The following is a 121896-nucleotide window of genomic DNA, read 5'->3' as shown; positions in this document are numbered from 1 at the left end:
GATTTCCTCTCCTAAATTGAGGATAAAGCACATTGCAGTTAGACTGAGTCTGCCATGACTTGTTCACTTTAGGTAATAATGCCTATGCCATTATCCTTGCACCAAGGAACTAAATAATAAGACAAATAAATTCTTCCCTACCAGCATCTTCACAGGCAATGTTATAGGTTAACTTAGTAGAAAATACGCTAGGCCAACATGTTTTCTAGCTATGGTCTAATCTTTCTCCCTCAGAAATGTATCTTGTCTCTAGCTTGTCTGTGATTTAAGGGATACATTCTTGAGGAAATACAGGCAAAACCCATTGTGGCACAGCAGCCTCCCCCACAGTGTGCAATAGCAATAGCTATGAAATCATACAGCAAACTACACAGAGGAAATTAAACAAAAATTATGATATTCTTTCTACACTCTCTGACTACATACCATCTTTATAAGCTTTGGGTGTGATAAAGGAACAATACCGGTGGTGTTCTCCAGCGTATCTGGCATGTACAGTAGCCTGCTGAAATCGCCTCTGTCTGTAGAGTGCTAAAAGGCACGTCTAGTGAGAAGCACGTATTAGGCTGTTCTGTGCTAACGCCGGTCATAATGAATTGCACCGCTCATTAGCTCTGAGTGTTTTGCAAGATAAGATAAAGGTTTAAAACCCCCCACCCAGTGATGTCATTACATATGGTCGTGTTGCGATTAGTGTATTTTATGGATCAGTATCTATCACTGTTTTTAAATAGCTCTATGCATCTATGCATCAAGTGCTATTTAATGTACTGAAACTTTATCTTGGGTAATTAGTATTTTATGAAAAGTTTTCCTCTAAAGCTATTGTCTCCGTTTGAAAAAAATCAGTAATGTGGCAATTCTGGAATATACATTTGTATATCTAACGTGGCTAATTAAATATGCTCTTATCACGATTTCACAAATAAACGGAAAATAAAACATCAACCTGAGCTAGTCATTGTGCGTACACGTTAGTCTTGTTTAAAGCTAGCTAAAAGAGTACCCTACCACTTTAATAAAAAATGATGCACAACTTTGTCACTTTAAACATTTGCTAAACCGTGACACGGATCTCATCAAAAACAACTACTGTAACGTTAACTACGTCTCCTTACCAGCTATCTACGTCACACATCCAGCTACAGTAGGCGGAGAACCAAGCAAAATCTAACAAACTAGCTAACGTTAGCTAACCCCTTCCAAAATGGCAGTTTTCAAAGTAGGGGAACGGTCATAATTGTGGAAATAACATTAGAAGAAACAGCAAACGCGTCATCGTGTGGCAAATTCTTTAATTCTTTTAACATTCTTTAAAAAGGTATGTAAACCTTGCCATTTTTGCTGTGTCGTACTTGTTTAGATAGCTCTTGCTAAATTAGCTAAGTAGGGAAGTAGAGCAAGGAGTAGCCAATGGCTGGTTTACTTAACACAGTTTTGACGGAAGCATGGTTGCTAGTTAACGAGCTCTAGCTCGGTAGCTATATGGATGACACACTCACCAGACACGGAGAACAAGGTAGGAAGCTAAACCAGTTATCTTACAAGAAGTGATAACAACTCGGACTGGACTGAATTCAACACGCGTGGGGATTGAGAAACCTGTTGTGCAAACTGGAAGTTTATATTCTGTCACGCTGTTATTATATGCTAAAGAGATTTCCGAAATATGACAGCCTGTCATATTTTGATTATTAACTTTAAATAAAACTACAAAAATCATGCGTTTAGAGTTACGTTAGCCAACTGATTTGAAGTGCATCCACAGCCAAAACTGATGCGTGGGGTTTAACGGTCAGTTGTTTGAAACATCAGATTTTTTTTTTTTTAACCAGAAATCGCCAAGTGGACCTGATCCTTAAACTTTTTATCAGTTTTTATGCATTCTGTTAGCTGGCTACCTAGATGTCAATAACACTCTTTGACCTGCTCCTTTGCGCTCTCACGCCACGGGACTTTAACTAGGATCATGTTGTGACAAACACACACCATGGAAATTAGTCTTCATCAGATTCACACCCGCATGACTGTCCAGAAAAAGCAGACGTTTATATTTAGATGTCGCGTCCATTCTAAAATTATAAGGGCCAACGTCTGTTTCAGGACTACTTTGTAAGCCTGCGTTTTATGATTACAGAGACTGTAAGCCTCTCCCCGCTTTTGAAACTGTTATCATAACTGTGTGTTTAGCTAAAATGGTTGGCCAGATCTACCTAGCTACAGGCTGACAGAACAACTAATAGGGCCTAGATTAGGTATCTTCCTGGTTGATGGCATAGATATCATTATTGTAGATGTGGAAATAGGCAGGTGGTGTGTTGCACAGCAACACCATCAGTCCTTTATGTATGCTCTCTAGATGTGTCTATCGGGAGGAAATGGTGATAATAATGGTAATAATAATGTTAACGTTACCTCTGTATGATTTTATCTGTTCCCGTTTTAGATTAAGGTTATGGACCATTCGGTGTATATGATAAGGCCAGGCAAAGGGCGTGTGCTTTTATCATGACCTGTTTTTGTTCGTTGGAGAGGTTGGGCGTAGAGCATCTCATGCATAATTTATAAAGTCGGGATGTTAAGTGCGTTGATAGAAGGCTGCCTTGCTTGTTGATACTCAGTGCTCGTAACGCTATTCTATTTAAAGAGGAGCCACAACACATAGAAATTGCTTTGAAAGTAAGTATCTGGATTCTGTGTTCGGTGTTTTAACGTGGTGTCTTTGTGTGAGGTGAATTCAGCCTACTGGAAACTAGTAGGCAGTTCCTTTTAATACCCCCTCCGTTGTCACTTATTTGACATCTGTCTGTGTTTTCAAATTATTTTTTTTGTGTGTGTTTCAAGCCCCCCCGAATAAATTGTGTATGGAGAAATTCCCTCCGTTCCCGTTGCGTTTTGTATTCATTGTCCACACTTTGGTGCATGACAGTTACATCGCTTTGAAACAGAGAAGGAAGGGTGTGTCCGGTGAACACAGCGGTGAATGGACGAATGATATGTTTGTTCTTATACTTGAGTGAATGTCGAAATCGGAAAATGAAGATTATGATCGGCCATGGAATTTTAAAAGGTTTTGCTTTTGCTTTTTTCTTGCTTTGGTTATAAGAAGACAACTTCAAGCTTTTTTATTAGATAGCCAGGTATAGCTACTGAGGTGCAATTTATCAGATGTATTTATTACGAAATCTCATGTTTTAAAGTTTGAAGCAACTTTTCTGCCGTCCTAAGATGCTCTATCTACGATTTCATGAAATAAATTTGTGTGATGTCACAGTTTATGCACTATCACTTCAGTGTTGACTATGAAGATTGTCTTGAAAGGACCAGTTAGTTGGTTTGTCCGAACGTGGTGTGTATTTAATTTTTAAAAGAAATTACGCAGTTTAACCACCCCTTTGTTGTGTATCAGATTATTTATCGTTGATGTAAGTTGTTGTTAGTTGTTCGTGGTCGAATAGACTAAAATAACTGGTGCTATATACAAAATATTGCATAAATGCTCATTTGCATCTTTTCTTTGGTAATGGTATTGTGGTGATGGTATTGTGCAGGTGTCCCTCATAGTCTCAAAGTATGATGCGAAAGAATGAACAGGAGTTTTCCTGCCGTTGGATCACACTGTCGAGTGCCCCAGTGTTGTAGCTCATTTTGCATACAAAAATCTAAGGGATTGTTGTCTTTCAGTGTTTGGATACCAAGTGTGATATTTTATACTTCATTTAAAAGTAATAATAGTAAAATAAATAAATAAATGAAAAAATGTTTTTCACTGTGACCTGCTCATACAAAAGTGAAAAATTGACCTGTTAAGAAATCCCCCTCCTGTATGTATATGTGTGGATGTGTATATGGCTGTGGGGTGGTTTCAAAAAAAAAAAAATGAACAACCGAAAATCATTTAAGTGGATCATGATAGACTGTAGAACAATCAAGGCAGAACATGCTATATATTATTCTTTAAGTGTGGGTTTTGGTAAATGGAATGATATGTTGTATCAGTTGTTCATAAATGCGTTTGGTTGCCTCTTTGATGTGGTTTGAGGCAGCGTTGTCCAGCATCGGAACACAATAATTAATATAATTCAGACTTTATTGCCAGGGCTTTGTCCTCTTCTCTTATGAGTCACATTCTTCAGCCATAATTATATACAGCATGGAAAGCACTCGGGAAATCAATGCTTTCCTTAACATAATCACATGCACAGGATGTCATGACCTCGGCATCATCCTCTGTCTGTGAAGTACCAGGAGTGTTTTCACCAGAGCCGTGTTTTCACATGTCTACTCTGCCCCCTGCTGGTAATTCTGACTAAGGAGTCTCAAGATCTCATAACACAGTCAAATGTAAACCTACTGTGTCCTTATATCACCCCACACATGCTTATTATATTTTGCACTTAAAAAAATCACTGTAAACCATAATTAATGAAATTGTCAGAATTATACAGCACTAAGAGCCATCAATTACAGCCAACAGAAGCTCCTTAACGTGTTTTGGAGAAACTCCACATCCTCTCAGATCAGTTTAGAGATTTACTGTAAACTGCCATTATGTGCATTGCTGTGTCTTAAAGAAACTGGCACTTAAGCAGCATGTGTTCAACTCACAGCACTACACAAAAGCAACCAGGTATGGTAAAGTAATCTTTCTGAGGAGAGGAGGGATTATCGAAAGAGGCGGGCAGATGTATGACAATGTAAGACTTTGGACAGAATTTTGTTTTATGAATGGCGAATCTTCCTCTGTCCTCTGTCACCTCATGTAAGCTGTGGAAAATGTCTCACCTCACTAGTATATGGGTGTACCTTGATTTAAATATACAGCTGACGTGTAATGTATAAATAGCAAGCATACGTGTAACATTTTCTGGGAGCTATCGTAATTTCCGCATGTGTCGTATTCTGACATTTTTAGGCAGTTAACACAGTTTATAAATTATTCAGAAGGCTTATCTGTACACCACCACATGAGGGTGAGGGCTGATGTTGCCGCATGACTGAGCCTGTGTGGTTGTCAACAGCACAGTCCCCTTGCAGTCCGTGGCTGTCTTACGAGCTGATTTGTTGCTACGGCTTCGCTGTGGCAAAGGTGACCGCCGTTCATCCAAACCTGCGGTCGTAATCCGGCGCCCAAACGTCAAAGGGGATGACTGTAACTTAAATAATGGGCCTTGAGCAAAGTCTGGAGGTCCGTAAATCCAATTAAAAGAGCTGCGCTCTGGCGGGAAACACAGCTGCCAAGAGCACTGCAGCTCATCATTATCGGTGGCCGCCTGCGTTAGCCGCTGCCGCTCGGAACAGACCCGGACATCTGTCCGCCGTTATCTCCATTCAGCTGCCTGTCTTTTAAACAAGGCCTATCCTGTATCTTTTCCCTGAAAGTCCGCTGTCCTTGTTTTGAACGAAGAGGGCCGAACTTTCAGAAACTCAGCTTTATTTCATAATCACCCTCACGTGCCTTGTTAGGATTTCCAGATCAGAACACTGTGCATTTACCCAGGACCATTAAGCTAAAAAAAAAGACTGGAGAGGAGGTTCAAGCATCTCCACTTGTAAATAAACAAGTTACACACATTATAATCCCTAAATAAACGTACCATACAGTGACAGGAGAGTTCCCATTGGTCCGTGAGTGGAGGGCAGGGTGATGGCCGACTGGTTTAGTTGCTATGTTCCTTGTCCTGCAGCGGTGGCTTTGAGCAGTCGCCATGGACACCACCACCTCCCTGAAGATGACCGCTCTGGCCACTCAGAGCCTCTTTGGCTGCGTGGAGGAGGAGAACCTGCCCGCCCTCAGGGCCCACCTGGACAAGTTCAAAGAGGTGGATGGCCGCAGTGAGGTGAGTGTCCTACCAACACTGTAGCTCCTTGCAGTGAAGGCTGTGTCCCGTCATTAACAGAACTGAAAGCCCGTTCTTATTTGTTTTGGGCCCAGGTACTGCCTTAGAGTGGTGTTTCCCAGCCTGGTTTGCATATACCTGTACTTTGGCTGGGCTTTCATTTGACTGGGTTTAGTCAAGCTGTGGACCTAACTCTGGCCTGTGTATTGATATCTTGAAATTTACTTGCTCTTTGAGAGTAGTTCATTTTTGACAGCATTTTATGCTTATACAGGTACAGGTACAACTTGTTTTTGTGGAAACGTTTTTGTTAGTGGGTGGCCCTTTTCAGCAGAATGGGCAAACAAATTAGCATAACTTTATCACTATTAGCTGTGAAATTGCTTGGGGGAAGACTTGAAACAATTCTGCCGTGAATTAAACAATTAAATAAGTCATTGAAGACCTGTTTCATCAGATCCTCATTACAAATAAGATAAAGAAACAGCTTTGCCTGTGTCTTTTTGTTTGCACAAACACTCTTTGAGCAGCATGTTTCTATCATAACGGACTTTAAGCTCGAGGTGATAATGCCCAAAAGATATGAAACACAGTCCAGTGTTCGATTAATGGTTCAATCAGACTCAGTCAACAAAAAGGTCAGTCAAGGAGCAGAACCCCACACACACACACGCACACACACACACACACACAGAGGGACTTCAGCACCGGGACTGGCAAGCATCACTTCTGCTGAACATGTCATCTTGTGAAAGAAACAAAAAGGTTACCACTTGCCTGAATTTATTACTTGTAAAAATAGGGATGCAGTTCAGTTTGATTTAATCTGACCTTGACGGTAAGAGGTCTGTTCAATCAAATCGCAAAGGGCTTTGCTTTAAACCATAAATAACATAACATAAATTGTGTTACTTTTTACAATTATTCTAAAGCAATTTTTTGTTGATTGTGAACTCTTCAACACTGTGCTGAATTCTTTATTCAGAGTTAAGGACTGGGTATGTTGCTGGGTTGAATGTGGGGCCTGTATGTTTTTGTTCTGGATTGTGTATTTGAGAGACATAAATGTAACTTCCTGTCCCCACAGAGCGGCCAGACAGCCCTGATGCTGGCTGCGGAGCAGGGCAGCGTGGAGATCGTCCAGGAGCTCATCAGGAGGGGAGCCAACGTCAACCTGGATGACGTTGTACGTACAGAAACCCTCATCACCGTTTCACTCCCTCAAAGTTCCTACTCTGTTGCAGTTACTTCCTCCTCCACTAGGTGGAGCAGAGGTTATGTGTTCCGTCTGTACAGAATAACTCAAACAGTTGTGAATTTGGATGAAATTTTGGTGAACTGATTGGGGCATTGAAGGAGAATTGTACAGATTATAAAGCACAGCTATGACTTGCACATGTGACGGAAGAAGCGTTCACTGTATCATGCGCCTCTCTGTGTGGCTTGATCAGATAGAGCAGCCCAGAGTTTCCATTTCAGAAAGCTCACATGACTCTGTGTTTTGGGCTGTAGTGCACAATTATACATATACATTTCAGATACACGTGAAAGGGAATCCAGTAAGGTTTATCTTGTGAAACGCTCTTGATGCAGACTCAGTCTAAAGCAGTTACGTATGGAACACACTTACACTATATAAGTGGCTGATGCATGTTGGAACTTGGTCAGCTGTGTCCTGTACGCACCATTTCTCATTCCACTTGGTGCATTTTGTTCTCTTTCTTTGTAAATTGCTCTGGATGAGAGAATCTGCTAAATAATGTAAAATGTAAATTTAACGCAGATGTTTGAAACTACATTTTTCCATTGTGCCTTGTGGTCAAAGGCTCTTTGTCCGTTGCTTATTGATGGACATTATGTTAGAATATGAAAAATTAATTATGCATTACCCTCCCATGGCCATCTTAGGGAAAAATCACGGATGAACCATCAAACTGGTTTGCAGTTGATACGGCCAAGTACACACTTTCCTCTTTGTTTCATTTTGACATGCCCTCTGACTTTTTTGCATGAAAATTCCAATTCAGTTCAATTTTCCAATCCACGTCCCGGTTTAGCTGTGAGGTAAACTGCTGGTAAAGTATAAGAGATTACGCTTCCCTGCCGCTGGCGCAGTGGTGGCTAAATTTGACTGAAGGCCGGGAAGTGCCAGCTTGCTGAATTCGTCACTCCTGACGATAAACACTGAGCTCAGTAATAAGCACCCAGAGAAAACAAAACATGCCTGTATTTGAGTAAATGACAGGGTGTGTTTGCTGTCAGTGTAGTCACACACGCGCGCGCGCACACACACACACACACACACACACACACACACACCTTCACCTTCTCGCTGCACTTGACCGGTTAGGTCAGAAAAGACCCAGACCTCCTTCGCTTCACACCAACCCGAATCTGCGCCCTCTCTCTCTGTCTCACCTGCACCCGTATCCATGAGCACCTGGTATGACCAGCTGGTAGGTGCAGCAAATCCGATTGGAGTTTCCCGTGGTGGCATTGTTCTCAGACCGGCGTATCCACGGTGACCTCCCGCCCTCTGTTTCGCCCACAGGACTGCTGGACGGCGCTGATCTCCGCGGCCAAGGAAGGGTATGTGGAGGTGGTGAAGGAGCTGCTGGCCAACAATGCCAACGTGGAGCACAGAGATATGGTGAGAGAGCAGCAAGGCTGGCAGGAGGGGGTTTCCCCCAGCAGACCTCTTCTGCATCCATTCTGCGATACCCTTTGTCTTTATAACGCTCTGGAAATCCACAGACAAGACTGTAACTGAACTCCTCAGTGGCTTCATAAAGGCTCTGATAGTTGAATTGTTGACCTGCTGTTGGCAGTATGCTTCCTCTCCTCTGTTCTGTAAGTTGTTTGATTCAGGACTACCTTAACTTCAGGATGTCCTTAAACATATCTCAGAAACGCTGTCCGAAAAGCATAGTGGATTGCACACATTTGCAGTTGTTTTTTTGCAAATGTTTTCCAGGACTTTGCCTGCTGGGTGTGAATGTTTATTATATAATATTTTTTATGCATAAATCCCTCTTATTGAGAAATAGAAATTTCATCCATTTGGAAAATTGCTGTACATTAGTTTGGTGAAATAATTCCAAACTAAATTTAAAGTATGAAGATTAATTATACTGAAGACACCAGTATATAAAAGAGCGGCACTTCCATATATGTAATTAAATACTTGTTTTTTAGGCAATGTAGTCAAATAGAAAAAGATTTTTTGTAAATTCACTTATAAATGTTATGATGTATTTTATCATTTTACAATTTTGTAGGTCACTACAGAAAAAATAAAAATAAATAAATGAGTGAATAGTAAAGTAAAACACACAAATAAACTAAGTGTAATTTGACTTCCAATATTTGACAACATATAAAGATGTATTGCTTGTTCATTAGGATGGCAGTAGTTCAGGGCATATGTTGTTAATATGTCTGGCCCTTTGGAGCGCCTTATTAAAAACAGCTCTTGCTGAGTCAGTCTCTCACAGTGGGATTTGAAACTGTCTGACGTGATTAAACCATTCTGGTGCCAGCAAGTCTGCAGGATGGCTATAATAACAACGTTAGGGCAACGTTTGCCAGCCTACAGCCCAGGCGGCGTGTTTAAGGGCTTCTGTGCATTAGTCACCACCGGCCGCCTGCAGTCAGCACCTAAAAACGGTAGCGTTGCTCACATGCAGGGGGAACATGCGATGCAGAAAAGTTGCAGCAGAAAGGAAGCCGCTCTGGAATCACGCTGGAAGGTTGGTGTGAAAAACATCACTCTGTGTTACTGAATACTTTCAGATTCAGTAAATCAGAGTGGTGTTTTTCCCTGCTCCGTATCCAATGCCAGCTCCTGAACTCAGCCAAATCAAGGCTGTTAAGCCAACACTGCAGTTCGAACCACAAATGACATTCACCCCGTGATTAACTGAAGATTAAAATGAGCTACTTGCCTGTTTCATCGGTAATCCTGTTGAAGCAAAATAAAGCAGTGGTGCATTCACTCGGGTGTTTGCTTAGTGGTCTTGATGTGTACAGCATAATACTCATAAACTTTGCTCTACCCTGGGTTTTCCCAAACACAGAATCGCAGCCCAGTGTTGGGTTGTCAGATGTCAGTCGCTGTTATGTAAAATTCAGCAGTAAATAAAATAACAGTGCATTATTTGTAGACTGATGGTGTTGACAGTCGCTGGCTGTGTGGGTTGACCAGGTCATAATAAAATAAGTTTGAAAATCTACTCCACACAACACCGCAATTGCCATTGCTCTAGGGCCCTGTAATGACCGAACAACTAGCTGCAAAATATGGCCATTCTGTGTTTTTTCTCTTGACTGCACACCTGTCAGTTTTCCTCTTTAGAGGACCGGTACACACATGAAACCCTGTTTCGTCACTTTTTCGGTTTAAAAGAGTCATAATCTTTCAGATGCCACACCTCAGAATGTCTTTGTGTCATGCTAAGTGGTTTCTGCCAGCTAGCTGCTTTAAATCTGTAAATGGAAGTGGTTATTTCAAACTGGACCACAAAGTAGTGATTAAAGCGTTGGTCTGGGTCCCAGTGTTGGACTGGTCTGAGCCAGTCCAGAAGCGCTTGAGCTGCATGTGAACCACTTGAGCCAGGGCTTTGGAGTGTTTTGTGGTGTCGGTATAAAAGAGCCTTTGTGTGGGTTTAAACTAAGGTGTGTGTGTGTGTGTGTCCTCTGTGCAGGGTGGTTGGAGCGCCCTCATGTGGTCAGCGTACAAAGGACGTGTGGAAGTGGCCAGGCTGCTGTTGGAGAAGGGAGCCAATCCCAACATCACCGGACAGGTATGTGGAATCGCCCACCTGCAGCCACTCACGGGAGGCTGAAAACATGGCTAATTCTGAGAGGGAGAGGTTTCACGGGTGATGGGTGGAGTTGCATTCTAAAGGCGGCGGCAGGATAATATGTGTAGAGGGATGTTCACAGTTGAACATCTGTTTGCTGTCTTTTGGACAGTATATTTTATGCATATATATATATATATTTGGAGGGACATTGATGCTTCATTGCCAGGATGCATATAAGCGCAGAAGTGCTGTACATGGATGATGTACGTTTGTGGACCCATGAGAATTTCAGTGAGTCAGACACATGGGAAATGGAGTCATTCATTGAGTCAGACACATGGGAAATGGAGTCATTCAGTAACTGAGTGACATTTGAAATGGTGTCGAATGATGTATGCGGTTTTCGTTCCCACAGTACAGCGTGTACCCCATTATTTGGGCTGCCGGACGAGGGCACGCAGAGATCGTCCACCTCCTGCTCCAGTACGGAGCCAAAGTCAACTGCTCCGACAAGGTGAGACTGCGCTTTGGGAACTGGCTGTGCTCAGAACTGTTGCCAGGGGTTGGACCTGGCTTGTCAACGTGCTGTTGGCCTATGGGCTGTGGTGGCAGCACAGTTAAACAGGACATTAATGTGAGTTAATGTTTAATATTAGTATTAATATTAAATTGTCCTCCCTCCTCCCTCAGTATGGCACCACACCCCTGATCTGGGCGGCCCGGAAGGGACACTACGACTGCGTCATGCACCTGCTGGAAAACGGGGCGGACGTGGACCAGGAGGGCGCGGTACGAGAGTGACCACCCCACAATGCCACAATGCTGTGACTAATAGTAATTATTTGTATGTCACCATGCGAATTGCTGGTGCTTTGTGGGCTCCAGTTCCATGGCCCCTGTCATTGATCAGACAGAGAGGCAGGGCGGTTGGTGGGCTGTCATTGTGACATCACCATTGCATGATTCCTCCCCTCTCTGGCAGCTGTCATTGTGACATCACCGCTGCATGATTCCTCCCCTCTCTGGCGGCTGTCATTGTGACATCACCGCTGCATGATTCCTCCCCTCCCTGGCGGCTGTCATTGTGACATCACCGCTGCATGACTCCTCCCCTCTCTGGCGGCTGTCATTGTGACATCACCGCTGCATGATTCCTCCCCTCCCTGGCGGCTGTCATTGTGACATCACCGCTGCATGACTCCTCCCCTCTCTGGCGGCTGTCATTGTGACATCACCACTGCATGATCCCTCCTCTCCCTGGCGGCTGTCATTGTGACATCACCGCTGCATGACTCCTCCCCTCTCTGACCCCTGCAGAACTCCATGACGGCGCTAATCGTGGCGGTGAGGGGCGGCTTCACCGAGGTGGTGAAGGAGCTGCTGCAGAGGAACCCCAACGTCAACATGACTGACAAAGACGGGAACACGGCCCTGATGATCGCCGCCAAAGAGGGCCACACCGAGATTGTGCAGGACCTGCTGGACGCCGGCACTTACGTCAACATCCCTGACAGGGTACACACCTTCCTCAGCCAAGCAGACCTGGGACAACACGGTTATCTGTCCAAACAGCCCATCAATAGGACAAAACTGTGTTACACAGTGTATTTGCCCAGCAGACATTCTTAACCAACGCATTGCTTGCATGTGGTGTTTTTTTTTCTTTTAAATTATCCAGATTATTTTACATAGCTCTGTCACCACACCACCATCTGTCTGTGTATGTCTGAATGTGTGTGTTTATGTGTGTGTGTGCTGTGAACATGTGTTTGTGTCTTACAGAGTGGGGACACAGTGCTCATTGGAGCGGTGCGCGGGGGTCACGTGGAGATAGTCAGAGCCCTACTGAACAAATACGCCGATATTGATGTCAGAGGTCAGGTAAGGTCAACAGCCCTTGGACCCTGTTCCTGCGGTCACTTCCACAGTGACATTACATTGCCTTTGCCTGTTTTAAAGGGAGGTTTACAATTAGATTCACATCCCCAATGCCTCGTTACTGATGCTTCCACTCAGTTATCAGGCTCACTGCAGTATGGTCTGTCTTCAACATTTGCATCAGACAACACACTTTAATTAGGTTTTGTCGTATGATAAGACACGGGCAGTGAAGGCATCAGTACACAGCATAACCCTGCTGTGGTGAAATTGCAGTTTGATCCTGCCAGACTGACCCTGTTTGTTTCCCACTGTAGGACAATAAGACCGCCCTCTACTGGGCTGTGGAGAAGGGCAATGCCACCATGGTCAGAGACATCTTGCAGTGCAACCCTGACACCGAGATCTGCACCAAGGTAAGACACGCCTGTTAATACACCTCAAAACTTCATACTGAGTATTTGACACGTTACCTGGACCTTATCACCCAGAGACCTGCACTAAGGTGAGATACGCCTGTTAAGGCACCGCATGTCTGGTAATCCACCCTACATTTTACCTGGTAAATACCACACTGAAGTCTCCACCAAAGTGAGAGCCACACGTCTGGAACACCTGATCACATGTGTGCTTGTGCCATACTATGGCTGACTCCAGATCAGCTGTGACGCTGCCCTCAGTAAACCCTGCATACTGTACTTGATCGTTGATGAAAACATTGTGCGTGTGTGTGTGTGTGTGTGTTGGTTTCAGGATGCAGAGACCCCTCTGATCAAAGCCACCAAAATGAGGAACATCGAGATCGTGGAGCTGCTCTTGGACAAAGGAGCCAAAGTGTCTGCTGTGGACAAGGTGCTATTTCACAGGCCAAATATCTGAGCAGCTTTTTCACTGGGCCATTGGTGTGTGTCCAAGGAGATGGTCAATGCTTTCAGTTCTGCCCTCTAGTCACGATGGTGATCACTTCTTAGGGTGAAGAAAATATTGAAGAAATAGGCTTGTTCTTGTCTTAATCAAAGACGAGTGTGTCAAGAGTAAACTAAATGTATATGAGGATTAAGGAGTCGTGTGTTAGCTGAGTGGATCATGGGCAGAGTTATCCAGATTTCCCTAGGGGAGGCAGCTCTGTACATGTACGCTCCCTGGGCAGAATGTCAGACTGTCGCAAGACCATTACCCACAATCCTTTTCTCTTAATACAGAGTGTCAAGGAGTGAGGCAGTGGGTGCCCTTTGGTATGATTCAGCTGAGTAATCGAACCTACAGCCTCCCTGGGTGTTGTGTTTTTCCTGTCATGCAGAAAGGAGACACCGCGCTGCACATCGCCATCCGGGGCCGAAGCCGCAAGCTGGCGGAGCTCCTGCTGAGGAACCCCAAAGATGGCCGCCTGCTGTACCGCCCCAACAAGGCGGGCGAGACACCCTACAACATCGACTGCACCCACCAGAAGAGCATCCTCACCCAGATCTTCGGAGCCAGTGAGCGTGTGCGGCGTTTAGTGTTTCTATCAGAGTCTGTGCATTGTGATTCAGCCCTTCACGTATGATCTGCTACTGCACATAAAGCGTTTATATTCAGAAAGCAGATGTAAAAATCAGGGGACACATACATGCAGTACAGCAAAGCAAGGTGCTTGTTCAGATGGAAACCCGATAAAAGGATATTCACGTAGATGCAAATCTGTTCAGGGACTCTACAGATATGTGACGTGTCCCAAAGGTGTATGTATGGAGATTAGTCATGAAAGCCTGACCCCGTTTATGGGTATGCTGTTATGATGTGTATGTTATGATGTGCTCTGAGGGTGTCGATGGTGTGTCCTGTCCCCTCCTCAGAGCACCTGTCCCCCACGGAGTGTGACGGGGACATGCTGGGGTACGACCTGTACAGCAGCGCCCTGGCGGACATCCTGAGCGAGCCCACCATGCAACCGCCCATCTGCGTGGGGCTGTATGCCCAGTGGGGCAGCGGCAAGTCCTTCCTGCTCAAGAAACTGGAGGGTAAGGAGACACTATACCTGCACCTGCAGCCCTGAGTCACTATACCTGCACCTGCAGCCCTGAGACACTATACCTGCAGCCCTGAGACACTATACCTGCACCTTCAGCCCTGAGTCACTATACCTGCACCTGCAGCCCTGAGACACTATACCTGCACCTTCAGCCCTGAGACACTATACCTGCACCTGCAGCCCTGAGACACTATACCTGCACCTGCAGCCCTGAGACACTATACCTGCAGCCCTGAGACACTATACCTGCACCTGCAGCCCTGAGACACTATACCTGCACCTTCAGCCCTGAGACACTATACCTGCACACACACACTCACATGGCTGAATGGATGAGCGCCACTGCCATTACCACTATACACCAGCTTCATAATGACCCTTACCACAGCATCTGTGCCTGAGCACCTGTTGTACTTTGGAGCCAAACTCTATGCTTAAGAGCTGTATCAAAAGTCAAAGCATCCATGCAACTGCATTCAGGCAGGAGTTTGAGTTTTAACTGGATATGACAGCTCCTCATTGACTCTCAGGCTGTTTTGCATATCATTAATAATTATCCCTGTATGAATCCACTGCATTATATTACATTATTGTCATTTAGCAGACGCTCTTATCCAGAACGACTGACTTAGGTTATAATTTTTACATGTTATACGTTCATACAGCTGGATATTTACTGAGGAAATTCTGGATGAAGTGCCTTGCTAACCAGCAGTGCCCCAGCAGGGAATCAAACCAGCAACCTTTTTGTTACAAGCCCTGCTCGTTACCACTATGCTACAATGTCCCAGAATCCAGGACCCATTAACCCATTCAGTAGTTTAGCTATGTAAGTGGATAATATGTGAGATGAAAGCTGTATAAATCTGTTGAGTAAATAATGAAGGTTAATTCAGTAACAGCTGCTGACCCCTGACCTGACCCTGCCATCTCCGCCTCCCTCCCTGGCAGATGAGATGAAGACCTTCGCCGGCCAGCAGGTGGAGCCGCTGTTCCAGTTCTCCTGGCTGGTTGTGGTCCTCACGTTGCTGCTGTGTGGCTCGGTGGCCCTGATCCTGGGCTTCACTGTCGACCCCCGCCTGGCCATCGCCGTGTCCCTCAGCCTGCTGGCCCTGCTCTACATCTTCTTCGGTACGACACCCTGATGGGGTCCCTGCCCGCCGTCCTCAGGGGTTCCAGACCCCTCCTCCTAAGGGCTGCCATCCAGCCGGAATTTGCAGTCCTCTCAGTATCCCTGTCTCTTAAAGGGTTAGAAATATGGAGTCAGGCAGCAGCCAGGCATAGCCAGGGACTGTGTGGGAAGATGGGAAGTGTCCCCTTCATGCACATATATCCCCTTCACCATTTGAAGGAGCGTAATTTATACCCTCAGACAGAGAAGACAGAGAAGTTGAATACCTTAACCCCCAGTCATGCCTACCTATCGTTGCTTAGGGAACTGTACTCCAGGAAGGTTGTGTGTTTCAATCTCAGATTATGTTCTAAATTGACAATAGATGAAAAGTGGGTAATACAGAAGGATTAATAATGCAGTAGGTAACTCAAAGTAACAATAACAGGAAGTTTACCTTAAGCTATTTAAGATGCCCTTGATAAGGGCTTCTACTAAAGAAACAAATAATGTGATGTAATGTAACTCATTAACTGAATGGTGCAATTAGGAGATTAAATGGAATGAAAGAATGAATAGCTTCCAGGCCACTTAATATGGGAATTTGATCACTGCTGTGTTCTAGTTGTGGTTAGTAGGGTTTCCCCCACAAGAGGGTGCTGTTGTATTAGCATATCAATGTTAGTGACCATTGTAAGTAGGCAACTTGTATGTAGCGTTGCCTCTTCCTGGTCAGTGATAATGATTGTTCTTGCTTTGTCTCCCCCTAGTGGTTGTGTACTTTGGCGGACGACAGGAGGGCGAGAGCTGGAACTGGGCGTGGGTCCTCAGCACCCATCTGGCACGGCATATTGGTTACCTGGAGCTGCTGCTCAAACTGATGTTCGTTAACCCTCCAGAACTGCCCGAGCAGACCACCCGTGCTCTGCCTGTCAGGTACTATTCCAAGCACACCCCCTTGTGGCCAGCAGGGTGTGCTGTTATCCACTGTTACACCTTGTTTCGTTTATCCTGATGAAAATATTTCTGTATAGATACAAATGGGAATGAGTTAATAGTGTGAGTTTGGTGTGCTGCTGTTGTAACTTTGTAAAATGTAAGCTTTGCAAGTTACCCTGGATAACGGTTTGTGCTAAACAAGCAAATACAAAACAAGTAACCGATTAGCTGAAGGAACACTGCTGTTTCCCTAAACCCTGCTATGTCCTCTGGTGTTTTCAGGTTCCTGTTCACAGACTATAACCGCCTCTCCAGTGTGGGCGGGGAAACCTCTATGGCTGAGATGATTGCCACTCTCTCAGACGCCTGCGAGAGGGAGTTCGGCTTCCTGGCCACCAGGCTGTTCAGGGTCTTCAAGACCGACGAGATTCAAGGTACTCTAGAGGCTGCATGGACCCTGTGTTTAACCCTATTCATGCCATGGGCCGTGTGTTTGGACTCTTTGTCAGTAAGGTTGGCCATGGTCCCCCCCCGTTGTCCCAGCTTTCTGCACCTTGATGCATGTGCCTATCCTCTGATGGCATTTGCTTCCTGGTGCATTATGGGGTTTGTAGTGTGGAAAATGGTCACGGTAGGATAGTGCATTGCATAGCTCTGTGCTTATTAGTGAATTCAGTGGTAGTGATGGGCTTAAATGTATAATTCGTGACTAAATTTTTGTGTGAAAAATGTAAAAACTTGAAACAGAAAAAGAAAGTCACTGTATTTTTCCATTCTTGTTCTGTGCGTCTACAGGTAAGAAGTGGAAGAAGACGTGCTGCGTCCCGTCCTTCGTCATCTTCGTCTTCGTGCTGGCCTGCCTGATCACCGGGCTGGCCCTGCTGGCCGTCTTCAAAGTGGACCCCGAGAACATGACGGTGAACGCGGTCCTGATCGGCATGGCCAGCGCCGTGGGCCTGGCCCTGCTGCTCAACTTCTGCACCTGGTGGAAGGTGCTGGACTCGGTGCTGAACTCGCAGAGGAAGCGTCTCCACGGCGCCGCCAACAACATGCACAAGCTGAAGAGCGAGGGCTTCATGAAGGTCCGCATTCGCGCCGCGGTTGCGTTGCAGTTGCTTTACGGTTGCAATTTGTATTACAACACCTGACTGTTTGCTTGTTTCCTTTTTTAACACCAGTTAGTGGAAATCTGTTAATTGTAGTTTAGTACATTTTTAATTTGATCCATATAGTAATAAAATCATTATTTTTAAATATTGACAAAAATGTGCAATTATTACAATTCTCATCTATGTTTCTAAAAGGGTATTTTTTCCTGTCAGCCCCAGTATGGTTGGTTTATCTGTTGTCTGAATGTAGCACCCTCTTGTGGTTGCGACAGGTATTGAAGTGTGAGGTGGAGCTGATGGCCAAGATGGCGAAGACTATTGATGGGTTCACCCAGAACCAGACCCGGCTGGCTGTCATCATTGATGGGTTGGACGCGTGCGAACAGGACAAAGTGCTCCAGATGCTGGACACGGTGTGTGGGGCGCTCCTCCGGGCACACGTACAACATGCAGCACACAAACATGCGTATAACACGTACAACATGTAGCACACAAACATGCGTATAGCACACGTACAACATGTAGCACACAAACATGTGTATAGCACACGTACAACATGTAGCACACAAACATGCGTATAGCACACGTACAACATGTAGCACACAAACATGCGTATAGCACACGTACAACATGTAGCACACAAACATGCGTATAGCACACGTACAACATGTAGCACACAAACATGCGTATAACACGTACAACATGTAGCACACAAACATGCGTATAGCACACGTACAACATGTATCACACAAACATGCGTATAGCACACGTACAACATGTAGCACACAAACGTGCGTATAACACACGTACAACATGTAGCACACAAACGTGCGTATAACACACGTACAACATGTAGCACACAAACATGCGTATAACACACGTACAACATGTAGCACACAAACATGCGTATAGCACACGTACAACATGTAGCACACAAACATGCGTATAACACACGTACAACATGTAGCACACAAACATGCGTATAGCACACGTACAACATGTAGCACACAAACATACAACATGTGCAACATGCACAACGTAAATACAACACGAAACACTACATACAACATGAACGCAACAGTGCATGCACATACAACATACACTTTACAAAATAGACAACAGACATACATCAATGTACAAAAACATTCAGCACAACAAATACCTACATTTTTGACATATATGCATCATATAGATATGTATGCAGTCCACATAAAAATGCCCACGAAATATACATATAACATACAAACAGTCATTCAACACACATACAACATTCAAATTGTTATCCAACAGACATACATGTAAATATATGTAGTCAACATGCACTCAGAAAATACAAACAGGCATCCACCACACATCTAGCAACACACAGGATATCACATCAACATTATGCAAGACACACAAACAGGCACACAGTATACCCGACTGTATACCCGAAAACATGCGAACACACAAGTAACTCATAAACACTGTTGTAGCACACCTGAGACAAGCGGGCTGAAGGACCTGGGTGACATCTGGAGATATTTGGGAGAATTCTCCAGTGGACCTGTTAATGAGAGTGAGACTGAATCCAGCTCCAGGTTTACCCACCTGCTGCTTGCGTGTTACAGTGCGTTTCGCATGCACTCATAAGAGGGCTCATTCCATACTTAAAAAAAGCTGTTTGTGTTCAGTAATCATCAGATGATTCAATTTGCTCCTCGTCTGCCAGAGTCCAGCTGTCTTTTCATATTACCACCATAAATAAAAAGCACAGCACCCCTGGAGTCAGACGGACTGTTTGTGCACCATGGCGGCTGCGTCTCCTCTCGTTAGCGACGGAGCGCGGACGCGTTCGTTTGTAGCGTTAGCATCCGCATCGGCAGGGGGAGGCGGCCCCGGTCGGCACAGAGTGCGCACGGCGCTGGGGGGGGGGTGGGGGGGGTCAACATCGCGTGTCCCTGAAGCGTACATTCTTTTTCCAGCGGGACTAATAGAATTTCCTCCAGCCAAATGTTATTATTGGGGGGGAAAATAATCCCCTTGAGTTTGGCAGGCCTCCCCGGGGCCTAACGAAATCTTCTGTCTGAGGGAGTGCGCTGGGAGGGCCTGAAAGGCGCTTTTGTGGCAGCAATTAACCGCACCCCCTCTTAAATTTTCAGCTTTTCTGCATTGGGCTTTGACGGACATTATGGAATTACATTTTTCCAAAAAAAAAAAACAAAAAACACTAAATATTTTTCCATACGCCAATGCCCTGAGTTTTGATAAGGGAGTAACAGTCATGCGAGGTGGAAATGAAGATAGAAGAGAGAGAGAGAGTGAGAGAGAGAGAGCCAGAGAGAGAGAGAGAGAGAGAGAGGGAGAGAGAGAGCGCGCGGCTTGCTGACCCAGTCTGGGTAAATGATCCCCTGTGGCTGAGGCGCAAGGACAGAAGCTCAGCTGCCGGCTGTCCAAGCCAGTGTGATGTCATAATAAACCACAAATCAGAGTCCGGTGACACTTAGGAGGGAGAACGTGTCCCTCTGAGATGTGGAAAGTCCCCTCGTTGAGAGGGAACAGTGCGTGATTGTCTCCCCGCGGTGGCTGAGAATGGCCTTCGTGATTAGTTTACGTGCGTTCCGTTGTTTTCGTCCCAGAAAAAAAGTTTCGCAATCTGATCCTGTGCTGTTCGTTTCCGTGGCTGCCGCTGCTTCGTGTGTGGGGAGCCAGAGAGCAAGTGGCAATGTGGGGTTTTTAGGGCATGATGTCATCATGTGGTACATCCCCAGCAGGTAAAGGACAGGAGTGTAGCATAGTGGTTAAGGAGCACGACTTGTAACTGAAAGGTTGCCAGTTCGATTCCCCACTGGGGCACTGCAGCTGTACCCTTGGGCAAGGTTCTTAACCAGCTCTGTAAATGTATAACATTGCTGCAAAAAACTGTAAGTCTCTCTGGATAAAAAATGCCAGTAATGTAATGAGGGGAAGTGCCTAGCAAAAGCATTCATTGCCTTTGACTAATATAAGTGAACACTTATATAAACACCATATTTTGGTTTTGTTTTTTATTTTTCTCACTGTTTTCTAACATAACACCAATGTCATATTAAAACGATAAATTTTTAGTTTCAGTGTTGTAAATAAAATACCACGCAGAATGAAACTTCAGTGCATCATTGGTCAAGGGTGAAGGGTCTGAATACTTTTGCGAGGTACTGCATGTACTCTTGCTAATATGCAATGCATTTTGGGTGATTTTGATGAGGGAGAATGTGAGGATTTAGTGATGGAAGTTCAGCTTATTCTCTCCCCAGCCGTGTGCCAAGCCTGGCTCGCTCAGCCAGCATTACATACATCTGGGGACACCAGTGTGCTTAACTGAGATAAGTGTGCACGGACTGCCTCTATTGTTGGGGACGAGCTGCGTTATAACCCACTTGTCCCTTATGTAATCAGAAATGCTTTCTGCATTGTTGAGCTCTGTCACTTTGTCACTTTGTTTGTGTTCAGAGTTCCTCGTGTTTGTCTATGTCCTCTTTTACCCCTCTGCCCCCCCCCCCCCCCCCTGTTTTTTACTCCCCCCCCCCCCCCCCCCAACCACCTGCGAGTTTTTGTGAAAAATGTTTTGACAAACAAATGATCACAAAAATAAATGCCCACTGGAGCCTAGACCTTGCTGATTGAGCAGGTGATTCACACACTGATTTTGATTGCTTGTATGGGGTATCTCAGTTTAGAACAACTCTGCCACCTGACATGTTGTCAGGCCTGAGACAGTTTCAGCTTTGCAGGGCACCACTGACTCCTGTTTTTTCATGCTTTGATTGCATTGCATTATATGATTGTGATAAAGCAGACGCTCTTATCCAGAACGACTTACACAGACTACAATTTTCACATATTATCCATTCATAGAGCTGGCTATTTACTGAGGCAATTGTGGGTAAAGTACCTTGCCCCAGGGTACAACAGCAGTGCCCCAGTGAGGGAATCGAATTGGCAACCTTTCAGTTACGTGCTGCTCCTTAACCATTATGCTACACTGCCCGATATGATGCTCCTACAACATAAGACACGGCAGTCAGCAAGACAGAGTAATTCCATTGCATGATCTTCATGTTGAAGATGATTCAAGCTACTGAATACCAGATACAAGTTGCGTGGATTGATTGGTATGGATTGACTGATTGATTGATGGATGGATTAATAAACTGATGGATTAATGTATTGATTGATTTGGTGCTCCAGGTGAGGGTGCTGTTCTCCAAGGGGCCCTTCATCTCCATCTTCGCCAGCGACCCCCACATCATCATCAAGGCCATAAACCAGAACCTCAACAGCGTGCTGCGCGACTCCAACATCAACGGCCACGACTACATGCGCAACATCGTGCACCTGCCCGTCTTCCTCAACAGCCGGGGCCTCAGCACCACCAAGAGGCTGTGCATGGCCGCGCCCGCCAACGGAGACCTGTCCAACACAGACGGTACAGCCCCCCCCCCCCTTAAACAGAGACACATTCACAACGCTATCTCAACGCAGACCGTACAGTGCCTCCCTCCATTTAACCAGAGACACATTCCCAATGCTATCTCAACGCAGACCGTAAGGGCCTCCCTCTGTTGAACCAGAGATATTCACAATGCTGGTGGGACCACTCCTGTTCTGTTTAATCATGGACAGAGTCTGAAGCGGGGCTATGCTCCTCATTACATTTACATTTATTCATTTGGCAGATGCTTTTATCCAAAATCACAAAATGTGGAGAGAACACCACAAAATGTAACCAGTATGGTTACTGTTATGGTGGTATGGTGGGTGGTTGGAGTAAAAGGTCTGATCCCACCACTGCCTGGGTGACAGAAATGGATGATTCTGGATGTTTGTCTCTTGGCAGGCTGGCATGAGGACATGGATAGGAAGCTGTCTCAAAACAGCCTCGGGGAGCAGGGCAAGCTTGGCAGCAAGACAGCGCTCAACCGAAGGGTAAGTCCTTCCCCCAGCTGCCCTCTCCCAGCCCTGGACCCCCCCATTGAAGAAGCTGGTGGAGGGGCAAGGGAGAGGGGAGGGATTGGGATCTTCTTGGTTTTTATGATAGGGTCTCAGATGCACTGTACACAAACATACCTTTCACACCAAAGGTGATTTTCGCTATTAAATGAACTTGCATTGCATTATAGTCTGTTGTGTCCTCTACACCTTAACAACCCCCCCCCCCCCCCCCCCCCCCCCCAACTACCGTTGCCATGCAACTTTGGATTTCTGTGACATCATTTGGCAATATCCAACCTACCAGTGTAGGAATCCATAGGCAGCCTTGCAGACCAGGCCAACCAGACATGTCCAAAGTCAGCTGATCTGAGTGGCTCCAGCACAGGCACAGAACGCGAGAGTCGCCACAGTTATAGCTGACGCAGTGGCCGGAGGCGGCGACGGAGCGGAACGGGCGGAAAAAAGAAAAGCGCAGAGGAGGAGGTGGCGGCTGGTGGAAGAGAGCAGCTCTGTGCCGCCGAGAAGCGTCTGTAATTGATTTAATGCCTGTTTATCCTTCCTGCCAGGGTGCCATTGGCTAATGACAGGGTGTAGCAGCAGTGGGTCCCCGTGACAAAACGCCGCCGCTGGAGATGCGCGCGGGAGGCTAAGTGCCGCCGCAGTCTCTCCGCCGAGCGCTGTTTGTTTGCGCCGTGATTTATTTACGTGTTACTTGGCGCCTGCTTTTCGGTAAACTCTCTTTGTTTTCCCTTGGCTTTTCTTGGCCCCCGTTTCTCGTATTTGTGGCGTCTCTCGCAGTCCTCGATTTATCCGGCTTAATAGAACTCCGCTGGTTATAAAAGAGACCCGGCTCTTGCTTGTCCTGCCTCCTAAATTAGAGCTCCGCGGAAATGCCCAGAATGCATTTCTGTATTTACAAGAATTGAGGGAAAGAAAAGGACAAGATTCTCAATGGATGAGGACTATGGGGACATTAGATTTTAAGCCGCCAACAACTGTTTGTTTGTGTGTGGAACAAATCCTTTGTTCCATTAGAGAATTCCATTGTCAGGTCATTGGTATTGAATAGCTGAATCAGAAACAGGACAGAATACACACAGAATAAAAAAAAATGGCATGTGCATTTATCAGTGTGGGCAGCAACTCTAATTTTAATAGGCGAACCACCATAGATATAGTTGAACTCAGGCCCTGTAAACGAGCGCAAAGAGATTTCTGCTCCAAACAGTCAGAGATGGATGAGGGAGAGCAGTGTGGCGTTGTGGTCCAAGACTCCCCTTGTGAGGATCAGACGTTCTCTATACTCAGTCTGTGTTCATTTATTGGCAGCCATATGCTTGATCTAACAGCGAATCACAGGCCAGGCACCGAAGCTTCAAAGCGAGCTTAATGTCTCGTGTTTCTTAAATCCGTGCTTGGAGCCGCGCCTTTTCCCCTGTTGTGTTTATGTCAGGCTTTTAATACCTCCAGTTTAACATGGCAGGCGTGTAGGCCTGTTTGCCTTTAATCCGTTGATTAAATGTAGTGCAGGTCATGTGACCCAGCTCCATACTGTGCTATACGTGCCGTCTTGAACGGTTCCTCGTTAGCCGCTAAGCTCTGTTACTGTACTGTTTCGGTCCCTGGCAGGATGCAGTTTCCTCTGATCCTAGGACAGCTTGCTGTAACACAGAGCAACTTTGTGTCTGCTCATAAACCACCCCCCCCGCGCCGCACACGCATGCACACACGCACACACCCAGCAAACATACACGCACACCCGCTGGTCTGCCGCCGAGGTCGTCCAGTTTTTAATTGGGAGCACATAAAAGAAGTGGTTTTATATGGATGGCTGGTGGAGGTGGGAGGAGATCGGGTGGAGTACGTCCTCATTTGGTAAGGGATACTGGGGGGGGCCAGACTTATAGAGGTTACCCCACGTGAGAGGTCACATGGCTCGGGAGGATGACGCCATGTGTTCGTGACATGTCTCTGGTCACAGGGTTATTCTCGAGACCAGGCTTGAGGTCAGCTGAGGTCATGTCCTCAGTGGCACAGAAACAATTAACTGGGGAGAATCACACCAGTCGTTCCAGTGACCAGATAACTATCTCCGCATGTAATGTTCCTCACCTGACAGGGTACAGGAGCAGCTGTTTGGGATAATAGTCAGGGGACTGGCCTGGAAAGCAAAAGGTTGCAGGTTCAAACTAGAGATGTCTGGCACTGCTGTTCACATTGAGAAAAGCAGTGTAACTTGATTGGCTTCTGTATCTATGTGAATTGTAAACCATGCATGTCACACTGGGTGAGGGTGTCTGTGACACAAATAATCTGTGTGATGTAATCACAGATACTCTACGTACTGAACAGATATTCAGCTCCACAGCCCTTCCCTGCTTCCTGGCCTAGGAGGCTCTGATGTGAGGACTATGTCCCAGTCCACAAGTGAGCCAGGGAAGTGAGTGAATGAGTCCATACCTCACATACTTGAGGCGGTACTTAAAGAGTATTATTTATGAGCGCACATGACACACACCTCACTGTCAACATTCTAACAAGACTCATGATGAAACAAGAGTGTCTCCGAAAAATATAAGCCACTTGACACAAAGCTGTGAAAGTGGCAGAAGTGGTGACATCTGGAAATCGCTTCAGAATCGCGACGCTAGTAATGGTGAAAAACAAATCTGAAAATGGGTTTTAAAGTTACATTTGTGTCATCGCCCGCACTGAGTTCTCCCATTATTTACAGGCACTTCTAGTCAGTCTGCTGGAAATAGCTGCAGATACAAAGATAAAAACCTTAGTGACGGTGCACAGTACAAAACATTACTTTAATGCAAGAGTCCTGCTCCCGTTAACCTGCCAGTTGTAACAGTTTAAATGTTACATTGTGTTGAATTGAAATCAGCAGGCTAACTACATGATACTGAATGGCAGTCACTTGTAAATCCGGCTTTATTGCAAAAGAGGCTAGTGATTGTCAAAAACATTTTATTTTTCTCACTGTTGACAAACACAGTCAGATAAATATCATGGTGATTCAAAATAGTTGAATGAGGTGCAAACATTTTTGTAAAGTGCTTTGGATAAGACCAGATAATTCCAGTTTACTTCCAATTAAAACTAACTGCAATGATTTGGCCAAGTGTTACCAGCATTTTGTGACTATGTGTGAGAAACCCATTTATACAGTAAAATTTAACACCATCTGTGGTGAATGTTATTTACAACAGGGTTTTTTTTCAGTGTCACTGTGGCTGAATGGAACTCTGTGGTTGAAAGAAATTGAAAAATTTTTGAAAAGAGGTATGCATAGATGCACACCCTGTGATATCAGACGAAACGGGATCCTGGGATATCACTGCATTTGCACTGCATGCACACACACTCACTCATAGGGAACAACTCAGGGCAAGTGAAAGTTCCTTTTGTAGACCAAATGACTCCATTTTGAGGGGATGTGCTTAGGGCAAGTGAGCTAAAATATGGACTGGGATGCAGCCTAACTTTTGGCTGTGGTCAGTTGGCCTGCTCTGATTCCTACACTGGTAGGGTATATTGTGATCAGACAGAAATTCAAAGTTGCATGGCAACAGTGGTTGTGGGGGTGCTATGATGTGGAGGACACCAATGATTATAATGGAACTCAAGTTCATTTCTAATAAATAGTGAAATTTCTGATTATACATCGTGAAAATTCTGATAAATGATGAAAATCACCCATTGGTGTGAAAGGTGTGTATCTGTTCCAGTTCTGTGCTGGATGGGGCTGTCCTGTCTTCAACCTCAAGTATATTCATAACTGGCCAGCCAAGCCCAACGCTCCTGGGTTTGTCAGAGTGTACATTCAGCAGGTAGAATGTCAATAGGTGAAATGCAGGCATCTTACACTGGGTGTCCATTAAAAGAGTAAATGACCTGAGGTGACGGTGCGCAGCTCCCCCCCTGAAGCGGCCCCTCTCTGACCCCCCCCAGGACACCTACCGCAGGAGACAGATGCAGAGGACCATTACCCGGCAGATGTCCTTTGACCTCACCAAACTGCTGGTCACTGAGGACTGGTTCAGCGACATTAGCCCCCAGACCATGAGGAGGCTTCTCAACATCGTGTCTGTCACAGGTAACCATGGCAGCAGTCCTTCCAAGACCACCCAGAAAGACAGTCAGGGTACAGATGACAGGGACATCTGAGGCTGGGCCGATGTAGCAAAAGCAGCCTGTTTCACTATGTATTCAGACAGCTGTCAACAGCAATACTAATGATACTTATGTAGGACAAAGATGTCACACCCTGTAGTTCACTTTTATAGCTATGTCCCTGCATCACTGAGCCCAGAGGTTTATTACAGGATCTCAGGCCTGGACAGGAAGGAGCAGGGAGCACATAATATTCCTGGTGATAAATGATCTCTGTAGACAGACCACATGCAGCAGTCAAAGGTTCATTGTTCAGCAGTTATACAGAGACTAATACATTTGATAGAAAAGTGACAGCAGGTGACACAGGTGTCCCTTAGCTCAGATGTCAGGTGACGGATGATTCCCTCTCTTGCAGGTCGCCTGCTGAGGGCCAATCAGGTGATCTTTAACTGGGACCGCCTGGCATCGTGGATCAACCTGACGGAAGAGTGGCCCTACAGGACCTCCTGGCTCATCCTGTTCCTGGAGGAGACAGAGGGCGTGTCCGACCAGGCCACGCTTAAGAGCATCTACGAAAGGTGGGTCCACAGCTGTGTGCAGTTGTGTGCATGGTCAATATCACTGTACACAACCACAGTATAGGATGGTTGTTGGTGAGTATCACCATACTCAGTTGAAATGTAGATCTTTGATGTTATGTAGTCAATGTCACTGTACCAGATTGCTAGGGTAGCCACTGTAGTTTGTCTCTACCAAGTTCAGTTTTCTTTCTTGGTATCGAAGATACCATCCTACAGAGCCTTTTAGAGGATGTGGTTAAAAGTAAAAATTCCCTCTAGTAATTCACACATTATACCCTCAGTTTGCCAGTCCGTACCCATGATTTAGTAATTTGTACCCTCAAATTAACAGGAATTCTGGGTAACGCTGTTGTTGTCAAGAGAAATTCCCCGTAAACGCTAATCTAGGACCAGATTCCCCAACCACAATTCTGACCCTTCCTATTTTAAACTACACAACAGAAATTGTCCCAGAATTTACAGCAACTTCTGCCTGGAGCTGTTAGCACAGACTGTGTTTTTGTAAAATGTTGTCATATTGTCACCCACTCCCAAGCTTGTACATACCCAGTCTATCCCCTCAGTTTAGTACATTGTTCCGTCTATTTATCAATCCAAACCCAGGTGTTGCATAGTGGATGTGTTTATGAAGAGATTGGAGCACAGAAGATTTAAAAAAATTTTGGCATAAAAAGTTGGCATGAAAACCAAATACATTGTTCGCATGTGATTAGCACAGGCAACTTCTGTAGTCAACAATACAGTTGCCAACTAATTTATACTGAGTCTGCCTAACCTAGAATTCCTGTTAATTTCAGGGTACGAATCACTAAATCATTGGTCCAGATTCATAAATTCAGGGTATGAATTGATACACTGAAATAACAAATTACTAAACTGTGAACACGGATTGTTAGGTAACAAGTACAAATTACAAAGGGAATTTATTTTTCCACCGTGTCCTATTTCATACCCACCGATGTGTAACTATTTAAAAAATGCAAAAATCATAATGTCCAGTAGGTGGCAGTAGATCATCTCTCCATACATCCTGATCACATTTTTAGTCACCCAGAGTGGCAAAGACTGTGTGTACTTTATAGACTGTCATTTACATTATGTGGCTTTGCCATTAACAAAATCAAATTCAGAGTTGGAATTATTTTTAAGAGAACATTTATAGTAAATGAACAGAAAATGGGATGATTGGTTAAAATTAGATTAGGTTATACGATAATCAGTGGTGGGCCTATAGATCAAAGTAGATTAAAGTATTAAGACAGTGATTGTTAGCATGGAAGAGCTGGCCTTTAAAAGATGCACTCTCTGGAAATGCTGTAGCATGTCCATCTCCTGGAGCACTGCAGTGCAACCAATACTGTGTACGGCTGAATCAGGGGGTTGTCAGTTCAAATCCCTTAGAAGGGCAGGTGGTGATTTGCTCCTTCCGCTGGGCCCCCAGTGAAGGTGTTCTCCTCGGGATGCAGCCGTTAGCTCAGGTGACGTGCAGGTGAGACAGGAGGGCTCAGGTCACATTCAGAGGATGGTAGTACCGTGGCAACGCTGCCAGATACAGCACTTTTCCGAGGCAGTGAGAGGCTCTGAATCATGTGTCCTGCGGTCGCTCTTTTTATAGAGTGCTGAGTCAGACCGCCTGCCTCCCCCAGCCGTCGAAACCCCAGACTCCTCGCTGACGAACACTCACACACCGTCACAGAGATGCCAGCGATGCTCAGTCAAAGTCAGCCACACCACCGCCAATTTGCTCGGCCTAACATTACATTACATTATTGGCATTTAGCATTTAGCAGCCTCTCTTACCCAGAGCAACTTACATAGAGTATGGTTTTACACATTATCTACTGATACAGCTGGATATTTACTGAAGCAGTTCTAGGTTAAGTACCTGGCCCAAGGGTGCACCAGCAGTGCCCCAGTGGGGAATTGAGCCAACAACCTTTCGGTTATGAGCCGTGCTCCTTACCGCTATGCTACACTGCCGCCCCAAATTTAACACAAATCAAAGCACTGCAATCAGCCAGCCTCCCCATAAGGTCACGTCTGCTTCACAACACGGTCATAGTTCTAACTCGGGACCTGTACATGATGAGCATGACCATGGCAACTGCAGTGTAACAATGCATACATTATCTCTATGGTCCCATGACTGGCCGGGGGCGGGGGGGGGGGGGGGTCGGGGCACAGAGGGACGCCGGGTCAGCTGTGTTGACCCCAGTTTCAGTGAAGGGAATCGGCCCTTTCTTGGCCTGTTAGTTTTCCACATTAGTCAGAGGGCAAAACCTGCCTCCAGATAGAGAACGCCATTGGTGAGTGTCAGCGAGGGGTCGCCACGTGTTTGTGAGCATGACAGGAGCTCCACACCAGTGACCAATTATCGCTGGGCTTTAAAAGCGAAGTCGCATTCCGTTATAGTCAATGACGTTTTCACACGCATGAGGACAGAATTGATTTGAACCTCCATTCTAATCCATCTTTCTGTTTGTTACATCAGAGTGAAATGAAATTGGTTGTCTTTCGTGCCTCGCGACACCTGGCAGCACAGGTGATCGTTTCGCTTTTAGGACGGCCGGCTCTCCCGGTGAGATTCCTGTCACGTGACGGCAGAGCAGCTTGCAGGCCTAATTCGGCTGGTGACAGTGACAGACCATAGCGCGGCGGTGTACAGATTACACAGTACCCAGAGGGGCCGGCTCCTTAATCTGCCACAGAATGTGCATAATCTGCTAATAACGTCAGCCTTTTATGATTAACGGCGAAATGCTGTCGCCAAGTAATCCTGGTATGAAAGCGGGGAAGGTGGGGGGGGGCTTGGGGGGGGTCTTGGGGGGGTCTTGGGGGGGGGGCTGGGTATGGGGAGTGGGGAGACAAAGATCACAGTGTGCGCTGCAGCCGCACGCCGCATTGGCAGAAATGCACTGCAGCCAATGGGTTTGTTTCGCTTTGTCTGCTGAGAAAACTACAAACTGCACCTACGGGTTTGGAGCCAGCGCGCAACCTAGTTAGTTTGATCTTTTACACACACTCTCATTTGGAGTTCCTGGTGCCCACATTACTAGTTAAGAGGAGAGTGGCTTTGTGTGAGTGGAATGGAGGCTGGGTTGTGCCCAAGGGTGAGGGGACGTGCTAGCCCTGATGCTGGAGGGTGCTGTGTGTGTGTGTGTGTGTGTGTGTGTGCTGGTCTCTGTTCTTTTCTTGTATTCACATACACACACACACAAAAGGCTAGAATAAAATGCAGTTGACCAAGAAAAAGAATAGAAACCAAATACACAACCTACAGATCAAACAGGTGATCGACAAAATGTATGTAAAGCAACAGTTACAAATTATGTAGGGTTGCGTTCCTGAGGTAACAGGAATATCACAAACGTTCGTATTTCAAAAAAAAGAAAATAAACTATTTTAGTTAACACCAAAAAACAGTATGTGATAATCTCTAGTCTAACTGAGCTCTCTGATTGTGTTTGATTGAGCTGTTGAATTGAACGCATTTAAAATGTTTTGGGAGTCGTCTCTTGAAACTCTTTGAAGTTTGAAATGTGCTGTTGGAAGTGTGTTGGTGCAGACTGAAGATAAAAGATGTTTCTTCAATGTATTTGTCCTGAACAGTGTTCAGTTAACTGATGTAAGGCCTGTCCCAATTTATTACACCAAAGATCCTGATTACGCTCCCCATTAATTTGCGTTCTTAATTTGTTCATAAGGACCATGTATTACCAAAATATTCACAAAATTAGATATGGCAATATCCTTTTCTCATTAGCACAAACAAATGATCATGTTGCATGCAAGTTCGCGTCCAGGAACAGGAGGTGTGAGTGGAAAACGGTCGTGTTGTGTGTGAGTTTGAGCACCTCTGCCGGGAAGTTTATTTATGGAGCTGAAATCCGCCCCTGAGCGGGACGTGCATCACGTTGAGCCGGTTCCGGTCAGACATCTGGTGGGCCGTGTGTGCCAGGAGCCTGACGAAACCTCGTACCTGGACCCTTCACACCTCCTGACAAACCCCCCGAACCCCCATCCCCCACCCGCCCTGAAGCACGAGACGTCGGGCAGGGTGCCATACGCGGTCCTCCGCCCCTCCCAGGACTCCCTCTAATTAATCAGAGCGCACCAGCAGTCTGAGCGGGCTTGGGTCCCGTCTCGGGGGCCACGTTCGGGAGGGAACAGAACGTGCCGATCCGGCCCGCGGACCGCAGGCGCGCATGGCGACTCCGACGGCATCCCCCTCCGCCCATCCCGATCTATTTCCGTCTCCCCTCTCGCCCCTCTGACAGCACGCTGTCGCTCGAGCCTCTCGGCAGAAGGAAAAATTAACATCGACCCCCCCCACTCTTCCCCCCTCCCCTTCTTCTATTCACAAAGCTCCTGTTCAAACAAAGGCTTCTGTCAGAATGCTCGGCTCCCACATTCATCTCAACAATTGGTTCTCAGTGATCTGCTTTAACGTGGGCTTGAAAGCGATTTTGCGAACTGTTAAAACTTTTAACTAGTGACATTTGAAATGAATACGTGGAAAAGCAATTTCGGCTAATTAGAAAGACTCTTCTCCCAAGTACTGAAACATTAAGATGACACTCGGCTCATTCAGGATTACTTTAATTGGCACAATTATTGTAATTTAGTAGCAATTACGTGTTGAGATAAGCGCATTTTGTAAAGCACATTTGTGCGATTTCCCTTATGTGAAATCCTATAAATACTGCGTAGAAAAAGGACTAGTGTTTTTTTTTGCAAAATACTTTTGAACTTTTCTCTGCCCTTGAATGACGAGTCTTTGCTTCTTTTTTTCCCCCTCTCAAGCACGCTATTGTTAATATGTATTTTCATCACGTACGGGAAGTCGTCTGTAAAATTTTAATGCGCCGCTAATGGTGGAAGCGTTCTGTCCCTGTTACCTCTACTCAGAAGGAGCCTATTGTCCGCGCGTGCAGTCTACCCAGTGCTTTTTGATGGAAGGCGTAAACTTGTAATTTAATAGAGCAGCTTGTATTTGCCAAGGAAGCCCAGAGCCCGTTAAATTACAGACCTGCTGAAAACTCATCTCTCTCCCCAATAGAGCCCTGCTATCTCTAATAGGGAGCGGTTTATTGGTTCTGCACAAAAAGCCTCGGTCAAAGAGTTTGACCTCGAGATGCCCGAGATGAGAAGCGGGCCTGGGGATGGCCTGGGGCGAGTGATCGGCGTTGTGTAGAGAGGAGAGTGAGAGTAGGACGTGGCTAACAAAGGCAGAGTGAAGCTTTTTGAATTTTGAAAATGGGTGTTGCTCTTATGTGTAATCGGTGATTCATTGATAACCCATCATAGCTATCTTCTGTGGAGACAAACACCTTTTGATTGAACCGTACTGGTCGGTGATTGATGGCATATGGTAGCTCCAGCCATTACAGGGTTTGTGAGGCCTCACTGTCCAGTCAGTTTGTAGGGGGCATGGGAAAGGGTAATCTGGAATCTGACTTCAGAGTGAGAGATGAAGTGAGGAGCACCCATCTAGCTGTTTTTATTTTTTGTAGAAATCTGGAATGCCCGCTGTTTTTTCTCCTTTCCTAACAATTTTGCTCAGTTCAGGTATCACAGAGACGCCACTCATCACCCCACAACCCCCTCTGGTAACCCAGCAGTTTGCAGACACGCATGTGCTGTTCTCGGAAACAGGTGATGCTAAGTACTGCTTCTGTTCACACCACAGTCCCCAAGGTATTCTTGAACAGTCACAAGCTGGAGGAAGGCACGTCATACACACTTATATAGGCAGACCGTGGGAGCCTCATTGACCAGCAAGGGTCGCTAGTCCGCAATAAGAGGGGCAAACCCATGGCTGACCTACTCACCCCTACCCCCTGAAAGACTGAGCGCAGTTTTTTCTGCCGTGTGGGCTCCCGGCTGTTATTGGCTGATGATGTGTCTGTGATCGAACCCGGGCTGTAGACCTCAGCTTGTGTATAAACTGAATGCCTTGACCACTGAGCTACTTAGGAGCCTCACAGCTGATTTCATTTTACCTTGAGCATCTCCTTTCCAAATGTTGCACTTTGCATGAATATCTTAATTACATAACAAAAAGGTTGCCGAGAAGTGAAAAACTCTCATCTCTTTATTGTTATTATCAGAAGTATGTAAAGCATGTCTCTTTGATCTAATGAAATTAAATTATTGTAGTTATTATGTGAAGTGCTGTCCTACTTTACATGGAGTAGCCCTAATGTGTGTGCATATAAAAAGAAATCGGACACATCAGAAAGTCCACCAAGCTGGCTAATCGTTCAGCATGGAGAAAACTATGACTTACTTTTTGTAAACCTCATATAAAAATTGTCTCATGGTGTGGAATGTTGGGGAACATCGTCGAGGCACACTGTCCAAACAGTCGTTTGATCCCAGACTTCTGGTGCGTGTGCTGTAATTAGACACAAACACTATCGCAAGGGTTACTTACTGTGTGATGAGAGCGAGAAGGGTGAGTTACTTCTTGGCAAAGCCGCTCAAAATACCCGAGTCTTTATAGTTTTTCCTCATATAAACTGTGGTATTTACAGTATGCTTGGAAAAGTAGAAAAGCAACCAGTTGGTTTTTTTAAATTTGGTTCTTTTTGTTTTCTTCAGAGGGAAACAGTTGCTGATGGTGTGCTCTTTAATGTTCTTGTAGTACTGAATTTCCCCAGAATCCATCTCTTCCGCATCCCAGCATCCCCTTCAGCTGCCCACAAACACAAACTGGAATGGAGCTGTGACTCAGAAATCCTGTCCAAATATAACCGTCCCTCCCATTATGAATCGCCCCATTTCAACAATTCCTCCCCTATCTGGTGTGTCTGCCCATGATAAATTTAGAAGCGGATTACCGGCCCCGCCATTTATATTTTCCCTCCGATTGCCAGAAAATAGCCAACTTTATTTACCTGAGGAGAAAGACCACTTTGTGAGTCACTTACAGCTGTGTTTTAGGATGTGGGTCTGGTTCGTACGTCTGACTTCTCTTGGACTCTCGCACTGTTGACTTACTTCAAGGAATGCTTAAAGGGAATCTTGCACATCCAGCTGTTCTGTGGAATATTATCAGTAGTTTACCTTACAATTATTCGTAATTATTTATAATCATCATTTAACGAGGTCATTTATTTTGGATAACAGTCAGAAAATATTAGAAAGTTAACGCAGAAAAGGTTTATTTGGACATACAGTGCCTGTGGTAGTTCAGACCTACCATACCAGTCTAGCTCTCCCAAGTCTGTACCCCTTACAATAGCTCATTTACAAATTCTTGTGAAAAAATGTGAACGCAAACACATTCCCCAGTTTTTATATGCTCATTGAAGGACCTGAGGGATAGAGATTACCTGCAGCCATTGCTGTAATGCTCTGTATTTCATGCCTTGGGAATCGCATGTAGTTTTTGTCATTTGTGTCACAGAAATGATGTTTGGATGCAAAAAATGACTGGAGAGAAATGCAAGGAGTGGCTTTTGTAAAATGTTTTATTTTTGCCTTAGCAAGCAGTGTTTAAATTGGATTAAAAAAAACTGTTTTGCCCAGACAAGAGAGCATCTGGCAGCTTTTAAACCAAAACCCCTCTCGATTTCCCTCTGCTGGCTGCTGGTAATGGCTCGCATTGATTTCAAAATGTCAGTGTAAGCCTACTCCTTTATCTTCAGTCCATCATGAGACACTACACGCTGACCAGGACACCTGGCTGTACACCCGCCCGCCCAATAGGCACACATCCTGGCTGCGTCCTCAGTCTGTTCTGACCTTATTGTGGTGGAACGAGCCTCCCATGACAGTCAGTGGACCAGTGCTGGTCATCTTTCATTCCAGACCAAAGACCCACCTCTTCAGACTGCACTTCAGTTCAGAGGTTCCTTAACCTCTAAATTCTATCTGTGTAGTTTTACTGTAGAGCATGTTGTAGTTTATTGCAAGGTAGGCTGTAGTTCTATTATAGGGTATTTTTGTATTACATGCACATATTGAAACATGTACGCACTAGTTATCACAGCACTTTCTAAGGGAATGACGCATGTCAGAATGCAGTAAGTGTCCTGTGCATACTGTCTTTCATTACATTACTTTACATTGGATTCATTTAGCAGACCCTCTTATCCAGAGCTGCTTCCAGCACAAAAGAACAGCAACATAAACTTGCAACCTTCATGCAACTTTATTAGATGCACTTTGTTCTCTTTCTGTGTGAGTTGCTATGGATAAATGCATCTGCTGAATGACAAAATGTAAATGCAATAATCCATTCGCTCTGGAGAGTTGGCACCCAGGATTTGGATGCTGGGTAATCAGGGGGAGGGTGGAGTTCATCAGAGGAATGTGCACAACAGCCTGGGATTGTGGCTCTCATTGTTGTCCTTTCTGTTAAGAACATTGGGCCCCTGAAAGTAAATATGCGCTGGCATTTACCTGCGCCGGGCCTCTATGGAAATGGGCCGGGCAGCACCAAGCTTCATTCAGAGGGTTTACAGTCGGTCCACAGAAGGCGACTGTCAGCAAAGTCAAGTGCCACATTCAGCGCTCGTGACCAGAAAATAGAGGGATAATTATGCCCCCTTTTCAGTCAGCTGCGATGTGTGGGAGTTTTGAATAAGACGAAGCGAGAGACACAGTGGCTTTGGGATTGATTAGCATTCAGATAAACCCCAGGGAGAGGGAGGGGTGAAGAAATACCGGGTTCCACATCGACCGTTCGCTCGGCTGTGCCGCAGTACGAGACGGATAAATAACCGCATTGTGCAAAATGGCTCGCGGAATTCCTGACGTTCTTTACGGCCGCAGCTTTACAAGTAAACTTGTCGGCTTTTAACACCAGTAGCCTGCTCACGCCAGTGGCCGCTTGTGAAGAGATCGGATCTGGATGGGTATTATTCGTCAGCTTCTTGTATGCCCCTTCTGAAACAGCAGCGAAAGTCAAAAGTAGTTTATCTTAATTACTTGAAGAATACACCAACTTCTTTGCAGCCGGCACAAAAGCTGTCCTTTTCAAAGTGTGATTCATTTTGGCGAGTGCCTTTGTGAGTTTGAATAGCGGCCTTGTGGTTCATCACAAGTGGATTAGTGGTATGATTTAATGATCCATATACTGTCTTCATTATGTGTTGGAAACAATAGAATTGTTTAATTTCTTTTTTAATTTTGATAAGCTTTTAGCAAATGAGGCCTTCATTAACTTTTAGGCACATTGCACTTTCCCCTCAACTCTAAGCGGTGATTTGAACTAAGTGTTACTTTCTTACGCACTGTTTGCGTCTCAGCAAGTTAAGTTAAGGTAAGGTAGTGTATGAAACGAAAAATGAAGATGGGCCTAAATTTAGCGCTCAAAGAATGTAGTGCGTTGTGGTTAGACTGAATAAGGGTTGTGGCCCGTGACTGACCAGCAGATGTTTCTGACCAGCCATGCTGTCATGATTTCAAAAAGGAAGTGGGCCTTTGCCTTTTTCGGGAGTTCATTTTTGGAAGGCCGAACAGAACGTGTCATGGAATTGAATGGTGTTTACAGGCTATGTTACAGACGCATTACAAACTGGAAGTCACTGTTTGCCTGAGCAGCTGAGCAGCTCTGCGGTGCCTCTCGCTCGAGTGCTTAGTGTGTGGCCATTTTTGATGTGAGAAATGAAATTAAGGCTAGAAGTAGTCGAGTGCTCTCAGAGTTCAGCGGAAGTTAATTATTTTGATCAGCGCACCTCCTGTTTTTAACTTACAGGCTGAAATAAGTGCGTACTCTACTGTAAAATAAAAAAATTTTTAAAAAAAACGACACTCGGATACACTGAGATTTAGCAGCAGGTATGTTTTCATAATAACTGCACTGCAGACTAAAGAGATTACCCCACCCCCTCTTCACATGAAGATACTCTGATGGCTTACTAATAACAAAGGCTAATGACGCACTGTTCCAGTGAAACAAACACATTTTGTTCACAGCCTTCAATATGTGCTGTCATTTTGCTCAATGACATTTCTAAACTAGCCGTGCCATTAATTCTGTCTACTGTGCGTCAGCAGTTTGTGTCATAGGAGTCTTTTTCCAAGTAAAACTAAGGATTTCAGTTCGGGAAAAAAAAGGCTGCTAAACAAAGTCTTCTGTGAAATCTGTGACATGCATAAACTTCCTGTGCCACAGGAAGTCCTTTCCCTGGAGAATTGGTTGTCTCTGGCTCCTGGTTGTCATTGTGTGAATAGATGCGAGCATGTGGGTGTGTTGCTATGTGTGTAAATACACGTGTATGTGGGTTTGTTTGTCTCCATGTGTGGCAGTCTGTGCGTGTGTATGTGGGGCAGTTTCTGTTGGTGTGTGTGTGGTGTAGCCTGTGGGAGTTTGTCTGTGTCTGTGTCTGCGTGCGTGCGTGTACGCATATCTGTGTGTCAGTGCATGTGTTGGTATGTGTATGTGTACTTTGTGTGTTTGTGTGCGTTTGTGCATGTAGGTATGCTGGTATGTGTGTCTGTGTGTATAGTTGTATGTGTTAAAGGAGAAAGGGCCTCTCTGTGGCCACACTGTGCCCTGTGTTGGCGGTTTCAAACGGGGGCTGGGGGTGAGCACCTCTTCCCCCTCATTCCAACCTCTCAGCGGTAAAGAGCCCCCTGTTCCAGATAAAGAGGTCTAAGAGGATCTCTGTACTAATGGGTGATTTTCTCCTGGTTTAACAAAAAGTCACATTATTTTATAATCAGTGGTGTCCATATCCACATCCCCCTGCATTTGCCATGAAAATTTTCCCCTTCTAGCACAATTTCCCTGTTTGGTTGGATTCCTCTTGCACAAAGATGAAACCGTGTGCACACAGCAGTAATCGTGAGTGTGACACAGTGTGGAGCATATACATATCCATCATGTTAATGTGCCTTGGAGCCTAACAGTGATCTGTAAGAGAAAAATGCTTATATTATCATGCTCATCATGCTCTTCATTGATTATGTCCCAGCGATGAACTCTCAAAGAGCCATGTGACGCTGTATCAGTTTCATATTGGCTACACAACCATGTCTCTTGTGCCATGAACGCAACATTTAAAAAAAAAAAAAAACTATGGTCTGTTTGACCTCAAGTTGTGGTCACACCACATGAACACGGTCCAAAATGCTGGTTCCAGGCCGTCCAAGCAGCTCGCCCTGTCCAACTGTCAACTGGCCCACTGGTACAACACGCATCTAGAATCCGAACTTGAACTGCAACTTCATGGGTCACATTTCAAGCAAACGGAACAGTTTAACAATGCGATTTGCCATCAGTTATGAATTAAAGAGATTAATAAAGATCCGTTTACCCTGAAGAGATCCCTCAGCTGAGCCAATCTCTTGTCAAGTTTGCGTCCCAAACTGAGCGAATTCCTGCGGGTTTAGATGGCATTAAGGGACAAGGGTCGCCGGGACAGGGGCCAGGCTGTGAGCTCACCCCTGATCCGTGTGGAGGGGGGTGAGGGTAATCAGCTCGGAGAAAAGGGCTGCTCTGTTCCCCACACCCAAAACAGATAAACAGATAGGAAATAGTGACACACAGGTAACTTCCATTTTATGTCAGTTTAGATATGCATATGTAAAACACATGTACACGCAAATGTGTTCTACTTATTTATTCATACCCCTAATTAAATAGATATAAAAACATGGTGTAACAGCAAAAGTCTATTGCATCATTTTTCTATTTAAAATTGTATACATGAATTGTAAATGCATTGAACAGAGCATTTTTAGCATACAGTGTATGTTACATGTACATTTTTTCTGTTGTAAGATTTTTGGTTTTTGTCTAACCAGGAGTATGGATAAGTGGGGTGGGCTCTGAGTAAATAGCTCGTTGTTCTTTAGGGTTTATGTTTGGTTGATGAATATGCTTTGGCAATACAAGCGAAAACTTTATGCAAGTGCAAGCTGAACTAGACAGAGAGAAAGAGGGAGGAGGAGGGAGAGACAGGTAGACGAGATTTTAAAGAGAATTTGAGTTTTAGCCATTGGTATTTATTTGCACAGCTCACACCCTTATCCAAAGCAACTTCCACAGCTCACATTTTACACATAACCATCTACTACAGACAGATATATGCTAAAGCATCTTGCTGTGCCTCATGTGGGAATTGAACCTGCAACCCTAATGACTATAAACCCAGTTCATCACCACACCACATAGCAGTCACTCCTGAGTCTGATACGCTCATAAAAGGAAACCGAAAAGAACATTTGAAAGGAGTTATTTATCTTGGAAATATGTGTAAAGCACAGTGAAACAGACAGTCATAAACATTGCTGTTTGAGATTGCATGTGCGCTATGACTGTGTTGCGTATGCAGTGGACGGGGAGGGGTCTCTGCACATACACACCTGAGGACAGGACCGCCATTTCATATCCAGGCTTGATAATTGCCCCCTATCGCGGCAGGATCTCAAAGAATATCCCCACCACCAAAGACGTGGAGCCCCTGCTGGAGATTGATGGGGACATCCGCAGCTTCGAGGTGTTCCTGTCCTCCAGGACGCCCATGCTCACGGCCCGCGACATCGAGATGTTCCTGCCCTGCACTGTCAACCTGGACCCCAAGCTCCGCGAGATCATCGCAGGTGAGCGCCCGTCCTCCCAGCACCTCAAACTCCAGGAAAAAAAAAACCTCCAAGTAGCCCGCATGTTTGCTCGTTAAAACATCCCCCCCTCATTTAACAAGACCCACCACTAAGATGACTTCCCTCCTGGGCTAATTAAAAGTGCCAGGATTTATTTGGCTCTCATTTCTTTGGCTCAGGTTCCTCTGCGAGTGGGTGGATGTAAGTTTCTGTAAACGTTCGGTGTAGTTGGCAGCGTGCTGTAGCGGTTAAGGAGCTGGTCTCATAATCTCAGCTTTACGGGTCCCGTTCCAAAGTGGGGCAGTGGAGCTGAGTCCTCCAGCAAGGTGCTTTACCTGAGGTGCGTCAGTAGAAATACTCAGCTGTAAAAATTAATAATGTGCTTCTGGGGCATGAAATGTCGGAAATTCACACAGAATGGTTCAATCCTCATCAGCCCAACTGAGCTGCAGCTTATAAGCTTTCTGATGTGGACCAGCATCTAGTGCCATATCACTGCAGTGAGTGCTGGAAGATCTTGTTAGGACATGGGTCAAGTAGAGGGCTGTGCTGTTCTGTCTCTTCTCTTTGTAATCCTTCATGTAAAACACTGATTCTTGGGCCTCATTTCCAGGGTTTTTGTGGTAGCTTAATTTACCTAAAACCGTGTTGTTAGAAAATGCACATTGTCTCACCTCTTACTGTCTGTATGAAGAGAAGGGATGCTTCCGCGCTTGGATCGTGATCTCATCGTCCTTCTAAATTGACAAAAACATTAAACTGTTGGTAGTACTAAATAACCAAGCGAGCTATCAGCCATTTTAAGAGGTGTTTCTTCCTTCCCCACCTGTGCTGTTGCTGGATACCTCCTGGGACTCCTTCTATGGAGAGAGACAGTATCTGTTAAATGTGCATAAATTCATTTTGTGCAATATTTGTCAGGATTAAGAATTTCATGTTTGTGAAACTACAAAGAGAAGATGTAGCTGAATATTGGGGTGGTTCACTCACAGACCCAGGTGTGAGCGCTGTATGCCTCCTCTTCCTGTTTCCCTTCAGATGTGCGTGCCGCGCGGGAGCAGATGCACATCGGAGGAGTGAGCTATCCCACGCTGCCGCTGCAGGACGCCCCTCCCCGCGCCCCCTCTGTTTTCAGTCAGCACTCCTCGGCCTGCTCGCCCACCGGCTCCTTCACCGGCCACTTCCCTCCCCAGGGGGTGGCGCCCCCTCAGTCTCACAGCAGCTACTACAGCGGCATGACCGGGCCCCAGCACCCCTTCTACAACAGGGTGAGTCCCCTGCTTCCCGAAACAGTACGTGTCTCTACACCTGTAAATGTCCCAAAAGCCCTACACCCTAAAACAGGGTGTATCCCCACATCCTTCTCTACAGTCCTGAAACAGGGTTTGTCTCTACACTGTTCCACACCCCCTGAAGTTCTACTCCCTCTAAACATTCTACAACAGTGTAAGTCCCCCTAACTAGCAAACAGTGTCTTGTACATGTCTCTACACCCCAAAAACAGGGCCTGGCCTACTACACCTCCCTACACCCTCAGACCCCATACTCCAAAACAGAACGTATGCCTGTACACCCCCAGAATAGGGTGTGTGCTTTTATACCTCTTTGCACCCTAAAAACAGGGCATGTCTCTCTATTCTGGTGGTCAGATCATTTTTGCAGATTGACCCCAACAGCCTATCAATTGTCCTATCCACAACCAAGGATTGAAAAAGATATAACTTTAAACTGGTTCATTAAATGTACGGCTTTGTCACTCTTGAATTGTACATTAATTGTACATTGTATTCCTCTGTTTTGTTTTACATGATTTGTTGTTTAATTTAACAGTCTGTGATGTAAAATTTAATTTAACAGTCTGTGATGTAAAAGTAATGGAATGAAGTGTGAGTGTTTGTTCCCTTTTGTTCTTACCACATTCTTACATCATGTTGTGTTTTTGTGTTTTTATTTTGGATCATTTCCTAAATCCTTTCCTTTTTTTCTCCTGGATTACCTCCATAGCCATATTTCCCTCACCATGTCTATCACCTGCCAAGGTATTACGTTGGCAGTTCTCATCATGCCCCGCCTCGCCCATCCATTAAAACTACATTTCCCAGGGATCCCAGCAGTGGACTTGTAAGTATAGAACTGTCAATCATAAAAGCAGTGCTTCAGCAGTGACAGTACTGTGCAGCATTTGAACTCCAGATCTTTCCTCCTTTGGTTGTGCACTGAGCCATTTCAAATATAATCAGTTTGAGTGAGACTCTATCCATGTCTCTCTTCAGCAGTTTAGAGGTCTTGTCTTGTGTTTAAACAAATATAGAAAGGCGTTCATAAAATTGTGACATATCACAATATCTTAATATCTTAATTTTTCATGTGCAACATTAAGTTCAAGCCATCAGGTGCTGGCTGGAGCACTGGGGCAGATATGCCTGAAGAGGAAGTCCTGGTGATATAGTCTGCTTTGTGACACCCTTCCAGCTAAACAGATTCAGCTGTGGTAGGGGTTAATGTCAGCGTAGGGATTTTGGTTACAGTTTGGGTCAGGGTTATGGTGGCTGTCATGTCTGGGGTTTGGGTCAGGGTCACATTTGTGGTCATGGTTAGATTAGAGGTTTGGGTCAGTGTTAGCGTGAGGGTCATGGCCATGGTCTAGAAGAAAGGTCACAGTCATGGCAGAAGTTTGGGTCAAGGTTAGAGAATAGGTTCAGGACAGGGTCGGGGTAGAGTTTTGGGTCAGAGTTAAAGAGGCGGTCAGGGTAAGGGTTTTGGTAGAGGTTAAGGTTAAGGATGTTAGCAATCAATCTATGGACAGAATGTTTTTGGACAAGACTACAGACGGATCCTTCTTTTTCATCTTTAACGCAAAACACACCAACAAGAGCACAGAATCGACCTTCGCAGGAAACGCCCAAGGGTAGAGACAAAGTAACCTGAGCCAATGGCTGCATCCCAATCCGCAAATGAGAGAGGGAAGTGAGTGAGCAAGTCCTTACTGCACATAACTCTACACGAGTACATACTCCCTCCCGCACTGATCTTTCCCATTATTTACAAGTGCAGTTTGGAAGCTGAGCGAAAGTATGGAGGGAAAGTTAAACCCACGGGACGTAACTTCACATGCAAAATATCAATATGGGCAAATATGCATGACTGAAACATGAGAGGCCTACGCCCATTAATCTTCCAGTTTTAGACTAGCAATGTAACAGTGTCCTCAGTGGGTCTAAATTCTAGAAGGAAGGTGTCTTGTAAACCCGGCTTTTTTGGAGGAAAAAAAAGGTTAGTGATTGGTATGAAACAATTTTGCTTTCCGGCTATTGACGATTGTTACTTGATAAGTTACTTGATAGTTACATACCGCGGTGATTCAGATTAGCTTGACTCTTGGATTGCAGCCGCAAACCATTCGTAAGCCACTCTGGATGAGAGCGTCTGGAACATGAATACATGTTATTGCATTCAGTGTTTGGCACAGTTTCTGTTCATTTCTTATTAACACGCACTGGAATCATCTGGTCCACTATTACCGCTGTTTCATGAGCGTGTGAAACATTCAATCATACATTGAAATTCAGGAATCATACTGTAAAACAGTATTATCTGTGTGTTATAGTGTTTCTTGTTTCGTGTCCCTTTATTTGAATTGAACTCGTAAAATGGGCTTAAAGTGGTCTGCGCAATTGCGCACGCTGGGAGGCTGAAAGAAAGGGATAATGGGATGCTGCACCAAACAAGCTTGTACACTCCCTGGTAGGGAGCAACTGAGGGCAAGTGGAAGTTCCTTTTGCGGACTGGGATGCTATCAACCACCTGACAGTGTGGCTGGCAGTGTGGGGGAGGCAGTGTAGGTGTAGGATGGTGGTAAGGAGCAGGACTTGTAACCAAAACGTTTCTGGTTCGGTTCCCCACCCGGGCCACTGTCGTTGTGCCCTTGGGTAAGGTACTTAACCACAAATTGCCTCAGTACATATCCAACTGTATAAATGGACAACACGTAAAAAAGTGTAACCTATGTAAGATGCTGTGGATTAGAGCATCTGATATATACCAATAACGTAATGTGATGTGATGGCATTTTGAGGGGAAATGCCCAGGGAAAGTGAGCAGAAATGAGGATTGGGATGTAGCGAGTATATGTGGGCCATGTCCCATTTCAGACTCAGCACAGCACACGCAGAAATCCACCAGAATTTACCGCCATTTTCAGAAGGGAAAAAACTGTTAGTAAATCCATCTCCTGGCTCTGTACCCAAGTCCCTCCCCCTCTCTGTTCTCCATCAGGATGTTATCGAGGAGGACGTCAATGAGGGCCTCCCCTCCCCCACTAGCCCCTCCATGGTAACCCCACCCCCCTGCCCTGCCCCTGCTGGGCCAGCCCCAAAGAGAAAGGCTGCAGTGTGGAAAACTAGCATCCCAATGCACATTCTCACACGTACATACACATACACGCGTGCACGCACGCTCACACACACTCACTCAGACACATACTCTAAATACACTCACATACACATACACATAAATGCATGCACACACACACACACACACACGCTAAACACACTTATATACACATACACACATGTGTACACATATTCTACACACACACACACACACACACACACACACACACTCTCATGTGCACGTTTCTAACCCTCACAATGCAGAAACTCTAACAGTGATATTGCGCTTGTGTAGACAGATTGCACAAAAACTGTTTTGTTTTTGTTGCTTGCTTTTTGTCATCTTTCCAGTCAAGCATGTTGTCATGTTTTATTGATATTAAAAAGGAAACTAAGCTGTGATGGAAACTTTGAGTTTGTACTATGAGCCTGCTGCTCTCTGATTTTTAGTGTGTGTAATCTTGGCATGAAAGTCTTTATGCACAAACGCATTAACAAGCGTTAAGAAAAATGAAATGTACATAATGCACTAGTTAATACATAATAGCATAATATATACATTTAATATATACATGTCAATGAATAATCTGAAATGTGTGTGAGTGCGTATAGATATAATAATGCACACATTTTTTCTTCATCATAGCTGACGAATAGGCCTAGTTGCCGGTCATTTGTCGGTGTCATCTCGTGAATGACCGGGTATTACTGATTTCCTGTTTGTGTCCTTGGAGCAGTAGTCAGTGATAACTGCCATATAGGATGGGAGAGATGTGTCAGAGAGAGGCAGCTCTAGCCACAGAAAAATCCCTCACTTCCCACTCACAGAGCCATTTGCATTCCTTCTGAGGAGACGGATCATAGACCTGTGGATAGCACCAGCTGCAGTGCAATGTGTACAGCTAGGGGGCGCCCTTGGACAGAGGCAGCGAGAGCAACACAGATGCAGGCTGATCGTCACCGACAAACGAGTTCTGTGCCATGGTTACTGCTGACAGGAGGAACAGAACTAACACGGGATTCACATAGATCCAAAGTTTTTAATTGTAATACATTGAACATTGAATAACACATTCAATGCATTCAGGCATACCAATCTAGTTTGATGTTCACCAATCACCACATCAGATTTCCTAAATCCTGTTAAGGTCCAAGGCCATTTCTAAGTGATTGGAGGTGCATGTAAGTGAATGTATGGCTGTATTTGTGAGTGTTTGGTGCTTAGTGTGCAGGGTTATCAGAGTTCTCTGTGCCTCTCCTGATTGGTTCTGCATGGTAATGGATGTGGCTTGGTTCCATTTGCTCTGCGGGTTCTAAGCCTGGGTCTCTGGCCACTGCAGATTCTAGATGGTTCCATTCGCGCTGAGGCTGCAGTTCTCATTAGCGAAGGAAGAGAGAGAACAGGACATACAGAGAGAGAGGAAGAGGGAGGGAGAGGGAGAGAGAGACAGATGAGAGGGAGAGAGATGTGTTCTGAGACCAGACGGCCGAAAGCTCCTCCATCAGCCCAGATTGTCAGAAGACGAGCGCCAAAGTCCCGCTGCTGCCGTCATTACAGGCCCTGCTCCTCTCCAAAACCGCCAGGAGAGAGAAAAATAAAACTCCGCAGCTCTCACTCTCTCCTCCTCTCATCTGTCTCTCTCGCTCTCTCTCTCTCTCGCAGTCATCTGTCTCCCTCGCTCGCCCTCTCTCTTCCTGCCTCGTCCTCTTCGCGTGGCTGTAAGGGAGGTGTAATTGCACAGCGCTCGCAGGGCTGGGCTCCTGTGACAGAGGGATTAGTGTTGTTAGCTCTGCCCGTATTCTGCAAACTTATTAAAGAGGAGCTCCCTCATCAGAGGACCTCTGCTCCCCGCCTGCTTGCTCTGCGTAATTACGACCTTATCCCAGCGATCTTTATTCATGTCCCCTTCTCCGGGTGGTGTACTGGTTCAACTGTCTCTATCTCTCTGAATTTCACTTCTTTTTTGGTGGGACAATGAGATATCTGAATTGCTTCTAAGAGTGCACTTTTACAATTTCAACATCTGAAGGCTGAGAAAATTCAGGTCCAGATTTGCCTGCTTCCCCACAATACATACAATTCCTGCTGCTTATCAGTATCCTGGCAACCCTCGTTTGTGGCGTATGTAGATAATGCATCTGTGGTAAGATTATGCTATCTTCATCTCATCTGCATCTGTGGTAAAGGGTGTGCTGCTTCTTCTCATCTGTCCTGAGTGAACCTCTTTTTCTTCCCTTTCAGAAGGCCTGCATACATTTCCTAATGTTTTCCCCTCTGTCTCTCTCCCTTATTTTTAAAGCCTTTTAAGTCACAGCCTCTCAACCTGAAACAGGTACAGAACACTTTGGACCTCTCTAATACCTGATAATTGCAACCTTTCTCACTAATATTTCTAACTAATGTCATAGATTTTCTGTATATTGGCCAGGTACTCAGTTTCATGTGTGTCACATTGAAAGGTCTGTCTCTGTTCATGGTAAAAGTATTCTTGTCTGCTGTTTCTATATGAACATTCTTGAAGGGTGTGGTCTAAAATACAACATCCATAGTCAGCACACAAACACAGAGAGCACTAGAAACTCCTGTTACCATCCAGAACCTCATAAATGGAGGACAGGAAAAATGCAGGAGCTGAGTAGCTGGTCATACTAGAATAGAGTATCTGTGCTAACACGCTCTGATGGTCAATATCCCTGTATGCTTCATGGAAACTGTAGTTAAGATCACTTCTATTCAGAGGAGGTTAGCAAAGTAACACAGACAGTTTTTAAAAGTCCCGTCATTTTGCATGTATGATACTGTAATTCTGTTGTTGCACCACTCCATTCACAATGTTCTTTCTCTGTAATATTAAACATTAGCCAGCTTGCTACTTACAGCTAAGGAACAGCTGAACAAAGTCGTCTTTGTAGATATATGTAGATGTGTTGTCTGAAATCAAATCATCAAAAGCAAAAATCCCCAACCTTGATACTTTTAATCATAAGATCTTTTTCCTGAATGCTTAATGTCTCCTCTTAATAATGTAAGAATGGTATTTGTTTAGCATTTATGCAAGCACTATTCTAATCAGTACCATGGAGTCATTTAGTAGCGAGTGTGATGAGAAAGTTGCAGCTGACATGAGGACATATGAGGTTTAATGAGGAGAGCGGGCCTTTCAGGGCAACGATAACAGTACTTGTTATTCTGTCTATAGACTAGAGTGCATCTAGGACTGTTTGGTGTTGAACTCCCTAAGGGTCACTTCCACTACGATTCCTGGAAATATATTTCCCCATAAATGAACTCTTAATGCGACAAAGGTATCATACATAATTAATGTAACCTGCATTGAATTGCACGTTTGCTATATAGCTTAGCATCCAATTTCCCTTTTCACTGCTTCAGCACCATTTCAGACTTGGGTCAACTATTAAGTGCGTGCTTTTTTATATTGTACGCACTTTGATTTGGTACCTTATCTTAAAAAAAATCCTGCCTAAAACCATTACCCTCATGTAGAACATCACATTTGGTAATACTACATTTCAACTGCCAGGTGGCTGCCCAGTTAAGGATTTTATTTAAATCTTCTCAAACTGTTGTAATGTAACTTTCAAATTGTCTGCATCATCTCAGAGTTCCGTATTGTGTGTCATAGCAGTGAGGAGGGATCACGACAAATGTCCTCGGTGGAAATCCTTCACTCCTTCACATCCTGCTCTCCAAACAAAGGGAGATTGTTCTGGAAATGCACCCCTGGCAGTTTCCTTAGGAATGTGCCTCAAGTGATTACTTAAAAGTTTCCATGGCGTATCATGCGGAAGGCACCCAAGCTCTCTCCCGGAGTCGCTCCGCTAACTCTCAGGAGAACATTAGGAGAGTTATTCAGTTTAAATGTGAAGTGCACCTGATTCCAGGTGATCCTGTCAATTTGGTAATTCCCATGTCAGATTGGTAATTCCTGTTCAGATCAGTGCCTTGTGAAAGATCAGGTTTTTTTTTTTTTTTTTGCTGGACTGTATGTTACACAGGCTTCTGAGTTGATAGTTTCTAGGCTCAGTTTAAGCTCAGTCCAGGGTGTTGTCTTCTTCCTTAGCATCCTTAAAAAGCACTGAGCATCAATGTCTTTATTTAATCTGCCAAAAAGGGAATATACAACATGTGTGTGTGTTTGTGGTCTTCTAGGTTTTTGAGTTAATTTAAAACAGTGTATTGGGCAGTTGTGTGGTGTGTGGTGTGTGTGCGCATGTCTGAGTGTGTGTGTGAGTGTGTGAGAGGCAGGGTTATTTGCTCATGCTGTTGTTCTGGTTCTGGTTCTGGTGTTGGTCAGGGCTCGGCCTCGGTGGCGTCCAGTGTCCCGACAGTTCTACTGAGCTCCCTGAACACAGACAGCGTTTGCGAGCAGGTCCAGCAGATCCAGGGCATCGATCAAAGCATGCTGCCGCAGTACACCGCCACCATCAGGAAGGTGAGAGAACCTATAACATACTGCTGCGGTGCGCCACAGCAAGTGGTGAAGACCACACCTCCCACACAGCAAAGGGGTTGCTTATTGTGATGTGTCCGAGATCACAGGAGATCCCACACTCTGCCGTAGTTCCCACACAGAAACACACTGGAGCATGCTGTGTCAGGCCAAAGAGGCCTAGGGCTTCACTCAAGCGTTCTGCATCAAACGCTCTGACATACAGCTCACAGCACGTAACAGCCACGTGGACATGAACAGAATGCTCACAAGTTTCTGTTTAAAAGCAAAACTCAGAGCTGTGTGAGTGAGTACTGAGAAAGGCCCTGAAGGACAGCAGTGATAAACAGCTGTCCCTCTCTCGCTCCCAGGCCAACGTTAACGGCAGAGTTCTGGCCCAGTGCAATCTCGACGAGCTCAAGAAGGAAATGGACATGAACTTTGGGGACTGGCATCTCTTCAGGGGAATGGTAAGCCTAGCTTTTCTATCACAAACATATTTGTTGTGATGTGTGTGTGTGTGTGTGTGTGTGTGTGTGTGTGTGTGTGTGTGTGTGTGTGTGTGAATGAGTGTAGTAAATATGTACAGGCTGGGGAAGACATCACATTGCAGCTGTACATAGTAACTTGGAGCATTTGAAACCTTTCAGCAAGAGTAAAGTTAAAGAACAACTTTTGTGTTTTCTTTTCTTGTCAGGAGTTACGAGAAATAGATTTTTAAGTGTTTCTTCAGCTTTCTTGATGCCAGTGCATAGTGACTTTTCCTTAACCCTGGGTTTGAGCTTGGTCATTTGTTGTATTGTGGAAATCATGTTGCAGTGCATCGTGAGATAAGCAAGTGCGTCTTCCTGCTCTCTTTTTTTTTTTTCTCGAACCTATGTTTGTTGAGCGAGCAGCCTGCTGGGGAGGGGGGGGGGGGCAGGGGGGGGCAGCTCTGCCGGGTCGGACCCGCATTCACGCTCACACAAGCCGGCGCTGTGCGGCCAAAAAGCGGGCTGGCCATCTGGTCCAAAATGGCCGGCACAGGGGATGAAGGGGGGGCATTGTGGGAGCAGAGGACGGTATCCAGCTGTGGATCTGAATCACTCTGCTTTACGAGAAGCTGGGTTTTTCCTGCCCCACAGCCAAGCCTTTTTAGACAGAGGGCTGTCATCAGCTGACCTGCTCTCTCCACACAGTCTGGCTCTCTAACACTCTCCTGACGTGCAGGCCTTGGCTTTAAATATAGCCGAGAATTACTCCCAAATTATTTCTTCCTGGTTTGATGGTAATTTGATAATTAAGTGCTTGTTTATACCTTTGTGAGTATCAGATAAGCTAAAGCATACTTCCAGTGCGTTTCCTCTGTGTATGTGTGGTATTCACATATTTACTGGAATCTTGGAAGAAGGATGGAAGAAATTGTTTTTATGAACATTCTTCCACTAGACTGGAGCTTTTCCAGGTCGTACAGTAACTTTTTGTCGCAGCCCTTTTCCGTGCGAGAGAACTCACGTTGCACGTTTACCTAACGGGTCGTGGTTTTTATTAAACACGAGCGGAAACCGTGTGCATGGCACACCCCAGTGAGAGCTGTGGCTTAGGCGCGGACTCTCTGACACCCCCTGCAGGTGATGGAGCTCCGGCACGTGGAGAGCCAGGCCCTGCAGGAGGAGCCGCAGGCGGGGAGTGAGCAGGGCGCGGCCGGGCCGGGGCACGGGCACCCGGCACACCGCCCGGCCGCTGCGTCTCATGACGGTGCCACTAACGCCGACGGCTCCCTCACCTACAGCATCAACCTGAGCTTCGAGGAGCTGAGCAATGTGGGCCTGGACGAGGCACAGAGGACCAGCCAGCCCACATGGATGGTGCGTAGACCCCGCTACACTGCCCTGCCAAATGCACTTTCACATTCACACACAGTCACTCAGAGATGCACACACTCATACACACACACAGCCATTCAGAGACACACTCATACACACACACACACACACACACACACAAATACACACAACCATTCAGAGGTGCGCACACACACACACACACACACACATTCACTCACACAGCCACCCAGAGACACACTCGCAAAACCTGCTCATGTACACACAGACACACTCCTGTGTTCGCACACTGACACGTACTTGCTTAGACACACACAGCCTGACAGGATGGTGTGGTGTGAGCTCTCTCTCCCCGTACGAGAGATCAGAAACATCACCACTCCTCAGGGCGCTGGAGAGGTTGAACAAAGCGCCGAGGCGATGAGGGTTTCTCTGCAGGGCGCCCCTCCTCGGGCGACACTAACGGTGTGCTGCGTGTGTGTGGGAATCATGGAGGGAGTGACCTGTGTGTGTGTGTGTGTGTGTGTGAATCTCGGGGAACAATGTGGTGTGTGGGAATCATGGGGAGAGTGACGATGTGTGTGTGTGTGTGTGTGTGTGTGTGTGTGTGTGGTGTGTGTGTGTGTGTGAATTGTGGGGAAAATAACGATGTGGTGTGTGTGGGAGTGTGGAAATCTCCGACAGTAACGATGCAGTGTGTATGTGTGTGAATGTCGGGGACAGTAGCGATGCTGTGTGTATGTGTGTGAATCTCGGGGACAGTAACGATGCGGTGTGTATGTGTGTGAATGTCGGGGACAGTAGCGATGCTGTGTGTATGTGTGTGAATCTCTGGGACAGTAGCGATGCTGTGTGTATGTGTGTGAATCTCGGGGACAGTAACGATGCGGTGTGTATGTGTGTGAATCTCGGGGACAGTAGCGATGCGGTGTGTATGTGTGTGAATCTCGGGGACAGTAGCGATGCGGTGTGTATGTGTGTGAATCTCGGGGACAGTAGCGATGCGGTGTGTTTGCAATCCTGTCCCCGCAGGCCAGCACCCACCGCACCGCCAGCATGTCCAGCCTCAACTCCCAGGAGTCCTCCAACGACATCTGCAAGCTGACGGACAGGCAGCAGGCAGAGTACCGCGACGCCTACCGGGAGTACATCGCGCAGATGGCCCAGCTGGAGGGCTCGGGCAGCGGGGCAGAGCGGCCCGCCCAGCCCCACCGGAGCCAGTTCCTGCAGGGCGGAGCCTCGCACCCGGGCCCCGAGGATAAGGGCAAGGATGAGCAGGATGCCCGCAAACCGTTCGCTAAGAGGGGCAGCAAACCCGCAGACCCCGCCGAGCTCGCTCCGCCGTCCGCGGGCGCGGCCGACGCCTCAACACTCGATCCAATCACAGAGGAGGAGGAGAGGCCTGACCACGCCCTGGGGAAGTCCCTGCTGGGCTGCACGCTGTCGGCAGAGAGGGTGGGGCTGAAGCTGAAGGGGCTTCGCTACCAGAAGCTGCCCAGCGAGGAGGACGAGCTCAGCGCTGAAGACTCCGACAGCGCCCCGCTTCTGGGCGGGACCAAGAGGACGGGGGGAGGCGGGGCTAAATTGGAGAAGCAGCCGCCCGACTTCCCAGCAGGCAAGAAGGACTCGGCTGACTCCGGGGTGCGGTCGGACGAGAGCTCGCCTGACCAGCCCATGCGGGCCGAGGAGGCGGAGCCAGCCCAGGCGGAGCGGGCCAATCTGATTGAGCTGAGCGGCGATGGCCCCGCCCCGATGAGGGCCCTGCCCCGCAGCCTGAGTGGCCTGCAGGATGCCTCCGTTGCCCGCATGTCCATCTGCTCGGAGGCGCCCTCCGAAGGCAGCCTGCCAGCCAGCAGTCCCGAGGACAGCTGGCCCCAGCCCCAGGGCTACAACCTGAACCGCACGGCCAGCAACACCACGCTCAACAACAACACCAACGGCCAGCAGGGCCCGCGCGAGGACACGCCCACCGAGGTCACCCCGCTCATCATCGCCCCTGGCTCCGGTACCGCCCCCTCGTCCCTGACCAACCAGAACCTGCGAGGGATCCAGCTGAAGAGGGGCGGCTTGACCTCCGGGAACGCCTCCGTGACCTCTGACACCGTGACCTCCGACACCATAGCCTATGGAGAGGAGCGGGAGAGCATTCTGTGAGCCGTAAAGAGGCCCCTATCGCAGCGGAGAGGCCATTAGGCACCCGCAGGGCAGCAGAGAGGCTCCTAGAGGCTGTTAGGGAAGCAGAGAGGCCCCAAAGGGCCCTTAGTGCAGCAGAACGCCCACAGAGGCCCTGCAGTAGATGTTTGATGTCTTTATGGTACATGTTTAAAAAAGTAAAGAAATACAGTGCTTGCACAAACAGGAGAAGAGGTTACAGATCAAAATCTAGTGTGTTAAAATGTGGTGCATAGCTTTAAGCTCAGGTTGAAAACAATCTTGTGCTCATGAGGATAAGAACGTAAAAATGATCACATATTCAGTGCAAATGAATTTGCCAAGCTTTTTTGTGATACTTTCAAAGCACTCTTTAAAAATTTTACAATCTAGACAAAAATCACAAGTGTGGAAAACACACAACTTCAGGGTTATAATTGGTTGTGTAATTCAAAGAAGTGCAAGCTCAGGCTGTCAGTTCTCTTACAGTGCTTGTGAAATGGAACAGAAAACCGTGGAGTGTCTAGTAATGTTTCGTGAAGTTGCAAATGTGAACTGGAGCACAGACAGATCTTTCGTGTCGTCCGCACGGCTGGTGTACGGTGCGGCATTTGTGGTTTGTGTTTGGTTAATGAAAATGGCCGCTGACTCGATTGGCAGGAGATTTTGCTGAAAGGCCGAGCAATGTGTTACACGCGGCTCGTCTAATCTGAAGGGCTTCATCCAGTCCCGCTGCCATCCGAGAGGAAACCGCTGAGTCTGGGCCGTGCTGGCAACGCCAGCCGTGCTGGAAGTAGCTTTGCTGTGAGTTCGTGTTGTATTTGTGATAGAAAAGCCTTTGTTCCCATGCCGAACACCGGTGAAATAGAAACCCCAGCTGTCCTGTTTTTTGTGCTCCCTTCATGGGAACCATATCTGCCTCTCAGAATTGCACACTGGTTTTAGGTCAACACAAACTGAGTGTCTATCAGGCTCGAGGCAAAAGTGGCCCACAAGTGCTGATCTAGGACCTGATTCTCCAACCACAATTCTAACCTTAACCATAATCGTCTTAACGGCAAAACTGGTCATAGATAAGCACTAACGGGCATCTTTTGCTTTGAGTTTTTCATGCATGCCCGGTGCTGTGTATGTGTTTGTGGTGGAAATGTGATGTTTTGGTGGTCTTTTTTCTGGGATGACAATATAGAAAGTAAACTGAACATTTTCGTCATTAAAACTGTTGTCATGTCATTTTTCTCTCTGTCGCAGGACAGATCCATTCGCCCTCCACTGCCTTGGACTGCATCTCATTCTTTGTAAGGATATAGTCAATAATTGGTCAAATATTTCATCAGAAACCATATTTCTGATTGTGCTCTTAGTTGCTGGTCTATGGCATTCTGTAATCTGTGGCACAGGATAGAAAAACTGCATTTCGCTTTTTATACGTAACATGTGAAGTAGTTTAAAAAGAGCTGTGTGCGTCCTTATCTGGATGTTTAAGTCGGTGAACATTTGTGCTTGCAGAATAAGGAAGACTTTTAATTGCATAAAGACAGTGCGGTTTCAAGCCTACTCTTGGGAAGGATTAATACTTAATATCAACAACAAAAACAGAGTCTTACTCCTAAATCCACCTTCTGCAGTTTGATCCTATCAAATATTTAACTTGGCATAGCGTTTAACATGCAGATCGGGCCTCTGCACTCCATAAGATGGATATGATTCTGCCCTGGAGGATTCTGGGGTGAAGTTGTGTGTTAAAACTACTATAGTAGACTTCCTAATTCACTCACTTGAAGGTCACTCCTAATTACTTGCAGTGACTTAAAAAGCTCGATATTTTTCAGACCCTTTGTCTTCAGATTCTGCTCTGAATTAGCATGAATTATTTTAGAGTGACCTAATCAATGAGTCACACATTAAGTGCCTCATATGAATACCCCATTGTTAGCACAGAAGCTCAAATATTTTTAAGCAGATACACTCTGGCGTTGTGTGATACAAAGCAGTCTGCTGTTGTCTCATTTATTTTCATTTAAATGAACAGAACAAGAGATGCCTAAGAGTTCCAGTTTTCTGGGCCTGTTTGTCTTGCTGTTTGCTGTCAGTATTCTTTTAAATATTTGGCCAGGAACGCATTCGAGAACCCATGCAGCAAACAGCCATAGAAACTGATACGGATTTTCTCATACGCATTTCAGCGAAGGGATCCACCGGTCGGGGTTTAGTTTCATTATGTCATGCTGTTGCTGAACACTCGACATCCAGTCTATGTACAGATTCAGCGACATACTTTCAACCATCCACTTACAGATCCTGTGATTTTAATATTCGTTGAAAATCTGAAAGTTCTATCGCACGCAGCTCCTTAAAGTACTGAGGCAATAATGAATACATTGGGTGGATTCATGCTAAAGTGACAATGCTTTCCTATGCTTTCGCCAAAAAAGTGATATTTTGCGGTAATTCCCTTGGGGGACTTGCGTGCTTGACAATCGGTAGGTGGCGCACTCTTATTACAAACTAATTACAATTGACTAAGAGGCAATCGGACATCCATGCAACCGCTCTAAATAATGTGAATACGAAGGTGTGATCCCGATGATAACAGGTATTGCATATTCTCACAGTAACTACTACTGTCATGGTTTATTCTTATAAAAAATAAAAATAAAAAACATTTCACAAACACCAAGCATATTCTAGAATATACAAGGTAAATGAAGGTTTACATATATGAACTTGCATATATAGTTTTACAAATTTATGTGAAAGTGCACCAAGAAGTGACGGCTTACACTATTTGTTACCGTAGGCTACAGTTTAAAAAGAGATTAGGCCCAATTAAAATGGTGTCCGTGAGAATGCAATAAACGTCTTTAAAAAATAATGTGCGGTGTTGATAGTATTGTATTTTTGATGTTGAATGTAAATAACAAAATTGCATTGAAATCTAATAGTATCATAGAATAAAGTTTATCCTCATAAATATTCAAATAAATTAATACGGGGACGCACATTCATCACGAACATTGTATTAACTGTTGATGGGGGGCGCTCTTTGTCTGTGCAAATCGGACTTTCATAGCGCCGAAAGTATTATTGCTAGTATAATCCTGAAACATGCGTTGAAATATTAAGCTAAATAAATACTGCCGTATATAAATGTTGCATGCATATATCTATACCGTGGCTCAATATGCAATCACCGCGAAGGGATTGCCTATGAAATGGTATAGTGACATCTGAACAAAATAAACGACAGAGCCGTTTTCCATTCCTGCTTGTTTCTCACGAGCCATTTCTCTCTCTGAAAATCAGCCTCTCTCATCTAGAGCCTCGAAATCTGAGTTAGTGCGCCAGGCTGAATCGCCAGGGTGACTTTCAGTGCCACTACACTACCGGGGGTCTTCTGGCGATCTGCGAAGTCGGGGGCAGAGGGGTCCAGGTATCGCAGACAGACTGGCGCCAGAAAGACACCTGTGTGACCCGGGTTAAAGTTACCTCACAGGTGAGACGCTTGCTTCACGGTCGAAGTGTACATTGTAACTGAGGGGGTTATCATCGCCTCCTTCACTCGGCGGTTTTGGAATCACAGCCTTTAAACAGCTGGCCATCATAAGATACATTTAAGGAACACCGATGTAGACTTAATTTAGAGTAAACAATCCTCTCAATTCTGAATTGATGCTCCGCGAATCAAAGCTAAATGTTATGCGAACATTAGAGATTAGTGACCAGCGACTAAAGAATGGGAGCATACCATCGCTTTGCGGCTGCAGAAGTATGTCCCCTGGGAAATACCTACACACGGTCCTGTCAAGAAGAGGAGGTGCTTGTGTTTTCATGGTTAACCTGCATTAATTAACCTCCATCACTTTGTTTACATTATCAGGTAATTGGGAATACGCCACAACCATAGGGGACCGATATACATTCATCGCCTTGTTACAAGGTTAACTGGCAAGAGGTTTAGATAATGTGTGTCAGGCATAAGCTAGCAATCAGCGTACGGCCATTTTCTGTCACGGCACTGTGCGAAAACATCTCACGTTTTCATATCGAAATTAGTTGGTTACCGAAACTCAATGTTGTTATTTACAAATGTTATTTTCACAGAGACATGTTCAAATAAAGCATTTGATTTATTTTTGTATAAAAGGTACAATTTACATTATTACTTTTATAAAAAGTTTCAGCATAATTAAGTACAGCATTACATTTTCTGCAGAAATGTGCAATTTCTGCAACTATACAAGAGGACACTCCGATTAGAGTTCACGTGGTTTAAATCGTTCATTTCATTTTTTTGTTGTTTTTTTTGTTTTGTTTTTCTTTTTACAACGTCCAGTCCTTCACGTGCCAAAAAAGTAACAATTCTGACAAGACAGACTAAACTTTATACAGTAACTAACCAGTCGCTCTATTCACGCTCCACCTTCGCAAAAAAGCAAAGACTTCTTATGGAGAGGGGATATTCTTCTTTCACTTTTCTCCCACTGTCGGGAATATAGCGAGCCTTCCGTTTGAAGAAAGGACAAAACAAGTCTATAGATAAATAACTATTAATGTCCGTATGATAAAACACATCACATAGATTGTCCTTTTTTTAATTAGCAACGTCTCTTTTGATTCCATTAAAGAAGAAATCCAGACCGAGAACAAAACAGAGGGGGGAAAAAGTCAGTTCCCAGGTCCCGTGTTTCTGTGTTATAACCAAACACCTGCAAGAGATTGAGAAAGAGAGGCGTGTTTAGAAAATGCAAACGAGACCCGGACAGACTGGCGCCAGTGAGGAAGCCGCAGTTCTAACATTTAACCAAACACTCAAATACTGGGCAAACCCGGAGCTCCAGATGTACACACACGCTCAGCTGAAGAGCACATCCTAGCGAATAACTCCTCACTGAAATCTGGGGAGGATCGAGTTCAGGGCAGTTCTGTTGGCGCCTGCCTGCTTCCTCCTGCTCCAATTATGTACAGACATCTAGTAATCAAAGCAACCATAATTCCCAGCATTTAGAACTGTGTAGCATTTTAATTGCAACACCGTGTTTACGAGCCAAGCGTTTTTCTTCCCATACTTGATATTAACAGCGCGAAATCAATTTAATCACAGTGCCGACAAGCCAAGAACAGTTTGATTTATGGCAATGCAGCGTCTATGCATTTCTCCCGCGAATATCTAGTTTTTAGGCTATTTCATCGCTGTTGGGCAACGAAACAGAACTACGTTTAGGCTCATTTTTTTTACAGATACCCGAACCGCAGTCGTTCAAAAAGGATTATGCTAGCGAGGCGAAATGTTACGTTCAAACAGCCATATGGCACAGTCTACACTGTAATACGGGAAATGCTTACCGCTTTAACGACAGAGGGGCTTGCTGTCATCTGTGGTCAATTCTGTGGAGAACTCAGCAGACTGCAATGAAATACACGCATCGTTAAATTTCAACATCCACACTAACTGTAGTCGCGTGATCAAAAATACGATAAAACCCGCACAGGGTGCGTTAGCACAGTGCAACAAGACTGCCAGTCTATTCGACGACCAGCGCAACATAATCAGGCACTAACTGAATATGTAAATACACCTCGCTAGTAGCCTACCATCTGGAGATCAGTTAGCTGCTTATGTTTCGATTTAAAATATACAAGTCCCTATATTAGAGAACTGAATACGTCGACTATTCAGACACATCCTTGCGAAATTAGCTACCTGTAAAGACAGGATGCTGATGTCTGTGTTGAGGGTTGTCAAGGGAGTTCTGGATGTCGCTTGCTGTCGCTGGTGGTGGAAGCTGGTTATAGCGGAATTGGAGTCAAGAGCGATCTGCAGGTCCAGGATGTAGTCGATAACGTGCTGGAGGATTTCCATTTTGCTAACGTTCTTGTTCTGTGGGATGCTCGGCACGAGCTCCTTCAGCTTGGAGTAGCAGTCGTTCATGTTGTAGAGCAGGCTCAAAGGATCATCCACGGGCGTCTTGCTCCGAGAGATTCCAAGACTGTGTTCCGACAAGCTCGCACTGCTTTTCCTGAAGGACCTCACAGGGCTTATTGCTTTCATGGTGACAGTTGGAACGAATCAGTCGGTGTTTCGAGTTTGAAACTGCGATTCCGGTCTCTGTCTCCGGTTTGCTGGATCTGCTGTTATTTAAGTTCACGGACTGAATTTGCAAGCTGTCATTGCTGCTTATATAGCCACAGAGTGGGGGGTTTGCCACGCTGGGGTTTACTTGATGTTGATTGGTTAAAAAGGCTACGTCAATCACCGTTCTCACCCCATAGCGTAGGTTAGCCCGTCTCTCTCTTAAAGCCCTCCCACATCTTCCGCGTTCTTAACCAGTGAAAGCTCGTGCTGGAGGTGGTGCAGAGAAAGCATTTCTGCCTCGGTGGGTAATTTGGAAAATTGATCTTTATACCCGTTTCTGATAAAGACAGCAAATGATTTGCATTAGATTGTCAAGCCAGTACATATCTTTGGAGACAGTATGCACGTTGACTTACATTAAACGAAAACACACGGCGTGCATTTCCAGATTAACCTAATTAACTCCGTTGTCAATATAGGCCCATAAAATCGTAAAACATTAAATGAAGATTGAATTACTTATGTTAATAACCTATTGACCAAAAAGCCGTGGTCATCTACTTAGTATACAGCGTAAAGTAAATTTTCAGAAAGTGAATCTTTGCTGAGCAATGGAAGTAGCCTACATTGTGAACATTGGCCAATGCATTCATGTACTCCATCATCCAGTTAATCCAGTTTACTCGGTGAGAAGTGATTAAAATATTACAGCACTATATATATGCAATATCAAAAATCGATGGAAGGATGTTGCTAGTGGAAACATAACCTGGGTCTCCTTCAGACATCCTTCAGTACTTTCTCGGAGAATATCCTTTTAGTAGACACCTGCATAGGTGAACATACCTTCCACAGTTTACAGCATAAACACCCATTCCTTCAAAGTCTGTTCGCTGGCATCCACTGAAAACAGATGCCGCATGCCCATGGTATTACACGAACCGCTCACTTGCTTCTATATTCAGTGTATCATAAATATGACATCTTTCCTCACAGGACTGTTAAACTGCCATATTTTACATATTCTGCATTTAGTATGGCGGTATTTATCATAGCATCATATGACGGATTGACACATTTTCAGATGTGGTTTGTCTTTGTCAGTATGTATGTTCATGCGGCGCTGTTACATAAATTTTGGATCTCTACGTTGTGTTCTCTGGATATGAAAGTCGGTTATATGTTGGTGACATATGACAACAGAAATATCCACTGAAATATGCTTTACTAATTTAACTTGCTGTTATCTGTTTAGATTGACAGGGGAGACAAGTCTCCTTCAAATGATTAAGTCATAAACAACTGCTTGAGCCACTGACATGCCCCAATCATGTATTGTGTTGAGGGGGAATATTTTATATCTGTAGGATTCATGGGTAAAAACGAAGATAAATGAGCTGAGAACAATATCTGAAGCATATCAGAGGGTCGGGGGTGGGGGGTCATGGTGCTGTTTCATCATTATTGATGGATGGTGTTCACGTGGAGCAGTTCTCCTCATAAAGGACGTTCAAGGGGAGCAAATCTAAAGGTAGTAATTGCGTTATAAGCAGAATAAAAGAGACCATTTATCGGTGCAAACATGTAGCATTTTCTTGTATCAATTACACGCTGCATTCCTCTGCTGGTGCCGCGGATTAGAGCGCCTCAGCGCGAGACGTAATGCGGCAGAAGCTAATTGCCCCAGGGCTGCGGAGGGCTGCAGCGGGTGTCAGGCGCCGCTGGATGTTCATTTTGCTTTGTGTCTTCAACCGAGCTCGCAGTACAACCGAATGTGTTTTTTTTACATTTACAAACACACGAGACTACACAATAATCACCACCAGACAGAAAAGTAAAACGCCAGAGGAGGAGCTCGACACAAAAACGGAAACAAACAGTAGATTAAAAATAAACAGTCGTCTGTAAATTAAAATCGGTGATTTGGTTACCGATTAAACTAAGGTCTTTTGCTCTACAAAAACATTATTAGTTTGGTATTTTAAAGAAACCACGGTAAATAATGATGTTTAGCCCAAAGTCTCCCTCATTATGCATGTTCAGATAGCCTCGATTTTAAGCGTTTTAATCATCCAAGAAGAAATCATCGGTTTGCTTTGGAATGTCTGTGGCTTTCCACATGCCATCACAGGCCATTTTAATCGTTTAACACGAAGCGATTCTCCTGTTCTCCTTCTCCACACTTTTACGTCCAGTTCAGAACAAAACTGCCTAACCGAGTATTCTGAATCCAGAGTATATTAGAAAACACCGCCATATCTATTTTAAACGGTTGCGTTTTCCCTCGTGCATTCGTCTAATGAAACGAAGGAAAACAAAACAAACAAACAAAAAATCAGCTTGGAAGCGCCGAGACTACTTTGCCTTTTTAACGACCCTTATGCATTTGTAATGTAATGCGATTAGATCTGGGATTCTCGAAGTCCTGTCCACATCTGGTGCAATTGGATTTTTCCATTTTCTTTCCCGTTCTTTTTGTTCTCACAGCTGTGTACATTTCGCATGACACCCTGACTGATCCCCGACAGGTGATGAATTGGCACCGAGCAAAGCAGCAGTACCGAGCAGCGCCGCGAGCTCAGGCTCTCGCAGACTCTCTGGCGCCAGCCTCGTGACGTCACCCATTCACAGCAGCCCTAGAGCCAGTCCTCACGGCGCCGCTCAGGCGGCTGCCATGGCGACGGGGGCTGTCAGTCAGCGCGAGCTCTCAGCTGATCAATGGGACCGAATGCGCAGAGTTCGAAGTTTAACTCGTCACCTCGGTCCCGCGCTGCCCCGGGGCCCGCACACCTGCATCGATTTGCATTTCTTAAGTTACATTTTATTTGGAAAAGGGTCATTCTTTTGCAGGGTTGTGCAATGAGAGACACCGGCTTACATATAATGAAATTCAGCTGCCCGTTTTGAAAAAAAAAGTTACGTTGCTGAAGACAAGACCTCAGACATATTTTCAACATCTGTCCGTAACAACCGTGTCACTTTAATTGAAGCTGTGCCTTACCACAATTAAATAACATACTTTCAATCAATTTGTTTCTCAAGGCAAAAAAAAAATAATCTCTACAAAAGAGGTGAGTTTACACCTCCGCGCGTGAAATATGTTGACATACTAACCCCATAGCCTTTATCATTTTCACAATGTAGACCTACGTACAAATAAGACTATCACAATTGCTTTTAATCCATCCGGTTTAACAAAAACTCAGGTCGTTGTGAATTTGGTCAGAACTATTTGTTTCGTTTGCTTTGGATCAGATTTAGCCTTTTTCCTCAGAGACCGAGAAGTGGATGGGGGGCGGGGTTGTAACTTAATGTCCAATAACCTCTGCTAACTATCGGAGTCTTTCAACTTTCGATCGTCATTAAATAGTTGCCATCACTCCCAAAGGAGCCGATCTGGAACGACATTCAGCATCCACAAAGGATCTCCCTGTTGCCTTTTTTCCGGTCGCAAAACTATTAGCCCGAGTTCAGGAGATAAGACCTCGAAAACAGTAAAGGGCTGCCAGTAAATTGATGTGCTCTCCGCAGGCCGCGGCGTCAGGGTGTCTGCGCCGCCTACTTTAACTGTTGATCCAGCCCGCTGCAGCTGCGCTGCCCACACAATCAGTCCCGTAGAACAATAATGGTGAGGGCTGACTCTTCCCTTCAAAGTGCTGGCTTTTTTTAAACACTGATCTAACATTGAGCCCCGCGACGCTGTTCACAATCCGCGCACTGTTTGTCCGGTACCATCTGTGGGAAATTATCCCTGCCGAGGTCGAAAATTCAGCCAAACAAGTTTCATTCCATGAGAGAGCAGTTAACCATTTAAACTATTGCAATACTCATCGGAAGAACTCGTAATTCAGTGAAGGAAAGCGTACATTAACAGTACCAAACAAAAACAAGTAAGTTTAAAGCTCAGAAATCGTTCCATAAAATAAACTGCTCGGTGACCCCCCCCCCCCCCCCCCACCTCCCCTCCAAATTCACGTCCATTACAAATTGAAAAGAAAAAAGTTTTCTTCTTTTGTCCAGCTCAAAAAGTGGGGGAAAAAGGAACCGCGGTTTATTTCGGTTGTTTAAACGCCCTATACAAATCTGTCTCCTCACTGATAACGAACTTTTAAGTCCACGCAGGAAGGAATCGGACAACATTGGAAGAACAGGTGAACGCCGCTCGATTCGCTGCGCTGGCTGTGATGCGCGTCCAGTCCACGCGGTAAATCGCGCTCCTTGCGCTTCCAGCAGAGTCCGGCGGAGCGAGAGGTTACCACGCGCCTGTCGCGTGCTGCAGTGTACACATAAAACAGTGGCGCGCGACTCTTGTAGCAGCATCGACACTAGGGGCGTGGCCTTTTATGTTTAGCTATTGTTCAAACCGACAAAACTAAAATACCACGTTTCCGCCCATTATTGATTTGAGAAACAAAGAGGCAGGCTCTGAAGAATTCAACCAGGCGAGCTTATCGTGTTACTTTCCCGAAGTATTTCAAAACTATGTCAGAGCTAATGTAGTGCATTTCTCTGAGTTAATGAGTTTCACAGTGAGTTTCACGTTGGGTAACGTTATTTTACAAACAACAGACAGTGGAGATAGATACTTTAAGAGATAAATCATTACAGCCTTTATCATGTCAAATCTAAAAGCTGTTGCAAATCTTACTGAAAAGTAATGAATGTACAAATGTATATAAATTATCTGATGGTTATTATGTAGATAGTCTACACTAAAGAGGCATGCATACCCACTTGCGAGTAAACTCAGAATAGAGTTTTTCTCTGTGTTATACCTGTAGATTAAACCACCTTAAATGAGGACACATTACAAAGTCCTTAAATAGTGAAGAAAGAGATGAGAAAAGCCAGTAGAAGCCATCAGAAAGCCAGTAGCTTCTGATGAATGCTTATCTTGAGAACTGTTGAAAAACTCATCTGTAAGAACTGCAGAGTGACTGAAAGCCTCACCTCAAATATGTCCCAGGTAAGAGTGATAACTAAGTCAGTTGTTACAAAAGAACAACTCAAGTTCCATGACACAGTAACATTTTGTGGAACAATGGAATTCCCTGGTATAAAAAAGTTTTCCTCATTTCTCAATAGAAATGACCACAGTAAAAGTCCGTGTCACATTAGAATTCTGTAGAATCCTCTTTTACAGCAACACTTTGTGGCACATCGTCGGTAGAATTCAGTATCAAAGTAGAATGACAGAATGCTGAGTACAGTTCCATTTTACAGTATACAGGGCAGGGAAGGAAAGACACATGGGGGAATTATAGCCAGTATGCTAACTTGCAGCTGCTGTGCTGGCCAGCACAGAGCTACTCTTGGCTCCCTAAGGCAGCCTGTCCTCCTGACAGCTCCTGGTCTCACGTCCACTGTTGTGCAGTAGCAAGCAGCCATGTCCTCTGAGGAAGGGGGGCATTTCTGCTTGATTTCTTGGCTGCAGTCTTAGAAATCCCTCATTGTCCCTCATTCCCCCACTGACTGTTCCCTGTATGGTTCCCCCAAAGTAATGACAATACTTGTGTTTTGGCAGTAGATGGTAAAAAGGCAGTAATGGCAGTGCAGCGTAGTAGTAAGAAGCAGGACTCGTAACCAAAAGTTTGCTGGTTTGCATCCTCACTGGGGGACTGCTGTCTTACCCTTGGGCAAGGTACTTAACCCAGAACTGCCTCAGTAAATATCCAGCTGTATGACTGGGTAACATAAAAAAATTGTAACTTACGTAAGTCACTCTGGAGAAGAGCGTTTGCTAAATGCCAATAATGTAATGTAATAACCGGATCCTCTAAAGAAGTCTTATCCCCCATTTCACACTTGCAGATGTGACAGCAGGTTATGAACCAGCAGATACGCATAGGTGTTTAAGCAGAAGTAAGTAGGACCTGGTCTTCCTGAGCTCTGCTGACATCTTTTGGGTTAGCTGGAGTGGGTTGCCTGTTCTTTCTCCTACTGTTGTCCAGAAAGATATAATGGTACCAGCAAATGATTACTTCATTCATTGGCTCCCTCGGAATTTGATTACTTTCTTATGTTGGAGCAATGTGTTAAATAATGTTAGGTACCCTATATAGCTGGCCGTTTGTTGCAAGTCATACCTTCCTTGCCACCTAGCAATTTGTTAAAGCAGGAGCAAATGAACAAATGCAGAAACGGCAAAGTGAGGGAAAGTTTATTTCGCTTTCAATATTTGCTTTGTTTTTCTTAGGGGGTTCAGTTTTCAGGTTTCACCCTTAAGATTTCATGCTTCCCAACACAGCTTAAAGGTCAAGCCCAGGGAACAAAGAGTGACGAAAAAAGCTCAAGTCACTGGGAGTTTTAGCACTATCGCTTTGCATGTTGCTACATTTTTTTTTTTATCCTCAAGAATGAAGTGATGAATGCTTCATTCCCTTGTAATTAAGAACAGTGTGCAGCAGAAAAGCAAGGCAGTATTTCAGATAGGTGACTGTGCATTCCTCCCTGTCATCTCACAGCAGATAAAGTAAGATAGTGGCTTTAGCCTCTGAATAGTATCCTGTGCTTGTTTTTGCATCCTGAGGAAGGACAGTTGACTGAAAAATTGTCATTTTTAATGTTTGAATAAATAAAAGAATTGACTGAAATTGGTGTTGTACCATTCTTCTCAACTTTGACATTATTGAGAGTCTGGGAAATAGCCCTTTTGGACAGCACCTACTAAATTTGAATAAGAGTCCCAGAAGGACCCCCTTAAACCTCAATGTGTATTTCCTCCTGCAATTCCAAATGAAAAGTAATCCGATCTGTGGTTTTTGACTATTACCACAATTGATAAAAAATGAAATATGTTATATCTATCTTGGAGAGGTCAATGAATAGTCATGGAAGAAATATAAATGAATTTGAGTGGATACAATGTGAAAACATACCACATCTGAGGCACACAGCTTGGTTCATCACATCCTGTACTTCACTTTTAGGACTGCTTCTGCAGAACTGCAGGGATTTTGCTGTGAAAAACAGCCCTCAAATAGAGATCGTGGTTTCAGGCTTCAGTCCATGCTGTGTCATTGAGTGCACTGTGAAATTCTGATGAATTCTGTCATAGGAAGAACTGAGAATGTGCATCGGTTATACTATGTCATCAGCCTGAGACTTCCTGGTTTTCCAGGGTAAAATTCCGCTATGCGTTGAATCATATATCTCCCTTCAACTCTCTCAATGATGTATAACCACCTGATTCTGTTTTTTTGTGCATTTTTACATGTTACCTTGTGGGTTTTTCTTATGGTCTTTTACTTCTTAGTCCATTGTTTACCTGTGTAACTACACATGGCAGAAAGGAAAGACAAAGTTAATGTCTCAAAGCCTTCTCTTTCCATAGTAGAGAACAGGCTGCTATATGAAGTGGAAAAATCCAGCCGATTCATGGCTTTACCCGGCTTCGCCTCTTCCCTCTCGTGCCTCGCCTTGTTATTGCTAGAGAGGTAATTTATATGTCTCATTGTTTGAAATCACAAATGCGGTGCTGATGCTAAACACCTCACTCCTGTCATAACATCGCCCGTCCCGGGTTCATCTGGGAAACAGCTCCTCTCTCGTGTGACCGCGGAGGGAGTTCTCCTGCCAGAGTGGAGCCACACATCTTCAGGGACTGTAAACTTTGTGTACGCGTGAAAGCCCAGTCCAAAAGTGGAAGGGTAGCACTGTAGTGTTGCTATGCTGTGGTCACTTTGAGCATGGAGGGTTTTTTTTTTTTTAAGTTCGACTCTCAAATAACATTACATTACTTTATTGGCATTTAGCCGATGCTCTTATCCAGAGCAACTTACATAGGTTACCATTTTTTCCATGCTGCCCATTCATACAGCTGGATATTTACGGAGGCGATTCTGGGTTAAGTACCCTGCCCATGGGTACAACAGCAGTGCCCAAGTGGGGAATCTTACCAGCAACCTTTTGATTTCAAGTCTTGCTTCCTACCACTATGCTAGACTGCCGCCCACCTTGCTACGCTGCCACCCTACACTGATGATGGTCTTTACAGGTTTAGATGGATGCATTTTTGTTGATGTGTTGCTGCTGCCACCCTGAAGTTTGACCTGTGATACAAACCAGTGCACAACACATGGAAGAGCCAGTGTCGCTCATCCCAACACTGGTGCACACACACTCGTAAACGGGCAGTGTGACCCTGCTCGCCTCACCGTGCCTCTTCTTCCATCTCCACTGTCTCGTGTCTCAGAGTAAATTTGCCGCAAGACGCTTTTGAGCAGTCAGGTGGGTAATTGAGAATTAGTGCTATTAACTGATCACAGCAACAAAGGGTTTCAGGGCCCTAATCCTCTTTCGCTCTTATCCCTCGCGTCCCTCTCTTCGGGCTCTTGGTGGATCAGACAGGTCGATGAAGGCAGACACTTTCCCATGCTCCCCACCCCCCCCCCCCCCCACCCCCTCCCACTCCCTACCCCCCATACACTCACCAAGGGCAGCCAGGTCAAAGCACTATTTCAATGAAAGATTTTCAACTTTAAGCAAAGAACGGGGCTTCAGTGTGACGCACAAATGCATGACATCGAGCTAATCTGTGCTCCTTTAGCTTCTGCTGGTGAGCCTCATAGTATTTTTGACCAGTGTTCTCCAACCAATTCCAATCCAAGTGAGGCCTGCAGGTTTTGGTTGGCTGTTGTGAGGGCTATGGGTGTTGATGGTGTAGATGCACATAGGCATGTAGCCAAATAGAGAAGCAGCGGTCATCACGACCAGCACGAAATCAGCTGTTAAAGTAGGAATGTTTTTAACTAACATTTGCAAGACCATTTCTTATTAACGCTTCTCTCGAAAGAAGACAAATGCTTATAAAATGTCAATATGTCACTATAGACAACATTTTTACTGAGGTAAGCTGGTGGGCTGGAGGAATAAAATGTCCGTCACCTGAACAAATTGATTGATTATGTTTATTGATCCATCAGGCTGGAACAGACTCGCTTCGCCTCGCTTCATGATCGACACGAACAGACCTTTTAGCAGCATTGGTAGCGTGCACAGCGCTCACATATCTGTTGGGACTCGTGGCCCCGGTGCCGCAGTGCGTATCTCACGTCCCTCGCATCACTGCGGCATGCACGCTTTGGGACCCGCCGTGTGTAAACAGCATTCATCAAGCAGGGCGAGGCCATTAGTCAAATGAAACAACCCAGAAAGGGGAACAGGTGACCTGTGAGTTTTCCATGGGAGAGTTCACGCTGTGCTCCCGGCCTGTTCCTTGCGACCGGCCCCGCCATTCAGCTCGAGTGTGATTATCAGGACTGATTAAGAGTAACGGGCTAATGGAATTAAGGTGCTGTGTTTCATGAGCTCCTGCCAAAGAGTTGCATTAAGAGGACGCGGGGTGAATAAACAGCTCCTCTAAAGCAGAGGAGAGTCTGATGGAGGAGAAGGCTCTGTTTTCAGGAGGCTGCCCATTCGCGGGGCTGCAGAGCGGTCACGTCTTTCGGGGGGGCTGCTGATTGGCTGGCCTTGCTTACCATACCAGCCGGTGCATCAGACCCGATGGCACATCTTCTGACAACCGTGATGTGAGCTGAGATAGGTTATCTACAATCGCCAAGCAATGTAACGCAGTCAGTTATTCCACACACTTGATCATCATGTGGTAGACCTGTCTCGTTTGCGTAAGTAGCAAGTGGGTTACAAGCAATCCTTCTACCTGAAATTAAGAGTGGTCCCTGTGCACTTATCTCAGTTAAATGTGCTGTTGTCAACAGGCATATGCGAGATTGGCTGAACGTTGCTGTTAAGTGAAACTGTTGACCCACAGATACATGCGTACGTTAACAATAACGTTTCGGATTGAGTAACCGAAATGGACGGTGTGATGGAAAATCACAGATTTGCTCTGAAGTTCCCTCTGGGCATTCACGTTTTGTTCACTTATATGGTGTGGAAAATAGATATCAAACAAGTGTTTTACTTTTTTTTTCAAACATGCCCTTTAAATTGAGTCATGTGGTAACTGACACTTAAGCACAGCTTAACTGTCTACAGTTGATACAGTTCAGATGAACAAGGAAAATATAGAAACGCTAGTTCAGAGGTGTGCTTAAGCTTTATGTGTCCAAAGGTTTCAAGTGTTGATTGCTTAGGTCTTTATTTAGACAGCAGGTATTTTATGGTAGGGTAAAGGTCATCAACACATTTACCAATACAAATCCTCATGGTTTACTTTTCAGATGGTGGTACCACTGCCTTTTCCTCGATTTATTGAATTAATTTTGTCTTACTGTTTGTGTATGTTTGACACGTGAGGGGTAGTTAAAACAAGTTAAGTATCTTGTACCAAGGCTGGATCATGCACCCACTACATCACTTTGCCTTTCATGAAGTCTTGTTCATCACGGGAGCAATTACTTTAGACTAGTTAAAAAAGCAGGCCTCAAGGGCAGGGTCTGTTGTATATGCTGATGGGAAATGAAGTCTGTAGTCAGAGTTTGTGAATTACCCTTCTAGAGCAGCTCTTGACCATACTTCCCATGAGCACCTGCAGAACTGCTCTCCAGGACTGGAATTACTCATCCCTGAGGTAGATTTATTTTACCTGTACTTTAGTTTTTTAGCGGCAATGGGAAAACATTTTAGCTCAGACACTATTTCAGGGAGTCTGAGGATCTGTTTCAGAGTGATTTATTTACACAGAGAAACAAAATTGCTTGAATTGCTCTGCTCCAAAATGAGCAAAAATGTACGTGTGATGTGTGCAGTAAAATGTATTCAGGTGATGAGTGTTCATATTGGTGGCCTTCATGCATAATTCTATTTCAGTTGTAGCTCTTAATGTGTGGTTTTATATACATGTGGCTCACCCCCCTTCCAGAAAACACCAAGCAGAACCAAGTCCTCCTGCCCCTTTGAATCATCTACACATGAAATCACATTTGTCATCATCACGATGCTATAACACCTGTTATGCCAGAAACAGAACTTCACCCTTTGAAATAAACAGGCAGGTGGCTGACAGTCAAAGTTATTTATAGCCTAGTTTTACTGAAGAGGCACACCAGGTAACCAGCGGTGTGCTTATCAATGAGCATGTACTTATAATTTTGTCTATATTTTTTGTGCACACTGAATATATATATAGTGGTGGTAGATGGTTCTTACAAGTAGGTGAGGGGATCTTAACTGAAGTGTAGGGAGAGAGAAAAGTAAACTTTGAGATAGATAGATATGAGACCAGTTATAAATATAAATATAAATATCTGAATACTGGTCTTCTTTTAGCATTCAGTTAACCTGAGAATATTATTTGCTTGATGAGAACTTCTTTCAGTTTGCTGACAGTTCCGTCTTTCTTTAATTGCATGCATTACTAAACATGTGGCTAAAGACAAAATGCAAGCCAGATGTGATACAGCGCTCATTGTTTCCAAGTATCTGGTATGCTGAGATAGTGCTGACATAACTTGGCTCCATGACATGTTTTCTGACTAATAGTCAGCCTTTGCATTGTATCGGATCACATGTCCTATTACACTCAAAATCAGTGTGGTTACTAAAGAGGATATGTCTTTTAACACAAACACTCCATATGTATAGCGTAGGTGTTCATTCGCTCTGGCTTCCTTCTGTGTACGACACAAAGGAACATGCTGACATTTAATGGAACGCCACCTGCGAAGCCAACCTTAGGATGCTCTGCCGTGACCCCTTCTAAGCCCCTGTCAGCGGATGTCCCTGTTCGCACCCCCGTCGCTGTCATCTTGTCCATCTGCCTGAGAAAAGCAGTCAATCGGGCTCACGTAATCAAAAGCCTAAACTGTGCCTTTCCTGTCACACAGTCGAAGAGGAAGCCGTTCTCCTTAGATGACCTCATGGAAGAGGAAGAATGGCTCCGTGTCCCCTTTTTTTTGTATTTCTTAGAAAGGCTCCCGTTCTAGTTCTAAGAAATAAGTGCACACGACGTGTTGGTGTGGGTGTGTAATGGTGTGCGGGAGACTGAGCTAATGGGCTGAATTTGAAGCTAAAGTCATGCTGCCTCTCCAACACATTCAAAGGATGTGCATGAAGGACTCTTAATGATCCCGTTTATGTAATTTTCTCTCATGTCCTTTTTTTAATCAATAGAGAACGAGATAGGAAAAGAGAGTAGAAGGGAGAACATCTATAATGATGGGTATGAACACTTCTGGGGCGAATGTAGTTAAAATGCTAGTGTATGGGACTGACGATCTCTTGCACATATGCGGCAGACCCATTGTCTAGCTTTCTGGCTGTGTGTCTCACTTTAACCTTGGTATCTTTTTGCAGCTTGCTCACCCAGTTGGAGTTGACCCTGCCTGATCTGTTCTCTCGATGACTGCATTGGCTCTTTTTTAAGTTATTCCCTGTTCAGTATGCCTTTGTGAAGAGTCAGGCTTGCTAAGAAAGATACTGCTTGCTCAATTTACCATCCATATGTGAGTAAAGATGTATGCATTACCCATAAGCCCTTTCACTGCTGCACTGGCTCAAAGGCCACACCCACACAGTAGATATGTTTGCTTAGGGACCCACAAAAGGGCTGGTGAAGAACTGACCTTCATATTGCGTCCTGAACCTGTCCTTCATTGTTTTGTACACTTAATAAAGCTATAAATAAGGATTACCATTGTGTCTGTGATAGCATTAGCTTTACAGACATCACATGAAGATTTTTATTATTATTCAAACAGTAAAAGACATCTGTTTTCCAGTTAAAACCTGTTACAGCTCTCTTGGTCACGGTCGGAATTATTGAATGCTATACACTTATAATAAACTCTTTGTTTTAATTAAAACTGTTTATTTTATTATTTTATAAACAGAACAAAGACACTGCAAGGCCACAGCATTAAACACGATCAGGTAATGAGGAACCGCCCAGCTGGGTGATCCCTTCTCGACACGTTTGCACGTTAAGATGGAGACGATGGGAAACATCTCCAGGGCAGTGATTATTTTAAAGGTAAATTCTCTGCCTCCTTCTGTTTTCACTGCTTCTGAACCTACTGGAATTCCCAGCCCGAGATGTCCCTTGTGAATTATGCATGAGATGGTAATGAGCCGCTGAGGAATTCGAGGGCCTCTTTGATACGGTTCGATCCGTCGGCCAGCGGGGCATGATCTGAAGACAGAAGAGGGCTGACAGGGAAAATGTTGGGGGGGGGGGGGGTTTAGGGCGGGGAGGAGGGGGATGGGGTGGGCTTGGGTGTGGGTGGGGGAATGTGGGGGTATGCATGGGTGCCGATATATCATCATACTGTGCTTCCCCTACCACCACATCCAACCTCCCTCCCCTAAGACGGCTAAATTGGGTCCCAAATTCCCCTTTGTTTTCACTGAAAAAGGGATCTGAGATTGAACGGAGGGAAGAGGACGTGGGCTGGGTTGTGCGCATGTGGGTGGTGGTGCCATGCCTTCCCTATCCTGGGTGAAGGCAGGGATACCAGAGTGCTGGTTCTCATTGGTTGACTTGCGTTTCCCCTTTGGCTTCTGCAGTCCTCTGACCCAATGGGAATACAGTATTAATAGAAGAACACATATCTCATATCACAGTCCACCATCAACTTTTTCACATATTACACATAAAAGCTGACTAATACAGTGACTCAGAATGATTACATGATTATTTTTGTAATACAGCTTGGGAAAAATGGAGAGAAGCTGCATTGTAGGCTTAGCACTGGTTACAGCATTACACCTTACCACTGATGTAAGTCTTGCTCTGTCCTTCTGGTCTGATGTGTGTGTGTGTGTGTGAGAGAGTGCATGTGCGCACGTGTGTGTGTGTGAGAGAGTGCATGTGCGCACACGTGTGTGTGTGTATTTGTTTGTCAACATGTGGATATATATGTGTGTGTATGCATGTGCATGTGTGTGGGTGTGTATATGTATGTGTAGCGTGTGTGAGTATGTGTGCATGCATATGCGTGTATGTGTGTGTTAGTGTGTTTGTGTTCATGAATAGCCAATGAATAGAGAAGAAATGGTGGGGTGAGTGGGAGGTTCTTCAGGACTATAAATAGATGCTAAGTCTTCCACGCTGTCTGTCTGTCTGACTGTCTGTCTGCTTTCTGGCAAGTCAACACTCTCCATAAGGCTCAGTTCATGAGGGCATATGATCACATGCCTCCATCATTGCTGGGGGACCTGAATCGTGACAGTCCTGTGCTCAGACGCTCGTTATTTAGAGTCGGCGAACTGGACTTGGGCGGTGCTCTGCTGTAGTCCAGGCAGGCTGTGAAGCTGGGACATGGTACTCAGCAGGAAAGGCATTTGTGTGGCTGTGTTCCTGCTGTCCTGGCTGGCCTGCCGCTTTGGCTTGTGCTCTCCAAGCGTAAACACAAACCCGGCGGCGATTCGGCAGAGGCGCCGGGCCTGTGAAAGATAATCATTAGAGATGACGGAGCTCACCTGGGCTGAGGCGTAAACACAGCTCTACCTGAGCAGGACACGGTTTATGTATGGCCCACACAGACAAAGGAGCGGCCTCAGCCAGGACGCGGAGAGCAGGTAGGGTGGCACCTGGCTTGGCACACGTCACTCGCATGGCTTAGCGTCCGAGGGCCTCAGCGCCCCGTCCCCCTCCCCCTCCCCAATGTCAACTGCATAATGAAGAACTTTCAGTGAAGTGTGAGAGTTTGAAAATACCAACACTAAACTGGATTGTGTAAAAATACCCCACCCAGTTGCTCTCGTTACGAAAGTATGCTCTAACAGATAACAAACACGAGAGGTACTGAAACGTTATAAGCAACTGGTGTAAAAAAAATGATCAGCAATTAGGCCGCTTCAGTTCTCCCATGTATAGTTATATGGTAATGCTGATGATGTACACAAGTTAAAATCCATTTTTACATTTGAGATGCTTTGGTCAGATTAGCACAGCATGTTCCTTTCCCTCTCACATTTCATGGAGTTCATGAGTTTCCTCAGAGCAATTCATCAGGATACCATCAAATATCTGCAGCCATGCGTAGAAAAGTGGGATTCGAAACATTCAGAACACACAAACAAGCTCCTTAAAACAGTCTGTGCGAGAATGTTGAGCATCTTCCCTCTTCTCTGGAACGATGTTTTTTTTCCCCTTTCCCTGATATCTCTGCCTTCACCAGTGCTGTGAGCAGCATGTTAAACAGCATTATTTGCTAAGGAATCGATTTCAAGGTTTGTACTGTCGGGTTCCATGTTTTTGCGTCTGCTACGAACAACCATCCCAAAAATGTAACACATTTGCTCAGAGATGCCCTTAATGGTTTAAAGTGATGATAAACAGGTTCACTCCCTGTCATTGCCTGAGAGATGTCTGCTGCTCCAAATTGTCCCTGCGCATATAAATAAAAGGAAAATCACACATATACATACACACTCACACACTAACACACACACACAGACATACGTATGTATATCTATATGCCGATGATGACCTTGAGATGAAGTAGTGTTAAAGAGTAGTCAGTGAGCTCCACCTGTTTCATATCCCCACTGTTGTTTCTACAGCAACACCCAGATTATGGTGGACATTCACCGACTGAGAGTGCAGATCCTGCGCTGATCATGGTGATTTTGGACAATATCTCTAGTTTCCAGGGACATTAATCTCCACAGTTGGTTGGGATAGGGGTATGTGGGGGGTAATTTGGGGGTGAGGAATGGTTATGTGGCAGCCTCATGTGCTTGGTGCCTCAGAGACCACACATGAGGGGTCCCAACTAGGCCACAGCTAGGAGGCCAGATTCAACAGAGTGGTGATTCCTGTACCATCGCATCAGATAACTACAAAGTCCATACTGCTTGTGTACCTAACCAAGCTCTTTCACTCTTCGTTAGGATTGGGTCTCAACACATCACACACACAAAAAAACTCTTTTTTAATTTGGCACTTGCTGCGAACATCACCATGCAAGCACAAGCAGCTTCACGTTCAGGCAAACATAAACACAGGTGAATTGCTGACCGGAAGAGGAAGGAGAAACATTTATGGCGGAATCTTTGAATTTGACGGAGACGGCCGTAGCTATTGTATTGAATACAGTTTGGATGGGGAGACAAATTCTTGTTGACGTTGTTTGGTTTTCAACGGGACGCCGGTTATCAACTTTTGTTTGAGACCCACAACGAGCATAGCGCTCAAATCCTCTGAAGTCGAACGTTGCACTGCCGTCTTTGTGCTGTTTTTTATTTTAAAAATTAAACGAAACCGAATAAACCACCACCGTGGCCCCGCTAGCTGTGAAGCCCACATGCCTGCCTTCCCTAAAGTCGGTGAGAGCACCTTGGTTATCTTAAATTGGGTGGTCTGCCTTGTGTCGCATTTGGGTTTGGTTTTCATACACTCACACAACACACATGTTGGTTAGACTAGCTGTTCACTTCACAGCCATTTCCATCATCAAGGGGTAGTTTAGTCGTAACATCTCTCTCGCTCTTGGTGCTCCGTAGATGGGGAATGTTTATCACACTTACACATTCAGCTGTATGCTGCATGCATGCATTGCAGCGTCATTTCCCGGTGTCCCGTCAAATAATATTGCCGTACAAAGATGGGATCTGGTTCAGCACGGGCTGTGACTGATGCTACGTTGTCTGCAGCCGCATTGTGGCTGGTAGCAAGAACTGATTGGTAGCATTAAGTCATGAAGCAGCAGAATTTTACCCGCAAGGATAAATTACCAAGGATCTGATGTTACTTTTATTAGATTCGTTGAAGAAAAATACATCCGAGAAACCGAAACATAGGCGAGCCAAAATGCAGCTTTGTTCTCCAGTTAACACACTCATGACATTCATTTGTCCAGTGTACACAATGTACAGTATTTATGTGCTCCAAACGAACGTGAAATGAACCTGACTGTGAACAACCATTCATTATTGCAGTAGGGTCAATGGGGTGGATGCTCAGAGAAGTAGGTCGGTTCAGGTTATCATAGCTGTGCAGTGAAACTGCGCTGGCCCTTGCAAAGGGGCATTGCTGTTGTACCTTGGGCATGGCAATTGACCCAAAATTGCCGGTAAATATCCAGGTGTGTAAAACAATGACATGTAAATGTGGTATTATGAATAATTTTGGAATAATTAATTTAGTGATATATGTGAAGCATCTGTGGCGTCAGAGAGGTCAGAGAGCATTTAGAACAGGAAGTTGTTGTAGTTGATTGACACAATAAAACATCGACACCAACAGTTATTCAAGAACCTAATTTATTGAGCGTAATGTGACAGCAAAAATGATAAAATATGTATGTTGGCCTGAACAGGAGCGTCTGTTACTGTTCTGTAAGTCATATGTCAAACTGTCATATTTAAAAAATCTGTGAGTCCAATGGGTAATTTTGTGTTTAGGATGCACTGTCAGTCTTACAATATAAGGTCTGTTTTTGTCTCCCTCCCTCTCTCTCCCTCTGCACTAAACTGTGCATTGCTGAGGCAAAACCATTGCACCATGTAAAATATATAATTTTGTTTTGCCACACATCTTGTGAAATTGAAGTTTTAGACACAAAGTGCGGGTATGACTGTCAATTAGTTTTAGGAAGAAGCACTGTGAATTAGTTTTAGAAGTCTTTTCTATAAAAACATTTACCTTTGTATCTGCATTTCTTTCTGCTTGCCCGGTAGCATCAGGTGACCAAATTATAATTGGGAATTTCACCTTTCCTCAAACTGAGCACTTTTCAGCTTTAAAAAAAAAAAAAAAAAATCTGGAGGAAATGGCTAACTTCCGGTGAAGTGAACAGGGCAGACAGATTCTAAGAAATTAGCTTATCTCATTTAGACAGCAGACTCCTATTCCCCCCCCCCCCCGTCATTCTATGGATGATATCAGGCCGAAAACAGACGCCATTGCACACCTCTTTTTCAAACAGGCCTTCAATTCTGTGTCAGAAGGTGGAGAGAATATAGCTGGGCTTATAATGCATTCAGTGTTGTCTTAGCAGGGTGGATGAATTTAACCTCACTCATAAGGCATGCAGTCCCGTCCTGGCAGGATGGATGAATATATACCCAATCATAATGCATTCAGTGCTGTCCTAGCAGGGTGGGTGAATATAACCTTACTGATAAAGCGTTCAGTCCTTCTTAGCAGGGTGGTTGAATATAATGTCGATTATAATGCATTCAGTCTTGACAGGGTGGGTGTGCACGCTTCCCGCTGTTCTCTTTGCAAAACAGGATACAGTGAGCACGGCGGGAGAAGGGAGTGTTCAGCTGTTCAGGTAGGGTGGTGCACATTCGCAACACTCTGTGCTTGATTAGAACCCTTCCCCCCTCCTCGGCCCGCATGGCATCGTTTGCTTTGACATTGATGGCTTTCGACGGCCCCTGCCATCTCTGTCGACCCACCTCTCTCCCTCTTCTCTTTCTTCTTGCATTCCTTTCTCAGACACACTCTTTCCTCTCCTCCATCTGATACAGATTTCTCTCCCTATATCCTCCTTCCTGTGCAGCTGGCCTGGGTGATTGTAGCATGAAGGGCATTATGTTTACATTATTATTATCTTATACCAGTACCAGGCAATTGTGGGTTAAGTACCTTGCCCAAGGGTACAGTAGCAGTGCCCTAGCTGGGAATCGAACCAGCAACCTTTTGGTTACAAGTCCTGCTCCTTAACCACTGTGCTACACTGCTGCCAGGTGTGCAACTGTAGCTCTGAAACCTGTGGCAGCTTCAGGAAGCTGTCACATTAGTAGGTGGTCTGTTGGTTCCCATAATGCACTGCGCTCTGTGCATGTAGTGGATTGGAAGCCTGAGCAGTGTGGATTACCCATTGGGGAAGTGGGCTTGTATCCAGAATGCTACAGGTTTGAATCTTGCTGTGGCAAGGTGCAAAACCAGACCTGGTCCAAGGTCAGTGGTATGGCAATATTTATTCCATCACAAAAAATACTTTCATACAAGCTGATTTAGCTGTGGAGTCCACTGTTACCAATCTCTGGCAAGAACCTATGATACCTTCCTAAAGACTCCCAGCCTCTCTTTATTAACTTATGGTTAAGTGCAAACAATTCTTAAATCACTTAAATGCTGAAACTGCACAATTTGGTGCACATTACTTGTAAAAATCACATCCATCCCTGAAGATATGCTTCTCATAATCTTTTGAAGCCTGAAAAGACTTCCAGATAAATGGATACAGTTGTCCTAGATGTTTTAAACAAAAATGTTTTTCTCAGTGTTTTGGGAATGTCCTTGCTTCAAAAATGGAACAAAATATAGGCATTTTAAATGTACAGTCTTTTTCTGCAGTCTGTTATTACATGAAAGAAAAAGTATGATTCCCATTAATTATCTGAATGTCACCATGGAGAATTGGTAGCACTATGTGGTCTGGAATGCTGTGGTGCAATGTCCAAACTAAATAAGAAGAGGATAATTTGGCATACATTAATTTATTATGTGTCTCCATGATAATTAGTGCTGTGTACTCTGCAAAGGTGTTTCTCCAGTTTATTCATTTTCCTTAGTTTTTGAACATGTCATGATAGTCTGTTAGGAACTTGTGTAGACTATGTAATTCCTGATTTCACAGCTGCATCTCTTTGGTAAAAATCACCTCTATTGTTGTAACACTAAAGAAGGCAGCATTGCTGATCTGTAGAAAGTGTTCTGCTTAAGTTAAGACATTTAAGACTGACATCCATTTAAGCACATCCAGGCACTTAGCTGCACAACAGTCTTGTCAAAATATTTTGCATGCAAGGTACTTCAGTAATTAGGAATAGGAGTGTTGCCCCCAAAATCATTTCCATAACTACTGCTTGATTCTTACAAGCAATTTTTAAACAGCGTTAGTATAGCGATGAGTTTGTTTCAGTGATTTTGATCACTATATGTGATTGATTCTTATATCAGTATCTTATAAGTGCAGTGCACTGCATTTCTGAATGTCTTTATCAAATCTCCACCCCCCTGCCTACCTCCATCTCCTCCTCCCCCGTGGAGAGACATCTTGCAGACCGCTTATGATCAGACACTGTCTAATGATCACCAGCAGCTAAGGGACCTGAGCTCAGACTCACCATTCTCTGGGCAGCTCACTTACAGCCATGAGAATTGTTCCTGGCATGAAACATAACCACTTATACATATGTAGCAGTATATCTATCCCTACATATTTCCAGTCCTTTTCAGTTGCCTTTGGCAAGAGGTCAGGGAATCTTTCTTTTTTCTGTTTTTTTTTTTCCCCTATTTACTCCCACTTTTTATCCTCTGAAAATAGTGCTCTCTCAAGAGCGCTTTGACATTCTGAGTGAAAGAGCAGCACACCAAAAGCTGATTGGTTGATCCCCCGGCGTGCTTCAATCCCATAATCCCCCTGCTTGGGGTGCCCATCTGCTTATGTCTTTCGCCGCAGTCCTGCTTGAGAGGCTGCGTAGATTCCATTTGTCTGTCGTGTCCTTATAGTAGAGAATGACCGACAATGTCCCCGTAGCAGAGAGCGATTGGCAGGTTAGCAGACCCTGTGCGAAAATTCCGAAGACTGTGGTGAGCCAGCCTCGCCCTCTCCGCTTCTCCACCTCTCCACCGTGGCGCTTGTAGGACGCTGATGGCGCCCCTGCAGTGTGGCAGCCTGGCAGGGATAAAAGAAACGGTAACGCCCTCAAGGGAACCGTTACCACACCTGACGGAATGAACACGTGCCACACATTAACTGCTGTCTCCTCCCCTCTCTTTTAGGACTGAGTCGCCTTTTGTCACGAGGGGAGCACGGATGCACCCCGTGCCCTTCCTGGCGCGCCGGCTGTTGAGGCCCGCCTCTTGTTCGCGCGCAGCCTGTTCGGATTCCAACCGCGTTAACACGTCTCTCCTGTACATCTGCTTCTGTCTTAGGCACCAGCCCCAGCCCTTGCAGAGACGCAACCTGTTCTGACACACTGTCGGTTCACACCGTTAAAATATCACCGTGTCTCACTGGTGCCGCTTCTGAAGTTCATGAAGAATTTCTTCAGGAGCTGAAACTTTTAGGTTGGGAGAATGAAAAGGAAGAGCATGTTCTCTTTGGCAGATATGATGTATCACCATGGAATCTTTCAATGGCTATTTCTCAAGAGGGTCTGTTAGGTGAAAAAAGCACTGAGGATAAGTCTAAGGACGTTGCATTAATTAACACCCTTTTCAGACCACATTTAGAGGACTGTATCTACTTGAAGGTACCATGATAAAATGTGGACATTGAAGATCTCAAAAAAGTACAGAGAAGGGCAACAGGACTGATTCCAGGTATAAAACATCTAAGTTATGCAGACAGGCTTCATAGTCTGAAACTCTCATCTCAGAAAAAAGTAGATTCAGGGTGTATTTGATTGATGTTTTAATGCATAGGTTAAAATACCAGGATTTGTAACAGAGGCAAAGACCGCTTTGTTATTCATGACAGGGCTTGATACAGTACAATACTTTATACATTGTAGGCTATAGATAGACAATATTACAAGCTTGGATGAGCTGCCAGGCCTGTTCTTGTCATTACACTTATGTTCTTATATGCTGTTGTACTAAAACATCTCGGTCGTATGTCATATTTCATACTCCACGGATCCCCTCACTCCCTACTGTTCCCCCCAAGAAAAAATATTTAGTAGTGTTTAGAATGGATTATGGTAGGGTTTGGCTATCCTCATGTAAAGCTGCTTCAGTGGTGGAATATCAATGTTGTAACAACGTTCTACATCTGGGATCTAAAAGTCAGGTTAGTGGTAACACAGATGAGTGCTTTAGTGTGAATCACTTTCGGTTTGCACCAGTCCATTGGTGAGTAACTGGACTCAGATCAGTCAGAGTGCAGAGTGATTTACCCCCATAAACACAAGAGCTGCAAAGCAAGAATGAAAGACTGATCCAGAAGCTGTGGGACATCTAGACATTTTGGCATTGCTAGGTTGCATGATAGGCCAGAGTTGTTATATGTGGAGGTTATATGGGGAGAGAGCAGTGATGGCTATGAAATTCTGCTCCCAGTCCTTCCAGCCAAATTTCGGAATTTTTCCACCAATTTACCCGCTTTGCTTTAATGTGAATGGGGGCAACAGAAAGAGAGTTGGATTTCTCACGACACTGGTGTGGGCTCTAATGCTAGGCAGGGAACTGCTGGTGCTCTGTTGAGAGAGGCCTTTAACCTGTTTTGCATCAGTAAATATGCAGCAGCTATATAGGTGGGTGATGTCAAAAGCAATGCAAGTCATTCAGAATAAGTGTACTTGTTAATACAGTAGTGGCATTTGTCTCCAGCACCCGTACACCACTTCGGTTGCTCTGCAGCTCTCCTGATGTGAAACTGACCTGAATAGCCCCAGGTAGCACGGAAACCGATACCTGAAAAGAAGCAATGCTGCTAGGGATAATCGAAACTGTCTTATCGAAAACAACGCCCACAGAAGTGGGGCTGCCCCCCCCCCCCCCCATTTCGGAGGACTAAACCTTCCGGAACCGAAGCCACAGGTAGTGACATTGAGATGGGATGCGGCTCACGGAGGCACCGGCGGTCTGTACACAACGGGGACTTTGATCGGCGCTATTTGCGTTCCGCTGCGTGACAGATGTAACAATTCACAGTGCGACACCTGCTCACATCTGCTTCTTGAGCACGCAGGGCCCGGGCTAAACCTCGTGCCGTCGTCTCTCCGGTGTTCTCTGACAGTGAGGAGTGTTACTGGCTTGACACTTTCCAAGAACTGCAAAAGCACGCTCTCACTATGACAAAAATAACGATGAAAAAAGGGGAAAAAAACTGAATTTCTTCTCATTGTGCTTCTTCCTCTTTCATCTCTTATCATTCTGACACAACATGTCTTTGAGATGGGTCAGTGTTTTTTTTTTTTTTTTTTTTTTTGCCATGGCAAACAGAGATGGCTTCAGCAACAAAATATAAGGACGTACCTCCAAAAACACAGAGGGTAAAGTCATAAAATCCAATGAATGTCTCGTTTCAAAATGAGAACAGTCAGATGGGCAGTGCACAAAGTCTAACTGACACTGCTGGCATTTTAATGAGAATCTGATAACACTGTCTTGAATTAGTACTCCCGTAATGGAGTGGAGAACGTGCTTCAAACAGCGCTTCACTTTGATGAAGGCTAGCCATGCATTACTCTTTTGCACATCTACTAATGAGTGGGATTATAGAGCAGGGCTAAAGTATCCAGATTTTACTTTTTTGGCACCGGAGAAAAATTAAAAAAGACACCACAGGATTTGTCAGACGCAGGTAGGATAATAAGCGCTAATAACTTTAAAACGATTGTAATGACCATCTGTTGGCGTGCGGAGCACATATTGGCCGTATAAATTTGGCACCGCTACCTGCTGAAAAATTGAGATCCCCTTGAGTTTGCATGCTTCGGATTCCATCATATTTAATGCTGATGTTCGCGTGGTCGCAGCTGACCGGGATGAACAACCGCAGGTGGACATCAGTGTAACATGACTGTTAACAGGAATGTGTTTAACAGTAGTGATTTGATAATGACCTTAAATATACAACACTGACAGTCAGATTCCCATTTGAGGAGCTCCTGACTTTTTATAGATTGATCTTAAAAGTTAACAATAATAAAATCACGGTAGCATAAGGATTAAGTTCTCAGCTGATTCTTCACCTGTGCTGTGTGAACTCCAGTGGACTTCCTGTTACTGGGCAACCATTCCTGCTGTGCGCTAGTGGTTGCATTTCTTTACAGTGTTCTCTCCTTTCATTGTGTTGTGTATTCTGTGACGGTGCCAGGTTCTATGTTTTATTAAAGTGTTTTATCACACCATTCCATCGCAGTGTTCTGTTACAGCATTACATCACAGTATTCTGCCACAGTGTTCATTTTGTGTTCTATTACAACATTCTCACTGCGTTATTCTGTCCTGCTCATGCTGTGTCATGCACAGTGGTGGAAGTGGGTGTCAGGCCACTACAAGAAGTAAATTAAGGCATCTCTGACTTTTTGCCACATCTCAGTCCTCTTCTTAATTCTTTTTCTTTGTCATTCTTTCTCACACACACACACTTATACCAAGCCACACACCATTCCCTCACACACACTCATACACACACTCACACTCACATTTTGAGACCTGATGAAACTACCCAACAATGCAGCTGACTAACTTGCTCACAGACTCACAAGCCAGCTGGCTAACTTGAGCCATGTTGAGCCAGGTGAGCTGGCTAGCTAGAGAGTTAGCCTGCCAGACAGCTGGCTAGGTCGGTTGATGTTCAAATCTAGATGAAGGCAGAGTTGCTGAGGAAGAAATCTGCATTAGTGTTTTGTTTTGTTGATGTACTCAACTACACAGATGTTGCATCTTGTTCGATATCTTGATCTTGCTCGCACAATGCAGTGTGTGAAAGGTACAGTGTCAGCCCAGAGCTTTCTTTTTGATGGAGTGAAGTCCCTGGTGTAAATAGTAGCCAGAGGATCACTCCAGCTTAACTGAGCTGGTTATATGGCAGATCCCTGGAGGTAAAAAGGACGAAAGACAAGGGAATAATCTCCAGAATTCCGAAGATCTGTACGTTTAGATGCACATTTAACTGCAGACTTGGTGTGGATCTCTTCAACATGCCTCAGTGGTAGGTGAGAAGGGTAAACATAGTGAAATCCATTACCTTCTGTGTATATCAGCACATTCAGCACAACTTGTCATGAGAGAAAGGAATGCTACCACAAGGTGCAATTAATGGGTCATAAGAAGGGCGACGATCATGATTGTATTTGTACATTTAGGTGTGGAGAATTGGTGTGCGAAACCACTGAGTTAATAAGAAAAAAAAAGGAATCGGCTGCCAGTTGGTACAGAGCATTCAGATAATAAATGGTTTTATTGTTAATGAACCACAACAAATGAAAACAGGTTGATAAAAATATTATTTCAAATTAATTAAATAACAGGTAAGACAAAATGTTCTGCCTCCTCTACATGGAGCTTATGAGCTGTCACTCAAACACATACACAGTTTCTGACACACATTGTTTCCCTACTCTTTTCACCTAAACTGTACACAAACACACGTTTTTTTCTCTGATACAAACACACACACACACACACAGCAGCAGTTTGTCTTCCTCTCTCTGTTCCCTGCATGGTTGCTCTTGGTGAGTGTGACCGTGTCCCGTTCACATCTGTTGGCTTGTTAGAGAGAATCGGGCACAAAGGCCCACTAATAATGACTAATTATCCATCCGTACTGGGACTGCCTCATTCAGAAGACAGGGGTGGGGTGAGGTTAGGGGAGAGATGAAAATCTGTTCATTTCGGGGATGGGGGTTTGGGGGTGGGGTGGATCTCTTTTAGTGTTTGTGATGCCCTGCCTATATGAACTGCTATCAAGGCTGTCATGCTGTTATGGATGGCAATGCAAAATGACACAGCGGACATGCTGAATGCCACGGACTCGCTTCCAAAGTAATGAGTGCGCTGCTCTGTCGTTGGCTCTCCTCTCTTTCCGACATTATCTCTGTTCCAGAACTCTCTGTAAATGTTGTTGTGACATCACGTTTTGGGTTGCCTGGCCATTTGTGTGCAGGCATTTGTGCGTGCATGCATGCCTGTGCGTTTGTGTGTGTGTGTGTGTGTGTGTATGGGGGGGGGTGTATATGTGTCAGTGACGTTGGCATATGTGAATAAGTGAATGAGCGTGTGTGCCTCTGTGTTTTGTGTGCGTTTGAGTGAGTGTGTCTTTGTGTTTGTCAGCATGTGTATGTGTGAATTTGTGTGTGTGTGTGTGTGTGTGTGTGTGTGTGTGTGTGTGTGTGTGTGAAAGTGGTTCCTCTGACATCACACACACATCATTCCATCTCTCCATCTGCGTAATTTTGCCAGCAGCCAGCCACTTTCCACTTTCCACTCCAGTTTTTTAAGATTCTTGTTTTCTTTGAGTCATTTTAAACAATGCCCTCAGGAAAGGAAAGTAAAAGTCTTAAGTCTGGAACCAATTGTTCTCTACAGCGATGGCCATAAATAATATGTCATAAAGAGCATTTGTGTGCACAACTTTTGTGTTGGGGTTTCCCATATTGCAGATAACTTTTGTCATCATATTAGCGGTGCCTCTCTGAGAAGTGGCTGAGAGTGACCCTCAGGGCATGAAAGTCAGAAGGAGGACTCCGGTCTAAAAGCAAAAAGAGAAAAAACGGCAGTGCTGTTGGGAGGTTTAAGCTGGTGTCTGTGACCCAGTGCCTGCTGCATGCATACATAGCTACGCTCCAGTGTGCAGACGAACAGCTAAGCCCCTCTGCTCGTGTGCTGTGCACGTGACCTTCAGTCTCGGCAAGGTGTCTGTGTCTCGTTGCCCTGGCTGGAGAGTGAGCAGATGTCAGCGGTCGGGAGGCAGATTAGCTTAGTGGCCATCTGACTCCAGCGCGGCTAACAGGCCTAGCGGAGATCAGACCGAAGATTTGCAAACACAGGCATCTGGGAGTGGAAGGGCAGGTGAAAGTTGTTCTTTGGGGTGAGTGACTCACCGGGAGCGCTGAAAACCGGACTTTGACTGGTTCGAGACCTCGATGTTCATTGGAGGCTGGGGTCGCTAAAGTTGAGCACACCACTGATGCCATGTGCCGCTGCAGTATCCAGAGAGAGGTACGGTCCTCTTTCTGGACTACTGTGGTCACACACAGAAGTGGGACACCCCCCCCCGCTCTGCCCCGAGGAAAATGGGAGAATTAACAGGATCTCAAATACTGCGTAAACCCCACCCCCCTCTCACCCCGCTGGAAGTAGGATCCGGCAGCCTTGGGTTAGGCGTGTCGAGGGCCTGCTGGATTCAGCCAACCGCGGCATGGCTGAGCACGTGGGCAGGGCAACGCCAGCCGCCATGGGACCCGAGCGTCGCTGGAAATAAAGCAAAGAGTGGGCAGAGGGGTGGCCAGGGTTTTCAAGTAAACAGCATCGCCATGGAGACCGCAAATGCAGATGCACTGTAGGAGTACTCCGGCAGCAACAAGGCTGCAAACAGCAGCGGGCTCCGCCTCCAGACACATAGCTTTAAGGAAAGCAAATAAACTAAAAGGGAAGGCGGGGCTGGAGGGTGGGCAGGGGGGTGAAGGAGCAGCATTTCACAAGGAAGAAGGAGCGGATAGAAAGACTCCCGAGCTGAAGCCGGACTGCGACGGCTCAGTTATGACGGCCGCTGCGGTGGCGTCGCGTTTCCTTTCCCGAAACGTGTAATTCACCTTGGGCGATTTTTTTTTTTTTTTGCGGCGGGGGCTGTGGGTGGGGCGGTGAGAACTGAATGGACTTCTGCCCTAAATAACTAAGTGATGTGAAAGTTAGCCGACCGTGCCACACTGACGCGCCGCGACGGCACGGGCAGTGTGGGAGGCTCCATTGACTGTAAGGGAATGTGATTTAGGAGATGGAAAAAAAAGTTGTATTCTCAGCATCTCGGGGTCAGATCTGCAGCTGTAACACAGCTCTTGGGTCACACTGAGACGGGGTCTCGCACTGTATTGGCAGTGCAGGATATTACGTTGGCTCTTTTACGGTCATCAGAATGAAGATATTCCCGTAAACTTGTGAGGGGAAAAATATGTCTCGTGAGCAATGTGAAAGAAAGCATTTGGAATTTTCTGCAGTGAACAGTTTGTTCAAGCTGAGTGGTTTCTTCTTGGGAAAACTGAACCTCAGTGACATGTTTCACATGTGACTCTGGCAATGTGACTTATGGCATGTTTGAAAGGAACATCTTAAAAAAGAATGGCTATTTTTATGGCAGTGTAAGGACTTTTTCAAATCCCATTTTCCTGCACACCACAACATAAGCTGCTGGTAATAGGCTCATGAAACACCAGTGTGGCTGCTACGTGCATGCTGCTAACCACCCTACTGTACTCCAGTGCCTCCTCTCTGAACTTAAGTCTTAGTATGGAGGTTTTGTTGCAGTCAGAACCAGAATTAAGGCAACCGCCTCCCAGTCTTTTAGTGTTCATTTTAAAAAGGGCTTGTTTAGCCTGTCTGTTGTATTTTCTCTGCTTTTTACTGAGGAGAATGAGGGGGGTTATGGAAAAAAAAATGAATGTGAGAGGTAGTGCCTATCAAGGAGATGTACTGAAATGGATGTGTTAGGACCTATACAGTCTACAGTACATAGGCTCATTCCTGACCGATGCCTATGATCCTTCAATCAGCCATTAGTGCTCTGGCCTCTAGTGACCGGGAGGGTGTGTGCTGTGGAGGGATGGGTGTGGGTGGCAGGAGAGGTACATGAGTGGGAACCCCTCTGTGGGGCATGTTTTGGCAAATAGGTGGAAACACAGGGGCTTTACTCCACAAGAACAGCTCAACGTGGGAAAGGTGTGTCAGAGAGAGGCGGCAGTAAACCGTAAGGGTTTTTTTCCCTGTCATTTCCAAAGTCTGATCTGAGGTCTTTTTGGACTTCACAAATCTGACTATTTAGCAGCATGGAGCTGTCATCAGCCTCATGATGGAATCAAAAGGCTTTTTTAATCTTACGGAGCAGGCGCCCTCATTTGATCACCCGACAATATCACATTCAGCAAGTAATGACAGTTGCCCTCCAGAGATTAGATTGTAAATCCGAGCCATCTAGATATTCAGTCAGTCAAGCATCCAGTCGGTCAGCCAGTGAGCAAGCAGTTCCCCTGTCAGTCAGTTCATAAATCAGCCAGTCAGCCAGCAAGCTTGTCCGGTCGGTCAGGGAAGCCAGTCAGTCAGATAGCCAGCCTGTCAGTTAGTCAGTGAGCCAGTGCATTACTCACTCAGTCAGCCTGTCAGTCTGTGGGCCGTTACAACCACCAAGCCATCACTCCTGATCCATGACAAAGCAGAACCACGATCAGTCCACTTCACAGGAATTAGCGTCCTCGTGCCCAGGCACACGCAAAGGGGGCCCGCTCGCCTCTCATCCCTCCGCTGTCAGGCGCTTGCTGTGGCCGCCCGCTGTGGCCGCCCGGGTGGCGCTCGGAGCGGCCCGGCGCTCTGTGATTGACAGGCGGGCCTGAGCTGTGACACGCGTCGCTGCCCCTGTCACCGGCACCGCGTGCTCCGCCGTGGTCGGGACGTGACAGACGGCGCCGGAACGATTTGCTCCTCTCGGTTTTAAAAGCCCCCATCATCGCGCTGAACGTTTTTCCCGGAATCCCCACCCCACACCCCCCCCAACTGCCATAAATCAGAGCGGATCTGCGGGAACTTAATTAGCTTAATTGCTATGTTTGGTGTAACATAACAGTGATCACTGTGCCGCTTGAGATACAGTGTTTGAATAGGGTAAAACAGATGGCCAACATTAAAGTTTTTTGTGGAAATAAAGATGTTGTGGGGGAAGACGAGCACACCTTCGTGTATGTGCGCGCGCGTGTGTTGGTATGAGGGTGTGTGTGAGTGTAGGTGTGTGTATGTGATGTGTATTTGTGGGTCTGTATGTGTGTGTGTCTGTGTGTGTGTGTGTGTGTGTGTGAGATAGTAGAAATATGTGTTTCTATGCATGGTGGTAGGGTATTCGCAATAGGAATTTTAACACAGTTGTGTTTTTGTTTTTCTTTTGTGTCACTATAAATGCTGTAAGGCAGTGTGAAAGTGGTTGATGTGGGGGTGGGGGGGGGGGGGTGTGCAATATCCCAGCATTCCCTGCATGGACACAGGGGAAAGTGGGCCACACTGCATTAATGAATAGAGCAACTGCTATGCACCAGAATGCAAAGGGAAACTTCGACTGCCGCTTTAAGCCTATAATTCTTAACATCCCAATTTTAAAGGATGTATTTTTACTGTAATTCAAACATTCTCCATCTACCATCACTATCGCTCCATCACTGCATGTATAAGTAATATGTTAATTTTCATGCCGGTAATGCCCAGTGCACACTTTCCACATTAGAACACACCCAGCCACCCTGTAAACCTGTCTAGCACTGCATTAAATGGGTAAATGTGTCTGCTTTTCATGCCAGTGAAAGGTTCTGTTTAAGATTCATCATGCAAGGCCTAGTGTGTGTTCTTTTAATTTTATCTACCCAGGCATAAATTTGATAAATTGATCCATCCTAGTGTGAATTTGATCTACCTGGTATAAATTTCATCCATCTGGGCATCAATTTAATTTACCCGAGCGTGAGTGTGATCTATCCAGGTGATTTACCTAAGTGGAGGGCTGATTGCCCCATTATCTGCCAAGCGGTACGCCTTGGCCCAAGAGCCCGGACCCAACAATTCATATGTGATGTGGAACTTCGCCACCTCACTGAGAATCTGTGTGCACAGTTTGAGCTTTAGAGGCAGAAGGACCTGGCTGTTGGACCCCGGAGCACCACCCCTTCCCCCTGCCTCTTACCCTGCAACTCTAGCTGTAGCCCGTGACATCGCATGCAGCGGTCATACTGTGCAGATTTCCCAGTGTTTCCCTTCACCTGGGAGCCGATTTGGTGGTAAGCCTTTTCACCGCAAAGTGCTGAGCTGCAGCTCGCTGCTGGCGTCTGCCCAGGTTTGAAACTGCTTCCTGGATTTCATCTGCAGTCTAAAGACGTGGCTTTCCTGAAATAGCTCTGCTCTTACTTTCCCCTTTTTCCTCCTCATTTAGTCTCAGGTATCTGTCATGATGGCAGAGAGCTCCATTGTTTGTCTCTCTAGTTTTTATGCCCACTGGCACAACTTAGTCGCACACCCAGGCTGCGCTTATGGTAGGCCAGCACATGAGAACGAGCCGAGCGTACACTCTCAACAAAAGAGAACCGCGTATAACCCGAACTAAGCTTAGTCTGGTTCTGGTTCTAAAGATGAAGAGGCATATTTGCATCATATTTTGCCTCATTCTGTAAGGCAGCTTGTCAGAGAAAAATTAAGAGTTCTTCCACATCTCCATAAAATGTCTGGGGGAAAAAAGGCAGAGTTTTGGCGATAATTTCCTTCATTTTCCATGTAAGAATTTTGTGTACGTGTTGTTTTAATTTGAATGTTTGGGATGGAATTACAGCGTTGGGCAGGAGCAGTCCTGTTTGCTTCCTTTGTGCTTTGCTGTTGGGATGTGTGCCAGGGCTCTAACACCTAAATGTGGCTCAAGTTCACTTTCTGTTCCTCCCGTTTGGCCGACGGGGTAATGGGGAGGTCAGCTGGTGCTGGAAACCCCCGGAGTTAACGAAATGTACGCGATTATAAACCCTAAGTGCACGCACGCAACCTGCAGACGGCTGACCCTCGTCGGTGTAAAGGAATCTCGAGCTAATTTACTACCACGGAGAAGAAGTTGTTTACTAGGTGGAGGGGGTTAGAAGAAGAGCATGTGGTGTGTGTGTGTGTGTTGTTGTTGAAGAGAAACTCTAATACGCTCAATAACAGCGCTCTCACGGGACGCAGCAAACCCTATTAGCGGTAGTATGGATCCCCACACATGACCGCTCTGCGGTGTTGAACAAAGCAGCCACCTAAATCCCCCCTGGCCAGGCCAAGCCCCTGGCAGCACAAGGGGCCTCCTTTGAAGAAGATTAGGTTAACGGAAGCGCTGGGGCAACGTCTGCCTGGCCTCCCCGCTCTCACCCTCATCCTTCGCCACGGCGACTCACGCTCCGCCAACATGTGACGAAGGATTCGCAGAGTTTTAGAGATTAGCTCCCATGAGACCGCAGGCTGCTCTCCGCTAACACACCGCCTGTGCTTTGAGGAACACATCCTCTCTTTTACATTACATTGGCATTAAGCAGATGCTCTTATCCAGAACGACTTAACATAGGTTACGGTTTTTACAAGTTATCCATTTATACAGCTGGATATTAACTGAGGCAATTCTGGGTTAAGTACCTGGCCCAAGGGTACAGCAGCAGTGCCCCAGCAGGGAATTGAACCAGCAAGCTTTTGGTTATGACTCCTGCTCCTTACCACTATGCTACACTAACGCCCTCTTTTCGAATGTATTCATTATGTTTCCTTATTTCTACAGTTATTATGCCTATTATAATGCTTATTCTTTATGCCACAGGTAAGTCTGTACCATAACAACGGTCAGCTGGCCACTTGAGTTGGAGGCTTCGTTTAAGGAATTTCTGTTTGACCCAGGTATTATGAAATCTCATTTCATGCCTCTACTGCAAGTCATAATTCCTTTACAACCGAAATCCGTTTTCAACAATATCTCATTGCAGTGTTTATTTGTTCAGCGGCTGCCCTTATCCAGCGTGACTGTGCGGTTTACATTTGCCATGCTATCCTGTTTGGCCACAGCATGCTGTTTACTGAGGCGGTTCAGGTTAAGCGGTGGCGGTGCTTCTGCCCAGGCTTTGAACCCGCACTAGCCACTACATTACAGCCAACCCAAATATTAAATAATAGCTATTTTCCACCCATATCTCCTGTCTTATATATCTCAGCTTCAGCCTTGTCTCAGACTACGAATGTTCACATACAGAACACTAGATTTCTAGAATGCTGTGTCTCACCACCTGTGGGGTTTTGTGTTTGTGAGACAAACAGATGTTTGGCACTTTTTGAAGAAGGTCCAACTCAAAGTAAAATACCCTCATGTGTTGTAGATTTATATTGTGAAAAACATTAGGAAAAAACATAACATTTTTAAGCATTACCTTTTCTAAAACATTCTTCATGTTACATCATGTTTTTGTTGCTGTATAATTATGTGTATGAATAAACATGGGGGTCAGTGTGAATGTGAGCCACATTGTGAGGTGAAATTCCTGGGCTGATTGATCACTCCTATGATATTGAGTGTCGAAACCCAGAGCCCCCCCCCCCCCACCAACCCCCCCGAGCAGGAAATGATTCCATGTAGCCTGGGGCTTGATACCTTTACACAGTGGAGGACAAAAACATGGAGGTGTAACTGGAACTGAGGATGCTTGTCGAACACCAGGGAGCTGCGGCGGCCTTTCTGTGGTTAATGACTTCGCTGTCACCAGGTTTTGCTGTGGTCTGCAGGTGGCTGGTGTCCTATAGAAGCTATGTGTGGGAATTGAGAATTTTTGCTTGCTTACCTTTCAGATTCCCTCCGAGAATGACGGTGGATATCATGTTCAGTCTCTCTCTCTAGTATGAACAGTGTATCAAACATGCGCACGTATACACACACACACACACTCTACAAAACACATTCAAGCTGAATAGTAACGTGTTAAATTCTGAATTCCAAATTGCTTCCAAATCTGAATGCAACTGTGAATGTCCCTGAATGGGGTCAGTTCCAGGTAATTGAAATTCATAGGCCAATTCATGAATTCACACATGAAGTGGAACATTTATGATTTCAAGAATCACTGGAATTGGAATTTAATTTGAATTTAGACTGTCTGAACTGGAATTGAATTCAGACATTTAAAGCTTAGCACTTGACCAATCTTTCTACGTGCCATTTTTTGGACAAACAGTACAAATACTTACAGGCATAACTCTTGAATGCATTTTTACAATTAATATTTGCACAAAGCACTGAATGTGTAGCATAGTGCATTTTGTTGAGGGAATAAAGAAAAAACAGAAAAACCCAAAAAAATGAGCTCTGCAAAAGGCAGTCGAGAGACTGCTGGAAAGCAGTGAAACTTTCAACATTGGGATGGCATGAAAAAGGCATCATATCCTTTTATTGTAGCATTTTGTACAGTATGCTCTGTGTGTATATGTGTGTGTATGTGTATATAGATGATGCTTGTAAGGCGTGTGTGTGAATATCAGCCTGAAATTAAATAGAATCAGTTGTACCCTATTAAGACTGGGTGATGATAGGTTTTGAAGTGAGCAGATGAGTAATATTTTTTTTGTAAATAAAACAATCAGAAAGTAAAATGCTTTAAGTACATGACTGACCACTCCAGGGGAACATGTTGAGTGTGACCACCAAAGTCACCTCTGTTGAAATTTCAGCATATTCATGTCAGGCATGTGTTGTATAGGATTCTGATCTTTTTACTTTTGGGCAGGGGAAAGAGGAGCTTCCACACTCCACTAAGCTAGCTCTTACATATCTGGCCACTTGTTAGGTTTAGTGTTGCAGGAAGTGTTTTTAGACCTGAACATTGAAACTTGTGCATTTGAAGAACTGATGCTCATCAGGTGTAATGGTGTAGGAAATTAACACATTGTGTCTGTGTTGTTGCTGTAGACCTAAGCCTTGAAACCTCTCTGACCTTAGAAGATACTGTTTTCACATGGTCTTATGCAAAAGGAGGCAAAAAACAGAAAATAGGGCAAATAATTTCAAATAATTTCAAACCAACCTCACCTTTCTTCCAGAAATAATGTCTAAAAACTGTACAACTTCAGTGAACAAGTAATCACTTGTGTCACAAGTGTCACTTTTTAGTTTCACAATAAAGAATTGTCATGAAATAAAATACCAATATACAATTCCATACAAGTCAATGTAGTGTGTTTTGATCAGTTGTGTAAAAGGTAAAGTAAGTATTTTGGGGTCTGCCTATGAATTAAGGCATGAGTGAGGGTCTAGAGAGGGAGTTGAACTGAGAGACTTGTGGGAGAATATTGAATTGATCATTGTTTTTTTTTTTACTTAAAACTTAGAAGTATTAGAAACATATTTAGAAGAACTGAATTGACTCTTTTTTTTAATTGAAAGAACGGATCTGGAATTGGAGTTGAATTGATGGGATTTACAGGAGGAAGGAATTTAATGGGTTTGAACTGTGGAATTGACCAAACCCTGGAACTTCCAGATGTGAACAACAGCTTTACATGCCCTTTCCATCCTTGACCCCCCTGCCAGTATGTGGTGTTCTGGTGTAAATGGCTGCTGTCACCCAGGATCGGTGTGTCCCTTTACAGCTGCGAGAGGTTTCGCCCTATGAGGGCAGCCATCTCCTGGGGTCGTGACCCCACGCCTGGTAGTGGCCGGGGCTGTTCTTTTGCGAGACTGCACCTCACTCTAATCACCTTGCAGCCGCGCTCATCGTCCTGACAACCGCGGCGCCGGCTGCGAATAAGAGCCGAGGCCTGTTGTGCGCGTGAGAGAAAAGGCTCCGCTTTCCCGTCTCTTTTGTCCCTTAGAGCTGTCAGCATCCACGCCCGGATGTCAACAGAGAAACTCCCGCAAAATCAATCCGCCCAACCGCCTCTGATTGATCCCAGTCCCGGCTTTTATTCTGCCAAACCTTGTCGTAATGCGTTTTGTTCTGTGTTTCAGTAGGGTCAGGGAGACATTTGCTGTTGTTTTGACTGTTATTTTTTCTTAATTATTGGTCATCTTGATTTAATGTCCTGTGAGTGTAATGTAAGTAATGAATGCTATGTGTGTTGCCCGCAATAAGGGTGTCTGCTGAACATATGAATAGTGTAGGCATGCGTTTGGTTTTTAATAATCAGAATCAAATAAGCGGAACTGACATATGAAATAAGCCTCCATGTGGAATTGCTTAGATTTCTCCTGTTTTCGTCTCATCTTTCAGAGAGATGAGTTTTTTGTGAGACTGGAAGTTATTTAGGAATTCATGACACATAAACAGATCTAAAAACTAGTGGCTGCACAAAAACCTCTAAAAGCCTATGACACCCAGCTAATTCTTTCACAGGGCTCCAGGCCTCACTGAGTCAATCAGAAACCTGCACCCTGTGGCACTTAACTAATTAACTCAGGAGCAACCTCCTTAAATCATCCGGGGTGGGGGTGGGGGACCCTAAAATCGACTGTGTCTGTGAAATACACCAGTGATATGGGATCAGGGCGATAAAATCCCATCCCATTCCCTGCTTGTCTGATGCAATTATTCTTTCCAGGGGGTACACCAATCCTGAGGGCACCTCCCTCCCCCCACTCCCCAAAACACAACACGCCTTCCCACAACACACCACTCCAAAGCCCTGAGTAACAAATTCTTGTGGCTGTTATTCCTCTTCCAGCTCCGATGTCCGATCAGATTTCATATCAAGGCTGTTCGAATGATCAGTAACCACACAATACCATTCCTGTTTGCTCACGTTCGGCCTCTTTAATCCCTTAGCCAAATCGGCAGCCATGGTGCTGTTTTCCACTTATTTCACTGTAGACCAGAGTGACACATATGGCTCCTGAACACAAAGCCCCACGTGTTGACCAGCAGGGAGAGTTATAGGTGAAACACAGGGGTTAAATTCAGATAATGCTTTACCTGGCGGGGCACCAAATGCATTTTTGTGTTGTTTTCTTATACTTATTGGAATTGAGACATTTCCTCAGCGAGAGAGGAGCTTTATCCTCAAAACGCTGCTCTCCTTTGACTGTCCGTGGGAAGTGGGTGAAACAGTTTCTAGAAAGTAAAACAAAAGTTGTTTTATGTAACCGCTTGGACTGATATTCAGAGCTACTGAACTTTCCAAACTTTCCAAAAACTCTTTTCCAAGAGTTTTTCTCGCCCATTTAGTTCTGAACGAATTCCAGAAGGGGAGTCGTGTGACAGCACGGTACTTCACCCAGATATGTCTATTCGTAGTCGCAGCTCCTCCGATGACATCTGAACTCTGGAAAATGTGTGAGCTTTTACGGATCGCTCACCAAAGCTTTGCAGTTCATGATTTTTCTTTTTTTAATTGTCATTATTGCTATTTGTGTTGAGAAAAGCACAGCATGTGCTTGTGTCAGGTCACCTTAAAGGATGATCCTGGAGAAGATGGGTGAGAAGTTGTGTGAAGCATGCAGTGGCCCTCTGTACCTCTCCTGTGAAACCCCCAACAGATGTGACATACTGACACCTATTTATCTGAGATATTTCTAGCTATTCTGTATCTGAGCATAGCAGATTCTTGAACATGCTTGAAGGACTGTGTAACCAAGCTGCTTAGTAAAATAACCAGAATACAATGCTGGGGACATGAATTCCATTGAACAGAAACATGGACAGTTTTCATTTATTCTGAATTGAAAATGAAACTGTGCGATGGTAATGTGAAGATAAAAGGGAAGCAATATTGGCTGGAATTTAAGGTGGCTTTCTGTGAAAAAAAATTGTTCAAAAATGTAACACTGTAGCAGAATTCCTGATGCTAATATTATGTGCTTAAAGATGGCACCACTGGCCAATGATGCTGGTGGATATAGAGTGCATGAGTTTTTATTCAGCAGACATAAACTGACTGTGCATTAACTTGCACCAAGAAACAGAAGGTGTGTGCCAATACAAGTCTTCTGATATAGTCTCTCACAGCAAATGGCTAATTTCACACCTTACTCCATGTCTACATGTCTCTCTGGGGTAAAAACCAAAAATATCTTTTAACTTATCACTTGTGAAAATGCTTACATGTTTGTCAGAACAGTCAAATCCTTGTAAGGCACCTAACAGCTATGCTCTCTTCAGCGCTAGATCCTCCAGCCGTGTTGGCTGCCCTGTATTGTGGTACTTGTATTGTATAAAATAGCCATCGGTTGTGGGCAAGAAGTGTATCAAAGCATTGCACATGCCTCACTTGGAGTGTAGTTTATTTTTCCCCATTTGTTGCATATTTTTGGTTAATAAACTGCATTTTCATAATTTCCCTCTATGAAATGGGGCGGTCACCTTATAATCAGTGCCGCCTTATATTCAGGCCAATATGGTGAGCATGTTTTAAATGTATGATGGAATTTTTTGTGACATTGGAACGGAACAAAAACAAAAACACCACATCAATGGAATGGTTTTTCTGACGAATCTGGGAAGAAATACTGTCCTTGATGCTAACCTCATTAATCTGTCACCCCTCCTACCCCACCCCCTCAATTAACAAAATTACTTTTTAGCTCAGTTAACAATAATTTATGGTTAACTGAATAAAAATTTATTAAACAATTACTTCAATGACCGAGAGAGAGCTCTGGTATTGAGATTAAGGCATGATTGTTGAGCCCTTGACTTTAGTGAGTCTCTAATGGTGGGTGGGGGGGAAGCTAAATTAGGGGTGTAGACTGTGTGTGTATAAAAATAATACTCAATATCGACTGACTGGAGGTCAGTAATCATTCTTTATTCAGGCAACATTGTTCATGACATCCAGCGTGCTTAAACAGAAAACTGAATATTTCATGACTGCTCGAAATGTATTTGTAGCTCAAGTGATTGCCACTCTCAGGACCTGAAGCACTGCACAATCTAAGATGTTAAGGTGAGGTTGGATTTCAGGGTGCATGCATGGACTGCATGACTGATGGACCCCTTGACAAGTCAGGACTCTTCTCTCTCGATTCTTTGGGGCCGATTTCAAGACCACCAGAGACCACAGGATTTGAAGTGTCCTCTGCTGGATCCACACGAAGAAAACAAATAAATACTCCAGGGAATGACTCCATCCATGACCGGCAGGCATGGTAGACTGGGCAGATTTTTGGGGCCAGTCGTCTCCTGCAGTTTGGCCCACACACACACACGCATACACACATACACACACGCTCTCACACACTCTCGCTCAGCCAATAGCTGTCATTTTTTCTGATGTCAGTCCTAAACGACGCAGTGTTTCAGCTGCATTCATAGAACAGCCTACTGTCACGGTCATACAATTTCTGAATTCCACTTCGGATGAGGAGAATGGAAAAGCTTAGGAAATATGACAGCTCATTAAATCGGTTTGTGATTATTATTTTTTTTTATAAGAAGACACTGATTGATTCTCTGCTTTTCCTTTGTTCTGGCTTTTACCTCTGTCTCTCTCTGTTTGGGTGATTTACGCCTCTGCAATTATCGGGTAATCTCCCCTGTCATTATTCTTTACATCCGAGCTGCCACAATGCTAAAGGCTTCTGGCGGTGCCCTCACAGTTATTGCTCACACTCAGAGCCATGAGACGCACAGAGTTTCCTGCTTTAGGTGTGCATTCCATTTCCCTGGAATTGGGTTATTATCCTGATGTGTTTGGCACCGCTGGCTTATTGTGACTGGAATGTAGTACAGTGGAGGCATGTGCTAGGGTACGTAATGTGGCGGGGCTTGTACAGTGGTGGCTTGTACTACTGTGCTAAGTTGTGGTACGGTAGAGTTTTGTACTGGACTCGAGGGTTGTAGTACAGCAGAGGGTTGAATTGCACTAGAGTGGAGGGTTGTAGTACAGTAGACAGTTGTACTAGATTAGAAGGCTTTAGCATTGTAAAGAGCTGACTTGTACAATGATGGAGAGATATAGTATAATAAGTAGTTGTAAAAAAAGTGGATTACTGTAGTATGGATTGAATGTTGTAGTGTATTGGAGGGTTGTATTGTAGTGGGGGAGTTGTCGTTCAGCAAAGTTGTACTAGAATGGAGAGCTGTTGTACCATCTGGCTGTAGCAGAGTTGAGAGACCACTGGCTGACTGAGGATCTTGTGAATTAGTCCCTCTGTTTTAAATGGACTAAAAAACAGCTATGCACCTTTCTGCTCCACAGAAACAAATGTAAGGCTATTACATAGGAGAAATGCAGGTACATGGTGACAGGTAAACATGATGTCTATAGAACTTCCTATAAAAGGAGACATTTACACACACACACACACACACACACACACGCAAGCACACATAGCACATGCAAACGACGGGACTAACACACGTTGCAGGGGAATGCACACACTTTCACACACACGTTATCTAGCAAATTAAAACGGTCAAAGATAAAAGAAAAACAACCTTCAGAAAAGATGCTGACGCATACACAGACACGCATGGCTGTAGCAGGCCGCGCAGTTATCTCCTTTTGAAGATCTGAAGCCTGCAGTATGTAACCACAGAAAAGCAAGGCTAACCTTTTCAGCTGCCAGATAAACTGTCAGAGATCTGCATCAGATTGCAAGTGTGTTTTTCCCCATTGTATTCATTGGCGTCTCACACACTTCTACTCTCATGACAGTTTTTTTTAATCAATTTTTTTTGTGCTCACAATGAATGGAAACCATTTGACAATCATGTGACACTGGACGGCTTTATTCATAATCAGTGTATGCTGTCTCCCAATTGGAGTGGAGGTTATTATGTAAAGGTTTTGAGTGCTCTCTGTTTTACTGTAAATGTATTCAGCAAACAGTTCTGTCCCTAAACAAACCCTGAGCTTTTATACTCTCAACAACCTTCTTGTGTAAGAACATCTCAAAGCCGAAGGCTAGATTTTACTTAACCACAGCGTGCTTTGGCCTTAACTTTATGTAATGGTTTCAAAGCTTTAAAAAGGACTTACAAGACAGAAGTAAGGAAGACTCTGGGCCTGAATTACAACAAATTTAAAAGTTCATTATCTGGAGTGGAGACATTTAAAGAGGCCCTGTTAGGATGCTATCTGCTGTGGAGGTGGGTTCAGAAGGCCGTCCGCGACGGACTTCCTGTCAGCTCTGTGATTGAACAGGATGCGACGGCCGCGGCGCTGACACCGATCCAGCGCCGCGTGATTGAGATGAACGACCTGTTTTCGCCATCAATTTCGGCAAACGATCCGGGGGAACGCGCCGCGACCCCTGCACGGGGCCTGCCGGAGAGCGGTCCTGGCGAAAGAAGAAATGATGATAAAAGACAGGGGGCTGAACGCAGGAGCGAGGATTACGGGTTAACGAAGCAAAATAAAAATTAATGTCGGTCGCAGCCAGACTTAATGACAGAGCGAATCAAAATGCTTTTGAGGGTTTATTTGCGTGATTGTTTGTGTTTAACAATGACAGAGTTGTACGGAATATGCTGGAACTGCATCCAGATACTGATGAACTCCTCAAATGGGGGCGAAAAAAAAAAGAACCTCGAGCTAATGACTGTTTCTCTTTGAGGCAGACTCGCACCCTGTTAATAACAGAATCGTTGAATGTTGCAGGCTTAGAGCCAGCAGATGGGTTGAAGTCTGATTTGGCGCCAGCTTTTTATAGGTAGCTCCACTGTAGTTCAGTGGGTGAAGAAACACTTCTTCGAGGATGGTATGACTGGTTCTGTTGCTTTGACAGAAACACCTGGTCGTCATCCAGCTTCTCCCTGTCTTGTTTCTTTTTTCTTTTTTTTTTTTTTTTTTTTAAGCTCATACGCACCTGTACCAGGGCAAGTCTCATTTGCATTTGTACAGTGTAAATTTCCACTCTGTCTAACGCAGCTGTGAACCGCCTCGTCTCCGCCGTGTATCAGCCTTTAATGAGGCGCTGCCCTGATGGTAAATCTTTAGTCAGCTCTGGTTAAGCATTGCTGTAGCTGGTGGGTGTGATTAGTTACCGATCACGGACCTGTGAGTAATAACGGCTCCGTGGGAGACCTGCTGCGCCTCGGGGCGATCTTATCGACACAGCTGTCCCTCCTCGGTGAGCACGAAAGGGCAGCGCGTGTGTGTTTACGGAAATTCTGGCTCACGGGGAACTCTCGAAACATGCTTACTGGGGACAAAGTGTAATAGTGTTTGGTTTTTTTTTTTTTTTGCTTTGAACTTTGTCTCACTTATTCTATGTGTTTGCATGTGTGTGTGTATGTATGTGTTCTTAATACATCCAGCTGAACACTTGGCTGTGAGGAAGGTCATTTGAAATACTTAAGTGAAATAAATTTTCAGAAAGTGAAATGAAACTGAAATGAAACCAAATTTGGAAATTGATACAGCGGGTATCTCCTAAGTTGTCATTTTAAGGTACACTACTGATGACTTTTCAGGGAACTGCCTCTAAGTGCCTTTGAAGTATATCACATTGCTTGCTGCCTGTTATGACTTTGCACAAAGGAACAGCAAGAGAGAGAAAAAGAGAGAGACAGAGGAAAGACGGAGAAAGAGATGAATAAGGAAAATATTACTCCCAATCTGCAGGAAGTATTGTGGGTCTGTTCAGGGTCACATGACCCAGTGGCTCCACTAATTCCGGGCCTCAGGTGGTGAGGTGCCTTGCATTTACCTCCACCTGGGAGCCGCCCAGAGGTGTCACAGCCCGAAAATGACAACGGGATGAGTTTCTTGGGGGAGAGGTGGGGACATTAACTGGCTGGGCAAATTTCAAGGGAATGGGTAGCAATGACTGCTGATACAAAAAGAAAAAAAAATGTTATGACGTGGTGAGAAAATATCCAGTCACTTTGAAAAGGAGAGGTGTGGGACGATCCTGGCATTTTAACACTTTGGGGTGGGGCTGGGGGGCAGGTGTGTTCTACAAATATTGAACTCCCTCTGCGTTTGTGAGGTGAACACCTCAAATGCATCTCAAATAGTCAAACAGTCATGACAGCTTGTTCTTGTGTGGCGCTTTTGAGCGCAAACCCTCCCGCTGACTGCAGACTCGGACAGGTTTGCGGAGAGGGTGAGTCTGGTGGAACCAGCTTTGCTCTATGCAAAAGGTACTTAAATAAACAGCACAGCCTGCTGTGGTGCCCCCCCCCCCCCCCCCCAATCTCTACCCACTAGCGATGACGGACAGGTGTCCATGCGGGGGCGTGTTAACCACACCCCAACACCGCTAATTATGTGTGGACTGACGGGATTCTGCTCACAGGTGCTGGCACCTGGGGGAATTGGCGGCTATTGACAGAGACACCTGACAAAGCAGGATACCTTTCTATTGTCAGGTGTCAGTTACAGTTCAGCTGAAACTGAAGGCACGCAGTGGTCAGTTCTCATGCGACTCCTCTTCTCATGTTTGAATGCATGGCAGTGCCCAAACCCGCTGCTCTGCCCCTGACCGGATCTTTCCCTTTTATGTTTCCAGATAATAGCAATGCAATCACTACATTTGATATTGTTAGGCCATTCTTGGCTTTGTTTGAAGTGTCAGCTAAACTACTAATAGTTACAAGAAGTGAGGTAAGCCTAAGAGAAGTTTTTTTTTGAGAATGCATGTTTCAAAACCAGCAGAAATTTAGCCCTGTTAACTTCAGCCTCTTAATTGTAGAGTGTGATTAAATCAGGTCAGTAGTGCAGGTCAGAAGATTAATTTCTTTATAAATGGTTGTTAACCTTAAGGGGTGGACTGGCCCTGCTAGATTTGACCTGGATCTGTGTGAAAGCCGGCCATGGCCTCACCCTGCTCGATCTGCACTGAATGGAAGATACAATAGCTCCCCCGTTTCCTGTCACCTGACTGTTCCCATGGCGCCACCGCCATGAGCCCAGGTTTCTCTTTCGGGGGACTCAGGACACCTGTGTCATCCGACACCTCTGACCCGCGGTGCATTTTCTCTTTCGTCTTTTGTTTACCGTTCTGCCTTACACATCTTGAAACTGGAGCACCACTTGCAACACAACACTTTTTTCTTTCTGTGTCTCTGTCTCTCTTTTTTTCTCCCTCTTGTGGGGAAAAGAGGAGTGTTGTGGGGGGCGGGGGGGGGATGGTGGTAAGGATCAACGTTTGATGAGACAGTACCAGTTCAGGACAAGCTTCCGCTGAAGTTTGTCTGAACGACGGTCCTGGAAACATGACTTCACTGATCGCAGGTGTTGTTTGTGCTGCTCTCCCCGGGGGGGGGGGGGGGGGGGGTATAGTGGCGTAATGTCACGGGTAACCAGGCCAACCAGTTCAAAGGCAAGCGTGGCTCGATGACATGTTCTGCTAAGTGAGCACAGGGCAAAATCCCTCAGGACTGTAAAGGAGATGACGCTATGCTCTTGTTGACCATAATCCTCTGACTCCATGCCCTTCAGCTCCACATTGGGGGATAGCTCATCGTTACACGGCAAAAAAATAATCTTCACGCATTGAGGGCATGCTCAGTCTTACCACTTTGAGGTTTGAGCGTAATGTTGGTAAATGAATTTGAGCAACTTTTAGGTAGCTCACTGTTACACAGCATCTGCTGATCTTCACACACTGAGGGCCTACACAGTTTTACTGCTTTGAGGTTTGTACACAACATTGACAAATCAAGCACCCTTAAGCCGAGTCATTGTTACACGGCATGTACTAGTCTTCAGAAACTTTGAAATGAGCTTGCGTTAATCACCGCCCCCTTTCACTTGCACAATGTCATGAGCTTGGTGATTGCAGAGATCAGTGGACAATGTTGCATGAACAGTGAGACAAAGCTGTACACATGCCAAGCAACAAAAATGAGTTCAAATGGGTTTCTTCACACACAGTAACAGTGAGCAGTAACTGACCAGGGGCAGAAGCTACGCTGCTGGCCTTTTGGCGCCCTGGGGATGAAACATTGGTACTGCTGTTCGCTCCTGAGGAAGCCTCAAAGAAATGGAGATGACTGTTCTGAGTGTGGATTCCTTCAGTCACTGCTAACAATGATGGCTGATTTTTTTGGATTTTACTTTAACAACAGAAGCATGGTAAAGGTCTGGGAAAACTGGTTTCTGTAATCAAGCACAATGCCTGGCTGCTGGTTGTGCAGGCAGACTTCAGCGGTCAGTTTGTGTAGCGGCCAAATGTCACCTGCGTCTCGCAGCGCTGCACACGTAACAGAGCTGGTGAAAGACCAACACCAAAAGCCCCTCTGTAACTGCTGTCTGACAGACAACCTTCACATGTGATCTGTCACACAAGAACTGAGATCATACAGACTCGGAGTACGTACACACAGACATACACACACATACAGACTCAGACGCACGCTCACACATGTGGTATGTGACGCACGCAAACACTCATACACTGTATGCGCATACAGTGTGCACAGAAAGACACACACACACACACACACATACACACACAAACACACACACACTCTTCCAGCATGCCCCTATAGTTTTTGAATGCAGTTGTGAAACTGAGGAGTTTTTTTTTTTTTATAAGTCATTTGCAATTAGGAAATGCAAATGAAGCAGGTGCTGCAGGTGTCTTTTGGAATGTTTGTTTGTTTTACCCAGGGCTCAGCAGATCCCTCCCTCCCTTGCAGGGAAACTGAACAGAGCTGCCGTCATGCTGACACGCGACTCCATCAGCCTGAAGTTGTTGGCGAGCTGCTGCAGTGAGTGCTACGCTCCGGCCTCCATCTTCAACTCTGCGATAAGCATTTTTCCTCGTCCCGCTGCCTCATTTCCTAACATTAATCTCCCCCTCTTCTTTTTGCTCTAAACACCCTGTAATTGATGTTGCTTGTAGTTGTTATATCACGACAACATTTGTACAACATGCCAGCGTTTACGAATTCTGTCTGCCTCAAGTTTGTAAAGAGCTGAAAGGGTAATATTTGGTTGAGAAGACAACCAGAGAACCAGTCTTTGTGGACTGGGGTCATGCTTACAGCATTTCTGCATTTCTTGTCTTAGCCTTAGTAACCTTCCCCATGGTGTTGTAACCCTATTCCTTCCTCTTTCTCTGACCTTGCGGTATGTGTTAACATTTTGCGAGTGTGTCAAAGTGTGAAGACCCTCTCACACACTGCTGTGTTATTTTGCACAGGTTTTGCTATGTTCTGTGAGGTGAGCTCACTCTCCGATCCCCCTGCTCTCCCCTCCGTCCACTCCCTTCTCCTCTGCTGAAAGATAAAAAAAATACATACATTAAGCCCCGAGGTGCTAATAAAAGGAACACAAAATACAGGATAGGTAACTGTTCATGTGCTGTGATAAAAACATTCAGTTGTTCAGTCATTGATTTTCTGACAAACATAATCATATTTATGCATTTCGTACATGAGTCATTGCCATTTATTCATAAGGCGGAACTCTCTGACCCAGGGTGAACTACAAAGCTTATACTGGTACTGAGGAAATTCCGATTAAGTGCATTACAATGAGTTACAGCAGTGGTTCCCCATCTGGGATTCAAACTGGCAACCTTGTGGTTATGAATCAAACGTTTAGTCTGTTTTTACCTGACTCGTAATTTACTACTCAGGCTGATGTCAAAAGCACAGTTCCATAATGCTTTCTTTGCCTGTCCCATTTCTGAGCAGAATGTCTGTAATGTTACTGTTGATATTCCCCCCCCCCACTCTTAGAGAAAGCTTGGCTATTGTGTTGCCCTCAGCAAACAGGGCACAGACAGAATGGGAGTAAAGGTCAGTATATACCAGGCGTAGATGCTTCCATCCTGTTTGGTCCTGTTTGGTGCTCCTCCTGAACAACACCTTGGAGCGCTGAAGATCTGTGAAAGTTACTCAATGTACAGACACCCATTCAAAGCCACAGAAATTATGCAAGAAGATGCAACAATGACAAGCTTTCGCTGCTTAACTAGTAGAGCTGGCTCTACACATGAAAGAAAAACAGGCCAGTACTTTTAATATCAGTAGTAAAACACCCATTGCCAAAAAAAGGCTAGAACATGGTTTACAGACGAGTCAGACTTCCCTTTAAAATGAGTGAATGAATAACTAAAGAACTGAATGTATGTACCAAAATCATATAAATGGTAATTAATAGCTACTAACAGGGAGGTGTGTGTGTTCATGCACGGTGATGCTGTGCTGCTAAAAAATCCTCAGGGTGTGCACATATTGGTGGGCAGCAGGGTGATGTAGTGGTAAGGAGCAGGACTGGTAACCAAAAGGTTCGATTCCCTGTTGGGGCACTGCTGCTGTACCCTCGGGCAAGGTCCTTAACCCAAGATTGCCTCAGTAAATATCCAGCTGTATAAATGGATAACATTGTAATCTATGTATGTTGCGCTGGATAAGATTGTCTGCTAAATGACAATAATGTAATGCTTTGTTTCACTGCAGATGGATAGTGGCTGAATACACCCTTTTCTCCACATGCAGTCTTGTCTATTGGGTTTCTTGTGAGGTTTTACACCTTTAAAACAAACCTGTCCTGGAATGTTAACAAATACCCATGCAAAACATTACGGTAGAATGTTCCCATGAAGCTGTGAAGAATTTAGAATTTTGCAGAGTTTTCATGAGCAAACTGATCTTTTAAAACGATGCATCTGTCAACTGAGATCGCGAAACTCCATCTAGATTATTTTTTGCCAGCTCCCTGCTTAAAGTGTGAGATGTGAAAAAATGTAAATAGTGTTTGGAAAAATGTGTTTTGTAAATTTTTTGGTTTTGCAATGAGGAGTCCCCCCTCCCCTTCCACACACTGGCAACAATTACTCAACCCTTGGCCCCCCATTACCACCCCCTTAACTAATCTCATATCTGTGAGAAACACGATCAGATGGCAAACTTGCTTTGAGACAAACATCCTCATAAACCTATTATAATAATTTTACTATTACACCCACTGTAATTATAGGCAAAGGACTAAATTTATGGATCATTTTAAGCTCCTACCACTACCTCTCTACAGTAATTCTGCAGTGCATCTGTCATACTGGACAGTAGAAATATAATTCTCTATGGACTATTATTTTATGACTGGTATGGCTGTGTGTTTGTGTGTGTGTGTGTGTTTATACTTTACTGGCAACAGCCAAATTCCCGCCAGCTGTCGGAACGCGTTAAAAAAAACAGGCTTGTTGTTAAGTCCAGGGCTTAAAACTCTGCCAGAAAGAAAGCTCCGTGAATAACGACATTAAATCTCTGATTTGAGCCACCACTCAGACGAGCTTTTAAAAGTGCTTAAAACCTAGCAGCTGGTGTCAACAAGGTAATAAAGACATGCTCTGGGGAGCGCTCTTCCTGATCGGAGGCTGCTCGCGGGACGCCCCGGCTCGCTTTAAACGGTAGCGGGATCGGGCAGCGCCGCGGCATGTTGGCACGGGCGCGCGGCGGTCCTGCCAGTCCTGCCAGTCCTGCTGACTCCGTCCCCGGCTCCTCCGAGAGTTCCAGTCACGCCGATTGTTTAACGCGACATATGTTTCGCGTGGCACCGCTTTTGGCACTTGCATTTTTTAAGCCTCCTCCCCTCCTCTACACCCCCCCCCCCCATCCCATCCTGCCCCCCTTTTGCTTTTTTGGTTTTTCTTTTTAGCCCCATATTCCTTCCCAGCAGTGACATTTTTTGGAAAGTTTATCGGTGGTGTTGCAATGTTAAAGATGGACCTGCCGGGGTGAGAAGCGATGGTGTATGGCAGGCTTGTGCCGGGCCAGAACTGCAGATTTGTACTGCGCGGAGGTTTGATATCGACAGCCTCAGTATGAATAAACATGGTTCTGAGTAGCCAGACGGTGGAGCCCACAGATGCCCTGCTTTACCTGTTCAGTCACAAGCTGTACAGAGTGGCACCATCCTTTCCATCTGAGTTTTATGTGCTCTGCTGTAAATAACCAAAAAACCCTGTCATCTGCAGGGTTATAATTCTCATTAAAGGGTCAGGCCTGGGATTGGATCAGCGCCACCGCCACTGTGCGCATTATAAAGGGTCAGGACTTGGATTGGACCGGAGCCACGCTGTGCATTATTCTACACCCACACAGAGATTTGGCGCCGGTTCCTGCTCATACTTCTGTTGCAGTCTTGGCAGTGTCATTTTTCGTGTTTGGACGTGGGAATCTGTGCCTCTCTCATTACTTCCACTCCTACCTTAGGCTTCAACTCCTCGCTGAAAACTTTCAGCCAATCAGATTCGCCGCTCTGTGGCGACGATGAAGACGAAGTTCGAATGCCCTGGAGTTGGGGCTGCTGAGCAGTGTGCCATCTTTATTGATGTGCGTTTGTGGCCAGCATCCAAGCCAAAAGCCCAGCCAAGCGAAGTAGGGACATTAGATAGGGGTTCTCATCATCTTTTTGCCATGAAACACTTAACTCTTAGAAAAAAGTCTGATAAGATAATGAATATCTTATATACAAATAACCAATCAGCCTCTCTGTTATTCTTTAGTGTTGTGCTTATTCGTGGGGTGATCATCATAGGTTTGTGCTGTCCCGCTTCTGCGGACACTGGCAAGCCTCTCGATTGTCACATCTTGGAGGATCGACGTCCACTTTGTCCTCACACAGTCTCTAGTCCTTAAATCTATCCGCAGTTCTCCTGGCAGTACAGAGCTCTCCGGTCACTTTTGATGTTGGCCCAGTTTTCTGTTTCCAGTAGATGCTTCTCCGCCTGGCCTTCCTCTTCTGAGTTGCTCTGCTGTTTGCCTCCAGCTTGTTGTTAGGCATTGTTTTCTCCAAACCAGTGTTTCTTACATCTCTGTCCGTGTTCTGCACTGTATATAACACACTGCAGTGTTATTTGTTGCAGTGTTATTTTTTAATATACCCACAGAACCAGGGGCCAGGCCCTACCACCCTTCAAACCCCATTTCAACACTGAAAACATTCCAGAACCCCAAAATGTTGCAGACATTATAAACAGTTGCCAAAGGTGCACATATTAAAGGATATTTATTGATAATTTTATGTATTTATCATTCATTTTCTTAGTATATGTACTCATCCAGGGTAACTGCCATGCATTTCACACATTTTACTGTTTAAGCAGCTGGATATTTACTGAAGCAATGCAGATTAATTGCCTCACTCAAGGCTGCTACAGAATTGCCAAGTCCAGGATTTAAACTTATAAGATTGAGGTAATAAGGTAACTTCTCTAACCGCCGCTTACATCACACCTTGTTGAGAATAATCATGCTATCATCTGATGCATTGATATTCTAGAAAGGTATTTGGAAAGATACAGATAGATAGGAAAGGAAATGCACTCACACTTTGAGTTTCAAAGCTCCCTGAAACATCCACACTGACATATCAAAGGTGGGTACTACAAATAGACTGTCTTAAACTTTCTATGCGTGAACACACACACATGCATACATGTACAATTGCAACATGTGTATGTGTATGTGTGTGTTTATGCCTGTGTGTACTGTAAGTGTATGTGTGAAAGAGAGAGCATGAGTGTATGTGTGAGTATAGGAGAAAAGTATGTATGTTTCTGTGAATAAGAGTATGTGAGAGAAAGAAAATGACAGTGATTGTGTGTGAGAATGTGCATGTCAGAGAAAGAGTGTGTGTGAGTGTATGAGAGAAAGTATGTGTGCGTGTGCATGTGTGCACTTTTGCATATGTGAGGGAATAAGTGTGTGCATATATGAAGTAGGGGGAGAGAGAATATATGTGTTAGAGAGGGTGTGTGTGTGTGGGGAGGCGGGAAATGTGAAGCGTGAGATGACATCAGTTCTGGGTGCGAAACCTGCGAAGCTCAGTTGGAGGGCTGACAGGGCTCCGCCGGGTGACTCGGGCGCGAGGTCACGACAGGTCGAAAAAGACGGCAGCGTTTCCACCAGCAGCGCGTTCACACAGAGACGAGCCATCTGCCTCTCTCTCAACTTCCCAAAACACACGCAGGAAAAAAAAAACACTCAAAAGTTTCCCCGGTTAAGAAAAACGGCATGACTCACAGCCTGCGCTTTTTTAGCTCTGCTGGTTTACGCTCCTTCTTGGGAGCGAACCAATGCTGCAAAGATCAAATCATTATCATTGATTTAAAGGGCACCTAGAGCTGTTCTCTGAAAAATGATCAACAATTGACCTCACTGCCATCACTTAACTTATCTAATTGGGGTCTATAAAAGGCAATAAGTATTTGAAATTTAAACACAGAGACAGTTCATCTGGTTGGATGCTTACGAGTAGTATGCTGTTTTGAAGGTGTTTGGTAAATCATTTGGATAAATGCTGTGTCCAACTAAACATTTTTCCCTGGTTTGTGTGTTTGCGTAGTACGATTTTAGACGGTGCTAAGCTTTCTAAAACTGCTGTCTGAGAAAGCACAGAAAGGAGCAAGGTATAGTAGTAAACATGCACACACACACACACACACACACACACACACACACACACACTCTGCCTCTCTTCTACACTCACGTTCTCTCTTTCTCTCACACACACACACACTCACTCTGCCTCTCTTTCCCACATGCTCTCTCTCTCTCACACACTTGCGCACACACACGCACACACACACACCTACGTGCTGCAGCACTGTAACGGATGTGCTTTCTAATGAACGCCGGGGCTGTGTGCGAACGCAGGGCCACAGGTGGGCTGATGCTATCAGGCAGCTGCAGGAGTCTGGAAGTTAAATAAGGATTTCCTGTTCTCTCCTCCCACTCAGGGGGCAGGGCCGGCTTCTCCGGCCCACACAAGCGGCCCGCTGCTGTTCCGTGGGAGCTCTCATGACATATCCTAGCATATCACGACGTGCCCAAGCCTTATGCTGCCCCAACCTTTTTAAGAGTTATTTATTTCCTTTGCAGGGGTGCGTATCCATGGCGACTTACATAACGCACGTTTTACATGTGATCCATAAACGCTGGTAGGCGTTCACAGAAGCTGCCCGGGTTAAGCACCTTGCTCCAGGGCAACATGCCAGGGACCTTCCTGCCACAAGCCCCTTTGCCTCACCTCCAGGCCTGACGTCCAGGACAACAGTGATAATGGGCAGTCTGTCTATGAGTTAATATAATGGGAATAGCAACATATATGTGTGTAACATAGACAAATTCACACAAAAAAATATAGATACACACACACACAGACACACACACACACAGACACACACACAAACAGTTAAATACTCAGCCAAGAGTTACTTGAATGCTACAGCATAGGTATAAGGGTCTAAAGCTTTCATAAGACAAACACACAGCAGTGTAGATTATATGGCATATACCATTGAGAATGCATAAGAATGGAGTTACCACCCCAGGCTACATTACTACCCTATCTCCCATAAATGAATACTGAATGAGCGAGTAATGTATTTGTAAGATGATTAACCCGTGAGAGGTTTTGCTGATGAAGTTCAACACTTGTTTGATCTAGCAGTCGCTGGTAAGGTGCAGAACAGGCAGACAGCTCTCCCTTGTTTGACCATTAACCCAAACCAGTTCTGCCCGATTGGCAAGTAAGCTCATTTAAACAAGGCTTTCCTCTCAGCAGCCTCATTTAAATATTTCATGTTACGCACACAAAGGTAGCGCTCTGTAGTTAAGTAAATGCAAATCGGCCTGCTGATTGGCCCAGGAAAAAAGAGTGAAGCTGGTGAGTGCGTCGACGAGGAGAAACAGGTTCAGGATCGGGTTAAGGTAAGTTCTCTGCTTCCCTGTGTGCAGTGCGGCAGCCGCCCTGCTCTCGGGTCACGCGCTATCACACCCCAGAGTGTGCAGGCTTCCTCTTTTCCTGACCCCCTGTGGGTCGGCAGACTCCGGCTGCTTATCGGGCGATCCGTGGCCCGGTTCCGCAGGCCTGTGGAGAGCCGGAAAGGCGTAAATCACTGGTTCTGTGAACCCGCTGCTACGCCCTGTCAGCCACACGGCCCAGCGATGTGTTTCCTCCCGTATTGTTCCTGGGCCTGCCGCGCTAAGCGCCGTTAATTTATCAGCTTGAAGGCCACACTCTTCCACTGCTTTCCGCGGCTTCTTTGCCAACCGCTACCCTCACGGGGAGATATGTGAAGAGGCGTATGTGCTGGGAGGTCTGGCGCTTGCGTATTGTGGATCAGCCATGGAGGTCAAATGTAAGGTCACAGGTCGTGAAGCTCGTTTCTGAGATGGACATAGGCACCTGTCCTCTACAAACCCACCCATGAATGAAGACATATTCAGAATTTTCAGAATATTATCAGTGTGATAGTTATGTGCAGTTTTAAAAAGGATCAGTTTAGAGGACACCCTCCTTCAGTGCGACAGGCACAGCTTGGATTTTTATACATTTATATCATTTCCACAGCTGCATATTTACCAAAGAAATTCAGGTCAAGTGAGTTGCTTGAGGGAAGAATGGCAGTGCCTCACCCTGGATTTGAACTTGCAACCTTTTGGCTGCCTCTTTCTCACTGTGCCATGTTGCTGCCTGGAAGTAAAAGGCTTCTAAAACCTGCCCAGCTTTAACTGTAAGGAACTGGCTCATCTTGTTTTTCGATGTTGTATTTCTGCCACGCTCCAGGCTAACTACCTGTAAAAATAACAGATGCCAATCAAACACATTTATGTAAATACCTTTTCTCTGGTAGCCATTGGCAACAAAAGGTCATTTTTAGTTTGATTTTTTTTTTGCGGGGTCTGAACAAACAGGCACGCGCTCCCTCGCTGTGCGAGAGGCCTCGCCGATATTTCACTCGCTGTCGCCTACCGCGTAGACACGTTCTCCTCTGCTGCTGACCACACACTGCTACCATGGCAACCTCTCTAACAGGTTATTTAGAATCTCTGTGGGGACAGGCTGGGTACCTGGTGTTAGGGGGGGAAATACTCCTGTAACGTTTGGTATCACGCCTGGCAATTGGCTGCTGCAGCCGGAATAACCCCAGAAGGCAGAGAGGAGGAATCGATGTGTATCAGGGGTTTGAGTGTATTTCAGCCCGTGGAACTTTGCCCCACGTTGAACAGTGTTTTTAGGATCTGGTGTAGTTAATCTGTTCAGAGCCCTCTTTAGAAGGGAAGAATTGTCCTGGTTAAACATTGCTATGGTAAAGTAATCATTTTCGCTAGCCACGTAGAAAGGTTTTATTTTACTGTTGCATGCGCCTCCCCTGCCACACACACACACACACACACAGACATGCACACACTTCCCCTCCAGCACCACGCACGCACGCACGCGCACTACCCCTCTAGCTTCACATATGCCCACACACACACACACACACACACACACATATGCACACACGCACAGGCATGCACTACCCCTCTAGCACCACGCGCATGCACACACATGCACTACCCCTCTAGCTCCACACACACACACACACACACACACACCCACGCACACCCCCCTGCTCCAGCCCCCCCCTCGCACCCCCTCAGCACGCGCCTTCATGCCACTGTTCTTACTTCAGCACGTTGTTGTTGGCACCGGGGAGCCGTGACAGCGCTCGCCTTTCGCACCGCACTCGGAGGATTGTGGGAAGGGTGCCATCGAAGGCTCCTCCGAGCCCCATCTGCTACGGGTCCTCGCAGCAGATGATAAAAGTTTGCGTCCTCCCACTACGTCCTTTTCTCGCTCGCGCTGTTCCAGGATCAGTTACATGCACAACTGAGGAACTGCACGTACCTGTCACTCTCGCTGCTTTGGGAACACCATATCAGTTAGACACACAGGTGAGGACTGGCTCAAGCTGGGGGTGTGGTTGGGGTGTGGTTGAGGTGGGGGGGTGGGGTGCTAGCAGGATGTGGGGCTGCTCCTCAACTGCCTGCTTCATTTGTAGTTGATATTTTTTTGTTAAATCATTTATAGCCACAGCAAGGCAGGCTTTCCGTTTGTCTCATCCTGAAGACGGAGTCTCCTATAGCACAGTGTTCCTGTGACAGTGGATTAGGGTACTTATGTGGTCTAGAGGGAAGAGTGCCCTCTACTGACCCATTAACATCCCCAGCAACCAAACCAATTTCACCAGGAGGCCTTTTATGCGATTGGTAACTAAGCCCAGAATGGCTTCAGCCATTTGGCAGCAGAAGGCTATGGGTTAGTACGGCCACTCTCTGATACATGCCCTGGTATAGTATTTCTAAATGAATTGTCATGATAGTACAAGTAAAACACCTCCATAGTTCTAAGATGTTTACCTGTTGCAAGACCTGAAATGAATTCTCCCATTTCTGGTTAGGCTCAGTAACGTGACTCACTGGGAAACACTGTTCAAGGACTCCCTATAGAGGAGGGACAATGGAGCTAATATATATGGAAATTTCATGCTCACCGCCTGTGGAGATGAAGTCACATTTTAGACCTTTCAGAGACAGTGGAGTGAACTGACTAAAAAAGGCTCATGCTAGACCCCTGCCTCGAACTCACATGTGTTTTTTACGCCTTGCGTGGACAGCTACAGCATAATGGTGCTGTGTTAAGGTCAACCTCATTGTTACTGTCATAAGTGACATGCCCCAAGGTGTAGCACTCTGTGGCGTGCACCACCCTAGAAGAGCTCCATACTGCCCATGGGCCTGGTTGATTGTGACATCACAACCCCAGCTGTGACATCACCCAGGCCTCGGTTGGCGGGTGCCCATTGTGATTTAGTTCTGGGTGTGATGTGTGGCCCTTGAACCAGTCTGATCTCATGGGCTAAACCTGCTTCAGGCATGTTTGTTCTGTGTCCTTACCTAATATCTAACCCTACCTTCTCATTTCACAGTACAAACCAATGGGGATTTAAACAGCCAGAATGCTGCAGTCTAATTCCTCTCCAAAGCTTATCTGATATGTAATCACTGACTTCTAGCTACAACCGGTTGATTAAAAAAAATCCCCAAATACTCATGACACAGACATATTGCAGGTTATTTGACTGTTTTTTTTTTTTTGCCTTAGACATACCTCAAAGTAACACCGCCACATATCTCTAAAACCACGGGCTGGGAGTAGAGAACTGTCAGGAGATATTTAATTAAGACAACAGTTCAATTAACAGCCCAATTAGCCAAGGTAATTAGGAGCTCGGCTGGAACAAAAGACTGAGACGCAGTAGGTCCCCAGGACCAGAGCTGCTAAAGCTCGCTGTAGGCCACATAATCCTAGTTACTGATCGGAGGGAGATTTGGAGAAAAGAGGAAATTGCTTCACACAGGCACTTCAACTTGAAGGCAAAGAGAATGACAGGCTCCTGCAATCTGAGACAAATGTGTTTTCATACCAGCCCCCTCGGGCTCAAACATGTGCACCTTGGCCCGCTTACAGTCCACCCTGGCCCACTCCATATCACATGCGCCTTGAAAACCTGGGCCCTCCACTCAATCTCGACACACTCAGGCTTTTGAATGACACAGACTTAAACCATACACTGCTACAGGTCAGAGGTTGTGACTGCGAAAATTATTGTGGGGAAAAATGTTGTGAAATAAAAGTTAACACAACAAAACAACAAAACAGTTTGCTCAAATTCACCTGTCAATAACACGCATTGTGGTCGGAATGAACTATGCCCATCGGAGTCTCCGATTCCTTCTTATGATTGGCCCTTTGTCTCTCTTTTGTTTAAATATGTGGCTGGCAGGCTTCGTTAGTGTGGAAAATGGAGTCTGCGTGCTACTGCTGACTTGACTCTTGCCTGCTGAGGGGGGCCTTGAGAAGACTGGGCCCTGGGGGTCCAGTGCTCTGGCTAAGTTTAGGCTCTGTGACACCTGGAATCACCTAACCAAGCCTGCCCTCCCCCAGGTGCTCTGTTCTGTCAATTAGGGCACCTCCTGGACAGGTGAGATGCCCAATTACCTGGCTTGCATAGGCCTCCCCTCCACGCCCCTGCTCACCACATTATGCCCATTAAGGTTGGCGACGTGCACCTGATGACACGTCAGTCACGGCTGCCTGCCGGCTGAGGTCGCGACCCCCCCACGGTCCCTCGTCGGTTCACCTGTGGTGGAGATGCCCAGCCCCTCACCTACCGGGGAGGGGGTGGGGAACGAGGGGGCGACGGAGCGCGGGTCTGTTGGCTCTCTGCTGACCCGCTGCGTAATTAGAGCCGACAGTGCCGGCCTCGGGGGCGCCCCGGGTCTCATTTTCTGAGGTACACGGGGTGACCCTTGATGGTTTCGAGTCCATTCAAATGACATGGGATTCATATCCCAGCGGCCAATTTGGACACAGACAGCACAAGCAATGCCGAGCTGTTATGTATAAGGTACCAGATGGGCTGCAGGAAGAAGAACCTTAGGTGCTCTTTGAAGTTGTCATAAGATAAAAATGTGTCTCATTAAATTTTTTACACATTTTTACATTGTGAGGAAAGTTTTTTTGGTGGTTGCTGCAGTGGGTGCCGATTTTGCCCCTGATTTTTAAGACGAAACAACTTTGCAAGTAAAGTGTCTGGTTTAGAGACTGATCTGTAGTGAGTGAGTGCTTAATATTTATCTTTCTGTCCCACTGCCTGGCTGCCCGTCTGTATTATTTTCTTTCTCTCTTTCTTCTTGCGGTGAGAACTTGCTCTAAAGAAAACAAAACTAAGCAAACTAAGTGTCTTTACACTCGTATAAGCTGGATACTTCTACAGTGCTGGGTTGATTTGGTTCTGTGGAACTTAAGCAATAATATTGTACACAGGGATAAAGAACAGATTGATGGACATTAATGGTCTGAATAGAACTGGGACTGGGAAGAGAAGAATAAGCAAGAACTTAAGAATAAGCTAAATGGGGAAAATAAAGAAAAAGAAGACCACAGAAAGAGGAAAAAAAAAAGCATTTGGTTCTCACTGACAGGTGTATGACTAACACTGCAGGAGAAGGCAGCCCAGACTCAGAGCTCCCAATGTGTGCCAGAACGCCGCAGAGGGAGTTCGTTCTGGGGCGGCGGAGCGGCATGTTTCCGTGGATCCTGCGACAGGATGGAGTTGCTGCTGGTTACCGGCAGTTAAACCCCGTGCTGTTGCCACATTTGGTCCCCCGCACTCCCCCCCCCCCACCACCCACCGTGCACTATTTCATCACAGCCTGGCAGCTGTGCCGCCTGACCACTATCTGGCAACCGCAGTCTCCACATGGCATGTGATTGCGCGTTGCGTACTTCTCGGGGCCCTGACGCCTCTACTTCCTGTCCCGGGCCCTCGCTCGCCGCCGCTTCCACACTTCCTACAGTTTCGCTGCGGCTGTTCCCCTCTCAAGCTTCCTCCCAGCTGCTACTGGTCATGAGCCACCCCCTCTCCACCCCTCCCCATCCCACCTCCCCCGGCACACCACACACACAGACACTCAGTAATGACTCTTTAAACCACCACAGTATATGCGCAACACATAACTATGCTGAAGTGCTTTTATATTATGCTCCCACCAAGGCTAGCAAGCTGAAATGTTCACGTAATGCTAAAATGAATAAGATTAGCATGTCCATATATAAAGGCTGTGTCCATGTAGAGGCAGCAGTGCAGCATAGTGGTAAGGACCAGGACTCGCAAACGAAAGGTTGCTGGTTCTATTCCCTGCTGGAGTACTGCTGCTATACCCTTGGGCAAGGTACTTCACCCAGAAGTGTCCCAGTAAATATTGAGCTGTATAAATGGATAGCACTGTAAAAATTGTGATCGATGTAAGTCGCTCTGCGTAAGAGCATCTGCTAAATGCCAGTAACGTAATGTAATGTTATATTAGTGCCAGTTGCCAACTTTAAAGTCAGGTCTTTTACTGTGTATTAACTCTACTTCATGGATGCAGCACACTAAGGTGCTTTTATTGTCATGTGAATTTCATGTAGCACCTGTGCATTTTAAATGTTAATAGGGAAAATAAAATGATGATAGGTTTGAGATGACAGCCCCAGGGGTCCTTTAACATGAGCGGTGAAATCACAAGCGGTCACCAAGGACACTTCCCGTGCACTTAAAGGTCAGAGCGCGGAGTGACGTCCTCGCCCCCAAACGCTCAGCGAAAGTGGCGACTGTGACGGCCTCGCCGGATCGTGCGGAACGGAGAGGTGACATTAGTCAGAGGGGAGAGAGGAACTGACTCACTCTGGCCAGGGCCGGCCTTGCTTAGCCTGGGAAAATACCCTGCCTGTACGCAAACATTCAAATACCAAGAGTGGGGGAGGAAGCAGCATGCGAGCGTGCATTAATATTCTGAAAGAGGAATATTCAAAGTGAACTCATTTGTGGCCAGCAACCGTGATTTTGGATGGACTGTTATTGTAAAGATAATCTGGGTAAACATAGCTCATTGCCACTGATGAGTTTTTGTACGTGTCTGTCTTTATGTGTGTGTATGTATGTTAGTGTCTGTGTGAGTGTTTGTGAATGTGATTGTCAGGATGAATTTGTGTGTGCATGTGTGTGTGAATGTATCTTTGTGTGTGTGAGAATGTGTGTCAGTATGAATCTTTGTGTGTATGTGAATGAGGTATGTGAATATGTTTGTGTGTTTATACATGTGAGTTTTTGTGTCATTAATAATGCATTATAAAATGTGTGTTATATTATTATGAATAATGCACAGGTTCATATCAGAAGCGTCAGTGTTTCTTTGACTGGAGGACAAGGCTTGAGAGGGCTGAGGAATTCTGGGATGTCAGAAATAGGTCAGCCGCGATGCCCAAGGGACTCATGCTAATCGTTGGTACATTTGATTTCTCTTTTCTGCTCTCTCTGTTTTTCGTCCTTTAAGATTTATCCACACACACACACACACACACACACACACTCTCATACACCCATGGTGTGCTCGCATGCACACACACAAACACTCATGCAGCCATACACAGACACGCACACACACAAACACTCATGCAGCCATACACAGACACGCACACACACAAACACTCATGCAGCCATACACAGACACGCGCACACACAAACACTCATGCACCCATACACACACACACACACACACACACACACTCATGCAGCCATACACAGACACGCACACACACAAACACTCATGCAGCCATACACAGACACGCACACACACAAACACTCATGCAGCCATACACAGACACGCACACACACAAACACTCATGCAGCCATACACAGACACGCACACACACAAACACTCATGCAGCCATACACAGACACGCACACACACAAACACTCATGCACCCATACACACACACACACACACACACACACACACTCACAAACACTCATACACCCAGGCATGCATGCACACACACATACCCATGCACACATGCACAGACACACACAAACTCACAGTTGCACACACACATACGCAACAAGCACAACACAAGCTCACTAATATTCCATATTATTAAGGATACACAGAAGACATTTCCCTTCAAAAGTCCAATAATTGGCCCAAAGCTGTCCTTCTGGCCTTCTGCAGTCTGAATAATGTATGCACTTTTTAATTAAGTTGATTTTACTTCAGTAGGATATGGGGTAAAATTTGCATACCCTAGCTGTGTCTGCATTTTAATAGGGGGGAGTTCACTGTTAAATCTTCAGCCACCTTCTGCCCCACTGTCTTAAAGAATAGTGTTTCTCTGTACCAGCAAAGGGGGTGTGTGCGTTGCCAGTTATATGATCTGTGTCAGGTATTGTATACATCCCACAGTATTTGGACCTCTGGGCTTGTGAACAGAGAAACACAGGTTCAATGGCAGGCTGGCTAGGATGGTGGTATACCCTTGTATGTGGAGCTCTGTAATATCAATTTGACATGTAAGCAATGGACTTGCAGGTTGCCTCAGTGACCACCAGCTGCCTTCAGAGGTCATAGTGTACATTGTAACACCCTGTGTAATAAACTCAGAATGGACCTAGTGTTAGGTTAAAATGAAACACACGGACAGTATTTGGTTTGAAAAAAGAAAGCATTGATACGCCTTGCAAACTGCACTGATTGACTGTGTGCTTGTCATGTCCAGCTAAGCATTTTCCTGGAGTTGCATTTGTAATCACTTCCTGACTTTTTCATAGCAAAGCTGTGCTTGTCTTAAGGTCCCAGTTACATGTACATATCAAAGCGTAACTGCTGATCTTTTCCCAGCATGTGGCCAGAGATGCCTTTTAAACAAGGTCTGCTGAGGTGTTCAGAGCCAATGGCAACCCTGGATCTGGCTGGAACCTTCTCTCCATAGACTCACAGCACACAGGCTTAGAATGTGGCCAATCAGGTTGTGTATTCAAATATATGTAGGATCCTGACTGCAGAAGGCCACGGTGGTATCCAAACCACAAACCCTTCCAATGACAGTGCGGGCCCCCAGGACCCCGAGAGCTGGCCTCACATTTCTCATTCTTCCCCAGTGCCTGACTGCACCATCACACGCTGTAACAGTCACCCACCATGGCCCCCACCCCCCTCCCCTTTTAATTACACTGCCCGATGCGGTAAGCTTTCCTTGGCTAGTACACTGTTGATGGAACATGCCGCCCTTTCAAAAGCTGGGTTCGAGGATCGGCGGCTCGTCACCGGCGCTAGTCGTCCCCGCCATCGCCGTCGGAGACGCCGCTCCGATCACCTCCGTTGGAGACGCCGCTCCAATCGCCTCTGTCGTTTGTCACAGAGCGCGCGGTGACAGCTGCCCTTTGCAATGGCATAAATCAATGTCAGTCGCACGCTGACGTGACCTCTCTGTCTCGGCTCATTCTTGCAGTACTCGCAGAGTCTCCAGACGAGCTCCGTGTGTACCTACTGGGATGCTAGAATATTCTTGGCTCGTACATTTTTCCGCAAACACTCGGTAATTGTATCCACGTCCACTGGGGTGGCGACCCACATGGTGGTTAAGTATCTGGGCGTGAAGCCTGCAGGTCTGAACTGTGGATGAGGTACAGTAAGGAGCTTAACCTGAATTGCGTTAGTGAATCTCCAGCTGTAGAAGCAGTCAATATGTGGGTTGCCCTGCTAAACTGTCTGACATAGAAACAAGCTGATAACTAGTTGGAGGGTATCTGCAAAGGTGTCCAATAATGTAAAATATATATGTATGCATTTGATGTAAAATATATGTATATATGCATTCAAATCCCCAGATAGCAAGCAGGCCAGTTTATACTCAGTGGAGATAAACCATTTCTTATTGTATGTTATTTATGTATTAATTTATACATACACAGTATATTTTTATTTATTTATTTATGTATTTGTCAGGGGAATTTACTTGGTCATTGTGTACAGGCACATTAAATACATATAACAGGAACAAGAACTGCAGTGAAGGCACAGAACAGGCAGACAATGTCGCAGTAAAGAGCAATTACAGTAAATGCAACAGATAATCCAATTGAAGGATGGAAACTTGAGCTGTCCGCACAGCTCCCAGCAATTCCCCCAATCAAGCAGGCTGTAATCCCATAGCAGTGCTGCTTCCGTCAGGACTGTCACTCTCACAGCATTCACCAATCACCCGTGCTGGGCTCTGGGGAGGGGCGGGGTTAAAGCGGGGTGGGTGGTACTTGAGTGGGTGGTGGGGCTTGTATATTGTTATGCTCACACTCACTGGTCTGGGAGTGTTGTTACCCTGGTCTGACACTGTTGCTCATTCAACTTGAATGTACTGGAAGTCACTCTGGATAAGAGTGTGTGCTAAACGAATGTAATGGTACTGATGGGTGGGGCCAACTGCGTAGTTGAATGTGCTCATAGTGTGACGTGGCTTGGGTTCCAGGGAGGGGGGGTGGTGCCCTGACAGAATGGGCGGTGCCAGAGGGCGGGGCCAGTCTGCTTGATTGGATGTGCTTGTTGTGTGATGTATCCTGGGTGGAGATTCTGATTAGCAGCTGTAATTGTCATCTCCTGGTTGGGACCATTGGATTAAAGGAGGGCTGAGGAAATGGGGCCAATGGATGGACTGGATAAAGCAGGGATTGAGGTCATGAAGAAATTATCGATAAAGGCAGAATACATGTCTTTGACATGCCAGCCAGCACCCCTCCCAATGCACCCACAGCACCCCTCCCAATGCACCCACAGCACCCCTCCTCGAGGGGTAAATAAGGTTTTTTTGGGGGGTGGAGCTTCTGAGGGTAGGGGTGGACCTCCTCTCACTTGGGCCAGGGTTTGTCCATCTCTGATTGCTAATGGCATTTATTCCTCTTCCGTCCTCCTACACCCCGCGGGGCAGCGCATTGTGCTTTTAAATGAGGGGTTTTAGTTTTATCGAGCCGGTTTCATTTCTAAGCGGTATCCTGTCCCTGCTGACTGAACGGAGCGGCTGATCGTGACGGCCTCCCGGTGCCGGAGCCCGTGGGCGGAAACTTTACACCGTTCCCACAGGATTCAGCCACGCCCACGAGATAACGCAGGCCTGTGCTCTCCGAATCACGCAGTGGAGGTACAAACATCACGCAGGCCTCACCTGCTGTGCTGCAGCCCTGACAGGTCTCTCTCTCTCTCTCTCTCTCTCTCTGCCCGTCCTCACAGAATCTCTCCCACCAGGGAATTACCATTCCAGCGCCTCTCTCCTTTCCTCATATTGATATTCATTTCTTTATATTTTTATTTCCTGTTTCTGCAGAGAGACAGAGAGAAGCAGGTGAGTATCGGCTCGCTGAATTATTAAAGTGTGCTCCGCGGGACTGAGGATGACACAGACAGCTGATTTTGGCAGGGAGGGCCATACCTGTCAATCCACACGTTCTGCTCTGTCTAGAAGCTCTTGCTTTACCACTTTGGCTGGAGACAGAGGTTGGCATGGTAACAAAAAACTGCACACACACAAAAAAAAAAAACAAAAAACAAAAAAAAGAAATCATGTGGTTTCCCAGCTTTGGGGGCTGCTTTCCTGATCTTTCAGCATGACTTTTAGCAAAAGGATCCAGTGACAATATGCAGGCGCACGAGACATTGTGCATATTAATAATTCACATAGTTAAATTTGTGTTGGACAGGTGCATGTGAAAGGAAGCCTCTTTCCTCTCAAGGTTGTGTTGCATTGTTCTTCAGATGGAGCCCTCTGAAACTAAGAAACATTGCACCACTTAAACTACTTTTCCAAAGTTATGGAGGAGCTACTTTATGTTCAGATTTACTAGAAGCCTGCATCTTCTGTGGCCTTCATTTCTTCTAAAGCTGGGTTCTCACTCAGCAGATGTTACAGGTGGCAGTCCAGGCTAAAGGACTGCACGAGTCTGAAGCT

The 121896-nt window shown here is 45.4% G+C and overlaps 2 protein-coding genes across 4 annotated transcripts; one reads left to right on the top strand and one right to left on the bottom strand.

Annotated features, from left to right (window-relative positions):
* Positions 1-1158: 1158 nt before the first annotated feature.
* On the top strand, positions 1159-53918 carry LOC118786535 (kinase D-interacting substrate of 220 kDa B-like). Of its 3 annotated transcripts, XM_036541633.1 has the most exons (31): positions 1159-1321; positions 5688-5840; positions 6928-7026; positions 8392-8490; positions 10544-10642; positions 11061-11159; positions 11336-11434; positions 11963-12160; positions 12428-12526; positions 12841-12939; positions 13277-13375; positions 13824-14001; positions 14359-14523; positions 15486-15665; positions 16416-16581; positions 16867-17018; positions 17380-17666; positions 17966-18106; positions 21903-22140; positions 22552-22640; positions 26607-26751; positions 27187-27349; positions 39732-39910; positions 40949-41178; positions 41915-42031; positions 44186-44242; positions 46602-46634; positions 48618-48755; positions 49124-49222; positions 50363-50599; positions 51608-53918. In XM_036541633.1, exons 2-31 carry the CDS (start codon positions 5709-5711, stop codon positions 52727-52729), a joined length of 5238 nt encoding a protein of 1745 aa, XP_036397526.1. In that variant the 5' UTR covers positions 1159-1321; positions 5688-5708; the 3' UTR covers positions 52730-53918. The 3 variants fall into 3 exon arrangements, with proteins under 3 accessions (XP_036397526.1, XP_036397527.1, XP_036397528.1); XM_036541634.1 differs by lacking the exon at positions 44186-44242; XM_036541635.1 differs by lacking the exons at positions 44186-44242; positions 46602-46634.
* A 2969-nt stretch (positions 53919-56887) lies between these two features.
* id2a (inhibitor of DNA binding 2a) lies at positions 56888-58790 on the bottom strand. The gene is made up of 3 exons (XM_036542164.1): positions 58431-58790; positions 58073-58133; positions 56888-57435 (listed from the first exon to the last, which is right to left on the bottom strand). Exons 1-2 carry the CDS (start codon positions 58776-58778, stop codon positions 58077-58079), a joined length of 405 nt encoding a protein of 134 aa, XP_036398057.1. The 5' UTR covers positions 58779-58790; the 3' UTR covers positions 56888-57435; positions 58073-58076.
* Between the last annotated feature and the right edge of the window lie 63106 nt (positions 58791-121896).

This window comes from Megalops cyprinoides, chromosome 12 (assembly GCF_013368585.1).
Source record: "Megalops cyprinoides isolate fMegCyp1 chromosome 12, fMegCyp1.pri, whole genome shotgun sequence".
In the NCBI taxonomy this organism is placed as follows: Eukaryota; Metazoa; Chordata; class Actinopteri; order Elopiformes; family Megalopidae; genus Megalops; species Megalops cyprinoides.
This window is presented reverse-complemented; position numbering and strand designations above follow the sequence as displayed.

Coding starts and splice junctions, on each gene's coding strand:
- LOC118786535 (XM_036541633.1), top strand. CDS start 5,709: ATGGACACCACCACCTCCCTGAAGATGACCGCTCTGGCCACTCAGAGC. Junction 13,376..13,823: donor AAGTGTCTGCTGTGGACAAG/GTGCTATTTCAC, acceptor CCTGTCATGCAG/AAAGGAGACACCGCGCTGCA. Junction 50,600..51,607: donor CCAGCCAGCCCACATGGATG/GTGCGTAGACCC, acceptor CTGTCCCCGCAG/GCCAGCACCCACCGCACCGC.
- id2a (XM_036542164.1), bottom strand. CDS start 58,778: ATGAAAGCAATAAGCCCTGTGAGGTCCTTCAGGAAAAGCAGTGCGAGC. Junction 58,134..58,430: donor TCAGCATCCTGTCTTTACAG/GTAGCTAATTTC, acceptor ATTTCATTGCAG/TCTGCTGAGTTCTCCACAGA.